We start from the raw sequence: 129,072 nt of genomic DNA, 5'->3' as shown, positions 1-129,072 counted from the left end.
TTGCTGACATCAACAAAACCATGTGGGTGGAGTTAAAGTAATGTTGAAAATAATATCTTGGCTAATTTTTCAAAATATGATAAAATCTCATCTACTAGTGAATAAAATGAAGCCATCATTTACTACACCACCTGCCATTCATTATATCATGCAACACTGTGAGGGGTCACATCACAGAAGATACATGTATTGCAATCAGGGAATTAACTACAGCGAGGGCAGCTGACCTAGGGCCCAGGGTGAGGGAGAGCCCACAAAGGTCAAGCAAAAAGAACCATAAAAGCGACTGCGGGCCCAACGGGCAATGAACTATTCCTTTAATTGATAGTTCCACATACATCCTTCTCAATATACAATGAATAAATATATAAAAGATAGCAAGCAATATCAACACCACAACATACCCTTCACCCTCTAGATTGCTCGCTCCCTCAGCAGTGGAAATTCACTGGGAGCTGATTGTGGCAAGAGTGTAGGCTCAGCTGCGAGCTTTAAGAACCCATGATGTCAGACCCATATTTTCCTTGGAGTTTCTCATCAGCTCCTTTGTTGCCTAGAGAAATGACCATGGTTTCCAGGAACAAAGAAGTCAAATCCATTCCACTTCTCTGGTCATTTACTACACCACCAAACAACATCAGAGTAAAGAAAATGGCTGGGCCGAGAGGATGCACACCCGGTGCGGAGTTGCTTAATCAGCGGGAGAGAGATTAAGGCGGAGCCAGGGATGCCGCAGAGAGAGAGAGACGGAGCTCTGTGTGTGTCGACATCTGTTGTCATGTTTTATTTCTGTGTTTGTGCTGATTAAAGTCTTGTTAACTGTTAATCGGGTTCCCGCATCCTCCTTTCCCAAACCTTGTTATAAAGTCTTTATGCTTTCATTGGGTATGACAATGTGATGATCCTGGTGATGTTATCAAGCCAATTGTTCAGCTTCAAGACTGTCCACAAAACGCATTTGACCACTTTACAGAAGTGCCTCCTGATAGATGGCTCAACCAGTATGTGCAGCAAAGAAAATAAATGTGCCCATGAGAATGCTCGCTGACAAATTACTTTGTTCATGAGTCCCAAAGCAAAAATCTTTCAGTGGTATGTTTAAACTCATCACACATTTCCAGTTCTGTTGAAGAACTTATGTCTTTCCTCGAAAGAGAAGCATCCACATGTGATTTTTAATTCAAACCGGCAAAAAGTGGAATATCTTCAAGTCAGTGGTTATAATCTGATGTAACTCTATACCACACAAAAAAACAAGTAATTCAGACCACTCTCTCTTTTTTCCCCTTACTGGGTATTCCAGCTGCCAAATCTGGAGTGGATCCATCAATGTCAAAGACCATGAGGTGAGAGATGGGGCGAGATGGGGCCATGTAGGAATTCAGGGCCAAAAGCGTGATTCTTTGAAACAGAAAAATTGCCAAAATTCTGATGTCATTACATATCCTGTGTCACCTCTGGCAATTCCCATGCAACAAGGACACAAATCGATTTCCATTAGAGTGCAAAGCTTAAATTACAGGATTTCCGTGTCTCCAATTTTGGGGCAAAGGGATACAATTGAAAAGGAGCTAACAAACTATTGTCGCAGTCATTCTGTACTCTTAAGGTACATACTACAGGCATACTACTAGCATGGCAACACAAGTACTTGTGAATAAATAAAAGCAATTTGATTTACAATGGAATAAAATCTATTTACTTCAATCTAAATTCAGAATTATCAAACAGATGTAAGGAGCATTCACAACGAATGCGTCCTTGTGCTAAAAAAATGTTAGATGCAGCGCAGCAAATAGAACACAGGTGTCTTGTGATGCCTTTAGAATCATTTAAATTATTTTTAACATGATCTGGTATTAAAAAATTGTGGTGCTTCTGCATAATGCGCTGAAAAACAGAGATACAGCGCTACAAAAGCACATGTTTACATAGCAAAACAATGGAATCAGCAAGAAAAACGCAAAAATGCATTCAGTGCAAATGGCCCCCAAGAATGTTTATTTCCTTTACAGCTTATACTGCATTCGATAGAGCAATTTATGAAATCAGTTTTATATAAACATCCTTTATATAAATATTTGTTAGTTTGCACCTTAGCAGGTTATGACAGTAAACAAGCCAGATCATAAGACCAATGAAGTAGTTCAGAGCAAGTCTGGCTAAATGTATCATGCAATACATTTTTGTTAAATCCTATAAATGTTTTTCTTCCTTGATAATGGCTAGCTAGTACATCTAGCTAGGTCCTCCTCAATCTAGGCACTTTTCCTAACCTAGCTTGTGCAGCTAATCGTACATTAGCAAAGCAGTACCTAGTTAGCCTTCTAGCTAAAATGTAAATGATCCTCATCAAAAGTTCAAAAACCTGTTGGAAATCGTAGCTAGTCCATAAATTTACTCATAGTATTTTGCCATGTTAGAATGAAAGGGGCATAAAAAGGAGATCTGTTGATGTTATCATGGAATTGCACATCAGAACATTAGATTAATGTTATGAGTACAATCAAAAGTGGAAAAAGGTAGATCTGGATGCTTTTCAGAGGGAGAGTGACACATCAGAAAACGTAGTGGCAACAGGCAAAGAAAGGTTACAATAACACAGAATCAAACACTGAAGTTCAGCTCTACGGTTGCTGGAACAGTCCTGTCTATTTAGACCAGTTGAGTCCTTCAGTAGAGGCCCTCTCACTCCAACAAAAATACTCACTAAATAAAGGCTGAGTGTTCCAAGTAAAATAATTTCAGCTAAGTTCAATAACTATTATTCATGTCCCATTTCTTCTTGCTTGTGCAATAGCCTCTATAGTTTTCATAAGAACTGAAAAGGAGCATTGGAGACTCTTCTGTTTTCTAATAAAGTATAGGTCTTCATTTGCCTTACTTGAATTTTACTTTTGCTCACTTTAGACATCTTAGGGACCCTAACATCTACTTTTCAACATTTCTTGGCATGTCAGTCTTTTGAATAAGGCCACAAACACAAGCCTACCTTATTCTTCTTTGCCTTTATAGGCCACGTCGACACTAATACCTCTTAGATTGAAAACTTATTGATTTTGCCACACCTACACCTCCAGATCGGAACAGTGTATTCCTCCACCACAAATGTAGACTTTTGAAAGCACTCTCTAGCAATGTTCCCTCTAACTTTTGTTCTTGCTGAACAACTTACATTTTTACTTGGCAGGACCTTCATTCACCTGAGCAGAATTATATATACATTCACAAAGTATTCAGACACTTTAATGTTTTTTTTCACATTTTGTTGTTGCAGCCTTATGCTAAAATCTACACTGCATTCCCCATAACGACAAAGCAAAATCAGATTTTTAATAACTTTGGACATTTAATAAAAAGAAAATTTGAAATATCAAATTGACATAAGTATTCAGACCCTTTGCTATGACACTTAAAACTTTGCTCAGATGTATCATATTTCTCTGGATCATCTTTGAGATGTTTCTATACTTTGATTTGAGTCCACCGGTGGCAAATTCAATAGATTGGACATGATTTGGAAAGACACACACACACACACACACACACACACACACACACACACACACACATCTATACAATGTCTCATAGCTGAAAATGTTTATCAGAGCAAAAACCAAGCCACGAGGTCAGTGTTCAGAGACAGGATTGTGTAGTGGCTGCATTGAAGGTTCCCAAGAGCACAGTGGCCTCCGTAATTCTTAAATGGAAGAAGTTTGGAACAACCAGGACTCTTCCTAGAGCTGGCCGCCTGGCCAAACTCAGCAAATGGGGGAGAAGGGCCTTGGTAAAAGAGGTGACCAAGAAACTGATGGTCCCTCTGGTTGAGCTCCAGCGATCATGTTTGGAGGTGGGAGAAGCTTGCAGAAGTACAACCATCACTGCAAAACTCCACCGATCTGGGCTTTATTGCAGAGTGGCCAGACGGAAGTCTCTCCTCAGTACAAGACGGTAAAAAAAAACCTAAATGACTCTCAGACCATGAGAAACAAGATTCTCTGGTCTGATGAAATGAAGACTGATATGTTTGGCCTCAATTCCAAGCATCATGTCTGGAGGAAACCAGGCAGCACTCATCACCTGCACAATAGCATCCCAGCGGTGAAGCATGGTGGTGGTAACATCATTCTGAGGGGTGATTTTCAGCAGCAGTGACTTGGGGACTGGTCAGGGTTAAAGGAAAGCTGAACGCAGCAAAATACAGAGATACCCTTAAAGTAAAACCTGGTCCAGAGTGCTCAGGACCTCAGACTGGGCCGAAGGTTCACCTTCCAACAGGACAATGAACCCAAGCACACAGCCAAGACAACGCAAGAGTGGCTTAGGGACAACTCTGTTAATGTCCCTGAGTGGCCCAGCCAGAGCCGGGACTTGAACCCAGTGGAACATCTCTGGAGACACCTGAAAATGTCTGTCCACCAACAGTCCCCATCTAACCTGACATAAGGATCTGCAGAAAAGAATGGCAGAAAATCCCCAAATCGTGGTGTGCAATGCTTGTTGCATCATACCCAAAAGGACTTGAGGCTTTAATCGCTGCAAAAGGTGCTTCAACTAAGTGAGGTTGAGGGTCTGAACACTTATGTATGTCAATGTGATATTTCAGTCTTTTCTTTTTAATAAATTTGCAAAGTTATCAAAAATCAGTTTTATGCTTTGGCATTATGAGGTATGGAGTGTAGATTGATGTGAAAAAAGTATTTAAAGCATTTTAGCATAAGACTTTAACATACCAAACAATGCCATGCTGCTTTAGAGTTATCTTCAATTAAGTAAACATTTTTTAATGTTTTGAATTATTCAGGTAAATGGTCATAACAATGAAGTAGCCTAAGTATAAAGTAAAATAAGAACAAAGTAGGCAAATATAATAAAATAAAGATGTCAGCTTTCTTTTCAACATTTTGTTTGATTAATATTAACAACATGATAGAAACAGAGGCAGATATATTAACCTGCCTTAGTGCATTTACACGGCACCGACTTATGCAAAGATCTGATATGACACATGCCTGATTTTTGTTGCACCTTGTTTACACAATATTTTACTCAAAGATTCAGCTCCATACTGAGGGAACGGTGCTCTGTAGTACTCCATTCTTTGGTACACGATGATGTTAGGAAACGGAAAATGTAACAAACCAAAAACACAGTGTGGACGTGGCCTTAGAGAGGCCAAAGTGCTGCCTAACATAAAATGACATAATTCAGCTTTCACCTTCGAGCAAAAAAGGACAAGATGATATTAGCTGTACAATGTTGAGGAAGCACCTAGGTAATTGCATTTATATGATGGATGACAATGTCTCACAACAGGTATTCAACCTTCTTTGAGGCTCATTCCTTTCAAAATTGTGCTCACTTGGACTGGATTATTACTACTGCCTTGAGATGTTAGCCAAAATTTGCAACCTTTGATCTGCTACGTGAGCATGAAGAACCATGTATGGCAGGGGGTGTGAAAGTGATAATATCAGAGGTGATGCCCCTTTTCCACATACAGAATAAAATAATCCAGAGCACAAATGTTATTTGCCCTGTAACAAAGCCACAATGGTGCCTTTTTAAAAATAAAGACTATTTAAAATATAATCCCCACCAGATTAAAGCATTTTGCAATATCCCCCCTGTGGAAGTGGCATGCACCCCTTTTTTATTGATATGAAATTGTCTACTCACCAGGGACAGCCACAGAAATCATCAATATAGCCTCCGTGACTAAAAATAGATTAAAATGTCCAACTCATCATCGTCATCGAACACTATAAAAGTAGACATTAGTTTCACTGTGGACATGCAAGAGCAGCACCAGACACCTGCATAACAAGTCACTTCCTAACATCATGGCATCCTCCTTTTCCATCATCTTGGCATTTGCAATTTTAGTTGAGTTTACTACTCACTCAGCCATGGCTTTTCCCAAAGGCAAGCTGGATGAAGAGAGAATAGCGCAAGACTTGTCAAATGCAGGAGATGATGATATAAATGAAGTGGGGCCTGGACTGCACTCCCTACGAAGATACCCGGTCATGGAGGGCAGACTGGCCGATGAAGATGGGACCAAACGAATCTTCATACTAGCTGTAAGTGTTTGCATGTTGCATAGATGTCAATTTCCACATCCCTAGATTAGTTTAACTACAGACCAAGTATAGCCTAGTCCATGCTGACAGTGAATAAATAATTTTATGTGGCTAGTAGGTGTTACTACTCAAACTGCATCTTTCAAAATTACTGTTTGCACTTCTAATTGGTAATTGCCACATTTTGTTGCTGTTCATTTGCAAAAAGCTAATCTCTACCCCACACCACCAACGGTCGCTGTTGTTTAGGTCTGCGCAAAATGCCAACTCTTTTTGAAACGTCTTCTGCCAACTATTCAGGAGTGACTTCTGGTTGCTTTGTCCTTCCAAATCACTGTCAGTGTGAACGCTCCTTTATATGTGCTCCTAGTTATTTAAATTCGTAATAATTAATTGACTTTAACATGTGTGATTTCAATGCAGTTATGGGCCTTTTAGCCCAAACGTTATCTTGCGCTAAATAAGATAGACAAAGTGTAATGAATGGAACAGAATGATGTCACAAAATGTGTTTTGAAAAATTTAAGATCTTTAAACTTGACCGTATCTAAAAAGGTGGCGCTCCTGCACGAGATGCTGCATAAACAATGAGACATTGAGAAACAGTCATAAATGTTTGTCTAGCATATAATTGCAGAAAAACCATTGAAAACTGTGCAGACAGATGCAAAAAATGTGAGAATGGCAACTTAGGCTACCAGTGCTTATATCGTCCAACAACATAAGATGCTTGAAACCTACATTACTGTGCAAAAGCTGCTTCACAAAAACATTTGTCTTATGGTTATTTATATTTTTCAGCTTTAGTATGTCAAGGGGTATTGGGGCTGTTTTGAAAGCAAAGGTGGTCACACCAAATATTGATTTAGCTTTATGTTTACTGGACTTTGTATGACATTAATTGATAAATGAAAACCATTTATGGCATTATATTTTTTTAAGACATCCTCACTATGCAACATTTTTCCAAAGTGCCTAAAACTCTTGCACAGTACTGTACATTTCCTTGATCTAAAGTTAACATACTGTAATAAACCACCATAATGTCCATGCATGTTGCCGGGGTTCTTGTTTGCTTTGGTTGCTGATATTTGGAGGGGGGAATTAGATGACTGTTCAAAGCAGAACACCAAGTGTTTGCAGGCATCTAACGGGGGTTTCTCAATTCAAGGTGGAATCCTTCTCAAGTTGCTCCAATTATCAGTGCAGTAATGGAACAGTCAGAGAGGAGTATGGGAAGGACACAGTCTCACAAGAGGGAAATGGATGCTGTGGATAAAAGGGCCCATGGTGATCTTGTGAAAATTGGCTAAGTGAGGCATGGGAAACTTTGTCGCAATTCAACACATTTTTTCCATGTGGGGCTCCATGCACACGGCTTTGCTCCAGTAGTTATGAAGAGATTGAGGCTGCCCTTGGGCGTGTGTTGTTCGAATTAACTTAAACATCTCCAGGTGTTGTTTCGGAATCACACAGACTTTAAAACACCAGAAAAAAAAAACCTGCAGAGGGAGCAGTTTGAGTTTTTCTTTGTGCATCAGGCTGCATTTGTTCAGAGGCCCACAGTGAAGGCAACTGGATTTCCCAAAGGTTGTGATGTGCAAGCTAAAAATGCCTTTCTCTTTAACAGAACACAGGGATAAAGGGGTCTACTGGTAGGGAGGCCAACTTTGCCTTCCCAAGCACATTCCCTGTGCTGCCTCTCCGTGAAATGGATTATGCTCTGGATGAATTCAGTGCGAGAGATGAGCGGCGTAGCACAGGTGATGGGAACAGGAAGAACATGGACCGTAAGCATCCCAAAGTTCATTTTCTTGTTCCTCTCCACTGATTGAACACTTTATGTTCTGACCTAGGAATGAAAATGGCCAGATGTGTTGTCAAATTGGCTTCACTTTTCCATTCAGTCAAAAATAAACTAGATGGCATTGAGTTTACAGGAGTGTACTGGGTCTGAATAAACCTTATTCACAATAGCGCCATATTTTATTTTTGATGCAAATAAAAACAAGTCTGTAAGGGATAGACTTAATCTCTTCTGGGAATGCACTGTATAAAGCTCCTAGATTGGATTTCATTTTCCACAACTCATGTTTTCTGGAGGGTTTTCTAGAGCCCGACATCACATCCAACTAGTAATCATCAACCAGCCAAATACAAAATCTCAGTAACTGCTCTTTTATTGGACACTTTTACTCATGAATAAAACGGCTTATTTTGAATATTGAATTTCTACACTGACATTGGTAATAAAAAACTTTTCTGTTTGAATAATGCTGCATCCATGCCCCTATGTGTCAGTGCAAGTCCAAGATGACCCAAAAAAAGTACTGAGTGCACCTTTTAATGCAATAATTAATATGATATGCTCTCTCTGTTCTCTTCACAGTGCTAAGGTGCATGATCGGGAGAGTATATAGGCCATGCTGGCAAGCTTGAACGGAGAGCAGCTGTTGATCCATTTGCATAATTCTGTCACCTTTCCCTTTTTCCTGCATGTTATTCAAAATTTATGACAAACAACAACACCTGTATGTTTTATAACAGAAATAAAAGTTTATTAAAACCTGCAAATTATGAGTTGTGATTAAGACATCATATATCATGAAATTAACTTAAAACCCCGTTACCAGCTCCATTTATCTTCTCCATTACACTCTCCAACATGCACAAACATCTATTGCAATTGTGCTTAAGAGCCCTTATAAAGTCAAGTAGCCCATGTTGACGTCAATCTTGGCTTGTTCAACATTAAATGCATTTAGGCTACTAATAAATAACATGTGACCCTGTAGCTCAAATGGACCATCGCTACAGATGAGAACAAATTACAATCTAAAAAAGCTTGTGAGTTTACCCTGACCAACGATGAGCTTTTTGCTGGCAGTTTTAGTGTTCTTTTTCCCTGGACCTCCATTGGGAACTTTGGCAGGGGGTCTCTTTTGAGGGGGCTGGTTCTCTTCGCTTCCCTGCTCCGTGCAATCCCTGTTGGCAAGCTTTCTCTTGGATGTCTCGGCTGCTCTTCTGTGCTGTGCTGGCTGGATCTTCTTCCCACCTGCTCTGTTCCAAGCATTTCCACTATGTTCCCCCAGAGCGGATTGGCTGGGACCTTCACGCCTCATGATAGTGGCCTCAGAGTCCATATTCACTGAAAAATAAAACAGCAAAAGGGGGGATGAAAAGGGGGAACAAAAAAAGAAAAACACTAGATTTTGAGAATAAGCTTGAACAATGTGTAAAAAAAACAAAAAAACTAAATAAGATGGGAGGGCTGAGAATGGGGTAGAAAACGTTATGATGAAATTGCTGACGTTAGTCTACAGTTTAACAAGCGGGGTGTTTATTTTACAGAGCTGAGGCTGAACATTTGTCATGTAACCTGGTAGAGCGAAGCCCACGTTCCCACAATGAAAGAGTGAGAAAAATGTGTGCTCTTAAGATTTTTTACAACAGATGTGGGGGCAGCCAGGTTTTATGGGATGGGGAATCATTTAAAGGTTGATCTTAAGTACCAGTCCCAAAGCAGGGACTGGGCAGGGATCGATTCCTGGGCTGTGGAGATGGACAGGGCATCTTTCCAACTGTATTGCGTCAGAGAAAAAGGGAACAGGGTTGCTGCAGAGTTTTTAAAATCAAATGTAAGACTTTAAGACCTTTTTCAAGACCTGAACAAACAACATTTATACCACATCCCCATATCAAAACAAACCCACACAATCTCAACAAATCATGCATCACAAACTCTTAAACAGGCAGGGGCACACGTTCAACATGGCTTTAACATTGCTCATCAGTAAAACAGGAGAGGCTAGATGCAAGTTTAACATTTTTAAGACAGTTTTCCACATATATATCACATTCACATTAGCTTGAAGAAAATACAGTGCCACGTTTTCACTCTGAAGGACGCAGCACATGCATTTATTTAATTAAATCATATTCTTTTGAAGTTTGATCATCACATTAGGTCATATAAAGTCTTTCCGCCCACAAATTAAAGACTTTTGTTGAATTTGTTGATATTTATGATATACAATTTTGAAAAACTGAATTTAAGACATTTTAAAGCTTTTTAAGGATCCGCGGGAACCCTGAGGAAGCACTTCAGCGTGTGTGTATATATGTACAGCAACAAGACCATGCATGAAGGTTATTAAATATGCCAAGAAATGAGCCACCTCATGTTTAGTGTTTTTTCCTTATCTCTTCTAGACCCCATGAAATCAATTCTCTCTCCTGTGCTGACGCATTTCCTATTGAAATAGGAAGTTAAGGCAGGACATTTTGAAAGTCATTCCTTTTTCTTGATAAACAGCCAATAGCCTTATGTTAGGTCATAGCCCCGAAAAATGATTTGCTACTTACTAGTCTGTAGCAGGTGGTATTAGGGGGAGGGACACCAATTCAAGAGAGCATCTGATTGGACAACTATGCAGTGCAAGATGAGGCATTAATATTATTGGTCTTTTTTTCCCCAGGAGAGAATACTATAGTTTGAATCATCATTTTGTCAACTTTTAGTCTTAAAGTATATAGACATGGACTAAAAGCCCCCAAACTAATTTGTTTTCTAAACTTGATAGCGATACTACCTGAGAGTCTGTCATCCATCCCAGGGGGGTCCTGCTCTTCCTCCATAGTTGCAGAGTTGGTTTGTTTGGGTGCAGGGTGCACACAGGTGGGAAGCTGACTGGTACTGGGAAACTCCAACACCCGGTTGAGGGGCAGATCATCATGTTTGTAAGTACAAGCAAACTGAGAGCGGATGGTTGGCCGCAGTGTCTGAAGAAAAAAAAAATGTAAATGCATCGATGAGAATGAAAATAAAATACTTATGGACCAGACAAATCAGTGACTATTCAGGGACAGAAGTTCAGATTTTTACTTTCCCTACCCTACCTATATAATTTCATTGGCCCAATCACAAAGAATAATATATATTTTTTGCCATTTTTATATCAGCAAGAAATGTTTCCCATTAAACAGTTTCTTTTACAAAAAAGTTTATAAATTTGCAATAACAGCAGAAAACTGTACATCAACATAGTGCTGTGAAAAAAAGTCTTTGCCCCAACCTGATTTCTTCTGTTTTTGTGTATACTGTAACTCATAATAAATAGTTTAAAAATTAAAACAATTTTACATAAAACAAAGTCAATTTGGGTGTACATTTTTTTTTTTAATTATTAGTTTTTTATTTGAAAAAAAAAAAAAAATAAATAAAAATAAAATAGAAGTTATCCAATACCAACTGGGCCTGTGTGAAAGAGGCGAAACTAAATCCCCAAATCTATAAAACTGCATTCATAATAGGGTACAGCTGGACTAGACACACCCAGGCCTGATTACTGCCAGCCCTGTTCATTCAAATCAACACCTAAACAGAACTTTTTCAGCAGTATAAAGTTGGCTAAAAGGTCTCACCCAGTAGCACACTATGCCAAGGTTGAATGAAATTCCATAAATGAGGAGGAAAAAGGTGATTGAAATACATCAGACTGTGAAGGGTTACAAAGCTATTTCAAAGACTCTGGGACTCCAAAGAACCAAAGTGAGAGCCATTATCTCCAAATGGAGAAAATTGGCACAGAAGTGAACCTTCCCAGAAGTGGTCGACCTTCCAAAATTCCTCCAAGAACACAGTGACGACTCATCCAGGAAGTCACAAAAAAGCCAAGGACAACATCCAAGGAACTGCAGCCCTCTCTTGCATCAATAAAGTTCACTGTTCATGACACCACTATCAGAAATACTCTGGGCAAAAACGGCATCCATGCAAGTGTGGCGAGGCAAAAACCACTGCTAACCCAGAAGAACAGGCTCCTCTGTTCTGTGGACTGATGAGTCGAAACTGGAACTGTCTGGAAGACAGGGGTCCAATTACACCTGGCGCAAATCAAACACCGAAAACACAAAAATAACATCATACCTACGGTCAAGCATGGTGGTGGTAGTGTGATGGTGTGGGTATGCTTTGCTGCTTCAGGGCCAGGACGACTTGTAATAATTGAGGGAAATATTAATTTGGCTATCAGAAAATCCTAAAAGAGAATGTCCTGTCATCAGTCAGTGAGTTGAAGCTCAAGTGCAACTGGATAAACCAGCTAGAAAATGATCCAAAGCATTTAAGTCCACCTCAGAATGGCTCAAAGAAGCTAAATTAAAGTTTTGGGGTGGCCAAGTCAAAGTCCTGACTTAAACCCAATTGAGATGCTGTGGCAGGACCTTACGGTTCATGAAAGCCCTTGAAAACCCTCCAGTATGGCTGAACTAAAGCAGTTCTGCAAAGAAGTGTGATCCAAAAATCCACCACATCATTGTGAAAGACTGATCTCAAGTTATCGGAAGCATTTGGTTGCAGTTGTTGCTCAGGTTACCTTTGTTTTGTGTTATATCTCGTTTGAATATCTAAAACAATTTAGTATGAAAAATACATAATATAAAAAGGAAAAAATAATAAATAAATTTAGCTTGGTGACATTTAAACCCTGTGCCATCAGGCCATCCTTTTTTTTTTTTTTTTTTTAGCCCTATTGATACAACTATGTGGGAATAACCACATCTCAAATCTTTTCTTGAGAAGAACGTCAAAGAGAAACATTTTATGTAGAAAAGCATTGCGGTCTGGAGGTCGGAATGAGGAGCATGAAATAAGGAAATGGTTGCACACACTGGTGTAGTGAACTTTTGAGATCCCAAGGGTCTCTGAGAAGCGCTGATCCACCTCTTTCAGGGCTTTTGATCCATGCCTGCGTAGGATTATCAGGAGTCAAGGCGCTCTCCCTTCAGGCTAGCTGGCCGCAGTAGGTGTGTGGAATTCAGGAAAGTAAAAAAATAAAAACATACTGCAGCCATAGTTGGGTGGGAATGCAAAGCATGGAGAAACTGGGATGGTGGGGGGATTAAAGCTCGAGTGCAGCGTTTCAAAGCACTTGCTCAAAAGATCACCTAAAACAAATATCGCTAAATTGGGTGCTTTCATACAAGAGGTTTATATGGTATGTCTTCACTATCTGCTCATTAGTAAGGGTCTGAACATTTCATCCACTATTAAGGATGTTGCGCTAAGGAGTGGTGGTGGCGTAGTGGGCTAAAGCACTTAACTGGTAATCAGAAGGTTGTAGGTTTGATCCCCACAGCCACCACCATTGTGTCCTTGAGCAAGGCACTTAACTCCAGGTTGCTCTGGGGGGGATTGTCCCTGTAATAAGTGCACTGTAAGTCGCTTTGGATAAAAGCGTCTGCCAAATGCATGAATGTAAATGTAACCATTTCTGTATTTTCTTTGAAATATTGATTTCTCTTGACACTGAAGATAGCACTGTCTCTGTCAAAAAGAGGTACATAAACGAGAATACTTGTGCAATTTATCAAGGCTATATCTATAACACTGAGTATATCCACTGGCTGTGTTGATGTTCTCCTCAATATCTTTAACTCAAAAGTTAAAAATGATGGTTTTTGATGGTACTGCTCCTGTAAAGGACATGCTGATTACTGGCAGGCATAAAGCAACTTGGAGAAACACAACAGCAGTGCAAATCATGAAAATAAAATGCAGGAAAGCAGAACAAATGTGGTGGAAAACACAACCTGAAATCCAGTATAATATTTATAAAGACTTCAAACTTTCAAACATGCTTTCAATTAGGAATTAAGCATTTGATGACAAAACCCTGGAAGAAACGGTACAGCATTTTAAAACTATCAACCTTCTGTCTTGACACACTCCCCATAATAAAAAAAAATAAATGTGTTTAACTCTCTGGAAAAAGATCTGATAGAAATATTAAAATGAATCACACCTTTCAGGCATGTTTCCAAGGTCCCTGAAAATTGCAGTCGTCAAGCCCCTTCTTAAAAAGAACAATCTAGATAACTTGATATTAAACAATTACAGACCAATATCAAATCTTCCTTTCATAGGCAAAATCATTGAAAAGGTTGTTTTCAATCAGCTAAACAAATTCCTAAATCTCAAATGGCTACTTGGACAATTTCCAGTCTGGGGTCTGACTGTATCATAGCACAGAGATGGCACTCATAAAAAGATCCTTAATGATATTTGGCTAATTACGGATTCAGTGCTGGTATTATTAGACCTCAGAGCTGCTTTTTACACCGTTGACCACAACATTATCCTAGACAAATTGAAGAACTGGGTAGGGCTCTCTGGGATGGTCCTCTGCTAGTTCAGGTCATATTTAGAAGGGAGGGGTTATTATGTGAACATAGGCAACTATGAATCTGAGTGGACATTCATGACGTGTTGAGTTCCACAAGGCTCAATTCTTGCACTCCACTCAAGCTGTATATACACAGGTTCTAAGTATGTGCGAGACTAGTCGACTAATCTGTTCTGATGCTGCTAGTCGACACTGGAATTACTAGTCGGTTAATATTTCCCACCATTAAACTGATCAACATTTTAACTCTCTGTGCCAGTGCATTCACAGGTAGAGTGCACCAGTGACTTCCTCTGATAAGCAAGTCCTCAATAATTCAATAAGATTAGGTGCATGTCTGCATGGCCAGTTGACCTGGGGCAAAATTTGGACAAGGGAACAGAGAGAGTGGAGTATGGCTGTAAAGGAGACATTTTAGAAAGAAATATTTACTATGCTAAAACCCCTTATGAAATGCCTACTGAGGCAGCATGTTAATGCTTCAAATGTGCACCCGATGCAAAGACTGTACTGAAAGGTATGCAACTTAATAGTACCGCCTCCAAAGATGGCTCATTTTAGGCAAATTTTAAGGCAGCATCACATGCATCCTTCAAGGAGAAGGCATTGATTGCAAGGAGCTCGAGAAGGGTATAACTGCAGGCATAGCTCCAAAAAAGGGGCGTGAGATCCAAATTGCCATTAAACATAGGGAGACCCTAATCTAAACCTTTCCCTAAAGTTAACCCTTTTGGAGTTGGCACAACCCCCTTTGAGCAACCCCGCTCCCATTTGGAGGTCTCCGGCTTGCAGCTATAGGGCTCAGTGAGAGAAAAAAAAAAGAAAAGTCAAAAGAAGAAATCTGAAGATGGTGGTTGAAGCAAGAATGTTTTTTTGTTTTTTTCTTCTCCCCAATTTGGAATGCCCAATGCGCTCTAGGTCCTCGTGGTGATGTAGTGACTCGCCTCAATCCGGGTGGTGGAGGACGAATCCCAGTTGTCAATCTGTGCGTCTTTTCACATGGATTGTTAAGCACGTTACCGTGGAGACATAGCGCATGTGGAGACTTCACGCTATTCTCTGCGGCATCCACGCACAACACGCGCCCCATTGAGAGCGAAAAACCACTAAAATCGCGACCATGAGGAGGTTACCCCATGTGACTCTACCCTCTCTAGCAACGGGGCCAATTTGGTTGCATAGGAGACCTGGCTGGAGTCACTCAGCATGCCCTGGATTCAAACTCACGACTTAAGGGGTGGTAGTCAGCGTCTTTACCTGCTGAGCTACCCAGGCCCTGATTAGAAAAAGATGCAATTAGAAATATACTTTACCAAATATTTTTGTCTTGTGTATTTTTTACACCAAAGAGGATTGCTTTGTTAGCTTAGCAACATGCTAACATCAAACCAATGAATTATGTGTTGACTCCCTCACGTTGAAATGCTATTTTTGCAGCTCGGACTTGTCTACTTGGTGCACTCAAACCCTTGGAAAAGGACTTTAGGATACTGCCTTGGAAGGTAGATGCCTTTGTAGGCATTAGCTTTGGAAGAGTCACTGAGTGTTTACATGCTTGCTCAACAACGATACGAACACTGAACATCTACTAGACACCAATAACTATTAAAAATCAGCTTATTAAAATAAAAATCGAACACAATAAAACGGTGTTTACATGAGACTTGACCAGGTTGTGGTTACTCTGACCAGCAGTTACTCTGCTTTTGATGTCAGAGTAAACAGGCATAGCTAACAGGTTTTTGCTTAAACGGTGTTCGGTCATAAACGTTTTAAGGCATGTACATGACCCTGCATATTGTTGTCTTTAAGCATAATTGGTATAACATTGTACATGTAAACATGCTTATTGCGTTTTCAGTACGTATTTTAATAAATACTTGTGGGTAGAAATATGTAACCACCATGCAAAACATGCAACCATTTTCCATATGCTCAACTTAAACCGAAACAAAGCAAGTTAAAATACGACTGCCCTCTCAGAGAACAGACCATGGGGTGGGGGTTCATTGCAAGTTCATTAAACCTGACTACATAACCGTGCCTTGACCTCTCCCTCAGTGCTAATCAATGTCAAATTGTGATGAAACTACTGGAATACAGCAGGATAAAGTAATTCTGCAGACAACAGGAAACGATAATCTTTCAGGTTCCTCTTGCTAGCTGAGTAACGCCACTGATATGGCATGTTCAAAGTGAAATTGATGCAGAAAGCTTCCTCCCGTTCGGTTCAGGAAGCAGTGGGCTGCCCAGGGACCATTACTGCTCACTAACACAGGAAGGCGGCCAGAGAGTGTAGGGCTAAAGAGACATCTGCTAGTGCAATCAAATAAAGAAGCCATTTAACAAAATGTGTCTAGCATACATGTTCATAGAGGGCTTACAGTTTCTTTTTGATGGAGCTACCCATCCCCAAATAATAAAGCTGCCATTTTTTATGAGTTTTAAAACATGTAAGCAATCCATTGACTAGTTAAAGAACTAGTTCACCCGGGAATAATTCAGTCATCATTTACTCCAAAACTGTATGACTTTTTATTCTGTGGAACACAGGAGGAATTTTTAAGGACTCCAGTTTGTAGATTTCAAAAGGACCCAAAATTGCCTCAAAAGTAGTCCTTATGGTGTGTGTGCACCATATTCAAAGTCTTCTGAAGGCATACAAAAGATTTTCACAGTAAACCACATTACATTTTGGCTTGTTTGGTTTTCCTCACCAAAACCAAATGCCTTCTGAAGACAAGTAGTACATGTGATCCCATGCATAATATTCTATGACAATTGTGTGTCTTTAAGCTTTAAAAGTGATACACCATCAACTACCATTCTGTTGAAATGAGCCAAAGGGACACCCTATAAAATTCAGGATTTATTCCTTTCAATAATTTTATGTCCAAACTGTAAAATAAAACCTTACAAGGTCAAAAGACAATCCTAAAATCTTAGCACATGCAAATTTAATCTTTCTTCTCTCAGCCTTCCAAGGCTAGAATCACTTTTTTTTTTATGTTTTCTGGATAAAATAATTGGTGGCGTATGGTGTGCAAGGAGCATGCACCCTGCCAGATGTAATTGGATGGAGTCTGGAGTATAGAGCAGGACACTAAATTTCACACTCGGCGGTTGTTTTTATGTAGCTTGTGAAAGTGTCACATTCAATTTTGTTCGAGCGCAAGGGCCGTCACGATTATGAAATTTGGCTGACGATTAATTGTCAAACAAATAATTGCGATTCAAAGTCTCGTTAAGGATGTGTGCTTCATACACCTCAAGTCATTTTTACATATTTAACTTGAAATATATAAATCAAATAATAAAATAGGAATAAACTATGATTTCCTTTTAAGGCTTTAAAAACTTATGACATGAACAAAGTTTTAAATATCAAAGTATTTCTAAATACTTAGTCTCTCTTTTTAGTTAACTTTAGTTTTGGTAAATTTTACATATAAAATAGTTATTTTTAACTTATCCTCCTTCCACCAAGGCACTTCCAAGTTCCCAGACATTTCTGTGGGAATGGCCCTAGCACTCACTCTCTGATCCATCAGGTCCCAGACATGACGTTGAGTTCCGGGCTCTTCGCTGGCCATGGCAGAACACTGACATTCCTGTCTAGCAGGAAATCATGCACAGAACGAGCAGTATGGCTGGTGGCATTGTCATGCTGGAGGGTCATGTCAGGATGAGCCTGCAGGAAGGGTACCACATGAGGGAGGAGGACAGCGTTGAGATTGCCAACAATGTCAACAAGTTCAGTCCGATGATGCTGTGACACATCACTGACCATCACTCCTGGTGAGACAAAACCGTGACTCGTCAGAGAAGAGCACTTCTTGCCAGTCCTGTCTGGTCCAGTGAAGGTGGGTTTGTGCCAATAGGCGACGTTGTTGCCAGTGATGTCTGGTAAGGAACTTATAACAGGCTTACAAGCCCTCAGTCCAGTCTCTCTCAGCCTATTGCGGACAGTCTGAGCACTGATGGAGGGATTGTGCATTCCTGGTGTAACTCGAGCAGTTGTTGTACCTGTCCCGCATGTGTGATATTCGGATGTACTGATCCTGTGCAAGTGTTGTTTCATGTGGTCTGCCACTGTGTGGACGATCAGCTGTCCTTCATGTCTCCCTGTAGTGCTGTCTTAGGCATCTCACAGTACATTGCAATTTATTGCCCTGGCCACATCTGCAGTACTCATACCTCCATGAAGCACACCTAAGGCACGTTCATGCAGATGAGTAGGGACCCTGGACATCTTTCTTTTGGTGTTTTTCCAGAGTCAGTAGAAAGGTCTCTTTAGTGTCCAAAGTTTTTATAACAGTGACCTTAAGCCATTTATTAAAGCTATTAGTGTCTTAACGACCATTCTTCAGATGCATGTTCATTAATTGTTTATGGTTTATTGAACAAGCATGGAAAACATTGTTTAAACCCTTTCAAAAAAAGATCTGTAAAGTTATTTGGATTTTTACAAAATTGTGTCCTGAAAAAGGGACATTTCTTTTTTGCTGAATTTATTATATTCTTATAATATTATGCAATTGTAAAACATTTCTTTCCTAATTTCTTCACTTTCACACATTATTTTAATGCTCTGAATAAACCCATGAGCCCTTATTTGTCATGAAGCAAAACCTTTGAGATATCGTTTCGTAATTTCATTCACTCCACAGAAATAGAGTAAGCGTGCGTCTCCTCTTTGTCACTGCGTGTCATTAACACAGCGTGTATGAAACAGAAACATTTGCCTTTACATGATCGTTTAAAGTAAAACCGGAGCACTTTACATTCACTATAAATACTGTTCCTTTAAACTTTCGTGGGAGTTTGGTGCGAGCCTCTGCTGATAGCGCACACGACAGGAGCTGCTTGACCTCTACAGTGCGTCTCATCGACGCTCTGACTCGGAGTTCAACTGACTGACACAAAATGCTGTTCATGGGATTTAATCCTGTACAGTATATTCAGTATTAAAATTCGCTTAAAATTCCCTTATTTGGGCATTAAAATGTCATTGGAATTCTAATGCCCAATAAATCTCAAATAACTACGGTTAGATCAAATAACAGCGATCAGATGGTTATTTAATAAAACGCGACAGGCCTATTGAGCACTATTCGAGACTGGGGTCTCTGCTTACAACTCTGATGATTCTTTACCTTGGATACGATATGTTCTTGTTGGCTGCAGACGCGGTTCAATAAAGGCTTTGGAGAAGATCCCGTGGGAGCATCTGGAGATCTATCGGCACACAGTGGAAAGAGACCATAAAGCTAATTAACCATACATTAAAATGAGGGGCTGAATTGCAAATCAAAATTATGACACCAAACAAAAATAAACAGATTTGCAACTAACAAAAATTAGCAAAAAAAAAGTACAAAAAAGTACAAAAAAAAGAATCCAGACCCCAAATACTGATTGGATATGTAGTGCATTAAGCTGTTGTAAAATGGCAATAAATGCACACTCAACCTCACATTATATGCCAAATTGTTACTTTGCAACCATAAATAGATTACAGTTAATAAAATACCAATAGTTTTTATGATGTTTATTGATTGATTATTAGCTATTAAATTATTTCTAGTATTAATAACCATTTTTTTTTTTTAAACATTGCGGTCTTTAATAACATTGCTGCTGTCACAGGTGAATAAAAGCTATATAAGCCACTACAAGCACAATGGTCAAAGACGTCCATCTAGTGAATGTTTACATAGTAAAACAATTGAACAACAGCACAGACAGATGCAAAACGGCCCCTTCTAAGAAGTGGGATTTGAAATGGTAAAACTCACTTGTATAGAGTGAGGAGACAAGCTCCGGTACTCCCATTAAGAACAGCATGGTCTTCAGAGAGCAGTTCTGCCTTGTTCCTGCAGGGCAGCGCTAGTGCCTCTTCATCCAACAGGGCAATCAGAACCTTGACAGTCTCTCGGCCCCCATACGCAGTGGAATGGTTAATAGCATAAGCTTTGGGCTAAAAAAACAACAACAGCATGGGTTGTCTTAGGACGTTTAAAAAAAGGTATTTGGAAAGATCACGTTCATAATGGGCTGATAGATGACTAGGTAATTTATGGTTTACCCTTGCTGGACTGATCCCTGTGCCAATTGCTGACTGTGTCTGTGTGGCGTGTATTTGACTTATTTTTTCCTTGAGCTCCTTGGCTGTGCCATCTGCTGCAACATACACTGGGTCTCCACCACTGCGGCCTTTGACCAGAGCAGTTCTAATACTAGTCACCAGCTTAAATCCAGCTTCTCTGTTTGGGACAGACAAAAACTGATCTTTTCACATTTAAGCAGCCTTAAAGGGGCAGTCACACAAGACTTGGTGCTCAGTTAACTTCCATTTATATGCATGCAAATGCAGGAGACTTGATACCAAAGCATAGACGTAGTAATTTAGTCTTAAACTCAGACCTCCAAATTTGCATAATGAAAAGACGTTTGACCAATACAGGACATCACATTGACATCTTGCCTGGGAATCTAGCAAAACATGATGGTTCATGGCTATCACATAAACTAAAGCCCTTCAAAACAGCCCACCTAACTTTCCACTTCAATTGAAAATATCAAACTGTGCTCAAACTATTTCATGGGCTCTTTAACTTTTTTGTAAGTTTTAATGTCAAACTGGTGCCATTGCTGCACTCCACCTGACTTTGTGTAAATATATAAATTGATTAAATAAATGTAAACATTTGGTCTGCAGCGGGAAAGAGGCCCTTGCTTTTGTGAGAGGGAATTACAGTAACAGAATCATCTGGGAAAACAGATGTTAGCTGTACACGAGACCCTGATTCCTCTGTAAGGACTGTTTGTGTGTGGTAATACAGTAATCCACAAGGTGCTGGGAGGTGGGGAACTAAGCAGGCAGGGCAGCAAGCCAGTGAAAGACCTCTTTTGGCTCAGAGCTCACTCTCTCATCGCAGAAAAAGATATGTGGTGGTGAACAGGGTCATTTGCAGCAGGTTCAAGGCACTTCTATCAAAAACGTTGAAGTCCATTGATTCACTGCAGGAAATTACCTTGTGTTCTCTATTAATAACCCAATCATCTATGCAGTTCACCACCATGTGTTGTGCTGCCAAATGTCTTGTGGAAATTTGGATGTTTTGAAGTGAGTCATCAAGGAGAAATCTCAGTGTTATGACGTTTAATCAAAGTTATCCAACCAAGGAGGGACAAAGTCATCATTTGCTGTTTGGTACAACACACTTTGATGTTCCTCAGATAACACATGCTTGAACAATTCAGACGATTTAATTAATACTGGCGCAGACGTCATCACAGGTTGCTTTCGAGAGACGAGGAGAAAAATATTTAGACAAATGACTGGTAAATGCCTCATAAGGTGAGGGGAGTAGCATTGAATTTGTTTTAAAGATAGGACAAGACTAACAGATCCAGATATGAGGTGTTTGTTGTTAGACAAAGTGGTACAAAAATCAGTAGTATAAATCTAAGGCTCCGTCTACAGCCATCTGGGGTTTTGAACTAATCATTAAGGAGAAGGTCAAAGTCAGGTAATGAATGTTTTGAATCAATACCAGAAACTACGTTTTAGGTCTACATTTCCGCCGTCTACTCCAACACTCAACAGAGTAGAAACAAAAAATAAAGTATGGCAATGTTCGAAAAAGGATGAGAACTTACATTGGATTAGAGGTTTCCCCTAAGATTTCTTGAAGCTGGTCGACAAAATTTATAAATTCTGTTAGGCCTTTTACATGCTTCCTTAATGGGTCAGACTCAGGTGGAGCGTACCCCTTTCCTCCTAGCTGTATGGCTCTGACAAACGATGTCACTGTCTGAACATAGAAAAACAAAAAAAGCTATTAATTGGTAAAAAGAAATTTCACAGTTGAAGTTGGCCATTTAAAGAGCATGCATACATTAATAAATAAATAATGATTTAAATAAATAATAACAAATAAATCCAAAATCATTTAATAAATGTATTTTTCTAGCTATGAATCAATTTATAACTTATAACCATTAGCTTTTTTGTTTTCCCCCCTCATATATGCCCAAACTTTGCTCTTTATTTGATAAATTTGACTCACTAAGGGTCTGTTCACACAAAGTGTTTTTGCATTTAAAAAAGTTAGATTAAAGTACCACAAACGTTATGCAGGTGTTAAAAGATGCATATAAAAAAAAAATGAAAAGTTCTTAAAGGGGTCATGACATGAAGAATTACATTTTCATTGATTTTTTGACGTACAAGTGGTCTTTGTACTATAAAAACATAATGTAAATTTCAGAACTCAAAGCTTTCTCCGCACTTCAAAACGAGCATTTGTTGAAACCAAGCTGCCAAAATGACTAGTTCTCTACTTCCTCCACATTGTGATGTCACACTGTTATAGGTCTTTTCCACTGCACGGTACAACTCGACTCAACTTGTCTCCTTGTTTTTTTGGGGATTTCCACTGTGGACAGTACCTGGTACTTTTTTTTAGTACCACCTCGGTCGAGGTTCCAAGCGAGCCGAGCCGATACCAAATGTGACATCAAAATCCTGCAGATCACTGATTGGTCAGGGAGAATCAACACTACCAACGTCACTGGATTTCCAACACATGACATCAACCCACTAGTTTTAAAGTTAGTAACAGCGATAACAGTATCATTTGTTCATGCGACTTTCAAATTGTGAAAAAAAGAAAATGGCTGTGCGCAAAACCACAGCGTGGTAAATAAACGAGGTGCAGAAGGTCCACTCGTTAGCGATGAGCGAAATGATAAGTCTCTCAGGAAGTGTCTCAGCTGTTGGCCACACACGGCTACCACCGGACCTACCAACAGTGTAGGGAAAAGTAAAAAAAAATAAAAAATAGTGACCATCAAGGAAAAGTAGAAGTGGTTCAACCAAATGGAAGCAATGGGAGGGAGAGTGCCCTTGATTCAGCCACGATGGAGGTTGGTATGTTTTGTTATGTTAACTATACTCTGCTTGAAAACTTCACTTTATTTAGTCGACCAGCTGCTGGAAGCTTGCTTTCTAAAACAACTAGGCCAACTTAAGGGTTACACTTGTGTAAAAAAAAACACCATGCAACAACTGCTTTATGCAGCATAATGATCTAGTAGCAAACAGCTAGCGGTTGAGTTATTGTTTTGGTCTGTTTGTGTCGTTTTTAAGATGATGTCACGGGAGTAGAGGCGGCGCAACTATGACGATCAGCCTATGATCCCACCCATGTTGATGCAGCACTAAACCGCAGTGGAAATGCAAGCTCAGAAAAGTAAAGCAAGTAGAGTTGAGTCAAACCGTAAAGTGCAGTGGAAAAGTGCCATTAGTCATTTGTATCGGACCGCCTCAACAACACATCAACGCATGCTTGATCTTATTACTTCCGTGGTCCTGCACAGAAGCAGTGGTGGCAAGTAGAGAGAGCAGGTCAGTCAAGAGCAGAGAGCCAATCGTAACAGTGGGCGTTTACTGTCAAGTCTTGAAGGACAAGCAGCACCAAAACAGAGTTTCTGAAAGACGGTCGAAAATGAACACGTTTTACAAATATATGACAGTTTTTTTTTTTTTGTACCAAAAACTTAAACATAAGTGAACCAGAACTTGACGAACATAGTAAAAGAGCAAAAAAAAAAGGCATGTAATGACCCTTTAAAAATGCTGGGCTCATGGCACGAGATGCAGAAAAATCAGTGAGAAATGACGCAAAGGACAAAGACATCAGTCTAGCACTTGCTGAAATAGAAAAACAATTACAGAACATGTCATCTGTAAACAATCCCTACAAATCTATTTTGAAGGTTAACACCCACCACTTGCATTCAGTGGTGTCTTTAAATGTAACCCTGAAAATAAAAAGACAGTACTGAAAATCAACCCAAAGCTAATGGTAAATAAAAATAGAAAATGTCATTATTTAAAGGGGTCATGACATGGGTTTTTTTATTGTATTATTATGTTCCCTTAGGTGCAATTATAGTATTAATATATTTTTTTTTAAGAAAAACTTTTAAAATCTAGTGATTTATGACCTTTTCCCACCCTGTTTCTCATCCTCTGATTCAAACAGTCTGTTTTGGGGGCGTTTTCCATTTAAGACTTCAGTGTTAACGCCCACTGTTATGATTGGCTAACGTCAGTGCCTATGTATCAATTATTGATGCCCCCAGCCAGAACAATATGCAAGTAAACTAAGTAAAAACACTGTGATTATTCATAATGAATGAAATTGCGCTTTAAAAAGTAGTTTAAAGTTTAAAATGGATTACTTACAGTTTGCGTCGTCGTTGTTCCCAGAATAGTCGGCACGGACTTATCTTTGAGCAACAGTTTTCTGGCAAAGCCAGCATCATATTGAGATTTGTTCTCAAAACAGTCATCCTTAAAATGTACAGAACAAACGCTTAAGTTAACACTGCCGTGACTGGGACGTCCGCAAAAAATAAACTGCATCCATTTTTCCCTGACGTCTGGATCTTTCGGCAGCTTATTCAGAGGTTTTGTTTGACCACAGCCAGGAACAGCACATCTGTGTGGCATCGTAATTTTCCTGTGCACAAGTAGTCTCTGTCAGAGCTCGCTGTCCATCGACTGAACACTTGTGAGGCGCACGGCGATACTGAAATGAGCGTAGCTGTCTTGCGCTTAAAGCGTAGTTATCTTGTGCTGGAGGCGGTCATATGCAAACGCTGTTACGTCACTTCTAACCGACACGTCACTTCTAACCATGAATCCAGAACGAGCTGTATTTTGAGCTTGATTAAATAAATGATTCGTTTAGAATGGGGAGGACGTCTTAAAATATTAAACTTGCAGGACGTTTTAATGATACAAAGACCTCTTATATACCAAAAGATCAAGGCAAATTTGGTTTCTCATGTCATGACCCCTTTAATAGTTTATAACATTTTTAATTCAGAAAAAACATGTCTTAGCATATTTACAGATTTCTTCAACTATTTTAAGGAAATCCATTGAAATTACCAGGAAAAGAGATGAGGTGCTGTTGCGGGCAGCATGCCTGAGGTCAGTGAAGGCAATGTGTCCTAAAGAACGACTGGGATTGTCTAGAGTGTATGCAACAGCCAGGTCATTCTTGGAGTTTATCAAAAGGCCTAGATATGAACAGAAAACTCTCCTGACAACTCTCTGTATCTGAAAGAGGATTTGAACAAAGACAGAACTTTACAGACACAATTTTTCTTTTAATGATTGTGATTATACAAAACAGTGATGTGAATATTCATTAAATTATTTATAAAAATAGATTTGCTTTATAACTGGAATGGCTCATTGTTTTCAGTCCTTCGATACTGAAGAGTCAGTTAGCGGAATTGGACTCATGTTGTACAGAGGACAGGCTTTTTCCACAACCCCTTAAACAGGCCTGGCTCGTAAACTTCATCAACCCCAGTTTTACAGTGGCAATGCCCAGAGTCTACTTCCACATAAATCAGAGCCCAACAGAGCAGCAGTGAACAGAACTGGGCAAGAGCAGCACTGGTATCACCACACAATACAAAGTGCTTTTATAACATCCAGTTAATAACTAAATGCACATTGCGCTTTTCTGAATATGACATCCTAGGGAGGCCAGAAAAGTGATATTTAAAAGGTGAAGCGTCATTTCTGCACCACCAAACAGAAATATAAATATACACCGTAAATGAAAAAAAATAAGGATTTTTTGAGAAAGTATTGTTGTCCGAAATCTCTACAATATTATGTTCCCGTTTCAGAATGTCTATTTACTGACCATTAGCTAAGCTGTGCCCCCTTACTGTTGATATTAGTTACTATCTGATAAGCTTCATAGAAATTGAGAAATCCAGAAAACTTGTCAGAGTTGCCATAGCCTAATAAGTTGTCAAGCTATAATTGGTCAATTAACATTTCAGGGTAGGGCTTAGCAAATGGGCACTTCTCAATTTCATTTAGAAATAAAAAAAAACAAACACAACAACTAAAAACAGGGCATATACACTCACACTCACTTTATTAGGAACAATATGGTTCCCAAAGTTCCCAAAGTGGTCTTCTGCTGTTGTACCACCTCAAGATTCGACGTGTTGTGAATTCTGAGATGCTATTCTGATCACTACAATTGTACAGTGTGGTTATCGTTGCTGTAGCCTTTCTGTCAGCTTGCATCAACAAGGTATTTTCATCTATAGAACTGTCGCTCACTGGATGTTTTTTAGTTTTTGGCACCATTCCGAGTAAAATCTAGACTGTTGTGCGTGAAAATCCCAAGAGATAAGCAGTTACAGAAATACTCAAACCAGCCCATCTGGCAGCAACAATCATGCCACGGTCGAAATTACAGAGATCACATTTTCTCCATTCTGATGGTTGTGAACATTAACAGAAGCTCCTGACCCATATCTGCATTATTGAATGCATTACACTGCTGCCCCACGATTGGCTGATTAGATAAATCGCATGAATAAGTAGGTGTACAGGTGTTCCTAATAAAGTGCTCGGTAAGTGTATATTTATGATCTACTGGAAATTGAATGGATGGTTTCTTCATAAATGCCTCAATATGTCCTTTACCTGTGGACTGCAGATTCCAGCCTTATTAGATGGAGTTGCTGGGCACAAAGGAAGAAAATCCACATTCGCTGAGCTCTGAATGTCACCACTCAGAAACTCAAACATCTGCATCTAGAGAATACACAATATAGGGTCTTCACCAATCATCCAGAAACATGACCAAGTGAACCCGCCCAAATCTGACGACCTGAAATAATGTCAATGGCAGCACTTACAGCGGTTACAGGCTCCTCTGGATCCTCATTCATCCGAAGCTCCTTGAACATAATGAAGACGTCAATCAAGTCCACAGTATTGGTAAGTTTCAAAAAGCAGTCATACTCTTTTCGTATGAGGTCATAGTTTGGCGGAAGGGGCATATCTTTGTGGGATAGCTGGAGCTTATCCAGAAGGAAGTATTTCCAGGCAGCCAACGCTTCACTCAAAGCTGCACCAAAGTCTCCATGTTCCTGTCAGGAGCAGAGTAAACATAGGGACATGTACATCATACACAACATCCTAACAGAAAGTGTACAGAAACAACAAATGTATGAGTCAATCTTTGTGACCCCTTACGGAAAGAAGTAGATAATCCCTACCTTTACTGTACGTTTAAATTGTAACCATAAGTATGTATGCGTGTGTGCAAATTATACATGTGCATTTGAAGTGTAATTTCTGTACCAAATGGAATTGCATGTACCTTACGGTCTATCTGATCCCCCAAAAGCTCAATGTGGTTAAGATCCATAACACTCTTTTCCAATTATCTGTTGTCCAATGTCTGTGTTTCTTTGCCCACTCGAACAGTTTCTTTGTTTTTCGGTTTCAAAAGTGGCTTTTTCTTTGCAATTCTTCCCATAAGACCTGCACCCCGAGTCGTCTTTTTACTGTTGTACATGAAACTGGTGTTGAGCAGGTAGAATTCAATGAAGCTGTCAGCTGAGGACATGTGAGGTGTCTTTCTCAAACTAGAGACTCTGATCTACTTATCCTCTTGTTTAGTTGTACATCTGGCCTTCCACATCTCTTTCTGTCCATGTTAGAGCCAATTGTGCTTTGTCTTTGAAGACAGTATTGTACACCTTTGAATGAAATCTTTTCAAGCATTGTATAGCCTTCATTCCTCAAAACAATGGTTGACTGATGAGTCTCTAGAGAAAGCGGTTTCTAATTTGCCATTTTGACCTAATATTGACCTTAAGACATGCCAGTCTATTGCATACTGTGGCAGCTCAAAAACAAACACAAAGACAATGTTAAGCTTCACTAAACAAACCAAACAACTTTCAACGGTGTTTGATATAATAAGTTATTTTCTAGTTCCAAATTAGAAATTTAGCATGATTATTCATGGATAAGGTGTTGGAGTGATGGATGCTGGAAATGGGGTCTGTCTAGATTTGATAAAAAATTACATTTCAAATAGTGATGGTGCTGGTTTTTTATACATCAGTAATGTCCTCTGGACTATACTTTGTGATCAGTTGAATGCCACTTTGTTGAATTGAAGTACTAATTTAATTCTGAAATGGCAAAATCTGTACATTTTTTCAAACTTTTGGCAGCCAGTGTATATATACGTAGCTTTGGAAAAAATTAAGAGACCACTGCAAAATTATCAGTTTCTATGGATTTACCATTTATTGGTATGTGAGTAAAATAAAAAATGTTGTTGCAGTCTATAAACTACTGACGACATTTGTTCTAAATTACAATTAAAAATGTTTTCATTTAGAGCATTTATTTGCAGAAAATGCAACTATGCAGTGTTTTCAGACCTTGAATAATGCAAAAAAAAAAAAATAATAGTTCATATTCATTTTTAAGCAATAAAATACTACTGTTTTAAATTGGTGAGAGATCAGAAATCAATATTTGGTGGAATAACCCTGATTTCCAATCACAGCTTTCATGATTCTTGGCATGCTCTCCACCAATCTTTCACATTGTTGTGGATTGACTTAATGCCACTCCTGGCGAAAAAAATTCAAGCAGCTCTGATTTTTTTGATGGCTTCTGACCATCCATCTTCCTCTTGATCCCATTCCAGAGGTTTTCAATGGGGTTCAGGTCTGGAGATTGGGCTGATCATGACTGGGTTTTGACTGCTCCTCCATCCACACCTTGATTGACCTGGTCGTGTGGCATAGAGCATTGTCCTGCTGGAAAAACAAATCCTTGGAGTTGGGGAACATTGTCAGAGCAGAAGAAAGCTCTTCTTCCAGGATAACCTAGTACGTGGCTTGATTCACGTGTCCTTCACAAGACGAATCTGCCCGATTCCAGCCTTGCTGAAGCACCCCCTGATCATCACTGATCCACCACCAAATTTCAAAGTGGGTGCGAGACGATGTGGCTGGTAGGCCTCTCCAGGTCTCCGTCTAACCAATAAATGACCACCTGGTTGGGTAAAGCTGAAAATTGGACTAATCAGAGATGACATTACTCCAGTCCTCTACAGTCCAATTCTTATGGTCTTTTGCAAACCTCAGCCTGGCTCTTCTTTGCTTCTCATTGATGAAGGGCTTTGTACTACTTCAGCCCTGCCCCTAGGAGCCTGTTTCAAACCATCCTTGACATGCACTTCACCCCAGCTGCAGTTTGCCATTGTTTTTGTAGGTCACTTGATGTCATCCTATGGTTGTTGAGTGACATTCAAATGAGTTGGCGGTCATCCCGGTGAGTGGGGAGTTATTTTCGCCCTCTGCTGGTCTGTAGCTTTGTTGCCCCCAATGTCCAACATCTTTGAAATTTTAAATCCCTCTGCCAGTAAAGCCAGCATTGAAACATACTTTCTCACAGAAACGTTTTCTTTTCAACTCTATTGGTTAATAGTTCTTTTTATATTCCAATTACTTTTGAGGGACTACTAGAATGTTTTTGCCATCCAGCTGGTCCTATCGCAAGAGGATGGTAACCTATTTTGTTATCAACAAAGTTGAAAGCGAATCGTCAAGACCCTGTTCAAGCTGGCAACCAGCAAGTAGTGGGGAAAACTTTCAGTCTTAGTATAAGGATCATCCATCGATGTGTATATGCTGTGTGCACAGCCATTTAAGAAAAATTGATGTGGTGTAATATCAGGGTTTACATATGATACATTACTGATATTCAGTAGGCTATTTTGAACAATCTTCTAAAGCATTGCCATCACAACTGCATAATATCCCGCATATATTTCCAGCAACTTTTAATGACCAACTGAACTTGATTGTCATCTAAAATTATTTTTAGAACCATAATGCAATTTACATTTTCTGAATAAGCTCAGCAAATGCGATCCGTGATAAAGTTGGTTAAATTTAAAATAATTACAATATTAATTATAATTAATAAAATAATTACATTTTAAAATGTTCAAAAGCTTGTTTTCAGAGCGTGAACTCTGCATTGGACAAAGTTTTATCTAGTGTTCAAAAGTGTAGAACATTCTGAGAATGTAATTCAGCTGACTTTTTTCATCAACAGAACAGGGTAAGGCTAATTTAAGTTTGTGTAATGAAAAGGCATATATAGGTCCAACAATATAATTGTTTTCATTTGGAAATGTATTTAGTGTTCCAAAAAAGGCACACTGAAGATTTTCTCCTGGTATTGTGTATGCATTTTTAATTTAAAACATCTTTGTCCATAGAAATATATATATGTTTGAATTCCATGACTGCCGTCTACTAATTCCATGACTGCCGCTCTATTATTTTGAATGGTGTGGAAAAGAAACTTTATTAAATAAATGGATGTCTATAGTGATTAAATTAATCACAAACAGTGGCCATTTATTTGTTCTCCATGCACTTGTCAATGACAGGTGCATGATACGAGATATTTGTGTTGGCACTCCTGGAAGTGTCATGACGTAGATGTGTTTGCAGCATCGGATCTGTGCAGGTATGCCCTGAAGACCAATCCATAACTGTGTGAGTAATGTTTCACGTACAGTAAATTGGCTTTCAAGGATGTATTCCTTGCCGTCATCATGATTAAAACAGGCTAACAATTGGGGTAAATTCTGTCACTTGACACTACATTTTTACATCAATTACAAAGTTTACAATCAAGTTTTTCACAACATTTGAAGTATCGACATTGGAGTTTATGAACTAAGAGTTAAACAGAAAAATATCATGTCGACACTTGTCGGAAAAAAAATAAAAAAAACCTTGGATAGGAACAAAGTGATGACCACAGCAGTGCTTTTTATACTTTTCCTCATTAAATAAGATGTAGTTCAGGTGATCACCCAATCAGTACCTCATTAAGTAGAATGAGTCGTGCTTGTGTTGGAATTCAGTGGACACTGGAATGGAAGACATACAGTTTGATATGCTGATTTCAATTTTTTTTGAGTGTCTCTTAATTTTTTCCAGAGCTGTGTAATATATATGAGATCTGACATCTGAAAATCAAGTTTTGCTGCCATAAGCCTTGTCATAAGCCAATTTGCAATACACTTTTGATTGCAAAGAAGTTAGTGAAATCACCACAACAATGAAGTGAAGACAATTTTATGCATTTCATCAAAATGGAGGGATTAAATCTCCCATAAATTGACAATGTAAAATTACCTGCTTGTTAACCTCAGCCATAGCAAGCTGTAGGACCATCAGCATCCCATCGGCCCCTTGAATGGTGGTCCTCTCAGAGTCTAAAACCCTGTGACATTCTCTCCTGAAGACCCTGGTCATTATTCTCAAGCTTGCCTCCACAGCCATCATTCTTCAGTCTTTTCTAAAAAAAATAATAATAATAATAAAAGGACCAGAAAAGCCATAAATTCAGAACTACCGGTATTTCTTGCAGACAGCAGTTTGGAAACGAGCATAGAACTCAGCCAGCACCACTTACAGCTTTCCAAATCTACAAATGAGCAGGAACACACTCCACATGAAGCAAATCATAATATTAGAAGGGAACAAGAGGAGCTCCTTGTCACTTTATTAAGAACAGAACCTTCAAACATATTAGATCAACTCACCAACACTAATATTTTGAAGAGTCATAGGTCTCCAATATAAAACAAATGGGAAAACAGCTGTCGGTAAACGCCAGTTATTAAGAAACACTGCGCTGCTGCCTGTAAATTTAAATCCTCATCCGAGGACGCCTCGACCAATCACAGAGCGCTCCGCGTTGGCCACACCCCAGCCAAACAGGAAGACACGCACAACGGAACAGCTGCCGTTTTCATTCAAACTGAATGTGTATCAGTGTGAGTCATAGTTTACAAATAATAACTAAAACACACGCAGTGAGATAGAGGAATATGATAGCTATATACACTAGTGTTAATTACAAATTATATTATATATTATAGAAGCTATTATGCTATTTAAAGCATATTCACAATACCAACGCAACATTTACACATTAACGAAGATATAAGAAAGCATACATTAAGTATGTAGAAAAAGAAGAATTTTATTTAGGTTATGCGACGCCAAATCAGATTCATATTATACAATACATTTTAGACTTTTTCACAAAGAACGATAATATTTTACACCAAGGGATTTAAAAAGTGACGAACAGATCAAGATGACGTCAAATAACTAATATATATATATTAGTTATTAGTATATATATATAAAATTATTTTTTTTAAATAACTAAAATACAAATTTCTTCGCGCAAGCCTCACGTTTACGTCACTAACCTGGAAGTAAACAAACGCGATCACGTGATCAGAAGGCGCGCGGAGGACAAGCGCCGCATGTGTTTCGCTAGAGCTCATTCATTCTGCCAAAAGATCATCTGAGCATATAAACTTAATCCAGGTTTGTCAAATACACGTACAATGCAGTTATCTTTTGTATAACGCATGGAAAGCCTTTGCTTTCGGCTTGATCGGTGCACACGAGTCTGCTGTCTCTAATGTAACAGAATTGTAGATTAACTACAACTTTTGACTGCAAAATGAATGTATGGGCAGCTATAGAGTTAACAAAAGAAGATAATATTTAGTTTTAAATATCCAGTTCTGGCTCTATAACTAGATGAATTCTAACGCTAGTTATTTGTTGAGTGAAAAACATTTACTGTAGAGGTACACACTTACTGTATACATAATATCCGCTAAAACACTTACCATGATACAGTGATACAAAAAGTGATCTGCTTACATTTATTACATTTTTTGAGCTGGTCCCTTCAATTAAAATATTGCAAAATACATTAATTTGTGTTTTCATTGTCTCTCCCTATTACCTATCATTTACAGTGTAAATTAACTCATCCAAAGGCTAGAGGTTTCATTTGATGGAAGAATGCCAGATGACACTGTCCGCTGTGCTACCTACACAGTGTCCTGTGAGGACTACGTTCATGTAGTGGAGTTCAGTCCTTTTAACTGTGGCTCACCTGCCTCGCTTCTTGCTTATGGAGGAAACCATTATGTGGTCGTAGGCGCTTGTCGTTTTAAGGTGAGTCTAGTATTTGTAACAGGGGTGAACAAGTGTTCTTATCGAAAGCTGCTTCGCTGTAGAGTTACAGTCCTGCTCCAATGTCTGTCTGTAATTTTCAATTGAACATTGGATTGATTAGCTGCTTCAGGTGTGTTTCATTAGAGTTGTGGCACTAAAACATCCATACTTTCACCAAATTTGATGGCTGTGTTTGAAATTCAATATTTGTGTATTGCATAAATTATTTTTTTTACATAATTTTGTGTAAAAATGCCTTGCCTCTAGGCAGTCTGTACAAAAACAGAGTCAAGATGTTATATTAGGCTGATAATACTTTGATTATTCATCACACTAGAAATGGAAGGTCATGTCGATCACACTGCATTGTGGGATATTGTATTCCACAATTGCCGTATGCTGTATACTGCACATTTTTACAAAGGTAGTATGCCACCTGAGTATTCCATGCCTACTGAAAATGTGCATACTGTGCACAGTATACATACAACATACTGCAGAAATAGTTAGAGTAGCTATTCTAATCTGAATATAGCCATAACATTCAGAAATGTAGCATACTGCACAGTGTGTTCATACTAGGGTTGTCACGATACCAAAATTTCAGTAGGTGGTACCGATACCAGTGAAATTTCACAGTTCTCAGTTCCAATTTCTATACCACAGAAAAATATGCTAATAGGGTAATGTGCTATTAAACACTTCTATAGCCTATTTAAAAGGTTACATTTCAATGTAAATAATACATTAAAATAAATGTGTTTCTCACTGAAGTGTTTCTATGTATGGCCCTCCTGAAATACGTTTTATTTTTTCCCAAATTCAGTTTTTCCTTTTTATTTTTTAGAATTCCATGTTTTAAAGTTTAATTTCATTTCATCATCAAAAAGGTGTCTAATCAAATTAATTCCTAAATAGTTCACCCAAAAAAGATTATTTTCTCACCATTATGGCATCCCAGATGTGTTTGACTTCTTTCTTCTGTTGAACCGAAACAAAGATTTCTAGAAGAATATTTCAGCTCTGTTGGTCCATACAAAGCAATTGAATGGTGTCCAGAACTTTGAAGTTCAAAAAAGCACATAAAAGCAGCATAAATGTAATCCATAAGACTCCAGTTGTAAAATCCATGATTTCTAAAGCGATCCTGTTGGTTTTGGGTGAGAACAGACCAAAATGTAACTCCTTTTTCACTGAACATCTTGACAGTAGTCTCCGTGGCGATCATGATTTCAAGCTTGATTACACTTCTTATAGTAACATTTAGCACTTTGCGCTTGCTTCAAGCACAAGGAGGTGTAATCGAACTTGAAATCATAATCGTGCCTAGCAAGATTTTGATAGTAAACTGAAACGAATAAAAAAATAAAAATAAATAACCTAGAAAAAAAAAATAAAACAAAAATTTTCCAAAAAACTCAAACTAAACTGAAACTATTTTGCATTGCTTCAAAACTAACTAAAACAAAATAAAAATTATCATAAAATATTTTTAGTTTTCGTTTTTAGCAGTGCAAAACATAAAATCATGCCGATATGGGTCTGGAGCATCAGTTCATTTTCACATCAACCATCAGAATGGGGAAAAAAATCTGCATCAGCAGCTACAGAAATACTCAGAACAGCCCATCTGGCACCACCAATCATGCCACGGTCAAAATCACTGAGATCAAAAAAATTCCCCATTCTGATGGTTGATGTGAACATTAACTGAAGCTCCTGACCCATATCTGCATGATTTTATGCTATGCAATTCTGCCACATGATTGGCTGGGAAGATAATGAATAAGTAGGTGCACCTACTAAAGAAGTCAGTGAGAGTATCGCCACATTTGTAAGTCCTTGGTTGTTTTTACCATGTTGTATGTCATCCTTGCTATACAATATGTAGACCTATATGTAATCTGTACTGGATAGGTTAGTTTAATTTAAACAACATTACACTACGTTGTCCCCTGCCAAGTCATTTACTCATCTGTGTTAACAGAAATATAAATAAAAATAAAAACTAAAATATATCGATGGACTAATATAAAAACTAAAATTAATTGAAAATAAAAAAATAAAAATTAAATTAAAACCCCAAAACCATAATAACCTTGGTGCTTAGAGACTGCAATGGCAAGATGTACAGTGAAAAAGGAGTTATATTTAGTTTTGTTCTCATCCAAAACCAACTGAATCGCTTCAGAATATATTGATTATACCACTGGAATCGTATGGATTATGTTTATTCTGACTTGATCTCCTTTTTTGGAGCTTCAAAGGCCTGATCACCATTCACTTGCATTGTATGGACCGACAGAACTGAGATAATTAAAAAAGAAAGATAGTCATTCACATCTTAGATGGCAATATGACATGAGGGTAAGTTAATGAGTTTTCATTTTTTGGTGAACTATCCCTTTAACAAATGCAAAAAGAACATTTACTTTTCAACATATCGTTGTATTTGATTTTTTTTTTTTTACCAAACTTTTATTCAGTACAACAGCTTGTGATGTATTGCATTATTATTATTATTATTATTTACAATTACTACATTTTACTATATTGTTGTAATATATTTCTGTCGCAGTTTCTTAAAATTTGTATGTCTAGCTTTTATTTTGAATCAAGCTTTTATTTTGACGTGTGCTTTTGACGGAAGCTACTCACCTCCGGATAAGCAGTTTGTTGCATGGCCCAGTGTAATTATTAAAACGCAAATGCGGTGATTTAATTATATAAGTACATAGTCTACTAGGGGTGGGTTTAAAAAATATGGATTATTCTATGCATCGCAATCTTTATTTGAACGATCTTGATACTGATTCTTAAATCCCAAGATCCGAATTCCCACAGATATGATAAAGCCATTCGGGTCCTCTCTCTTTAACATGCACTCATCTACAGAAATGAAGGTTTTAGCACGTGTTCAACAAATCAACGTAAATACTTGTAAATAGTAAAAAAAATATGCAATTAAGCAATAAACATGTAACAAAACAAAAATGTATGAAATATTGTAAAATATGATATACACTCACCTAAAGGATTATTAGGAACACCTGTTCAATTTCTCATTAATGCAATTATCTAATCAACCAATCACATGGCAGTTGCTTCAATGCATTTAGGGGTGTGGTCCTGGTCAAGACAATCTCCTGAACTCCAAACTGAATGTCAGAATGGGAAAGAAAGGTGATTTAAGCAATTTTGAGCGTGGCATGGTTGTTGGTGCCAGACGGGCCGGTCTGAGTATTTCACAATCTGCTCAGTTACTGGGATTTTCACGCACAACCATTTCTAGGGTTTACAAAGAATGGTGTGAAAAGGGAAAAACATCCAGTATACGGCAGTCCTGTGGACGAAAATGCTTTGTTGAAGCTAGAGGTCAGAGGAGAATGGGCCGACTGATTCAAGCTGATAGAAGAGCAACTTTGCCTGAAATAACCACTCGTTACAACCGAGGTATGCAGCAAAGCATTTGTGAAGCCACAACACGCACAACCTTGAGGCGGATGGGCTACAACAGCAGAAGACCCCACCGGGTACCACTCATCTCCACTACAAATAGGAAAAAGAGGCTACAATTGGACAGTTAAAGACTGGAAAAATGTTGCCTGGTCTGATGAGTCTCGATTTCTGTTGAGACATTCAGATGGTAGAGTCAGAATTTGGCGTAAACAGAATGAGAACATGGATCCATCATGCCTTGTTACCACTGTGCAGGCTGGTGGTGGTGGTGTAATGGTGTGGGGGATGTTTTCTTGGCACACTTTAGGCCCCTTAGTGCCAATTGGGCATCGTTTAAATGCCACGGCCTACCTGAGCATTGTTTCTGACCATGTCCATCCCTTTATGTCCACCATGTACCCATCCTCTGATGGCTACTTCCAGCAGGATAATGCACCATGTCACAAAGCTCGAATCATTTCAAATTGGTTTCTTGAACATGACAATGAGTTCACTGTACTAAAATGGCCCCCACAGTCACCAGATCTCAACCCAATAGAGCATCTTTGGGATGTGGTGGAACGGGAGCTTCGTGCCCTGGATGTGCATCCCACAAATCTCCATCAACTGCAAGATGCTATCCTATCAATATGGGCCAACATTTCTAAAGAATGCTTTCAGCACCTTGTTGAATCAATGCCACGTAGAATTAAGGCAGTTCTGAAGGCGAAAGGGGGTCAAACACAGTATTAGTATGGTGTTCCTAATAATCCTTTAGGTGAGTGTAAATATGATATTATTTATTTATTGAATACACGGATTTGTTAATTTTGTAAAAGCCAAAATGTGACTAAAATTATGAAAAAGTAATAAAATATAATTAGAAAATTTTATATTTTCATAATGTACCTAGTTAGAAGGTCCCCTGTACAATTACCAGATAATATCATTCATATGTAAGAAAAAGGGACTTTATAACTGAAATACACAGATATCAATCAATATCGAATTGAATTTGAACCGCAATTGAATCGAGAGCTTGTGAATCAGAATTTAATCCGGAAGTCTGTATCAATACCCAGCCCTATAGTCTTCATGTGCTGCGAGCTTCACAGTGAATGAGTACTCTGCTCTGTCATCTCAGACAACACACACAACACGGTCAGCTTCACACATTCACTTTAAAGCACGTTGCCCATGCAGACTAAGATTGCAGCCTTTTGCGGTTTAATAATCACACTAGGAAATACATTTCAAATTTGTGTGTGAACATTTGGAAGCAGTCCTTTGTCAGTCAGACAGCGTGTGGGTATTGAATTGAGTCGGTACAACCAGTACTGCAGTTTTGTGACATATTTTTTAATTTGCTTTCGTCTTGGTACCGAAGTACCAGTACTTTTGACATCCATAGGACATACTACAGAAATAGTACAGCTAAACTATGTCATGTAAAGGAAAAATCTTTTCCAAGATAGTACTGTACTAGTGGCAGCATGCTATAGCAGATCAATCTATCAGACTTATTGATTTCTAACTAAACAACTAAATAGATTTTTGTTGTGTTTGCGGTGTAGATACCCAGAAGTACGTGGTAATCAATTGCTCAGCTAGATTTTGTCTGGCAAATAGCCTCAAATGGACAACATATATGTATTTCAATGAGAATGTCAGAAGCCTGCCTATTTGTATTTATACAGGAGGAAGACTCAGAGATCGAGGATGTAGAGTTCACCTCTCTGCAAGTGTTCATGCATGGAGTACGTGTGGATGCCATCGCATGGAGCCCTGAAACCCGTCTTGACAAGCTCCCTCAGGTCATCAGGTACTACAGTGTGTGCGTGTGTGTCTCTCTCGGCCTGGTTTGAACCAAAAAAAACTGTCATTTTGTGTAATGGAATATCTGGAATTATGATGGAAATTATGATCTATGGAAAGAGCAGAGATCTTATGCCAGACACCATACAAGTCTGCATCAGCTTCTGGGTTCCTTCTGTTAATTGAAGGCACAAACAGTATGAGTATTTGTGTGTTCTACCACACAAATCCTGATATTCTTTTAAATATTAGCTAAAATTGCTTTCTCTGTTTAGCAATATTGAATTTCCTCTTGTAATAGATGAATGTAAGACTTTGGTTCCCCTTCTGTCGCTCTCTCCACGTTGTGTCGGTGAAGCGACACTAGGGGTCTCTCTTGAGCGCCGATATTCACCTCTGATCTTATTGAAAAGGGCCAATGGGAGTTGGCAGTCAGTATTTGCATACCCCGCCCCCGGACATACGGGTATTTAAGCGGGGCAAATACGGGAGTTCATTCAGAAAATTTCTTCGGAGCCGATGGTCTGTCTGCAGTTTGCTGCGAGTTACACGCCACTTAAACGTTCCTGTTTTCCTCTGACGATCTGCATGCTGTTGGATCTTGACGGCGCACGACGGCGGCTTTCTCCTTCTCAGTGCACGGCGTGCATTGTTGCCCCTGAGCGCTCGACAGCGCAGACACGCATACACACACACACTGTGTATTAAAAGAGTTTTTACTAAAAGAGTAATTTTCTCTAAAAGAGCAAACACAGCGGCGTTGAACGTCCTTTTAAGGACGCGTCTTTTTCAAGATGCCTTTCCGCCCCTGTGTCGTTCCTGGATGCGGTAGAGTGCTCTCTGCGTCAGACGGCCACAGGCGCTGTCTCGTGTGTTTGGGCCGCTATCACACCGAGGCGGCGTTTGTGGATGGTTCATGTTCTCACTGCGAGAACATGACCATGACCACGTTGCGGTCGCGGCTTGCTTTCAACAGAAAGCAAGCCACCCCAGCTGCACCCCGCATTGCTCCTTCTTCCCACGGGATTGAGGACGGTGCGGTTGGCGCTGGGGGCGATTTGGGGGTGGCAGCGGGTGCAGTTTCGCCGGGCAACCCCCCTCGAACCTCCCGTTCCCCGACACGCTCGCTGGTCTCCGTCCATGCTCGCGGCGATAGCGGCTCGCCTCACGGCCCGGCTGTCTATCCTCCCGAGTCCGAAGCAGATGAGCTCGCCGCTGCATCGGAGAGTGCAGTGTCTGATGCCGAGGACTCCCCTGGACTGCCGCTCGGGCCAGCAGGCCCAGGCTGAGGCCGACGCTCAGATGTCCGACATGCTTGCCCGGGCCGCCTTGAGCGTGGGGTTGGACTGGAACCCTCCATCCTCCCCACAGCCTTCTCGGTTGGATGATTGGTTCCTGGGGGCAGCGCGCCATTCGCGGCCTCGCATCCCCCGGTCCCTTTCTTCCCGGAGGTGCATGATGAGCTGACGTCTACGTGGAGAGCCCCGCTCTCCGCTCGTCTAGGTGCCACCCGCTCCACTCTCTCCACCCTCGACAGCGGAGAGCGCCACGGGTACGACGCGATTCCCCAGGTTGATAGGGCAGTTGCGCACCATCTATGCCCCGGTAGCCCTACCTCCTGGCGGGGTCGCCCCATACTCCCATCCAAGCCGTGTAGGACAACATCCTCACTTAACGCGAAGGCCTACACTACGGCTCGACGCGCTGCCTCCGCCCTGCATGCGATGGCCCTCCTGCAAGTCCACCAGGCCAAAGCTCTCAGAAACATGCACGGGGGTGGACCTGATCCTGATGTGCTGCAGGAAATGCGCTCAGCGACCGACCTCGCCCTGAGAGCGACGAAGGCCACAGCGCAGGCACTCGGACAGACGATGGCCACCCTAGTGGTCCAGGAACGCCATCTTTGGCTCAACCTGGTCGAGATGCGTGAGGCTGACAAAAACCGCTTCTTGGACGCACCTGTCTCCCAGATTGGCCATTTCGGTGACACCGTCGAGGACTTCGCCCAACAGTTCTTCACGGTGAAGAAGCAGACTGAGGCCATTTCGCACATCATGCCCCGCCGCAGACCTGCCGCTACGGGCCCTGCCCCGTCTGCCCGCCGAGGGCGTCCCCCTGCGAGGAAACCAGCTCCTGCTCCGCCTCAACCCGGGTGTCGAGCACTCCGCAGGCGGCGCACGCCCCCTGTCTCACGAACCCCCTCCAGGACCCGGAAGGCTCCCAAGCGTTCCTGAGACTGCCGACCCAGAGCCGAAGATGTTAGCTCCGGAGGTGGTAAGACCGCTCCGTCCCCCGGTAGAGGGCCGGGAGGAGAATCCTTTGTTTTTTCATTTGCCACACCCCCTGACGGGGGCTGTGGTACCCACATTCTCAATAAAAGAGCTATTTCCTTTGCCTCTGGGTCACCTGGCCCGCAAATGCCGTTTTCACGGCAATGTGCGTTCAGATCACAACAGTCCCGGGACACCGGACGCGGCGATCCCGCCTTCCGCCTGCCCACGACTGTCCCCCGGCCAGCCGGTTCAGATGAGACCAGAGGACGCCAACATCAGAACATTTTCCTATTTGCCGGGCGCGCGGAGCAAGGTAAGTGCTTTGAGTCTATTCTCAGCACCTCAGCCTCAGGCCGCAACGAAGCCGCCCGACGCTGCATTACCTGTTCCGCCCCGCTGCGAGGCCCCGCCGGGTACGTCCAAAATACTCGTCCCTTTGGTGCCCCTAGCGCAGAGCTGGGAAGCGTGGCTTTCGCTTCCCAACGCATCACGCTGCTGCACCGGACCATTCGACTTGGTTACGCAATTCAGTTTGCCCGGCTCCCGCCCCCCTTCAGGGGTGTCCGCTTTTCCGCAGTACACGGCGAGCATGCCAGTTCCCTGCGCACGGAAATCGCGACCCTCTTAGCCAAGGGCCTGGTAGAGCCCGTCCCTCCAACCGAAATGAGGAAGGGTTTCTACAGCCCTTACTTCATTGTACCCAAGAAAGGCGGCGGCTTACGACCAATCCTGGACTTGCGAGTTTTCAATCGGGCCTTGTTAAAACTCCCGTTCAAAATGCTTACGCAGAGAAATATTCTGGCTGGCGTTCAGCATCTAGATTGGTTCGCAGCGGTGGACCTGAAGGACGCGTACTTCCATGTCTCAATTCTGCCACGACACCGACCCTTCTTACGGTTCGCGTTCGACGGCCAGGCGTTTCAGTACAAAGTCCTCCCCTTCGGCCTGTCTCTGTCCCCTCGCGTCTTCACGAAAGTCGCAGAGGCGGCCCTTGCCCCGCTACGAGTAGCCGGCATCCGCATTCTCAACTACCTCGACGACTGGCTCATCTTAGCACACTCTCGAGAGTTACTATGCACACACAGAGACCAGGTGCTCCGGCACCTCAGCCGCTTGGGGATTCAGGTCAACTGGGAAAAGAGCAAGCTCACTCCGGTTCAGAGCATCTCTTTTCTCGGGTTGGAGTTAGACTCAGTCTCAATGACAGCACGCCTCACGAGCGAGCGTGCTCAGTCGGTGATGGACTGCCTCGCTTCCTTCAAGCCAGGCACAGTGGTCCCTCTAAAATTTTTCTAGAGGCTCCTGGGGCATATGGCGTCATCCGCGGCGGTCGCGCCGCTGGGGTTGATGCATATGAGACTACTCCAGCACTGGCTCCACACTCGAGTCCCGAGACAAGCATGGCACCGCGGCACGCATCGGGTAAGGATCAGGACAGCACCACGGTGGTGGCGTACATAAATCGCCAAGGTGGCGTACGCTCCCGCCACATGTCACAACTCGCCCGCCGTCTCCTCCTATGGACTCAAGTCGCTGCATGCCACTCACATCCCCGGCAAGCTCAACTTCGTAGCGGACGCGCTATCATGACAACGCCTGCCCGGCGTGGAGTGGAGGCTTCACCCCCAGTCGGTCCAGCTGATTTGGGAACGGTTTGGCAAGGCCCAGGTAGACCTGTTCGCCGCCCAGGAAACCTCCCACTGCCCGCTCTGGTACGCCCTAACAGAGGCTCCCCTCGGGACAGAGCAGCTGGCACACAGCTGGCCCTCGGGGCTGCGCAAGTACGCATTTCCCCAGTGAGCCTTCTTGCACCGGTGCTGTGCAAGGTCAGGGAGGACGAGGAGCAAGTCACGTTGGTGGCCCCCTACTGGCCCACTCAGACTTGGTTCTCGGAACTCAGGCTCCTCGCGACAGCTCCTCCCTGGCGAATTCCCCTGAGAAAGGACCTCCTCTCTCAGGGACGGGGCACGCTCTGGCACCCGCGCCCAGACCTCTGGAACCTCCACGTCTGGTCCCTGGGCGGGACGCGGAAGAGCTAGCCGGCTTACCGGCGACCGTTGTGAATACCATCAACCAAGCCAGAGCCCCTCTACCAGGCACCTTTACGCCCTAAAGTGGCGCTTGTTCGCAGATTGGTGTGCTTCCGAGCCGAAGACCCGCAGAGATGCTTGCGATTAGGTCAGTGCTTCTGTTCCTACAGGAGAGGCTGGACAGGAGGCTGTCCCCGTCCACCCTCAAGGTGTATTTTGCCGCTATCGCCGCCCACCACGATCCTGTAGACGGCAAGTCTTTGGGTAAGCACGACCTGATCCTCAGGTTCCTGAGAGGCGCCCGGAGGTTGAATCCCTCCCGGCCAGGCCTAGTTCCCTCCTGGGATCTCTCGGTAGTCTTGGCAGGACTCCAGAGACCTCCCTTCGAGCTGCTCGAATCAGTTGGACTCAGGACCCTCTCTCTTAAGACGGCCCTGCTGATCGCGCTTGCCTCCATTAAGAGGGTCGGGGACCTGCAAGCCTTCTCTGTCAGCGACTCTTGCCCGGAGTTCGGTCCGGCAGATACGTCTGTGATCCTAAGACCGCGACCGGGCTATGTGCCCAAGGTTCCTACCATACCATTCCGAGATCAGGTAGTGAACCTGCAAGCGCTGCCCCGGGAGGAGGCAGACCCAGCCCTTTCGTTGCTGTGTCCAGTGCGCGCCCTGCGCATTTACCTGGACCGCACACAGAGCACCAGACGCTCTGAGCAGATCTTTGTCTGCTTTGGGGGACGGCAGAAAGGGAATGCCGTCTCCAAACAGAGGCTCGCCCACTGGGTTGTCGACGCCATCACACTGGCTTATCACACCCAGGCCGTGCCCCTACCCTTGCGGGTCCGAGCTCACTCAACAAGGGGTGTTGCGTCCTCGTGGGCACTGGCCAAGGGCACCTCCCTAGCAGACATCTGTAGAGCCGCGGGTTGGGCAACACCCAACACCTTCGCGAGGTTTTACAACCTCCGCGTTGAGTCGGTTGCGTCTAGTGTTTTCTCAGGTCCGAGCCCGTAGAACTTCGGTAACACGTAGACCGACCGGCCGGGTGGATCGCTTGCGCTCAGCGCCCTTTTCCTGACGTCAAGGTAAAGTAGTGCGCCTTCTTCCCAGGGCGCCCCACTCGAGTCGGGCCCCTGGTCGATTCCTCCCCAGCCCTCCGGGTCCGCGTTTCAGCGGAGGAACTCGCCGACCCAAGCCACTGCGGGTACCCTGATGGCTACCCTGTACTGGTATAGGTGCTCCACAGGTAAGGCCTCCTGCTCGGACTCCCCCTGTGTGTAATTCCAGGGTTCTGTCCCCTTACGAGCGGACCCCCGTGTCTCCCTTAGGCAGTTACAGCTGCCTCGGTCGCCGTGCTGTAGCAACTCCCCCCTTTCGAGGCTGGATCTACCACCGCACCATACTTTCCACACGAGCCCTAAGACGGCCGTGTGATATGTCTACCACTTTTCCTCCCCAAGAAAAAGGGCAGGTGTGGTCTCCGCAGGGTCTGGGTAAGACCCCCTTCCCTATATGCGTGTAAGGGCCCCGGCCATTTTTGCTCTATGCGAGAAACATAGAGAGAAAAGAGGCCCAGCAGGCTGGCCCGTTCCCATGTTCCCATGTCACACAAATTAACATGCTGATATAAGTATGTGATGGTAATTGGACTCTTTGACCTTTCATGGCAAGAATTTGTGTGATTCTTATTGTTATAGAATAAAAAAAAATGCCTGTGTGTGTGGTATGGTAACATCATTAAAACATGCGTGTGACTGTCTAACTGAAAGTGTTTTTCTTGTCAGAGGTGAGTTAGTGTAATTGTGTGAATAATTGCTGCTGCTGATTAGTGGCAGCGCTCTTTTATTAGGTTTGGTTGGATTTTGAACAGACAAATGTGCAAATGGCGTGATGATATTCTGACTTGAGTTGTTTGTCTTTAACATTATACATCTTTCCAGTGTTTCATCTTCTGACTGCGGTTCATTAGACACCCACATACAAAAAAATGGTGTTCTCATGAGAATAAGTTTTATTCTGTTCTGTATTTTTGCTTCTGTCCTGTTCCAGGTTTTGCACCGCAGCAGCTGACAGAAAACTCAGGCTGTGGACATCAGACCTCCAGAACAGATGTGATGTAAAGGTATCTCTCTCTCTGTCTCTCTCTGTCTGTCTGGCCATCCATCCGCATAGAAATTATCTACAGGTAAATGCTGTGTTTAGAATGAAATACTGTTTTACTACTCGTTGAATTATTTGCAGCATACACTATATTGTGTCTAAACACTATATATGTGTGTGAAACAGTATTTAAAATGGAGTTTTATGCTTTACCTTCCAAACATCAGTATTGTTGTCACATGATCTCACATTGCATTTTTAAATCAGTGAGTTATAGCAATCAATAAAAATGGTTATTAAGCATATTTAGTCCTTTTTAAATTTGTTTAAGCTAAACTATGATTTCAAATGAAATTAAATAAAGTCTAAAGTAGATGTTAATATTAGGTTTTATGTTACTTCAAGACAAGCGCATTGCATTATATGATGCAGTATTCCACGCCATGTGCTCTGTTGTATACTGAACATTTTAACAATTGTTCTAGGTTATCCTGGGTAAACTATGCAGTATGTATACAGAAAAAAAATGCATACTGTGCACTGAATAACTACTACATACTGCAGAAATATTAGAGTAATATGCTGTTCCGAACATGGCCATAGTCTCTGGCTGTGTCTCATTTCACTCCCTAGTTCCCAATGAGGTGAATCAATATATCATGAACATGAATTTGGGCACTAGTAAGAGGGAAGCATAATACCTACAAGTTTGTAGAGTTGTTTCACTTTACATGCACATTTGGGATGAAAGATAAATTTGTCTTTTAAAGACAAAAAAATGTGCTTTGTCTTGCGCTCGTCCTCTGACGTCTGAGACTTAAAACTGAAGTATGTAAATTTTAAATAGCTATTGTGAAAACATTGTTAAGTTTTGCAATAACATTCGGTGGTGCGAGGGTTGTAGAAATTGCATATTTCAGCTTTAAGAAGACATGATGGAATTTCTGGTGAGCGAATATAGTTTGCAGCTGATGCTCATTGGTTATTACGGGGCATTCTGGGAATTTCTTTGGAGCGCAAACTTGCACTGGAATGATTTCGACTTTGGGACAATCCTTGGAATGGCTGACTCCTTGGGCAGTGCTCTTACTATTGAACTAGGGAGTGTATTGAGACACACCCTTTGTCGTTGGCTGAATAATTTACTGTATGGAAATTGTATTTGATTTCCATGATTTCTTATGTTACCTAGGTGATGGAAGGCCACACCAGCTACATTAATCATGTTGTGTTTGAGCCTGCAGAAGGAAAGCAAATAGCTTCTGTCAGTGATGACCACACTTGCAGGTTAGTTGCACTTTAGGCAATGTGTATGAGTGTGAGAAAGAGAGAGAATTTATATATGTGAGTGAGAGTGTGTTCTGTTCTTTGTTAATGATGCAGAAAGGCTTGGCCAAATTTCCACACTGAAATTCGAAACTAAGCACAACACGGCCCGCCGTGGCTCTGCGTAAGCGTCAACCGCTACTTGCTTGCAGAGTTTTTCTTAGTAATTGGTTAAATATGGAAATACAATCAGCAGCCGTGGCTTTTCCTCTCCGCGGCCACAGTTAACGAGCTCCTCAAATGTGGCCCCACCAATCAGCGGCTGAGGTAAGTGTGGTTTCCCAGCAGTCAGAGGTAATGTAAGAGAGCGCTCCTGGAGTCTCGGGTCTTCCCTTTTGCGTCAGAACCATGTAACTGACACACCTGGATGTTGCACTGCTGTGGCCTGCCACAACTCAATGGCTTGGCCTTTCTCTTCCCAGCTCGCAAACCCTAATGGCTTCAAGGTGGATGGGAACCAAGGAGATAGTTTCCATCAAAGAAATCCAAAGTTTAGCAGCTGGATCTTTTACGCAGACTTTATGATCAAAGTTTCTTAAGATACATCTTAAAGTTTGGATGCGGCAAAGATGTTTCCTTAACATGATCAGGGGATTTGTTTGCTTAAAGATTTTGCATCCTTTTGTAGTCTTTTTTGTAGTCTGCCTTTGACCTCACTAGCTCAAGTGAGTGAAGGGCTTGGGGGGGTGTGCAAGTTCCTGTGGTGCCATCAGTCGGGATGACATTTTCCTGCGACTCCAGTGTAATTAGTCACATGACATTTACGACTCAATAGCCGTTTTTCCACCATCAGCCTGAATGGTTCTCTTTACGGAATTGTGCAGTTCTATATAGATCTGGGCTCGTTGTCAGTTTATGGTTTGTTTTTCCACTCTGGCACTGCAAAATTAGGATTAGAATGGACTAAATGTGCAAGTGACAAATCAGTTCCACCAGAGTATGGTTAGTTAACCACACTCAGGAATCCAGGTTGAGAACGGTTTGCTATCATACTATAACTGTCCATGCTCATGTGGAAATGCCACTGTGACCGTTATTCACCGTACCCAGAACTGTTTGGCCTGATTGTGGAAAAGCGCTTAATAGTTGTGTTTCCGCTGACAGGCCCAATGAGGGCATGCTAGTGTATGTCAGGGCCAGTTGCGTTTCCACTGTCACTTCTGGGGCTTCATCGTACCTCCTCGGGGGATCCTCTGGGCCAACACCCAAGCATCCTGGCCCGCCGATTGCCCTTGTACCAAAGAAGGCAAACTGAGGTATGAGGAGGGGTAAATCTCAAAGGTGGAGTGTAGCTTATTCAGGTCTCGCTTTCCACCAAGCAAAGAACAAAAAAAGCAAAAAAATACTACAACTTCATTCTCCACTATGTTCATTTCAAAGGCTAGCTAGTCTCCAGAGTCTGATACCCCAGCTTGAGCTTCCCTCTTTCTTGTGAAATTTGCAGAATGTGTGACGTTGGCACAGGTCGATATATTATGGATGGGTTTTAGGGCAATGCTGCAAGGCTATTGGCCTGACGGTGGGAATGCAGATTGATTTTGGTCTTGTGGCTCAAGTTCTGAGGCTATTGGCACCCGGCTGACCAGTTAATAGCCCTGGCTCACACTGGCCTGATAGTGGAAAGGCCGCTAATGAGTGCCCATAAGTGATGCTTGCAGACTGGAGAACGCAGATTGTGTACTTCTAGGACTGAAGTCACTGAGTAAGCAACTGCCATTGAGAATGCTAACAGAAAGATTTTGCCAGATATAAAAGACCTCCTTCCTCCTGGTGTGTTTAAATATCATTATGAATCCAGTGGATGTCTTAGTACACACATCGCCAGTGTCAGCACCAACCCAATGTGTTGCAATAATGTTTTCATACACTCATTATCTGGGTGGTGCACCTTTGAGAATATGAGCGCTCTGGGTCCTCTGCTCTTCTCACAGCTGTTTTATTGACATTGGTGGAGCGTCAGGCTTTGATGAAAGAAGGAATCGCTGATCTTTATCATAGTTGAGGGTGAGACCGTTTCAGTTTGCAGCTTCTGCAATAATGGGCTTCAACTCCGCCGCTTCCCTGCTGGAACCTGGATGTGCTGAAACCTCTTTTGTTATCCCTGATATCCTTTAGACTGGCCCAGTTAGAAGCTGCCTATTATTTTTATTTAATAATAACCATCTCTTATGAATAAATCATGGCCCACCCAACAGCACAGTAAGGTGCAAACCACTGCAGTTAACATATATTACTAATCCTCAACTGCCAGCTCAAATGTGCGATTTAATATCATGATTCAAGATTTTGTGTCTCGCTGTGGTCATGCCTATAAGGAAAATAGCCAAGTGTTACCCAGAATGTCCTCCGAACTCATATTTTGCACATGACCATCAGAATGTATCTAGTGTAGTTTTAGTTAGTGGTTTTTTAGATAGTGTGTTTGGTGGGAGAGTAGAGGGGCCACTGAAAGGAACGAAGCAGGAAACATCCGCCATAAGCCTCAGTCTCTCTCTCCTGTAGAGCCAGAGAAAACAGTAGAGAACTCCATCTGCAGAAAGATTTAAATTCTGTCACGTTGAGAAAATATGGGACGCAGGAGTAACAGTGAGGTGGAACCATAGAAAGATCAGGTTGACCTGAAAGAGTGAACCTTTTCCAATCAGGCCACAAAAACAGTACTTTTGTGGCTTTCCATTGAAGTATACCTGCATGGGTGACATCTTTCCCTGTTGAAAAGAACAGCATTGCTGGTGTCCCTATCAGGCCAATCTGCTTCACCAAAAAGACCATGCTGGTTAACCACTCCAAACCCTGGGACTATGATGATATACCAGCTTGGACCAGCCTGGATATTCATGCTGGTCTAAGATGGTCTTTTCAGCAGAGATGTTCTTGCACATAGATGTTTAAGGCTCATCTTGCCTGCCTGAAAGTTTAATGAATCACCTCTAACTTACGATCTTCTTGAATTCAAATGGCATCAGATATCTTTTGGTGTTACGCAATTCTGTGTGCATCAGGGGAAAAGTACATCCAGATTCTTTTTAAAATTCGAGCAGGTTTTTGCTATAGTAGATCTGCATGCCTCAGTGCCATCTACAGATTAGTATAGGGAGTGCAGATCATCAGAGACCTTGTTAAATAAATAAACTTCAGCCACTCATTTATAATGGTAAGATAAGAATATGCAGAGAGACATGTTTGCTTTCTTATATTTTATTTTTATCAATAGTTCCTATAGTGTTTAGGAATTATATTATCTGTCCAGCTATCTCATTACCTCACCAAGCAAACTTTCTGATTACAGAATTGGTGTCTTTGACATGTAAATGTGAGTGGTCATCTGCTCAAATCTGTCTGACATCAGAAAGTTGCTGCTTTTGCAGCTTAAGCCAAGCACACACTACAAGACTACAAGGTCGGCGCCCTGCTTACACTCATCGACTTCATCATTTGTTTTCATTTGGTGTGCACACTATACAAATGATCATAGACTGGGTGTGTCAGCTACTAGACCATTCGTCCCCAACTGAAGCTACGATCTTGTCATTAATTCACAAAGTTGCGCACATAGCAACGAGATAATTCTTTTGTTATCACATGTCAAGCAACAACATGAAAGAAGGGGTCCTGTCTGTTTTTTGCACTGATTTGTACAGAACGCGGGAAAAAAATATAAAAACAGTGATTAATAAATATTGATTAGACAGTGTGAATGGAGATTTGATTAGCAGTTTGATGTCTTTATTTAAAAAAAATAAAAAAAATTTGGCTCTTGATTATTTCATTGGCTGTATCTCATTGCCCATCTCTTACTTGTGGGACAGTGCGCATACCAGACTACTCATCAGCAAGATTTCAAACAGATTTTAAATTCATTCTAGCATCTACGACTAGTCAGAGTGAGTTGCACACTACATGACTGTCAACGATGTGCATGTATAGCACTCCGAGACTTCTAGTCACAGACCAGCCGCCAACTCAATGCATCAAAGCCGACAAGCTTTAGTCATGTAATGTGCGCTAGGCTTAAGTTTCAGTGCATGTTCTTTTTGACTGGGGTAAAAAGGTTTGAGTTCTGAAAGTTGTTTTCAGTGTTCATTGTACAATGAACTGTTATCTCAAAAGATCAAGGAAAATGTGCATATTCATGATATGACCCCTTTAAAGGTGCATCAGTATACTTCCCATAAAATAAGTCTGGTGATGATGGCTGTGTTTCAGATTGTTAACGTATGAGTGTAGTTTCCCCTGCCTCACATCTGTTTCTGTTTATTTTTACAGAAGTGTAAGGTTTTAAACTTTTCATTCTCTTCATGATTGATAAAGTATACCAAACCACAAAAAATCTAGTTTTGGCTGCTGAAAGCACTTGAATGCAAACAAAACCACTAACACTGTTGTTTTAAATGGGTCAGGTCAGAACTGTTATTCACACCATCTCTGACAACAAGGAATTAGCTCCTGACCAGAGTCACCACCATAAATGTTTGTTTCCACAGTTCTTAACACAATTTCAGCATTTCTTACCCATGTCCCGTCTACAAAATCACATCACACTCTCAGCTTCCCGGTTGTGCAGTGTGGGAAAACACAGACAGGCCAGACAAACCCGTCCCTTGTTTTCCCGCTTAGATCTGCCATGACTTCAAACACTTCCCTCTCTTTCAACTCTTATTGTACATGGCTGCATCGTGTTATTCCACAGTGCTGCGTCAGTCATTGAAAAGCCTTACACAAAAGAGCAGTACCACTTCACCTGTGATGCTTTCCATCGTGTTTGTGTGCTTAGTGTCCTTATCCTCGTTTGGCACCATCAGTGTTTTAGAGAACTGACTTTTTGCCCTCTTGAACACCCTAGTGGTTGTCAGGGCTGACGGTTTTGGTTTTGCGTGCTATTGAACTCTTGCTTGGCAGGGGGTTCTGAGTAAAAGGGTTATAACCATGTTTGTGTGGTGTGGTCTGGTCTGGAAACCTCACACATGCTAAGCAAAGGAGCCTGATCAGAGCAGAGATGCTTCAGACGAGGGAAGACAGTTCAGGAGTTCCTGGCAAATGTGTTGGGCAGAGATTCGGTGCTTACGAAGCCACTAGTCTGGGAGTTGTTGAGCATGGGGCATATCTTCCAAGTGCCGCCCCCATTGTCGATATCAATCTACCCAACTGCATGGCTGACATTTAGACAGGCATTGGAGTGCTTTTTGGGCTTTATTAGATGAAGACGTCTTGATGACCTCATCATCCAGTGGTCGTGCTTTGTTCCTATTAATGGGGTACTTATTTTTTTTCCATTTTCCTTCTCTTCCCCCACAATTTCCCAGAAAACCCTTCAATGGTTTCATCTTGTTCAGTGAACTTGTGGTTCTCTTCACTCAGTTCTCTGTGATGTGGTAAACCTAAGATCTGATCTCCAACGAAACAATCCAAAATCTGATCTCCAGTCTTCTCCATCCAAATGATTTATTGCATCTACTTGCAGGCCTCTCACTGTATCTATACTTGCCCTAGCGTGTCTTCACAGACTTGCGAGAGGCCAGATTTGGAATGAAAGCTGCTTGTTCCTGGGAAGAACAATCTGGGAGGTATTGGCAATCTTGCCTCTCCGTGGAACAGCAGGTCAGCTGTAGATGTCAAGAGTTCCTGTAGTTTAACTAGCAGAGCACAGTGCTAGCAGCACCAAGGTCATGGATTCAATTCCTGAGAAACATAGATAAAAATGTATACCTTATTCACAGTTGCTTTTTATAAAAGCATCAGCCAAATGAATAAAATGTAAAAGTAAGTCCAGGTTTCTGACAAGCAGGCTGTGCTCTGTCGCTTAAACAACACATCTGTGTTTTAAAGTTCAAGATTTGATCTAGAGGTTACAAACTTACCGAAACCCTTTTCTATTGAAGTAGCATGTAAACTACATTTTTGCTCATCCTATAGTTATAATGCAAGTTAGTCTTAAAGTCATACTTGTATTGTGTTGTGTTGGGGGGGGGGGGGTTCACTGTCAGAAAGCTATTTTTAGCATCTGGCTTCCTGATGTGTGCCTAATTGAGCGCTTATTAAAAGTAAGCTGCTTCTGATTAGTGTCTGGTTTCTGACGGTTCTTAAGTCTCCAACTCATTTACATTTTTACATTCAGACTTGCTTTATGTGAGTTTGTGTGTGTTTAACAGGGTAAGAAATCATTGAGACAGGGATGGTGTCATTACAGAAGTCCATTTGCTGTTGCTGGCTTATTTCCTCTGTCACCGTGACCTCCAACTTCTCTTGCACCACATATAATTTAGATTAAGTTGCAAATTTCTTAAGATGGAATACTAATATATGGGAAAGTTAAGACAAGTCTCCATTACAAAAAAAAGCCTCTTACCCCATAGTAAATTATTTGAGACTGCTTTATCACTGTTTGTCATGTGAAATATACAGTAATGTGCAAAAATTTTAGGCACATAAAATGTTTCACAAAAGCATTTGTCTTAAGATGGCTATTTATATCTTCAGCTTTAGTATGTCAATAGGAAAAATAAATGCTAGACTCCCAAACATTACTTTTCAAATAGAAAAGATTAGAATAGAAGAACAGGGAGCCCTGCAACAGATGTCACGCCCCCCCACAAAGCCCCCACTGAACATCATGTCAGTCTGAGATTACATAAAGAAACAGAAGCAATTGGGACAACCTAAATAGATAGAAGAACTGTGGCAAATTCTCCAATAAACTTGGAACATCCTATCTACCAACAACCAAGAAAAACTGTCCAGGTGTACCTAAGAGAATTGGGGCTGATTTAAAGGTAAAGGTGATCACGCCGAATATTGAAAATAGCTTTTTTATGTTTACTGGAATTTGTGTAAAATTAAGTGATAAAAGAAAACTATTTGTCATTATTTTTGAAATCCTCACTATGCGATATTTTGTGCCTAAAACTTATGCACAGTACTGTACGTAATTCTTTACTAAAGGCACAATCATGATAATATAACAGACAGTCTACCCATCATGCAGCACAGATGTTACGGTGAACACGCTTTACAGCATTTTTATATGGTTACTTTCCTTTCTGCAGGGTGTGGGACCTTGATGGTAATGAAACCACTTCGTTTAGATTGTGTTCCCCTGGCGTAAGCGTCTGTTGGCACCCTGAGGAGATATTTAAGGTTAGTAAAAAAAGACTGACAGAACCAACAAATGGGCCTTTTCATTTCCTTAACACCACATTAGCAGTTTACTGAAATTTACTGAGTTTTTGCACAAGATGTTTAGTTTTTAAGTTTTGTACACACATTTTAAATCCAAAGGTTCTTGACACATTGATAATCCATAGATATCTCTTTTTAATACAGTTGATGGTGGCAGAGAAGAAAGGCACTATACGGTTCTATGACCTTGTTTCACAACACGCCATTCTGTCTCTGGACAGTGGCCAGGTGCCACTCATGTCAGCTGACTGGTGTCTTACAAACACTATTAAGGTTGGGGCAGTTGCATCCAATGATTGGGTGATCTGGGACATTACCCGCTCCAGGTAAACACAACTTCATCACTCCAGTCAACAAACTCGTCCATGCCACAGAATGCTTATGCATGCTTTTGAAGCAGAATTGCTTTGTATGGTCAAGAAGACCCAAGCTTATTGTCTACTAAATCCTCCGTTCCACTAAATGTAGGTCATTTTTCAGAGACTTACTCAACAATATGGCTATAATGTTCAGATACCATCAGCTTAGCTTTGGAGGTGCATGTTTAGATACCTGCATTTAAAGCCTTTTTCACCCATCACTGAAGATTTTTCTGATGATTATCATTATATATTGGGATTTCTTCAGATATGAATAGGGCTGCTCATTGAACTCATTGTCTTTGTCTTTTCAAACATATTTCTCAACACAGCTTTGGTATAGTGTAAGCAGCAGGATAAATTAAAAGGGGTTGCACACCGGACACATCTGGTGGAAGACATGGCACATTCTAAATTTCAAAACAATTATTTTCTACTAAGGTACGCACACACCGCTTACGCTCAGTGTCAAAATTCTGAAGTGCCACAGAGCCAACTTGCAAAGTTTTCCATTAAATTCGACCCAAATCATTATTAAAGGAAAAAGATTATTTAGTCTAGTCATCGCTGGATGATATATTGTGTATATGTATCTTTCATATAGCTTACACAATGTACTTTCATTTACAAGTATGTCGTTTTGTGGTTTGGCAGCTTGAATTAAACCTATTCAATGTTATCTACAGAGAAATTGCATAATAAACATGGCTATTTCAAACATTCAGTTTAGGCAGTGACACCAGGTTCATATACTAACCTGCAAACTTTCAACATCATTCTTTTGTTCGTTCATGAAGTACAAATCCTTCATAACTGCTGTACCTCATCAGCTCATCGTGTGTGAGTGTGTGTGAGTGTGTGTGTGTGTGTGTGTGAGTGTGAGATACCTCGACCAGCTTCAGTATATCACATCTTGTGGTGTCCCAATGCTATTGTGCCAGATTGTTAAACAGAGTCCAACTGAGTGAATTGGAAAGCACGCAAATGACGGCTAATTTTAATATATCGATGCCTCAAAGATATATCAATAAAATAACGTACCAATCAATATATCAGTATTTTTTATGATAAGAAAGTAATTCTGAATTAGCTAAAATAATCTTTTAACTGATAAAGTCTCTCATCAACTTCAAAATAATCACCATCACAGCATTAAAATTAGCAACTTTGTTGACCATAATGTAACGTAGAAGTGAATTAAACTAAATGATGTAAATTATCCTTGTGTTTTGCCTGTAGTTATCCGCTTGAGAAGAGACCAGCTCATGTGGACAGGGCAAGACATTTCAGGTAAATTCACTCATTTTACTTAAGATCAGATTATTTTACATTTGTTCGGACTGCATTCATGATAACAAATGTGTTGGCCTCTCTTCTACAGATGGTCAAGGGCAAATGAGAATCTTTTTGCTACCACAGGCTATCCAGGGAAAATCAGCAGTCAATTATTGGTGCATCATCTGGGCCATCCACAGGTTTGTGAAACTTACTTTTTTGAAATGGTTTAGAATTTTGTTATTTGCTGCTACCTCAAGTCTCATGGTATTCAATTGTCATTGCAGCCTGTTATGATTGGTTCAGCTTCTGTGGGAGCAGGGATAAGCTGGCACAGGACCCTACCACTTTGTGTGATTGGTGGGGACCAAAAGCTGTTCTTCTGGATGACAGAGATGTAAGCTGGGTTCCAGTGTTTCAGATTGTTGTCATTTGGAGAATATTTCTATTTTCCTTTTTCTTTTTCAATAAAGTCATATTTTTCCTGCACTGTCATTGTACTTTCTTATTTTATTGGCCACTTGGGTCAAAATTCAGACAAACAATTGTGGGAAAGAGACTCTCTTCCCCCATTTTTCCCTTTTCTGCAAAGCATTGTATCAGTGTTTTCGGTGTGGTGTTCAGCCAAGCTGGCTTTGAGTTGAGCCAAAGTTCACCAAAGCTGTCAATTTCCATTTCAGAATGCTTGAGTGCAAGTAAAAACTCTGTACAGGTGCTCAGACCATCACATTGACTCTATCAGGATAATGATCTTTAGTCCCATTCCTAACACGATGGGCGTGCTTCCTCTTTTCGAATGTGACGCATGTGTGTGGTAGGGGAGACAGAAGCAATGCTATATGTGCTTCAACAGTTGAACCATGAAAACGAAGACAAGCATGGGAAACTGAAGTGCAGGGAGAACGAACAGTGTTTTATCCAAGAAAAGCACAGGAGACCTACTGAGGGGGGAATGAAGGTCCTCTCGGGCTATGTTTGGGCATGAGGGCAACTGCCTTACCAAGTGGGAGTAAAGCCAGTTTAGTTATACAGAGCGGGGTCCGTGGTCCCTGAGGGGGTTGCCAAGGGGTTCTAGGGGATCTGCGAAACAAGAGGAAAAAATAATTATATTTGGATAATATTAATGGTTTGATTAATGTTCAATTGTAAATATTTACCTAATTTGACATACCATTTTATAATGCTTTCTAAAGACTGGTTGCAAATCATTACATTAATTAATAATAGTATTGTAATTGAATAACATTTTTTAAATGCTTTAGTAAATATTTTCCAGATAATATATTTGTGACAGGGCGGAGGGCAGTGCGGGTCGTGATTTTACACACCCAATGTACGATGTAAAATCACGACCTGGCACTGCCCTCCACTCTGTCACAATATTATAATCTTTTAGCATAAGCAAAATTATTAAAGCCAATAATTTAATTTAGCAAACAACATGTCTTTGTGATTTCACACTTAGCCAATTATTTTTCTCACACTGTAAAATTGAGTCTTTATACATGGAAAAAAAGTTTAGTTTAGGAAAGTGGTTCCTCGCAAGGGGATCGTCATATTTGGGGGTCATTGGCGAATCTCTGATATAGAGATGGTTTCATAAAGCTCTTGAGATTTCCACCTGTGCTCCATGTGTAACAGTAGGGTACATTGTGCCTAGGTGTTACCGTGTGACTGAAACGGGTGTATTAAGAAAGGGGGAACTAACCTACACTCTTTCAAGCCCGTAAGACAGGCCTGTATGATTCTTGGAGCTCAAAAGCATACCACCATCCACAATCATAACATGCTACTGCTCTCCTGGTCTGCTGGCTTTGTTTGAATAAGTTTGCTGTGGTCTGAAACGAGGGGTTTGTAGTGCAGAACGTGGCTGGTGCTGGACCAGCTGCATACAGCTTGGACAAATCAATGTCAGCCTCTTCCACATCTCTCCACACGCTCTCACACAAGGGATGCTCTTCCAAAAGATACAATACATTTCTTAGAGAGAATTGAGAAAATCTTGAACTGAAAGGCTTTTTAAGGAACATGATACAGCAAACCACCTCCTCCACAAAATCTACATTCAATCATCAATATTTAGTTGGGCAAGGAGTTTAACCCAAGATTGCCATCTGGTGGATGGTCTCCTTACGTTTAGCAATGTGAACCTTGCCAGAGTCCTTTGAATAACCCCTTTTTTTTTTTTTTTTTACATAGAATCCAGTGCAGGATTATAGACTGCATCATTTGGAAAAAGTTATGGTTTTATTTGGATTTTTTTTTGTTGTCATCTAGTGTTTGTTGGGAAGGAAAGACGCAACAGACAAATGCTACCTTGATGGAGAATGCTTATGCATTTTTTTCCATCCAGCAGATGCACCCTGACATGATGGAGAATGCCTACATAAGTCTTCTTTCAAAGGCTTAATGCCTTAAGCTTCAGAAGTTGGCTAGTAATTTTAATGACCAAACAAATACCACAATCAAATCAACTTCTGCTAGGTTGAGAGTTTTGGCATGACACTGTAAGGCCTAATCCTCTTCACTAAAAAAAAATGAAGAGAACAAAGGAAGGAGGCTTTGATAGAACCTATTTTACACCTCATTATTTTTCAATAATTCAATGGGTTGAAGTCAGTTATTCTGCTTATACCACGATTACCACACCTCACATCTTTTAGGGTTTTATTTCGAGAAAATTTCATGTTTTCATACCTGAAACACTCTTGTTGAATGGGAAGTTGAACAGCTGGCTCACTGGTGCAGCCATAACAACCTGGAGCTGAACATACTCAAAACAGTGGAGATGATTGTGGACTTAGGAGGAGCATCCCAACATTTACCCCACTCACCATTCTAAACAGCACTGTGGCAGCAGTGGAGTCATTCAGGTTTCTGGGCACTACCATCTCACAGGACCTGAAGTGGGAGACCCACATTGATTCCATTGTGAAAAAGGCAAGCAGAGGTTGTACTTCCTTCACCAGCTGAGGAAGTTCAACCTGTCACAGGTGCTGCTGATACTCAGCAGTCATTGAGTCTGTCCTCTGCACTTTAATAACTGTCTGGTTTGGTTCAGCTATGAAATCTGACATCAGAAGACTACAAAGGACAGTTTGGATTGCTGAACAGATTATTGGGTGCCCCCTGCCCTCCCTTGAAGAACTGTACACTTCCAGAGTGAGGTTAAGGGCTGGAAAAATCATTCTGGTCCCCACTCACCTGCATGAAATTGCCAAAAAACTGGAGATTTCATACAAAGGTGTACTCCACAGTCTTCAAAGAGAAATGACAACTGGCTCTAACAAGGACAGAACGAGATGTGGAAGGTCAGATGTACAACTAAACAAGAGGATAAGTACTTCAGAGTCTCTAGTTTGAGAAATAGACGCCTCACATGTCCTCAGCTGACAGCTACATTGAATTCTACCTGCTCAACGCCAGTTTCATGTACAACAGTAAAGAGAAGACTCAGGGGTGCAGCCTTATGAGAATAATTGCAAAAGAAAAAGTTATTTACAAGACAGCCACATCTATGGCAAGTTGCTACAGGAAGCGTGGGGTGAAATGTCACCTGAGTATCTGGACAAACTGATGGTTAGAATGACAAGGATCTGCAAAGCTGTCATTGCGGCATGTGGAAGACTCTGAAGTAGTTCTGAATTTTAATTTTTTTTCCAAATTTGAATATAAATTTTTCACATTAGTCCTGACTATACATTTGTATCAGTTGAATGCCACTTTGGTGAATACAAATACAAATTTCTTTCCATAAGAGCAATATCTGTACATTATTCCAAACTTTTGGCCACCAGTGTGTGTGTATATATATATATATATACATATATATATATATATATATATACAGTGTATATATATTGTCTTATTGTGTATTTATATATATACTTATATTTTCTATTCACTTTTTAATTGTATTGTATATTGATATTATTAACTCTGTCTTGTTGTTGTATTGTTTGTGCACTGGAATCTTCTGTCACCAAGAAGAATTACTTGTATGTGTAAGCATAACTTGGCAATAATGCTCATCCTGATTCTGATTGTAAGTACCGGTAGAACTCCTTTTTTGCCACGGATTCTGCGTCATGCTTTGATACAGCCCAAACCTTTGTTTTTAGAACTAGTAACAGAGGTTTGGGCTGCTTTTATGCAATTTGAAGCCATATTTAATTGCATACTTAAAAAAACACACGGTGACTTCAAAATTCACATTTGAGGTAAGAACGTGTGTAATTTATGTTGCAGAACAAAATGTCCACGTTTACCACAGACCTTTTTTTAGTTGAAAAATCCATTACAAAAACCCAAAGGAAAATCCAGAGAGAATCCATGGCAAATTCTCTTCCAGGATTTTAAAACTACACCCTGAAAGTAAGCTACAACAAAAAAAATGGATATTTGTACTGAAACAGAGCTAATTTTGCTCTGCTTAGTAGGAAGCGGATAATTGAAGCTGTCTTTTTGTCTGTCCTGGATTATGGTGATGTTATCTATAGACATGCCTCTGCCTCCACTCTGAAATTCTTAAATTCAGTCTATCACTCCGCCCAAATATTCATTATCGGCTACATTTATTCTACTCATCACTGCATTATGTATGAAAAGGTTGGATGGTATCTCTAACAGTAAGACGGGACATGCATTGGTTTCTAATTATTTTATATTCTAATTATTTTAATTATTATTTATAAATCCCTAAATGGCAACTTGCCATCATATATCACTTCCTTATTAAACTGTTCCCATAATCACTAATTGACTCGTTCAAGTGATTGCTATTGCTCAAAGTCCCATTTGTAAACACTAAACTTGGGAAACTGCTTTTAGTTTCTGTGGTGCACATACTTGAAACATTTTACAACACACATTAAAAGTTAACACACTTGTAGTGTACCTATAGGTCAATTTAAAACCATGATTACAAACGTCTAGGTTACTATTGTAACCGCCGTTCCCTGATGGAGGGAACGAGACGTTGTGTCGAAGAAGCGACACTAGGGGTCTCTCTTGAGAGCCTTGCACATCTCTGAACTTGAGAAAAGGCCAATGAGAAATTGGCAGACAGAATTTGCATAGAGAACCTGTGGTCAATCCTCAAAAGTCGAGTGAACAAGAAGAATCCCACAAATTGAGATCAACTCCGAGCACTAATAAGGCAAGAATGGATCGCCATCAGTCAGTATTTGGCCCAGAAGCTGATATGAAGCATACCAGAGTGAATTGCAGAAGTTATAAAGAACAAGGGTCAACACTGTTAATATTGACTCTGCATATGTTGAATGTTTTTGCCAATAAAAGCCTTTAAAACGTATGAAATGCTTATCGTTTTCGAGTATACCATAGAAACATGTGAAAAAATATTCTACAAATACTGAAGCAGCAAACTTTGCAAAACACAAAATTTATGTCACTGCCAATACTTTTGGCCATGGCTGTACTACATGGTTTGTGTACGCAGACAAAATGTCTTGATTTCTTAAAATTTTCAACATTTTTGTTCTATATTAAACAAGTAATTTGATTCATGAATATAATGTTTTGAAGACATTTTGGTAGCATTAAATATTATCCCATTCAAGTTGTATCAACATGCGCGTTTGCATTTGCATGCACTGATATGACTTAAGTGAAAAATATTCATTTATTCATCAGACGTATTCCTTGAGCATGTTAAGTTGGCATTCCCCACTGAATTTTATTCTGACTTCTGAAAAACATCTGAAGTTGACTCTGGCATTGTCGATGGGCACAGCATATGAAGACATATAAGATGCAGGTTCAAGTGTTGGACATTGCTGCTTTAGGTAAGACAGTGGCTATTCTTCAATAGTCATGTTGTTTGCCATGTCGATGAAAAATAAATCATGCATATTCCAGTTATTGAGTCTTTATTATAAATATGACATGATGACCTACTGATTGTTGACTTTCTAAATATCTGTTTCTTTAGGATGTTGTATTGTACAGTAGTTAGCATGACCTGTAATATTTCTACATATCTCTTGTTTGTGTAGTGAATGCACAGCAGAAGAGAGAGTGGCGGTGAGGAAAAAAGTAACGCAAAAGTACTGTAATGCTTTACTTTCAATAAAAAGTCACTTTTTAATTAATTTAGTTACACAATATTCATTTAAGAGTTACTTTTAAAAGTAATGTTACCCAAAACTGTTCATAAATACACAAGATCCTACCTTCACACTGTGGACGAATGCCTCAACACAGTCACTAAAATGATCTCTGTATGACACTTCTGGCCATCTTCTCATGTTATTCATCCATTGTATTATTGTTAAGGTGAGTAAATTTTTTGAGTGTTAAACAGGGATGTGGGAAGGGATGCCACTTATACACACACATATACATGTGAAAGTGTACGTTTTATTTTAGATTCGGTTTACAACCATTTTTTATCACATTAAATGTCTCTTAAAAATGTAGGGTGACGATAATGTAATGTCCTAAATATAATGAACATGTGAAATAAAACAAACTGTCACTGTTTGAAATTTTATGTCAACTAAACATTTTAACAAAAATGATTAACAAGTTGAATCCTGACAAATTATGTAGAAATACACATATAACAATTAAATGCTTGTATCATGAAAAAGTGTAGTAGCTGTCTGAATTTGATCTGCCGGGTTCAATTTACCTCTGTGGGTTTCGGAAAAACATTTAGAGTGACAGCAAATCACCTCGCTAGCATTTTCACGTAGTTAAGTGGTAAAGACATCGTCAATTCATTTTTAGACAGGAAAACCAGTACAACTACTTATTAATACGATTCAGTTTATGAGCTTCAGTTAATGTTCACATTAGCAAAATGTGATCTCAGTGATTTTGAACGTGGCATGATTGTTGGTGCCGATGGGCTGATTTGAGTATTTCTGTAACTGCTGACCTCCTGGGATTTTCTTGCACAACAGTCTCTAGAGTTTACTCAGAATGGTGCCTAAAACAATGAGAGAGGTCAACGGAGAATGGCTCAATCGACTGGTTCAAGCTGACAGAAAGGCTACAGTAACTCAGATAACCACTCTGTACAATTGTAGTGAGCAGAATAGCTTCTCAGAATGCACAACACGTCAAAGCTTGAGGCGGATGGGCTACAACAGCAGAAGACCACGTCGAGCACTTTATTAGGACTATAGGTGGGAGGGGTGGGGTTGGCCTTGGAGTCCAAAATGTTAAGAACGCCTGTCGTACAACATAATAAGCTCTCCGTTCTGGCAGCCATTAAGACATGATGCACCCACTGACCTTCCACATAAGCCAGTATGCCAAACTAACATTGTCGACAATATTAGCAGATGGAAATGCCTATGTTATGATGTGCAATGATAAGCGTTTGGGATTAGTGGGTACAATTATACTGGAACCTTTCGTGGTTATCTTATTGCTATGGCAACATGCATTTGTTTTGAACTCAGTGGTTTTGAATCCAAGATGTGGTTTTCAGAGGGATTTGTGGATTGGGTTGAGCGTGTGTAAAATGAGATACAAGAGACGATTAAGTGTTTGAATTTGGTTTTTGAAAGCAGATGTGTGCGTCTCTCCACTCTCCCCCATTTATTACATTAATATCCTGACTACTTCTCCCTTATTCTGATTTTAAGTACAAGTTCAAGGCAAAAGAAGGGCAGCCAATTGATAGAACCTCATATGCCCCCGAACTCAATGGATTCTGCTCTCGTTGAGGTTAGTTTGGCTTATGCTTGGGAAGAACAAGCTGTAACTTGGTAGCTTAATCTTTAACATGAATGGAACAGTTGCGTAGTTGTTCCTACTCCCTCCATAGTGCAACCACAAACTGTAAATCAGTTGCTGTGACCACCTCAGTCTATATGGCTTTTAGCTCTGACAATCCCTGGAGCCAAAGCAGGACTCATGATTCCTAAAACATTCATAATTAACTCTTTTAAGATGAAGCGATTTCAAGTTATGCTTCTTTTATAGACATTTCCTGCCTCCAGGCTTCTAGTCTTAATTAAATAAATATAGTGAGCGCACATTACACTAGAAAAAAGGTTATAAAGCAAAAATTCAGCCCAGGAGTCAAAATAAATTCATTAATTATTGTAAATATAACTGTTTATACATTTGATGATGGTGATGCTGAAACGTATACACAAATACAAAATCCATTTCAACTCCGGAAGAATGTACCCAAACTCGTGAATTCATTGACTGTAACTGTGCAATTCCTCATATTTATAGGTAGCTGTATAGATGATAGTCCATCCACTCTGGCTTACTTCTGTCCCAGTCTCTCCATTGCTATATGCAAGATATTTAGGTCATTCCTCATCTGCCCTAATGCATTCTCAATCTTAGAAGGCTCATCCAGAATGTCCATGCTGCAAGTGTACAGGTCATATTTAATGGAGAAGGGCTTCTGTATTGTGGATGAGTATTGCCTGTGGAATGACAGCAATAATGGGCACTACTGAAGTTAGTAAGGGAACGTATACAGCAATGTGTCTTTGAATACTCCAAAAGATGTATTGTACCATCTTGTACATCCTCTGTGAAAAGGCCTATAAAAGAGAAAGCAACACATTAACTACCACCTCAGCTTGGTCTTGGCATCCTCAAAGCTCTCGGACACAAAGTACCCAGGCTGATACGACTGGTGCTGGTATGGTTGGACTGCGGTCTCTGCTGGGTTGAATGGTTTGTATTGGGGCTCATTTGAAAGGGCGTACTGGAAAAAGACACCCTTCATTAGCAAGTCAGAGTTCCAGCTGAACGAAGGCAGTGGTAAAGATTTGTAGAAAACAATACATTTTTGAATGATGGGGTATGTATTCAAAATAAACTCTTGGATGAGCTGCAGTACTTCCACAAGAACTGAACTTTTTTGGGGGGAAAAAAATATCACCCAAGTTTTGAGTTGGATAGATGCCTTGAGGTCTGATTGGTTTCTTTCAACTTCCCACTAAAATTATCTAATCATATACTATTTTCAGTGTGTACCACTGTTTTAAGCCCTTGTAGGAGTCAAATAGCTTACACTAGACTTAATTACTAATAGACTAATACAGGTGAAACTCGAAAAATTAGAATATCGTGCAAAAGTTCATTAATTTCAGTAATTCAACTTAAAAGGTGAAACTAATATATTATATAGACTCATTACAAGCAAAGTAAGATACTTCAAGCCTTTATTTGATATAATTTTTATGATTTTTATGATTATTATCTTATGAAAACCCCAAATTCAGAATCTCAGAAAATTAGAATATTGTGAAAAGGTTCAGTATTGTAGGCTCAATGTGTCACACTCTAATCAGCTAAACACCTGCAAAGGGTTCCTGAGCCTTTAAATGGTCTCTCAGTCTGGTTCAGTTGAATTCACAATCATGGGGAAGACTGCTGACCTGACAGTTGTGCAGAAAACCATCATTGACACCCTCCACAAGGAGGGAAAGCCTCAGAAGGTAATTGCAAAAGAAGATGGATGTTCTCAAAGTGCTGTATCAAAGCACATTAATAGAAAGTTAAGTGGAAGGGAAAAGTGTGGAAGAAAAAGGTGCACAAGCAGCAGGGATGACCGTAGCCTGGAGAGGATTGTCAGGAAAAGGCCATTCAAATGTGTGGGGGAGCTTCACAAGGAGTAGACTGAGGCTTCAAATGTCGTATTCCTCTTGTCAAGCCGCTCCTGAACAACAAACAATGTCAGAAGCGTCTTACCTGGGCTAAAGAAAAAAAGAACTGGTCTGTTGCTCAGTGGTCCAAAGTCCTCTTTTCTGATGAGAGCAAATTTTGCATCTCATTTGGAAACCAAGGTCCCAGAGTCTGGAGGAAGAATGGAGAGGCACACAATCCAAGATGCTTGAAGTCCAGTGTGAAGTTTCCACAGTCTGTGTTGGTTTGGGGAGCCATGTCATCGGCTGGTGTTGGTCCACTGTGCTTTATTAAGTCCAGAGTCAACGCAGCCGTCTACCGGGACATTTTAGAGCACTTCATGCTTCCTTCAGCAGACAAGCTTTATGGAGATGCTGACTTAATTTTCCAGCAGGACTTGGCACCTGCCCACACTGCCAAAAGTACCAAAACCTGGTTCAATGACCATGGTATTACTGTGCTTGATTGGCCAGCAAACTCGCCTGACCTGAACCCCATAGAGAATCTATGGGGCATTGCCAAGAGAAAGATGAGAGACATGAGACCAAACAATGCAGAAGAGCTGAAGGCTGCTATTGAAGCATCTTGGTCTTCCATAACACCTCAGCAGTGCCACAGGCTGATAGCATCCATGCCACGCCGCATTGAGGCAGTAATTAATGCAAAAGGGGCCCAAACCAAGTACTGAGTACATATGCATGATTATACTTTTCAGAGGGCCGACATTTCTGTATTTAAAATCCTTTTTTTTTATTGATTTCATGTAATATTATAATTTTCTGAGATTCTGAATATGGGGTTTTCATAAGCTGTAAGCCATAATCATCAAAATTATATCAAATAAAGGCTTGAAATATCTTACTTTGCTTGTAATGAGTCTATATAATATATTAGTTTCACCTTTTAAGCTGAATTACTGAAATTAATGAACTTTTGCACGATATTCTAATTTTTCGTGTTTCACCTGTATGCCATAGCAGGGATGTTTCTAGCTAGGGCACCCAAGCCATAAGGAGCCTCGCAAAGCAAGGTCTTTTTTTTTGTATAGTTACCTGTTGTTATTTATAGTAATGTATTGTTTAATTTAATAATTTATTTAGTTATTTATTGGTGATTAACAGATTTTTTTTTAATGTTTTTGTTGTTATTTATTTATTTATTTTGTGTAATTAATATGTTCCAATTTTAAGTTAATATATGCAATTTTTTTGAAGACTCTATTGTGGGTTAATTCTTGGATGGGCCTTGGATTCTTGAATCCGGGTCCCCATTTGGTCAGAAACGGCCCTGTACCATAGTAAATAATAATAATAAAAAAGTGAATATTCTCACTTTTTTATCTTTTGCAATGCTAAACAAAAGATACATCGTTATTTATAGTCCTTTACCAAGACAGTGTTGTACTCAAGAGCTGAAGGACAAATAAAGGGTGTAGTATATTTTAGTCAAGATATACAATACCATAAATATATTGTTGTCATTTTAATAAAATACAAATAATAAATTAATAGCCTTTTATTTAAAACAATAATACAATGTAAAGAAGAAATCTATGTCTTACCAAAAGCTTTCCATAGGAGGACAGGAGGCCGGCCCCATAAGCCTTCACTCTTCCATTCTGCTTACAAACTCCACTGTAAACCAGTAAAGCTGTGAGTAAAATAAAGGGATTTTTCTTTAGGTTATATATACTCAAAACAAAACACTATATACTGTACTGTTTACATAAAGGATGACCAAATCTTTATAGACAATTGACCTGTGGTAGACTACTTCCTAGACATGTAATTTGAAAAAAGGACCAGATGGGGGCACTAAAGATTTACTTTAATACTGTTCATCGTAATACCATATTAAACTAAATCATCTTAGATACATTAGAATTTATCCAAGAAGATTTTCTCACTGTGGAGAGTTTCTCAATGTCCTCATCTGATGCCCCAAGTGAGGTAAGTCCAATCTCCTGCAGGGTAAAATAGTCAGTGACAAATTTCAGTATTTCATTAAAGGGATAGTTCTCCCAAAAATGAAAATTCTCTCATTATTACTAACAATCATGCCATTCAAGACTTTCTTTCTTCTGCTTAACACAAATAAAGATTTTTAAAAGAATATTTCAGCTCTGTAGGTCCTCGCAATGCAAGTAAATGGTAGCCAGAACAATGAATGTTCAGAAATCACATAAAGGCAGCATAAAAGTAATCCATATGACTCTAGTGGTTAAATCTATATCTTTAGAAGCGATTTGATAGGTGTGGGTGAGAAATTAAGGTGGGTTATTTTAAGTCCTTTTTTACTTTAAATTCTCCTCCCTCCCAGTAGGTGGCGATCTGAACAAAGAATTTGAATCACCAAAAAACATAAGAAGAAGAATGTGAAAGGGGTGATTTATAATACAAAAGAACTTAAATATTGATATTTTTCTCACCCACACCTATTATATCACTTCTGAAGATATAGATTTAACCCCTAGAGTCATATGGATCACTTTTATGCTACCTTTATCTGCTTTTTGGAGCTTCAAAGTTCTGGTCACCATTCACTTGCTTTGTATGGACCAACAGAGCTGAAATATTATTCTAAAAATCTTTGTTGTGTTCTGCTGAAGAAAGAAAGTCATACACATCTGGGATGGCATGAGTGTGAGTAAATGATGAGAGAATTGTAATTTCTTGATTAAATATCCTTTAAAGCAGAGGTGCCAAAACGTTTTCTTACGGAGGGCCAAAAATCAATCTTGATTGATCATTTTAGCATGTGAGCATGACACCGAATTGATGCAGAGTGTGAGAAGGCGAAATGCCCATTTGTGCGCATTTATGGTGCGAGCATACGCCACCTACTCGGCTCCATCTGCACAACGAAAATTCTAATGAATCCCAAACCAATCTCTAATCCTAACCGATCAGTAGAGTCTGTAAACATGATAGGAAGATGTTGTGTGTGACAGAAGCAAGTAAGTGTCACATATTAGATGGAAACGATGTCAGTGACGTCATTGGCTGTATTGAAAGTAGTAGCAATTAAAACGAGAGCAGTCGCACTATATCATAAGAATTAGCCAAATTTAGAAAAGTCGTACGAATCCTGACGATTTTGCCTTGAGAGTGTGTTGGAGAGATAGAGCGGATTTATTTGTGCAGCTTCTGGAGTAACGTTTGATACAAAACATTGTACAGTAAGCTGTAGGTAATAACACTGGTGACCATACCTGTGAAAACTGTGCAAATTTTTTGTCTGCAAGCATGGGGATATGTCCAAGAAGTTCATGGCAACAGTCACTGTTAGAGTGCAATACAGTCAACATCAATTATTTGCATAAGGTTTGCAAAATGAAACGTGTTTTATGAGTCACTGCACTTACGGTTCAGGGGAATGAATTGGAGCTGAAGGGTGATGAATATATTGGGTACACTGGAACACCCTAAATGCCAGACTGGCTAGGAAGTCTCGGGCAGAGAGCAGCCCTGCCACTGGCCGCAACTGAAATCCTGTCCTAAAAAAAACAAAAAACAGACAGACACAGGATCTGGTTAAATAATTTCACAATCTGCTGCAATTATGTGACATCCACCTTAAAGGCTGGTGTCAAAATCCTGAACAAAGGTTGATTGCAGGAATATTTACCTTTAAGAAATGCAGACACTTCTCTCAGCTGAGGTATTTTGTCTTCCCCATACAAACATTGGCTCTCCAGCTGGCCCAGGGCTTCTAGAAACTGTCTGCATGCATGACTTGGGTAGAGACTGGCCAGAGTACTGTAGACCTCCCTCCTGCCTCATCACAAAAAGAGCTCTTACATTATGCTGACCTACTAACCTTCTCTGAGCAGACACTTAAATATATATATATATTCTTAAGGAACTCTTTAGGGTTTTTCAGCTGCCACACCAGTGCAACCTTCTGGAGATCCTCCAGATACCCTTTCAGTTCTCTGAGAAACTTACTTTTATTTGCTTTAAGAGCTCTGAAGAACTCTAAGGACTGTCAATAGTTCCTTCAGTAACCCCATCATGCGGGAAGTACTTCAATGCACTTGAATTACTTAAAGGTTGCGTGGAGGATCTCCAAATGGCATGTTAGGAACCCCAATTGACCCCTTGAGTATGTTTTAATGTTTACAGTACACCAAATATTATTCTTTTTTTGGCTCCAAACCAGGTGAATTAAGAAATTAGGAAAACCTACCAAGTGGCAACCTCTTCTGAAGTGTATTCCACTACAGGTAAAGCGTCACCGCTGCAATGACAAAAGAAAGATGGAATGTCAATATTTTTCCCTAAAACAAATGTATCTATTTGATGATTGATGTTAATGCATTGAGGGAATATTTGGGGTTCAATACAAGTTAAATGGATAGTTCACCTAAAAAAAATGTTATTATTTCATCATTAACTTACCCTCATGCCATCTCAGATGTGTATAAATTCTTTCAAACAAGATATATACATATTTGAATGTAGTCTAATCTACTGATCTGGCATTGTAAAATGTGTGTTAATATAATAGGCTGTTAATTACAATTTTCTAAAGTGAACAAAATGTTTTGAAAGATCCGTAATGTAAGCTTTCAACTGGGAAAACATAAATAAAAGCAACTTATACCTCAAAGACTTTGCCAGCCTTGAAGAACCCCGCGTTTTCCTCATTTCTGAGCGCAAAGACAATGTTCAGAGTGATCTTGCGCTCTTCTGCTCCTCAAACACAAAGCTGTCCCCGCGCCTAGAGGGGCCCGGAGAGGACGAGATGCTCTCGCGCTCCCGCCGGGCATCCTCAGTCAGATTCCGCTTTCTGCCGGTGCACAGTGCTGTCTGTCTTCATCGAGTCGTGCTGAAATATGAATAAATATATTCAAGTCTTTGCGTCGATGCCAAATCTGATTTCCTGCTCTGCCTAAATTTGGAGAAAATCGTGTGCTCGCTCTAAAGCTCTAATTTATAAACGACTGTGCCAGAACGTTATGAAAATGTACTGCGCAAATACACGTCTCAGTTTGAGGTGAGATGCGTCACAAGCGGCACCCGACACGTCACATTTCACAAGCGCTATACAGTAATAAGGGGTACATAAACCAAATTCTATTTTTGTGATTGGTCTAAACTGAAGGTCTTTATTGGATATATGTAATTAAATCAATAACTTCAATAATATAATACATTTTTAGGGATAGCCTACAATAAAACAAAAAAGCAGGAATTAGGAATTACATAGTGGTGCTCTCCAAGGTACTGAAACCCACTTCTGCTTAAATGCGATTATTGCGATAAATTAAAATAACTCCAAAACAACAACAACAATGATAATACTAATAACAATAATAACTTTATTGATAACTTGAAATAGGCTACATCATAAAAATGCATGCATAACATTTCAGTTCACAATTTCTAAAGTCTTCAAAAGAGTCAGGCTGCAGAATTGCGTTCACAGTGAAGCGAAAGTTAAGAAAAAATTAAAATCTTTTCGCTCTTTTACAAGTAGCCAATTATTCAATTATTACACTTCAATTTTATGAAGTATATGAGTTTATTCCACAAATGGAATTGATCAATTACAGATATCATCAAGCCCTTCATCCCGTGGTTTAATTGATTGAGTGTGCTTGGGAAAATCACCCGTGATTATGAAGCAAAACTGTGACAAGAAGCAGCAAAAGCTCGACGGTAAGCGATCTTTATTTCTCTACTCCTAAACCATCGAGAAAAATAACATAATATATACAATTACAAATACTGCAACCAAACTGCCTCATTGTGCGCAAAGCACCTTTTAGGTAGGCCTATTCAGCGATTTTTATTGCATAGATATTTTGTTTGTATTATTTCGTAATATTTGTGATAAATAGGCTACGGGGTGCGCGCGCGGTGGACGGGCCATCCATTCAAGCAAAGTAAGCAGTGCTTACCTAACAGAAGGGTGAAAATAAGTTACATAATTAAATATTTAAATTTAATTGTTAATATAAACGACTGTTTTCATTCAAATTCACAAACAGTTATTCATGTTTTTGCATTGCCACCACCCTTAGGTATTAGCATTTTCTGTTTTGCTTTCTCTGATTCAAATAATTGTTTACCGCCCTTTTGTTCAACACTGTACATTCATTCAAACTGAATCATGCCCGCTACTACAAATGGCCAAGGTAAGCATGCTTACCAAAACGAATAAGCCTATCAGAATGCTCCTTCCTTCAGTCACGCTATCTGATATGCTAAATGTAAGTTTTGTCAACACGTTCAAGTTCATATAACTAACGTGTTATTTTGCACTAAAATGGCTACCTGCAGTGTAAGCATCAACAATTTACTTAGATTTGGCAAAGTTAATGTAACTTTGTTTATATTGTAATATAATATTTATGTTGTAATATTAAGGAATGTAGACTGCCATTTCTATGTTACAATTGCCTTGTGCATACAGGTTAAAATTGTTGTCTTTGGTGGTCAGATGATTGAATTGCTGCTGTCCATTCCAGTGTTTCTGAACTGTGGGAAGAATGACATGTGAGGCATATGATGTTGAAACTACTGTGGTAACTGGCAATATTTTCTTTTTCTTTTTGTTGTATGTCAAAACAAGCTCTTCTGGCACCGTGTTTCATTGTATGAAATAATGGACATAAACATGCTCAGCTCAATATACAACAATCTTTAATTTGTGTGATATGAGCAATAGTACAGTCCTGAATTTAAAACAAATTTGGTCATGGAGTTGACCACTGTGACATAATTGTTTCTATTGATTGGTGGGTTCTAAGGCAACAATTTACGTTTATAACATTTCTGCGACATTACACTCACCCATATAATTTGTTTTAGGCACACCGTTTAATAATGTGTATTAAAAATATTTGATGCTTGCCCAGTCCCACAGCCCATGACATGTGCCTGCACTGTACTGGCACCTTAAACGGCTGCCGGTTCACACGAATCATTCACTATAGAAATTGTACTCTCCTCTGTGAAAGTTACACTCCATTTTGTAACTCCATATGTTTCTCAGAAACTCAGATGTCAGATAGGCCTAGACATCCTGAGCGTGTGTGATTACTCACACTGTCATGACTCTCATTTGTGATCAGCAGTAATGCTGTTAGTTTAACTCTATTCCTCAGCTGTAGTGTAGCAGTAAGCGGAGCGATCATTGAGTGAGAGATAAGCCGATGATGTCAATTTAACATGCTCACTGACTGACAGCGCAGAATCTCAAAGTCAACTTAACTCACTTATAACACATAAAAGACGGTCTTTTGTTGCCAACATTTTCAAAGATCAAAGACCAACATCAAGCTGCTCCTACACTTTAGTGTGGAACGCCACAAACACAAGTGGAGTGATACAAACAGTAAAGAGTCCAAGTACTGATATGAATCATTTATCAGCACTCCTGGAATGCCTCTTGATCAGATACAAAGACTGGATTTAACTGTTTTATAATGCCTTATAATAATTAACAATTCATCTAAATATGTGAAGATGCTTTTTAATGAACTGTAGGTTTAATTGTAACCTAAAGCCATACTTAGTGTAGCCAGCTTCTCAATGAAATCAGGGGTGCCCAAGGAAGCAAGCCAATTGCCTGATCAGAGAGAAAGCGTCATCAAATTTGGACATTCTATCATTAATGCACATTGGAGATTAATCACAGCAGCATCCTATTCCTCAAACATATTTGCAACTTGCACTTTTGTGGCAAGCATATAAGGGCATCAAACCTGTGAGAACTGGGCAAAACTTGGGTCTGCAAACAGTGGGACATGTCCAGCAGCTCATGGCAGAGGTCCCTGATGGAAATAAAACATGCTTAAGCTTGTACCTGAATGAATTGTTATTATATTACTGCCAATGTGACAGAGGAATTTCCTGTTATCACTTTTCACATTGAAATTACATAGACTATGAAATGCCTATAATATCTTCTCTGCATGTGTACTCACGGTTCAGGTGTGTATATTGGCTTGGAGCTGTGGCGTATGTACTGGGTAGAGTGAAACACTCTGAAGGCAAGACCAGCCAAGAAGTCATGAGCGGAGAGGAGATCGGCCACAGGATGCAGACAGAACCTGTTCATGCTAAGACAAGCAGAAAAGGATGACTTAGTTTGAAAGTGTATCAAAATACAAAAGGCTATTAGCTATAGGGCACTTAGTAATATTACTATGACGCAGGCTGCATGAGAAAAAGTATGCAATATCTCCCCACATCCACCAACAGACTCCACTTATATCAAGATTATTTAGTAAAATATCTGGAATCTGAACTAAAATGATTTTCTTATTTATTTCTTTGACTGCACATAAATTCAGTACATTTCACAAAACAATTTAATTATGCTACCACTTAAACTGCATGTGACTGTGGAATTATGACTATGAAGCAGCTCTACTGAATCGTCTGACACTACAGATGTAGAAATGTCCTCTAGCTGTGGGATTATGTCAAAAATAAGTATATTAGAATATACATCTGATCATGGCCTTGATCAACCTTTAATTAATTTTGGTATAATGTGAAGTTTTGATACTGTGTGTGATTTTAATAATATTGTTTACTGTATTTTATAAATAAAAATGTGGATAAGCCTGGAATTACTAATACTAATAATTAGCTATAGCAGCAGTCAGTTAACATTGAACTTATAATTAAAAAAAATATAAAATTATAAAATGGTTGTATCTGAATTAAAATTCTCAAATACTAAACTAGTTTGGTAATTACACTGGTAACACATTACAATAAGGTTTCTATTCGTTAATATTAGTTTAACACATTAGGTATCATGAACAAACAATTAACAATATATTGTTTACATCATTTATGAATATTTGTTAATGTTAATAAAAATATAATTGTTCATTGTTAGTTCAAGTTAGTTCATAATGCATTAACTAACGTTAATACATATACATTTTGATTACATTTTTTGTATTATTATTATTAACATTAACCAAGATTAATAAATGCTGTACAAGTATTGTTCATTGTTAGTTCATGTTAACTAATATTGTTAACTAATGTAAACAAATGGATCCTTATTGTAAAGTGGTACCATTACACCTAATAAAGGTATTTTTAGATCACGAAGTAAAATCCTTTGCTTCATTTTCCATTAACAAATGACAAATTATACACAAATGCAAAATATGATTTTTAAGTTTTAAAAAACATACAAAATGAATTTCCCTTACTGTAACACTTTTATACATTTACTATAGGGGGAAGTTAAAATGTGTGTTTAGGTGATGAGCCCAAAATGCCAATTTAAATGTTCAACACTTTTAAAAATTAGAAGACATTTTTTTTTCAGGCAGAATTAATAATGCAATTAAATAAATATCATTTAAGACATTTGTTTCCTTAAATTAAGTCACCTGTTATGAATGGAGGCAGCGAAGCAGACGAGGAGATGCGCAGAGGGCAGGCAGGAAGTCCAAGGGGGCAACGAGGGGCAGAAAGGAAGTTCAAGGGGGCACAAAGGGCAAGGACAGGTTCAGGTGGTCTGGGAGCTGGCCACCGGGCAAGGACAGGTTTGGGGAACCTGGGAGGAGGCCACTGGACAGGGACTGGGTCAGGGGGCCTGGGAAGAGGCCACAGGACGGGAACAGGGTCAGGAGGCCTGGGAGGAGGCCACAGGACAGGGACTGGGTCAGGAGGCCTGGGGGAAGGCCACAGGACAGGGACCGGGTCAGGAGGCCTGGGGGAAGGCCACAGGACGGGAACAGGGTCAGGAGGCCTGGGAGGAGGCCACAGGACAGGGACTGGGTCAGGAGGCCTGGGAGGAAGCCACAGGACAGGGACAGGGTCAGGGTCAGGAGGCTTGGGAGGAGGCCACAGGACAGGGACTGGGTCAGGAGGCCTGGGAGGAGGCCACAGGATGGGAACAGGTTCAGAAGGCCTGGGAGGAGGCCACAGGACGGGGACCGGGTCAGGAGGCCTGGGAGGAGGCCACAGGACTGGAACAGGGTCAGGAGGCCTGGGAGGAGGCCACAGGACAGGGACTGGGTCAGGAGGCCTGGGAGGAGGCCACAGGACAGGGACTGGGTCAGGAGGCCTGGAAGGAGGCCACAGGACGGGAACAGGGTCAGAAGGCCTGGGAGGAGGCCACAGGTCAGGGACAGGGTCAGGACCCCTGGGAGGAGGCCCTAGAGGCGGTGACCTGAAAGGCTCTGGCGGCGGAGCCGTAGGAGGCTCTAGAGGTGAAGCCGTAGGAGGCTCGGGAGGCGGAGCCGCAGGAGGCTCGGGAGGCGGAGCCATAGGAGGCTCGGGAGGCGGAGCTGAGGGAGGCTCTGGAGGCTCAGAGGCCTCAGGGGGCAGAGCCGTGGGAGGCACAGGAGGCAGAGCCGAGGGAGGAGGAACCATGGAAAGCTCGGGAGGCTCAGGGGCGGAGCCGTGGGAGGCTCAGGAGGCAGAGCAGAGGGAGGCTTGAGAGGCGGAGCCCTGGGAATCTCGGGAGGAGGAGCCCTGGCAGACTCGAGAGACTTGAGAGATGGAGCCCTGGGAGGCGGAGCCCTAGGAGGCTTGGGAGGAGGAGCCCTGGGTGGCTCGAGAGGCGGAGCCCTGGGAGGCTCAAGAGACTTGAGGGGTGGAGCCCTGGGAGGCTCAAGAGACTTGAGGGGTGGAGCCCTGGGAGGCTCGAGAGGCTTGAGAGGCGGAGCACTGGGAGGCTCGGGAGACTTGAGAGGCAGAGCCCTGGAAGGCTCAAGAGGAGCCCTGGAAGACTCGAGAGGCAGAGCCCTGGGAGGCTCGAGAGGCAGAGCTCTAGGAAGCTCGGGCGGCGGAGCTCTAGGAAGCTCGGGAGGCGACCGTAGCTGAAGCTCAGGAAGCTCGGAAGGCGACCGTAGCTGACGAGGGCTCTGGCTCGCAGACCGGGGTAGGCTCTGGCTCTGGCTCGCAGACCGGGGTAGGCTCTGGCTCTGGCTCGCAGACCGGGGTAGGCGAGGGCTCTGGCTCGCAGACCGGGGCAGGCGAGCTGTGGAAAGCTCGGGCGGCGGAGCTCTGGGAAGCTCGGGCGGCGGAGCTCTGGGAAGCTCGGGCGGCGGAGCTCTGGGAAGCTCGGGCGGCGGAGCTCTGGGAAGCTCGGGCGGCGGAGCTCTGGAACGCTCGGGAGGCGGAGCTCTGGAAAGCTCGGGAGGCGGAGCTCTGGAAAGCTCGGAAGGCGGAGCTCTGGAAAGCTCGGGAGGCGGAGCTCTGGAACGCTCGGGAGGCGGAGCTCTGGAACGCTCGGGAGGCTCGGAAGGCGGAGCTCTGGAAAGCTCGGGAGGCTCGGAAGGCGGAGCTCTGGAAAGCTCGGGAGGCGGAGCTCTGGAAAGCTCGGGAGGCGGAGCTCTGGAAAGCTCGGGAAGCTCGGAAGGCGGAGCTCTGGAAAGCTCAGGAAGCTCGGGAGGCAGAGCTCTGGAAAGCTCGGGAGGCAGAGCTCTGGAAAGCTCGGGAGGCGGAGCTCTGGAAAGCTCGGGAGGCTCCAGGGGCGCAGGCTCTAGGACGGGCATGACCATCGGCGCTGGCTTTTGGTCAGTCCTGGCTATTGGCGTCGGCCCGGGAACGGTCGAGGCTACAGGCGCTGGCTCAGGGAAGGTCGAGGCTACAGGCGCTGGCTCAGGGACGGTCGAGGCTACAGGCGCTGGCTCAGGGACGGTCGAGGCTACAGGCGCTGGCTCAAGGACGACCAAGGCGACAGGCACTGGCTCACTGACCTCTGAGGCGACAGGCACTGGCTCACTGACTGTGGTATGCACTGGCTTGGGTTCGCTGACCGTGGCTGACGAAGGCTCTGGCTCACAGACCGGAGCAAGCGAGGGCTCTGGCTCGCTGACCGTAGCTGACGAGGGCTCTGGCTCGCAGACCGGAGCAAGCGAGGGCTCTGGCTCGCTGACCGTAGCTGACGAGGGCTCTGGCTCGCAGACCGGGGCAGGCGAGGGCTCTGGCTCGCAGACCGGGGCAGGCGAGGGCTCTGGCTCGCAGACCGGGGCAGGCGAGGGCTCTGGCTCGCAGACCGGGGCAGGCGAGGGCTCTGGCTCGCAGACCGGGGCAGGCGAGGGCTCTGGCTCGCTGGCCGGGGCAGGCGAGGGCTCTGGCTCGCTGGCCGTGGCAGGCGAGGGCTCTGGCTCGCTGGCCGTGGCAGGCGAGGGCTCTGGCTCTCTGGCCGTGGCAGGCGTGGGCTCTGGCTCGCTGGCCATGGCAGGCGGAGACTGGGGAGCAGAAGCCTTTCCTCTTCTCCTCCTCCGCCGGGCAGACGAAGTGGACCGTGCAGGCTCACTGACCAAGGCAGGCATGAAGGGACGAACCACGGGCGAGTGGAGGGTTATTACTGTGGGAGGAGTGGCAGAGTTCTCCTCGATGGCGCCCACAGTTAATGGCGACGCGCAGACCAGCAGAGTCTCCTCGATGAACTCGTGGAGCGTCCAGCCGCGTGTTGTCGGTGGTAACCGCTCCTGGAGCGCACATTTCAGGTTAGCCCGAAAAAACGCCACTAGGGCGGAGTCAGGGAAGTCGGTGGCACTCGCAATCTCGAGGAAAACGTGGATGTGGTCCTCCACCGGATGGTTTCCCTGCATGAGGCTGAGCAGACGGCAGCTTGCTCGTAAAACCGCTGGATCCATGTTGGTCGTTCGTTCTGTTATGAATGGAGGCAGCGAAGCAGACGAGGAGATGCGGATCCAAAAGCAGTTTAAACTTTATTAGAAAAATAAACAAGGCGGGTACACAAAACACGGGAACAAAGGAAAAACCCTCAATGGGGAAATAAAACATAAAACTAGAAAACACGGGCAGGGAACACATACCAGGCTAACAACAACATTCAACGAACGACAAGGAGTGAACAAAAAGCAGGGCTTAAATACACAGTGAGTGATGACTGAATAAGACACAGGTGAGAACAAAATGGCAGTGATGATGGCAGGTGGATTCTGGGAAGTGTAGTTCTTTAACAATGACAAGTGAACACGAAGGCTAACAAAGAGACTAAGGGGCTACACAAGGGACAAAAGTGAAAACTAAGGAATGCAAAGGTGACAAAAATGGCAGACAAAGGGCAACAGTGAAACAAGACAAGGAATTCCTAACATCACCCATATACAATTTATCTTATATTATATTGTAAAATGTTTGTGAAGTAGTGCAAAGAAATAGCCTGACACAACTATAAAAAGATACTAAAATATTTGTATTTCAAAATAGCACTGAAACCAAGGGTGTTTACGTGCACTGAGCATGCACTGCAGCTCATACAGTGTGTCATATCTGTTTGTGTTTAAGTTATAGAGAGATGAGTGATGTTATTATTGATGGAGAGTATATGTAAATGGGAGCTTCTGCAGGGGGCATGGCATTCAACGCTCCTGCCCTTTGTAGTGGCCATGTGAATAATGCATCTCAATTATGATGACAAAGCTACCGGCACTTCTGACTGTGCTGGGATCCTATAATTTACCCCTTTTGTTCGGCAGGGTAATTTTCCTTAGAAAGCACAACAAAAAACCAGGGAAACAGCTAGAGGTGGGGATGATCTCTGTACCCCATGTGAAAGTGAGGGGGTGAAAAGAGAGCGGGAGGGGTGATATAAATAGGGGAACACATGGGCAATAGTTACTGGCTGTAGTTGAAAGCAATGTCAGCAAATTCCTTTCTCCTGGCCCAGTACACAGGGTCTGTAAAGCCCTGTGAATTAAAGACACACGGGAGCGATGTTATAGTGTGTGAGCTGTTATCACAAATTAGATCTACTAGGTCTGATCTCTTAGTAGCCTTTGACAGTCCCATAGAGACTCATTCAAATGAAGCCTTTGTAGAGTGTTTGCTGCTCATGATGAATGCATTTCAGTTTAATGATGGCTGGAAAGGGGCAATTATTTATAATTACAGGGGCTCAATTAAAGCAATGACATCAATTTGAGGGGCCCCACCCATTTCCATTAGAATAGAGAGTGATGCTGCTGACCCATTCTGACTGTGTGTTTTTAGTATCACATGGACAAACTATACACATCTTTATTAAAATATTTGTACACCCACACAAGCATTTGTGTACAATTCAAACGAAGAAGTTCTCCTTCAATCTCTTTTGTCTCTGCCTTACCCCCCTCTTACATGTACTGTGACTTCAAAAAGATGCATGAATATGAACACACACAAACATAGTGTCTTTCAGGATGGTCTGCATCCAGCTTGGACCCATAAATGAGAATATTGTAGGCAAAACGATCCAAGTTCTGGATGTCATTGGGGAATCATGGAAGTCTTGACACCAAAAGTAAGAAGTAAAGACAGTAGAATATTTTTGGTCAGTGACTGAATGATTCATTCACTTTTGTTCACATATAGCAACTTTCTAAAGTGTTTGGATCAATGCAAATGTATCTGACTTTTAGGGAAGACTGGAGCTAAATGTCAAATTTTTACTCCAGTGAATATTTCTCATGAAGGGTTGGTTCATTTTCTGTAAAAGCACATAGCTGTAAGCAGTGTTACAAAGTAATTAGTTAATAGTTAATTACTAATTAGTTAATTACTGTAATCTAATTACCTAATTACTTTAAGTCAAAAAGTAGTGTAACAAATTACATTTATAAATTCTTGTAATTAGATTACAGTTACTGACTTTCAAATAAGTTTATTACTTTTAAGGACATTGCTTGGATTGCACATATTTCTAAAGCAATGGAAATATAACAAGAATATAATGAGACATACAGTATAACGACCCCTTAAGCAGAAACTAAATCTGCATTTTTGAAAGTAACTTTAAAGTAAAGCAATTAGTAATGTGTTTATTTTTATATTGATAAAGTAATCAGTATATTAAACAGATTCTACATTTGTTGTGAGTAACTTACCTATCACTGGTTGTCACAATAACAAATTACAGTCTTTCAAAGTGCTTTTAACCAAAATTGAAATAGTAAAAAAATTTGATGCACAAAGACATTCATGTAAAAATGTAAAACAAATGTTTTGGCCAACAGAAATTGCAATTAATTATTATATTAAATAATATCAAAATATGTGACAACTTGCCCCATAAAAATTTAACACCCTGCCCCAACCTGACATTTATGAAAATACCCTTGTCCTGAGAATTAAGTTCAACCCACAGGCGTTCAACCCACAACCCTCGGCGCTTGAACACCCATGGCAATGGCTGAGCATCCATGGAAGATATTCCCCATTAATTATCTCCATAGGTATTTAAAAATATATATTTAATACATTTTTCTCAGCCTTGACCCAAACCAGAAAGCTCTATTATTAATTAATGACATTAAAACATTGGTTTGTTCATTAGGGTATCCATGGGCAGAAACATAAATCTAACTTCAATATATAGTTGATCCTAACCTTTATGTATGCTAACATGATTTTATTGTGTTCGCACCAGTTATTACAAAATATGATGATATTAAAATCTTTGTCTTTAAGTATGAGAGATCAAATAGTAAATAGTGAAATCGATTAGTGTGGACGTGGCTTTAAACTAGAAGTTTTGAAACCACCAACAACAACAACCAAAAAGCTAAAGAAGACAAGTAACTGTCCCATGTGACAACTAACCCTTGTCTTCCCTATACAAGTATTCTGGATATTTAACATTTATAAAGTTCTACAGAAACTTCAGTCTTGATTTCTATAATGTTTTCTTTGTGTGCAGGAAACCAGTTTATAGAGTTCCAGATATGTGAGGGACTCGCTAATATCAATTGTGGTTTCCACTCGTACAAGCGTGTTAACGGAGTTAAATGTAATGACAGTAAACAGAAAGCATTGTGTGGAAAATAAGCCAGAGGGTGACAACACAGTCCTGGCTGCGAGACTAAATGTCGCTCTATAGCAACCATGGCTGTGTATCTTCTTGATTTATGACAGTTAAGCTCAACATAGTTTAGCAGTGAGGTCCTGCCTGAGGCCCTCAAAACAAAAGGCCTAAAATTGAGGCCTGCTGAAGACCCAGACTGGTTTTCCTCATAGGCCATAAATATGTACATTTAAATGTCCACTGCTCTGTGTTTTCTTATTGGATAGAGGGTGAAATTGTGATGGAGGTTGTTGGTCTGACAGTCTTTGTGTTGAACTTTGCCCCCCACCCTGCTGAACTGACTCACTAAATTTGTTAAATGTGCTTCAGAAACACATTACATTTCAGTCCCTCTCTATGAGTCTGTTTGTGCTCAAAAATAAAACTAATGTAACTCTGGAAACAACCAATAAGAGGGGCTGAACAAAAGGGTCTGCCCCATCCATCTCCATAGTGACATTAATTGGTGATTTTCTATTTCTGCAGACAAGGTTTTTGTTCTTCACATTCTATACTATCATATTCTTGCCCTCATTTGGTCTCACTTCTGTTGCTCTTTGACATTTAAGTGTCTTAGAAGACAAGCTTAACATACTGGGATTCCACTTAGACCAGCTTAAACTAGCTAAGACCAGCAAACCTGCTTAGGCTGGTTTAAGCTGTTTCTTTTTTTCAGCAGGCCTTTCTGAAGGACCTAAAGATTTTATTTTTTATTGTATAATGATAACTTATTCTTTAAATCGCCAGCCCTGTGTCTTTCTGTTGTTGTGAGACAGCTCATACACTTGGCCACTGATCTGTGTTCACAGACCATCCACAACTTCATAGAGAACACAAGAGGAAGCCGGATCCACACTGATGAAGAACACATATTACTCTTTATTCTTGCGTGATGGACTGGACTCAATGTGGGACAGTTTAATGCCTTTCTCCTGTAAAGTACACAAAAAAATAAATATAATAATAATAATAATGTTATGTGTCAATTACACAAATTCAGAATAGAGAGTTAGCCAACTATTATAGTTCTGGCAGAATTTATGTGTCCAGAATGAATATGGAGGTGTGGAGTAGGGGGTGTTTTTAGGGGTGGAGTAGGGTGGTACAAAACAACAAATCAGAACCCAACAACCAAGCTTTATCTTTATAGTGGCACCAGTGGGTGCGTGTTTGGCACACACCCTTTATTGATTTGCACAAGAGCAAAAAGAATTACAAGGTAACAGCCAGTCTCATTAATTTGGTTTTAGAGTTGTATAAAGCAGCGGGTGTGCCTGCAGGAAAGGGGAGAATATAACAGTACACAAAATGCAGGATTGCTATAATTATCAAACCAATCAAGTTATAGTTTCTTTGCCATCATTAAATGACACCATGTGCATTGGATCACATTCCACTGCCTGTTGTCCACAGAATGGCTGACTTCAATCCATCTGAGTATTTATCCTACAAACAGAATTAAATGAACCAAAGAGCAAAGAGTATTTAAATTTAACCTTTAAAATATTGGACAATCTGGAATTGAACAACACTTCCCTTCCAACATGTCTGTGGGGCATGTCTCACCTTACCACACATGCGATTAACTTCAGTGAGTCTCACATACACATGTCACATCATAAGGGTCTCAAGCCCTTCAACAATGTGTGCAATCTCATTTATTTTCACAAAAAAAATATCTGATTTTGAGAGCACCACAATTCTGCTTTTTTATTGTAGTTTTTAATTACTATTGTGCTTGCCAGCTTCTGCGACATATTTTTAATACAGAGTGCCTTCCTAAAAGAGAAAGTTATCTTTCACAGGCCTGTTTAGTTTTTTGTGTCCAGTGGTTTTCCTGCTGGCATTGACCTTCACATAATGTGAGTGCATATTATAGAGAGAGAGACAACCAGACATGGAGACATATGAAAGGAAAATATTATAGAAATATACAATATGTAATACAACCCCATTTCCAAAAAAGTTGGGACAGTATAAAAAATGCTAATAAAAGCAAAAAGGTTATTTGTAAATTATATTATTTCTGACGGCTATATTGAAAGCACCACAACTAAACATTATATGATGCTTTACCTTGTGAATTTCATGTTATTTTTATGTACAGTAATTTCAAATCAGATGATTGCAACACACTCCAAAAAAAGTTGAGACGGGGGCAGTTTAAGACTAATAACAATTTGACAAGTTAAAATAACAAGGCCATATGAAACAGGAGATGTTAAACAGGTGAGGCAATCGTGTTATAGTAAATAAGGAGCCTCCAAAAACAGCCTAGATCAAAAGCATGGATCATTCAAGACTTGTCAATTTCCCAACAGATGCTTCAGCAAATAATCCAGCACTTTGAGAAAAATGTTCCCCAAAGACAAATTGGAAGGATTTTGGCCATTTCACCCTCTACAGTGCACAATATGGTTAAAAGATTAAAGGAATCTGGTCAAATCTCGGTGTGTAAAGGGCAAGACAAAAACCACGTCTGAATGCGTGTGATCTCTGATCCCTCAGACATCACCATTTTAAAAAACAGAATTCATCAGTAATGGATATCATGAACATGAGCTTGGGATTACTTTAGTAAACCTTTGTTAGTCAACACCACTCACCGCTGCATCCACAGATGCAAGTTAAGACTTTACTATGAAAAGCAGAAGCCCTACATCAACACTGTCCAGAAGCACTGCCGACTTCTCTGGGTTCGGTCTCATCTTAGATGGAAAGTCCACATTTCAAATTGTTTCTGAAAAACACAGCCATCATGTTCTCCTGTCAAAGAGGAAAAGGACAATCCAAGCTATTATCAGCGTAAGGCCCAAAAGCCAGTGTCTGTATAGGTCAGGGGTGTGTCAGTGCCCATGGCATGGGTAACTCGTACATTTTTGAGGGCACAATTAAAGCAGTACAAATATTGTACAAAAATAAATATGTACAAATATTGGAGCAGCATATACTGCCATCCAGCACCGTCTTTTCAATGGATGTTCCGGCATTTTCAGCAGGGCAACTTCAAACCACTAGCACGGTGCTAGATTGGCCTGCCTGCAGTCCTGAGCATCTCCAACTGATAATGTGTGGCACATTATGAAGTGCTCAATACGGCAATGAAGACCCCAATTGTGAAGCTGAAGTCCTGCATAATGTATGAATGGGGAATATCCACTTTTTAAATGTAACAAACTTGTGTCTTCAGTGTCTAAATGCTTAATAAGTGCTATTAGAAGACATTGTGATGTTTCACAGTAGTAAACACTCGACTATCCCTACTTTTTTGGAGTGTGTTGCAATAATCTTGTTTGAAGTTACTGTACATTTAATAGAAAACAATTAAATTCACAAGGTAAAACATCATAGCATGTTTAGTTGTAGTGCTTTCAATATAGCAAAAGGTGAAGATAAATTTACAAATCACTCCTTTTTGTTTTTACTAGCATTTTTCATACAGTCCCAACTTGTTCAGAATTGGGGTTGTACAAGTGTATTCACCCACTCTACACACAAACTTCAAATAGCCTGAGAGCCTTTACAAGAGCACCAACCTCCTCCTTTGGGGGAGAAGATGCAAGACGCCACTCCTGATTTTTAGTTGTTATTTGAGGTAGAAGGAGGTCAGAAAGCCCTGTTAAACAAACAAAGAGAATGACTCAGTTACACTCATAATCATCAACAATGTGAAATTAATGCAATTAGATGCCAATGTGAGCCATTGAGCCCATATTTTAGGCATTTTTAAATGTTTTAAACATATCTTTTCCCATATTTCCAAAATTGTTTATAAATGAATGATTCCCATAATTCTTGGGGATCCCTGGATGGAGGGTTGTGGAATTGCACACACAGACCTGATGCCAGACACTAGCCTGGTGACTATAATTACACTGAAGATGGAGCAGTCTCAGCATTTAAGCACTTGAATTGTGTGTACGTTTTTCAGAGTTAAAATACTTTCTTCTATCCCAGCTTAAAATGCAGAGACAACTATAAGTAAGCCATAGGTTCATTCATAAGTTTCGAAAACTGTAAAAACTGTTTCTGTTGCGTTATGAAACTTGCTCTGTTTGTTTTGAGTGATCCTCTTAGACCTGCCCCAACAAAGTTACTCAATCAATGGCGTGAGTTGGAGCAGGACTATCTTTTTGTTCTACCAACGGCATACAGAGGGCGTATTCAGAAAGCTGTTTTGACAATATAGTTTATTTTTGCGATTCTGTTTGGTGGTGCTAGTGCCACAGAAAGGACATATTTCAGCTATGAGACAAAGGGCAAAACATATTACAATGTAGACTTTGTCTTCAAAACTTAATATCCTGTTCACGGCAAAGATTTAGTGTCAGATCTAAATAAACATTTGGAAGTATGCTTGCAGGTTTTCTCCACTTTACATTGCATACATAACCAACTCCTGACAAACATGTGTCACTATGTCTTTGGGAAAGGTTTGTCTATCAAATCTTCAAAATGTAATTTAGTATTCACAATCTAATCCACACATAAATGCCAAAATGATTGCGTTGACACGGTAAAGTTAGTTTTAGTTTTGCCAATTGCTTTTGTACTTGGCTTCAAAAATGTACATGAATGTGCTTTGGTGTAACAATAACCTTTTAGACTGTTCTTGATGACATTGAGTCTGATATGTTAACTCACGTAGATGGCATTTGTAATGACGAAATTGCTGGAGTAAGACCACATTTGAGCTAGCCCTGGATAGCCTGTCTATATTTCTAGATGCTCTGCCATAAGAAATGCATGTTAATCTTCTTTTAAATAAGTATGTTGACTGTGTGAATTATTCTTCTCAGTTAAAATACACTTTTGTGTTTCATGACCCTTTAAGTGTCTTTGCTATTTTTCTCATGAACAGACTAATAGCTAGTAAAACACACACACAAAAAAGTAGTCTACAATGGGGCTAAATGCCCCCTGGGATAAAATGCACTTTTGATGTTATTTTTCTCCCAAAACACTAAACAGCAACAAAAACTACCACAGTACTTTCCTAAACACCAGTTTGTCACTTTACACTGCAAAATATTCCTGATCCATGTGATCATTGCGAGCAATGTCTAAAGTTTGATTTTGAGGGAATTTGATCTATTTCATAATTTTTTAAATGTTGCAAATTTATGTAGCTATGAGAATGAGAAAGACCCCAAAAAACAAGTGGGCTCGTTAAATAAAGCGTTAAATTCTTAAGTGGGCCGAATAGATGTTATGAAAAATGTTCAAAGCGGGCTCACATTGACTATTCAAGATAATACTGTACTTGTTCAAAATAACCATGTTAGAAAAGGGTTCAAACATTTTCTGTTAGGGTCTGTGATAATATACATGAATTCAAGTGTGACTTTGGTCATGAGTTTTGAACAGTGCTTGGTATATTACTTTGGAATTAATCCGGTACTGATCACAAATAACATTACTAAAATTGTAATTAGTTACGTCATTTTATACAGTACAGTTTTTAATCTAATCTTAATACTTTTGGATTACCTCTGAACTAATGTTTCTTGAGAAGGATATTCATATACCATTTTGACATAATGCTGCTTCAATTCATTTAAGAAACCTTAATTAATGAAACAAAATATGATCATTGTTAGGGCTGAAGGAAAATTAGCTTTTTTTCTGATTACAAAGTGTATCAAGTTTGAAAAAAATATATTTTATTGATATTGATGGAGCGACATAATTTGTGTGAAAAGAATAATTAATGAAGGATATTTTGATTTAAAAAAACGTTTTTTAAAGGTTGTGAGGGAGCCTTTTACTCCACATTTGGTGTAAAAGGCCCATACACTCAGGGTAAAAGGCCCTTGGGGGACATTTGTCCCTATACACATATATAGTAATAAGACAAAATTTGTCAACTTAGGCAAATAATAATAATAATAAGTTAGCAATGTTTTTTTTTTTTTTTTTTTTTTTTTGAGTAACAAATTAAGATAATACTGTACTTATTCAAAATAACCATGTCAGAAAAGGGTTAAAAAATTTCTGTTAATTTCAGTCACAGTTGGCATTTCATAACATCTATACAATATAATGTGATCAAAGTGTCAATATCATAACTCTCACTCCTCCCAGGCCATAATCAGCTCCAATGCAGTTTAATGGTCACAAAAGTATTTACAATTGATATATCAATTGAAAATGACTGACCTTTCTCTATGGGATCAATTCCATGCCACATATATTTGCAAAAATATAAAGTGTTGCAAAATAAAATAAAGTTTTGCAAAACAAAAAAGTATTGAGCAAACAAAAAAAAACAAAAAAATTTAAAACAAAAATTAAGTATCACAAACGTAAAATAATGTATCGAGAGAAAAAAAGAAAGTTTTGCAAACAAAAATAAAGAATTGCAAAATATAAATAAAATATAGCAAAAACCAAGATGTAATGAATTGCAAAAATCAATGAATGTTGTAAAATAATCTAAAGATCATTTATCCTTTTTTATCTCTGCAACAGATTTTTAGGCAGCAATGATTTTGCCACACATCTTTTTCTTTGCAATGCCTAATAATTATTTTGCAATGCTCCTTTTAATCTGCATTTCCATCACGTGTGAGCTCGTGATACCGTTTTGCCTTTGCGCTTCACTTTTCTCTGCGTTTCACTATATGGCACTGTTTTGACGTGGGGATGGAGTCAGGGGATTGGGGCGTGTACAACGGGCACAGTGATGCCTCTCTGGAAGTTACGTCATTAGCTTGAGACACGGATCAAACATCATGGCTGAGCACACGCGTGCAGGTGGATCTCAGGTATATAAAGTTGATTGTTTAAGGAAACTCATTTTAAAATATTCAATGGGGTATACCCGTCAAGTGAATTTTTAAGACAACGGTTTAATTTTGAAGAAAATGCCTGTACTTTTTGTCAAATTGACAGAAACGTTCTGATCATCTTTTTTTTCCTCGTTTTTCTTCAAATACTTTTTGGGAAAATATGTCTTATTGGTTGGAATCAAAGATTCACTCACTGCCCACTTTTGCTAGGAAACATGTTATGTTTGGAGTGCTGTTGGACGAGAAAAGAAATGAATTTCTTATTAATGTAATGTTGATACTGGGCACATTTTTCATTCATAAGTCCAAATGTATGAAGACGAAACCTTATTTTTCTGTATTTAAAAGAGAATTGATTTGTAATTTCTTTCCAGCGTTGGAATGTACGTAAAGTAAAAAGGCCCAGAAATTGGCTGGAATAATAAGAGACCTTGAGCTCTTAAAAGAGGAATAAAGAGACCCCTTTGTATTTGTATTTTATACATTGAATTTATTTATTTTATTTTAACTGATACGTGCCTTGCTTAATACTCATTTACCTGTACTTACCAATGCCATTGTAGATGTACATTCTGTTTTTTGTTCTGTTCTTGGTGTTCAATAAAAAAAAATTAAAAAAATGATTGTTTCCTTTTATTTAATTAGTATTAAATGTGCTTTAACAGCGTTTGCTTCAGATAAAGAAGTTAGAGATCAGTTAAAGCGGTGGATTTATTAGCCATACTCGCTAACATAGCCAGCATCTGCAGTTTTCCATCCATCCATCCATCTTCAACCGTTTATCCGAAGTCGGGTCGCGGGGGCAGCTGCTCCAGCAGGGGGCCCCAAACTTCCCTATCCCGAGCCACATTAACCAGCTCTGACTGGGCGACCCCGAGGCGTTCCCAGGCCAGTGTGGAGATGTAATCTCTCCACCTAGTCCTGGGTCTTCCCTGAGGCCTCCTCCCAGCTGGACGTGCCTGAAACACCTCCCTAGGGAGGCGGCCAGGGGGCATCCTTACCAGATGCCCAAACCACCTCAACTGACTCCTTTCAACGCAAAGGAGCAGCGGCTCTACTCCGAGCTCCTCACGGATGACTGAGCTCCTCACCCTATCTCTAAGGGAGAAGCCCGCCACCCTTCTGAGGAAGCCCATTTCGGCCGCTTGTACTCGCGACCTAGTTCTTTCGGTCATGACCCAACCTTCATGACCATAGGTGAGGGTAGGAACAAAAATTGACCGGTAGATCGAGAGCTTTGCCTTTCGGCTCAGCTCCCTTTTCGTGACAACGGTGCGATAGAGCGAGTGCAATACCGCCCCTGCTGCCCCGACTCTCCGGCCAACCTCCCGCTCCATTGTCCCCTCACTCGTGAACAAGACCCCGAGGTACTTGAACTCCTTCACTTGGGGCAAAACCTCATTCCCTACCTGGAGTACGCACTCCATCGGTTTCCTGCTGAGAACCACGGCCTCAGATTTAGAGGTGCTAATCCTCATCCCAGCTGCTTCACACTCGACTGCCAAGCGATCCAGTGAGAGCTGAAGGTCACGGACCGATGATGACATGAAGACAACATCATCTGCAAAAAGCAGCGATGAGATCCCCAGCCCACCGAACCGCACACCTTCCCCACCCCGACTACGCCTCGATATCCTGTCCATGAATATCACAAACAGGATTGGTGACAAAGCGCAGCCTTGGCGGAGACCAACCCCACATGGAATGAACTCGACTTTGTGCCGAGGACCCGGACACAGCCCTCGCTTTGGACGTACAGGGATTGGATCGCCCTAAGAAGGGACCCCCCACCCCGTACTCCCGCAGCACCTCCCACAGTCTCTCCCGGGGACCCGGTCATACGCCTTCTCCAGATCCACAAAACACATGTAGACCGGATGGGCATACTCCCAGGCCCCCTCCAGGATCCTTGCGAGAGTAAAGATCTGGTCCGTCGTTCCACGGCCAGGACGAAAACCGCATTGTTCCTCTTCAATCTGAGGTTCGACAATCGGCCGAACCCTCCTCTCCAGCACCTTGGAGTAAACTTTACCAGGGAGGCTGAGAAGTGTGATACCCCTGTAGTTGGCACACACTCTCTGATCCCCCTTTTTGAAGAGGGGAACCACCACACCGTTCTGCCACTCCTTAGGCACTGTCCCAGATTTCCACGCAATGTTGAAGAGGCGTGTCATCCATGACACCCCCTCCACATCCAGAGCTTTCAGCATTTCTGGTCGGATCTCATCAATCCCGGGGCTTTGCCACTGCGGAGTTGTTTGACTACTTCAGTGACCTCCCCCAGGGAAATAGAATCTGATCCCCCATCATCCTCCGGCTCTGCCTCTACCATAGAGGGCGTGTTGGGATTTAGGAGTTCTTCAAAGTGTTCCTTCCACCGCCCAATAACCTCCTCGGTTGAGGTCAACAGCGTCCCATCTTTGCTGTATACAGCTTGAATGGTTCCCCGTTTCCCCTCCTAAGGTGGCGGACGGTTTTCCAGAAGCACTTTGGTGCGGACCGAAAGTCCTTCTCCATGGCTTCTCCGAACTTTTCCCACACCCACTGCTTTGCCTCCCTCACGGCCGAGGCCGCAGCCCTTCGGGCCTGTCGGTACCTTGCAACTGCCTCCGGAGACCTCCGGGACAACAAATCCCGGAAGGCCTCTTTCTTCAGTCGGACGGCTTCCCTGACCACCAGTGTCCACCACGGTGTTCGAGGGTTACCACCCCTTGCGGCACCTAAAACCTTGAGGCCGCAGCTCTCCACCGCGGCTTCGGCAATGGAAGCTTTGAACATTGCCCACTCCGGTTCAATGTCCCCAACCTCCGCAGGGATGCCTGAAAAGCTCCACCGGAGGTGTGAGTTGAAGATCTCGCGGACAGGGACCTCCTCCAAATGTTCCCAGTTCACCCGCACTACTCGCTTGGGCTTCCCAGGTCTGTCCAGAGTCTTTCCCCACCCCCTGATCCAACTTACCACCAGATGGTGATCGGTTGACAGCTCTGCCCCTCTCTTTACCCGAGTGTCCAAAACATATGGCCTCAGATCCGACGACACGATTACAAAATCGATCATCGACCTTCGGCCTAGGGTGCTCTGGTACCACGTACACTTATGAGCATCCTTATGTTCGAACATGGTGTTTGTTATAGATAATCCATGACTAGCACAGAAATCCAATAACAAACATCCACTTGAGTTCAGATCAGGGAGGCCGTTCCTCCCAATCACGCCTTTCCAGGTGTCCCTGTCATTTCCCACGTGTGCGTTGAAGTCACCCAGCATCACTATGGAGTCCCCTACTGGGGCCCTATTCAGGACTCCATTCAGGGTCTCCAAGAAGGCCGAATACTCTGAACTGCTGTTCGGTGCATATGCACAGACAACAGTCAGTTTTCCCCCCCACAACCCGTAGGCGTAGGGAGGCGACCCTCCGTCCACCGGGATAAACTCCAACGTAGTGGCGCTCAGCCGGGGACTCGTGAGTATCCCCACACCCGCCCGTCGCCTCATACCCTGGGAAACTCCAGAGAAGAATAGAGTCCATCCCCTATCCAGGAGTACGGATCCAGAGCCAAAACTGTGCGTCGATGTAAGCCCCACCAGATCCAACTGGTAACGCTCCACCTCCCTCACTAGTTCCGGCTCCTTCCCCCCCAGTGAGGTGACATTCCACGTCCCCAGAGCAAGCCTTTGCTGCCCGGGTCTGGTCCGTCGAGGCCCACGGCCTTCACTGCCGCCCATATGGCAGCGCACCCGACTCCTGCGGTTCCTCCAATGGGTGGTGGGCCCAAGGGATGTAGAGGGGGGTTCCACGTTGCTTCTTCGGGCTGTGCCCGGCCGGGCTCCGTGACAAGCCCGGCCACCAGGCGCTCGCCGACGAGCCCTCCATCTGGGCCTGGCTCCAGACAGGGGCCCCGGGCTTCCTCCGGGCAGGGTAACTCCTCCTCTTGCCATTTTATCCATGAGTCATTTTGAACCATTCTTAGTCTGGCCCCTCACCTGAGACCACTTTGCCTTGGGAGACCCTACCAGGAGCACATGGCTCCAGACAACACAACCCTCAGGATCATAAGGGCACACAAACCTCTCCACCACGATAAGGTGCTGGTTCCCGGAGAGGCTATTGGACTATTGATTGATTCTTATGTTTACTTTATAGATTATAATTGTCTATACCATAGTATGTTGTCTTCTAAAAAAATGTAAACTCCATATTTAAAAATATATAAATAGATGTTACATTATCACTGTTAAAGGAGACAATAAATAGATTAGGCTACAAATAAAAAGTTAAACGATCGTAACAAATAAGCATCCCAGGAAACGATCTACAAACAATAAAAGAACATCACTTATAATGTTAATTGTGCAAAAGCAAAACAAATTTAACAGATTCATTCTTAAGAGTAGGTGCTGATAACCTGGTTATATTCTGCTCTACTCGAGGCAGAGAAACAGCAGGAGAAAGCTGTTGCTGCTGCTGCTGACCCTGAGCTGCCTGAATATGACCGAAGCTTTGAGTCAGAACACTAATAAGATTCGTCACGACATCTGGATATTCTCTCTGCTAAATGTGACATGGCAAATCATTACATGAGTTCACCTAAATACACGTACATTTACTGTGAGCATTATAAGAACTTAAGTAGCTTGTGAACAGGTTCGTTGAGCAATGGAGGAGTCAGGAGACAGCGAAGCAGGTTTGAAATCAGCACTTTAATTTCTTTCACGAACATACGACGGTCACCGCCGTAGAAATGTAAACATAAACAAAACAATATCACACTCAGTCTGTGGAGCTTTCTGAATCCACTCTCTCTCTCCCTCTCGACACTTGGCGTCCCTTTAAATGTATTTCTCCGTATCACTACAACAAGACACAGGTGTTAGAGATAATTACAAACCAGGTGACAAGCCTTACCGCGCTCTCTCTCCCGCAGACCGACACACGACCATGCCCCCCAAGCCACATAGCTGTATAACGCAGGGTTAAGATTATAGGGGATGTGAACATTTTATATTTCAAAACTTTATTTTTAAAGACAGAACACATGCACGTTTGTTACGATCGTTTAACTTTTTATTTGTCATCTATTTATTGTCTCCTTTAACAGTGATAATGTTACATCTAAATATGGAGTTTACATTTTTTTAGAAGACAACATACTATGGTATAGACAATTATAATCTATAAAATAAACATAAGAATCAATCAATAGTACAATCAATTGAGAGAGAAAAAACTGCAGATGCTGGCTATGTTAGCGAGTATGGCTAATAAATCCACCGCTTTAACTGATCTCTAACTGCTTTATCTGAAGCAAACGCTGTTAAAACACATTTAATGCTAATTAAATAAAAGGAAACAATCAACTTTATATACCTGAGATCCACCTGCACGCGTGTGCTCAGCCATGATGATTGAGCCGTGTCTCAAGCTAATGACGTAACTTCCAGAGAGGCATCACCGAGCCCGTTGTACACGCCAACGTCAAAACAGAGCCATAAAGTGAAACGCAGAGAAAAGTGAAGCGCAAAGGCAAAACGGTATCACGAGCTCACACGTGATGGAAATGTAGATTAAAAGGAGCATTGCAAAATAATTATTAGGCATTGCAAAGAAAAAGATGTGTGGCAAAATCATTGCTGCCTAAAAATCTGTTGCAGAGATAAAAAAAAGGATAAAAGATCTTTAGATTATTTTACAACAGTCATTGATTTTTGCAATTAATTACATCTTGGTTTTTGCTATATTTTATTTATATTTTGCAATTCTTTATTTTTGTTTGCAAAACTTTCTTTTTTTCTCTCGATACTTTATTTTAGGTTTGTGATACTTAATTTTTGTTTTAAATTGATTTTTTTTTGTTTGTTTGCTCAATACTTTTTTTGTTTTGCAAATCTTTGTTTTATTTTGCAATACTTTATATTTTTGCAAATATATGTGGCATGGAATTGATTCTATATTTCTCCCCTGTTCCCTGTTTATCTGAGACCTGCGTCCATTCTTGCTTAGGTTAAGTCCACTTGGTGCAACCCATCCATACCACGCCCCCTGAGCGTCCCATGTGCCTTTCACGCGACGAGTTGCCTGTAAAGGTTGCCACCACAGCGCATCTGGTTTGTGTTGTCCAGTGGGACAGATTTGTAAGGGTGAGGATGGGGTTCAAAGTAAGCATTTCATAACGATTACTTTGCCCTTTTGTGTGGCTTCTTACTGAAATAACATAATTGAATAAAGATGTAACTGGCTTTTAAATATATTTAATAATTAATCAAACCCGAAGGATTCCAGTTTTTAAGAATGATAAGTAATAAAGTTGGAGTGACAATAATCTCTTTATACGCATTTACAGGTTGATGTTCGATTTATGACCACGCGATGGCGGCAAATGTAAGTGAATTGAGTCCGGGTAAACGGATGTGCAAACCAGTCGTTGAATATATAACAGTTTAACAAATAGAGGCGATTTTTTTGTGTGCATTCAGTTAAATAAATAACAAAGACTTGGGAAGCAAAGACGACAACTTCAAGAAGATCCATCTTTTAACTTGTCTTATGTCTAAATTTATTGACACCTGCCTGGCACAGATGCTTATACTAACGATGACCACTAGATGTCAGTAGTACCAAATAAAATAGCTAAAGTAATGGTTCACCCAAAAATGAAAATTCTCTCATCATTTGCTCACCCTCATGCCATCCCAGATGTGTAGGACTTTCTTTCTTCTGCAGAACACAAACAAAGATTTTTAGAAGAAAATCTCAGCTCTGTTTGTCGATCCTATAAATTACTTATATTACTGTAACTAATTACTTTGTAATCAGGTGACACCCAACACTGCTAATTAATTATAGTAAGATGTAACATGTGTAACAAAGACACTGCAAAGTGTTACCAAAAATGTTTTTTAAGCTAAGTTTGTATAGGCCTATTTCATTGTGGGGTGGTGAAGAAAGTGCACAAAGGCATCAGTGTTTGATTTAATCACAAATATACACTGGCGGCTAAAAGTTTGGAATAATGCACAGATTGTGCTCTTATGGAAAGAAATTGGTACTTTTATTCACCAAAAAAAGTGGCAGTCAGCTGATCACAATGTATAGTCAGGACATTACTAACATGAACAATTACTATTACAATTTGAAAAAAAAATTCAGAACTTCTTAAACTACTTCAAAGATTTCTCATCAAAAAATCCTCCATGTGCAGCAATGACAGCTTTACAGATCCTTGGCATTCTAGCTGTCAGTTTGTCCAGATTCTCAGGTGACCTTTCACCCCACAGGTGACATTTCACCCCACACTTCCTGTAGCCCTTGCTATATATGTGTCTGTCTTGTCGGGCACTTCTCAAGCACCTTAAAGTCTAGCTGATCCCCCAAAAGCTCAATGGGGTTAAGATCCATAACACTCGTTTCCAATTATCTGTTGTCCAATGTCTGTGTTTCTTTGCCCACCGAACCGTTTCTTTTTGTTTTTCTATTTCAAAAATTGGCTTTTTCTTTGCAATTTTTCCCATAAGGCCTCCTGAGTCTTCTCTTTACTGTTGTACATGAAACTGGTGTCGAGCGGGTAGAATTCAATGAAGCTGTCAGCTGAGGACATGTGTAGCGTCTATTTCTCAAATTAGAGACTCTGATGTACTTATCCTCTTGTTTAGTTGTACATCTGGCCTTCCACATCTCTTTCTGTCCTTGTTAGAGCCAGTTGTGCTTTGTCTTTGAAGGCTGTAGTGTACACCTTTGTATGAAATCTCCAGTTTTTTGGCAATTTAAGCATTGTATAGCCTTCATTCCTCAAAACAATGATTGACTGATGAGTTTCTAGAGCTAACATTGACCTTAAGACATGACAGTCTATTGCATACTGTGGCAGCTCAAAAACAAACACAAAGACAATGTTAAGCTTTATTTAACGAACCAAATAGCTTTCAACGGTGTTTGATATAATGGCAAAGTGATTTTCTAGTACAAAATGAGCAATTTAGCAAGATTACTCATGGATAAGATGTTGCAGTGATGGCTGCTGGAAATGGGGCCTGTCTAGATTTGATCAAAAATTAATTCTTTCAAATAGTGATGATGCTGTTTTTTACATCAGTAATGACCCAACTATACATTGTGATCAACTGAATGCCACTTTGGTCAAGTAAAGCACCAATTTCCTTCAGAAACAGCTAAATCTGTACATAATTCCAAACTTTTGGCCACCGGTGTATGTAATATGAAGATTAAAGTAGCCTACCACCGTCTCGTCTGGGTTAACACACACTCATCAACTAAAGTTCAAAAACAAGCTTTCTAAAATAGCAGTGCATAAACGCACCTGCTCCAAACCAATGAATAGTCATTGAATCATCAACCTTAAATCGATCACACACAAAAAACAACTTTACAATGTAGTTTTAACAGCTAACAAATTGAAATATAATCCTGCATGTCAAACTCGGTCTTATAAAAGAAAACAAACGGCTTTGTACAAGTTTTTGTTTTGTTTTATTATTTTACAGCAGATCTCCAGAGTTGTAAGACAGGCAGAGGTGTTTCAATAGAAGTTTGGACTCCCAGATGTCATATTAATTATTACTCTGGGGAATGACTGGAACCTTCCCCGAACCTAGAGTTTTATGAAAGAAAGAAGGGCTTACAAAACACTAATTGGACTCTGCAAATGCACTGACAGAGCATGGTGGATATGTTTCAGAGAGTCCCAGCCCGAGTGAATAGAACCCACGCTTCTTTTCAAAACGCCCTTGCTGCGCTAAAAAAGGGATAGGGAGAGAAAAGAAAGTTGGAGGGGGCTGGGTGCTTGAATGCTGGCCTGATCTTGAATGCCTCATCCAACTAAGAGAAATAACACAATGTATGGCTCCCTCCTTGTCACTCCACTTGCATTGCACACATACACGCACAAAACTGGCGCAGGCAAAGTCATTCAGACAAACTTGGTTGTTTTCTACTCGTCGCGAAAGCACTGTTCCATTACCATCCTCTATGAAAGAAACGAAATTAATCGAGAGAGATACTGTGTCACGTCGTCTAGTGTAAAAACAGACTGAATATGGTGTAACGAATCACGCGCAGAAGCTTTTCTTAAAGCGCGCGGCGCGCCAACAAAATAAACCATCCGTTCCGCTTCACCAACTGTGATGATTTCCAATAATGAGAGCCCAAATTCGTCTTGGCTGGACAAAGATTCCTTATATCGAGCAATATCTATGGCTGTAACGTGTTAACAATATAACTGAGGCCAGACAGCAGTTATCAAACTAAAAAACAACCGTCTTTGTGTCTCCAGAGTGACAAGTGTTTCGCTGCTGTACTGAGTGAACTCAAGACTCATCTACACCTGTGTAGAAAACAATGAAAGGATGCAAAGTGCTGCTTGTTAATGGGGTCATTCCCCTCTGTCCATGTTATTCAACTGTTTTGCAGCACATCTCCGAGATGTCTGTTTAAGAGCGTTTAATCTGGAAAGCGCCCCATTCTAATTAACATCTGTTAAATATCTTAAAAAGATCAGATGTGCAAATATTCAAAATCCTAAACGTCTCAAAATCCGAGATATTGATATAGCCTACGTTTTATAACGTATTGCAGATGAGCAAACAACGTAAAAAAAATAGGTCTTCCAGACGCATTAAGTTTGATTAAAGTTTCATTTATTTGCTATTTAGCTTTAAATAAGGTTCAATGTTACCGTTAACATAATTTCATTTCTCATTTATTTTCTGTGTTTTTTAAATACCTAATCTGCTCAAATGTTTATGTAAAGTGCCCGCGAGGCACATTGAAATGTGCCGTTATGTTTTACGAAATCACGTGATGCCTTCAGTGTGGCCCAGTTCGAAGTGTGTGTGCGTGTGTGTGTGTGTGTTGGGGGTGGGGGTGGGGGGTGTTAGAGACTTTTAAAGTTACAAACTGGTAATTACAAGAGTATTATGCTATAAATGTGGTTTATGAGGACATTTATAGTAGTAAACTGTGTTTTATTGAAGATGTAAAAATGCAGAAAGTATTTTGTGAGGGTTAGGTTTAGGGGATAGAATCTATAGTTCGTATAGTATAAAAATATATATGTCTATGGAGAGTCCTCATAATAAACATGTGTGTGTGCGTGTGTGTGCGCGCGTGTGTGAGTGTGTGTGTGTGCGTGTGCGTGTGTGTGTGTGTTTTGTTCTTCGAGAAACACTTGTCATAACCGAAAAACACCTCTAGTCATTCTTTACGAGAAGTTGTTTACTCAGCGGCAGGAGCGGCACGCGCCCGGCGTACGCAACGCAACCGCATCCCAGCGCGAGAGGGGGCGTGGTCAGGGGGAGCGGACTTCGGGCAGCCGGTGTATTGAAAAGGCCGTGCTGTTTCCATCTTCCAACTCAGAGGCTGGAGTCCAGAGCACCATTGCCCATTCAAAACGGCAAGAGCGAGAGCATAAAGCCACACGTGAACGCCACGAGCAAGACGCACGGCCGCTGGGCAGTCCAAAGAAAACTTGTGTGTGGTGGTGTACACTTTTATTTCTCTTTAGGGACATGAACATCACTGCCAAGATGGAAATAAGCGTTAACCAGCAGCAGTACATGCCACCTGCCTGCTTTTTCGCCAACGCTTCCCAGAGCATCCAGCTCAGTCCAACCGATAGCCAGTGCAGCAATAAATCCGCGTCCAAGCAGACGAAGAGGCAGCGCTCATCCTCTCCAGAGCTGCTCCGCTGCAAGAGGAGGCTTAACTTCACGGGTTTCGGGTACAGCTTGCCCCAGCAGCAGCCGCACGCTGTGGCCCGGCGCAACGAGCGAGAACGTAACCGGGTGAAACTAGTGAACAACGGCTTTGCAACTCTGCGCGAACACGTTCCTAACGGCGCCGCGAACAAGAAGATGAGCAAAGTGGAGACGCTGCGCTCGGCCGTGGAGTACATTCGTGCGCTCCAGCAGCTCCTGGATGAGCATGATGCGGTGAGCGCGGCGTTCCAGTCTGGCGTCCTGTCACCCACCATCTCCCAGAACTACTCTAATGACATGAACTCTATGGCTGGTTCGCCAGTGTCCTCTTACTCGTCGGATGAGGGTTCCTACGACCCACTGAGTCCAGAAGAACAAGAGCTACTGGACTTCACCAACTGGTTTTGAAAAGCAGTGAAAGGTGCGTCTTCATTACTGTGTGAATATCATCATTATTGATTTTTTGGATTGTTGTTCATGCATGTGTAATAATCTGATCTTTATTGCCTTTTCTCTTTCTAGGAAACGTAAAAATCGCAGCACTCGCTTGGGAGGCACTCGGATGACCCCGTCGTCCAAGAACACAAAGCACTGCGTTTGCGCTGCAGTCCGGTTCGGACAGCCTCGTATCCACACCCAGTGAGGGCCCATATAAGTTGGAAAACCGACAGCCACAGGCCCCGAGTGCAGTCATAGAGCCAGAGCCAAAGGACTTAAAGGGAAGAGGGCACACCTCAGCATGGGACGTCCGGTCCTTCCAGCGCATTCGCCCAAGAAATCCATTCTAAAAAAAGACTTTCCACGATATTGTGGCATATATAACAACAACAGTAAATGTTGTCCTTAACCTATGCTTAAGCTAATCAAAGAAGGTTTGCCCTGTTAGACCCCTTTCACGTGTAACTCTAATATGCTTCCAACGTGGCGAATTTATTATTATATATTTTTATATATTAAGCTATTTTTGTATGTAAGAGAATTAAAGATGTTTTTGTACACACTCATTTTAATAATGTAAATATTTTTGACCTACAGCCTGAGGTAAAATGCTCATTACCACTCGCTTATTCAGACTTATCAGATGCATCGCAATTCCCTTTACGGTTGTGGAGGTTATAGAGAAGTGTATACTACTCAAGAGTTTAAATTACAACACCAACGTGTCTTATTTAATAGGAATAACAATTGCATTTGTGAAATGACTTGGAGTTCATATATGTACATATAGTTCATATAGTGATCAAAGTTATGCAGCTATTGTCCAAACGGAGCACAATGGATGTGTTTGTGTCTCCTTACTGCCTGTTCAACTTTGCCTTTACAATGCTGAGGTTTGCATATCTCAGAAAATAAGAAAAATGCCTTATCTCCATATTGTCTATACTTAAGTCTCAAAATAAAAGTTTCTAAAACATTTCTATTGTCTTGAGTTTGGTTTGTGTATTGGGGCATATTCTTTTGCTGGTTTTACATTATACATAATGCTTCGAGATTTGTAGATTTTCGTTTGACACTTTGTTTTTATGAATACAATTGATAAGCCTGCTTCACCTCGTCAGTCTGCCTGTTGTCGGGCAGGAGGGGACGTGACCAGCATACTGGACAGACTGCTCTCATAATGAATGCCAATTTAGTGAACACACCACATTTGGAAAATACCCATATTCTTGTTAAAAACAAAACGCTCTGCCAGAGAGAAAGAGAGAGAGAGAGAGAGAGAGAGAGAGAGAGAGAGAGAGAGAGAGAGAGAGAGAGAGAGAGAGAGAGAGAGATGACATAAAATGATAAAGTAATCATTTTGCTTTTCTTTGTAGATTAATTAGTTTTTTCTTCTCTCGTTTAGCCCAACCAGAAGATTTTTGTCACTGAATTCATATTGCCAAAACAAGGGGAAAAAAGGAAGATAAGATTTTATTAAAGTGTCAAATACAGCCTATGCATAAGACACTCAAAGTGTACACATTGGTTCCGTTCTGCATAATAATAATAATGTCAATTGGACAATAAAAGGCAACCTAAAGACTCAAGAAGAGTCTTGTAGAAAGCCACCAGCCAAAATTCTGAGTTCAATATAATAATAGCCTAATTATAATAATAATAATTATTATTATTAATCTTATTATTATTATTATTATGGCAACACTTTACAATAAGGTTCAATTTGTTAACATTAGTCAATGCGTCAATGAACGATATATTTTTAATAGCATTTAATCATCTTTGTTAAGGTTAGTTTATAAAAATAAAATTGTTCATTGTTAGTTCAAGTAAGTTCATTAACTAGCTAATACAACTTTAGATTTTAAAAATGTATTACTATATGTTAAAATGAACAAAAAGCTCAATAAATGCTGTAAATGTGTTGTTTATTGTTAGTTCATGTTAAATAAAGTTGCTAACTAATGTTAGGATATTCAACCTTACTGTAAAGTGTTATCTTTAATTAATTATAATCTATATAATTATTAAGACGTAGTTGCCTAGGCTGGTTGTAGTAGTATAAAAATTTTTTCTTTATAAAAGAAAAAGTTATAGATTTTTTCTTCCCATCATTCATCCTAAATATGCCTTTTAGGACAAACCTGGGGTAAAAAATAAGCACAGGACTGTTGACAGCGCAACAGTCCTGTGGTTTGACAGGTAGACAGGAGTGTGTGTGCGCGAGGCGGGCGCGTGCCTGCTGCAATGAATTAAATGCGTGTGTGTGGTGCTCGAGTGGAGTCGCCTGAATGCGCGTGTGCCTTTCTGACAGCAGCGTGTGACACGCACTCAACAACTGCCCCTTTAAAAACACAGCGTCTGAAGTGAGTGCTGCTGCATACAAGAGGCAGGTGTCGAAAAAAGTATCGCGCGGGCATTGTCCAGAGAAAGACGAAAGAGGAGCTCAGCTTATCAGTTGTCAAAAGTTTTACTTTTACTTGTTTGGAGACTGTCATTGCTAGCTTAAAGTTTAGGTGGATGACGTTAAACTAGAGCGACCAGGTAACTCACTGTGACCCAACATCTATGACATGTTAAACTACCATACAAATTGGAACAGTTTGAACTGTCGACTAGATGGAGAAATCCATTTTTGCGCTTATCCATCAGACATTTGCGCGCAATTGACCAAGCACCGTCTTATTGTAATGTACTGCACTCATTTGTCAGTTACATTTCAATAGCTGGAGCTGCATATTTATCTGCTGTGAAATTAATTTTGCAAAGAGAGGCGACGCTTGGTTTTGACCGGGATAAAGCCTAGAACAATGAATGAATCAGGGTCTCCGATTTAATTCAAGCCTGAGGTGGATTAAGCACATTTTCCACTTGATTTCTTGGCATCTTGTGTCTGCCAGAGAAAGATTACTTTACAAAATGTAATATCACATGTTTACAGATGGGTTTTCATTGTGTGGGTTCCCCTACAATAAGTTTGGTCAAGCATCTTGCTCAGCCAATTTATTGTTGTTTAATCAAGTGACAGTGTAGACAAGGTTTATGGTTGTTGGCTTACCAAAGATACTGATAACTTCTACATTTATATGGGCTTTTCACAAATAAACATGGGCAGCAATGGACATTTTAACACAGGATCAGACTGAACTTTACGCAGTCACACAGGCTTTGCTCTGTCAATACAGGAAATTCAAGAGTCCAATTCTCCTAAAGGAATATTCCAGGTTGAAACAAGTTAAGCTCAATCGACAGCATTTGTGGCACAATATTGTTTACCACAAAAATTCATTTGGACTTGCCCCTCCTTTAAAAAAAGAAGAAAAAATCTGGGTTCAAGTGAAGCACTTACAATGGAAGTGAATGGGGCTAATCTGTAAACGTTAAAAAACTAACTATTTCAAAAGTGTAGACGCAAGACTTAACCAATATGCGTGTTAACATGATTTTAGTGTGATAAACTCACTTACAAACTTTTTCTGTGTAAAGTTATAGCCAATTGTACAACTTCATTGCCATAATGAAACAAACTCCTCAACCCAGATCACTTGTCAACAAACCCCTTAAACGACAAATAAAAATTATGATTTAAACAACTTTACAACTCAAATAATGCACGAGTTTTATCAGAAGAATTAATGTAAGTGCTTTTATAATATTATAAGCTTCACATTTCTGCCTTTAAACCCTCCAAACATTGGCCTTATTCACTTCCATTGTAAATTCCTCACTGTCAGCAAAAGAAAAAGAGGGAGTTGAACTTTTTGTGGTAATCAATATTATGCCACAAATGCTGTCGACTGAGCTTAACTTGTATTGAACCCAGAATATTCCTTTAATCTGAACTGTGTCCAAGAGAACGGCAGCAAGCAATGCAGTTGGCTTAACGTGAGTCTTCGTGTGTGTAGTTGTGTTCACAACCTATTTTGTGCCCATCCGCGTGTCCATCCCTTTGTGGCAGAATGTTGCCTGCTCATTATGCCATGCCTGAATAGAGCAGGGGCAGCAGCCTGTAACACACACTGATTAGTGATCTGGGTCCCTCTGATGTGCGCTCTGTTGAAATTCATGGGGACTTCTTGTTATCGCTCCTCTTCAGCTTCCTTTTCATTCTCTTTGTGAAAGTGCTGCCATCCCTGCCTCTCAACTTCTTCAACAGACTTTGTAAATGCTAAAGATGCAGCCTGTTAGACTGCACTCACTTCCTCATAAGTGCCCAGAGAGCTTTTCATGACTGTCCAATCACCTAGCTGAGGACTGTAGCCATTTCTTTAGGCTAAATGAGACTGGTTGGTCTGTTTTTCTCCCTACCTCGATCCTTTTCTACAGCCCCCACCCCACCCCCCCGCGGTTCCTTTTTTTTATACAAATGCACACTTTTGTTATGTCTGAATGTGACAATGCTCTCTATGCTTTCTGTTCCCTTCCCCCTGCTGAGTCCTGCAGAGTTTTGTGGGCAGAGGGCAATTATTGTCATTTATGGTAGGATGTTTGTTTACCATGCAGCTCACCAAATTGGGAATAACATTTAATAAAGACATTAGTCCAGAGGTTTAACTATATTACGGAATACTATCAAGTTTGATTTTATTATTTGCATCTAGTATTGTTTTCCCCTGCTTTCCATGATGCTACTAGACCAGACTTATGTAGTTGCAACCCACCAATCAAGTACCACTGATTTACAGCCTACACGAAAAACTGAGCAGCGTGAGTGAAGAGCAAACAGTATTTCAGTACCACAGACAGCACTCCTCTCCACTCTATTAATGTTTAGCTGTTACAGCTTCGGCCACTGCTGCATCTTTGTGCTGTAAATCTCACTATTATTTCATAAAATAGGCTGGATGTGTAGCTCCTCCTCGCTGGATGTCTAGCGAGGGTGAGCTAGACATAAGCTCCACCCATTTGCCTCTCTAAAAAAGAGCTTATAATAATCTGCTCTCAGGATTGGCATTTTGACCAATATTGTGAACTACAGGATGGGACATCCAATATTTTTGTCGAAATGACACCTGTTGAACCATATGTTAGTATCACGACAATTGAGGGCGACCCTCATCCTGTATTGAAGCTCTCAAAACACTTAAGCATCCGGGCCTGGGTAGCTCAGCATGTAAAGATGCACCTGGAGTCGCAAGTTCGAATCCAGGGCGTGCTGAGTGACTCCAGTCAAGCTTCCTAAGCAACAGTTGACCCGGTTGCTAGTGTGGGTTGAGTCACGTTTGGTTAACCTCCTCGTGGTCGCTATAATGTGGTTCTCACTCGCAGTTGGGCGTGTGGTGAGTTGTGCATAGATGCTGCAGGAATAGCATGAAGCCTCCACACACGTTAGGTCTCCACGGTAACCCGCTCAACAAGCCACGTGTTAAGATGCGTGGATTGATGGCCTCAGATGCGAAAGGAAACTGAGATTCGACCTCCGCCACCCGGATTGGGGCGAGTCACTACGCCACCATGAGGACCTAGATTGCATTGGGAATTGGGCATGCCAAATTGGGGAGAAAAGGGGAGAAAAATCCCCAAAACACTTTTTGAATTTTTTACATTTGATATTTGAACATTAAAAAAAAATTGTTTGACGAAAATTTGGCAAACCTACCAGTGATTAATATGGATGCTGTAAAAATATTTGAAGTTGTCATTGATTTAAAAATACTTTTTTATTGAGCTTAATCATTTATCTTCATTTATTCCTTGTAAATATCACCTGATCATCTGTAGAAAGAATTATTGATGATGCCTTGCTGGATTCATCAAAGGGGTTGGCGATAACCGAGTAGTGAATGAGAATGAAGAGAGGCAAGTGAGCGAGGAAGTCAAGAAGGTCGAGAGAGGAAGGTTGCGAAGCTCCCGTCTCATCAATGCCTCGTGCTCTGGCTGGATGCCTCCAGCTTTGAGCTTCACTGGGAGCTGCTCAGCTTCTATGCAGCCCTGAGGCGCCACAACACCACCTACCTGGGCCTCCCGCAAGAATTGGAACAACTGCTGCAGAACAGGTTAGTACCAACATGTAATGTGTTATCTCTATTTATTGTCCATTCTTTGTGGCAATTCGGTATGTTAGAAATGCATCATGACTTAAACTGCACTACCAGCGATTTGTCTTTCAAGATGAATATTCTGGATATGTTATGATATTTAAAATGTCCCTAACCCCCACAGTCATCATGTTTACATGCATAATCTTACAATGATTATGCTTAATAAGCTGACAATGTGTGTGTAAGGTCATGAAATTAGCTTAAAAAGCATTCCTAAAAGGGATAGTTCACCAAAATGTTTGAATTCTCTCATCATTTACTCACCCTCAAGCCATCCCAGATGTGTATGACTTTCTTTCTTCAGTAGAACACAAACAAAGATTTTTAAAAGACTATCTCGGCTTTTTTGTCCTTTGTTTGCAAGTGAATGGTGACCAGAACTTTGAAGGTCCAAAAGCATCATAAAATTAATTCATAAGACTCCAGTAGTCAAATTCACATTTCAAAAGCAATACGATAGGTGTGGGTGAGAAACATATAAATATTTATGTCCTTTTTTACTATAAATCAACACTTTCACTTTTACATCTGAAAGTAACATGTGGCAGCTGTTTAGTTTCACTTTAAAGGAAAAAAAAAATAAAATAAATTATATATATATATATATTATAATATTGAACTGTTTCTCACCCACACCTATCATTATGCTTCTGAAGACATAGATTAGACCACTGGAGTCATATGGATTACTTTTATGCTGCTTTCATCTACTTTTTGGACTATCAAAGATCTGGTTGCCATTCACTTGCATTGTATGGACCTACAGAGCTGAACTATTCTTCTAAAAATCTTAGTTTGTGTTCTGCAGAAGAAAGACAATCATACACATCTGGGTTTGCATGAGGGTGAGTAAATTCTGTGAGAATTCTCATTTTTGGATGAACTATCCCTTTAGTTGGGGGTTTAAGCAAAAAACATTCAATGCATGTAGATTTTTGCACATTACCCCAGGTTTTATTGCATGTATAGACCTTTACCGATATTCTTACCGGCTTATCCAATGTGTGCAAGTGGTGTGCAGTTTAAGTTTTTACATCAAACATCAAAAGCACAGGACAATTCAATGATTTCGAATCTCATCTAAACACAGATTTCTTGCGTTGTCAGATTATTTTTGAATAAGCAGATTTTTGGTAGTTTTGGCAGTTTATTGGTGTGCATGTAAATGCGGACATTACTTGGGACATGGTTACATCCACCTAATATTCAGATCATTTGTTGATTAATAAGTGTTTCTCAATGGCTGATTCTGGAACTGATATGTGTATTTTTATATACATATATGCAGTTGTAGGTTGATTTCACCTAAAAGTGTAACACTGTGACATCATCAAAAAATTCCTCTGTTTGTTTGAGCGTATGTCCAGCCTGACAGTTTGGGACAGGACAAACAAATGGAAGATGGTGGTGTTTTCTTGCAATGCTGTTTGGTAAACACTAGTTCCACATAAATTACAATGCTTGCGTTTGTAACAAGCATTAAATTTACATTACTGTACATTCTTGTTGGCAGAGACACCAAAGAAACCTTCATAAAAGTATGCAGCGGCAGAGCCCACTATTGGATAGTCAGATCAATAGAGCATTGATGTTGATTTAACCTGTGTGTTTATGTGTGTGCGCGTGAATGTGTGTGCTCTGTTCACACGTGTGCCTAAAGGGGCTCAAGTTACCGCGGCCTTTTCCTACTCTTCTATGAGTGCACCTGTTTGCACAGTTAAATGCATCCGAGGTAATGACTAAAACTGAGTGTGTGTATGTGTGTCTTGTAATCCCCTGGCAAAGTGCCTACTTCTCTCTCCTCTCCCTTGATAACAATTCAACCCCAGCTCACTCTGTAATTAGCCTCCCCTCTCAACCAAACCCCAAGACCAGGCAGGGGCTCAGTTTCCCCAGCCTCTGCCATCAACTTTTAAGTCCCCATGCTTTTCCGCGGCCAGCCCTCTCTGTTCAATGGGTCTGGTCAGGCCTTGCTACTGAATGGCCACCTTATACCTCACCTTTATCCGAGATGAGCAGTATGTCTTTGCCTAATTACAGAGCACGCTGCACTGGATGTACACTGCCGGCCACTTTAATGAGATTACAGCCTTGTAATCCATGAATACGAGGGAGGGGGAAGGCTGAAGGGAAAATGAGAGAAAACCCCATTTCTCTTTTTTACTTTACACTCCATCTCAATGAACATGCAAGGTGCTTGTTGGAAACAGATAGTTTTACTAAGCCTGCGTTTGAGTTGGCCTTTAAAGTGTTTTATGGTCTCTGTTTCACTGTAATTAGTTCAGAGAGAGAGAGAGAGAGAGAGAGAGAGAGAGAGAGAGAGAGAAAGTGAATTCGAGGGAGACACTTAATATTATCAGTTTTGATAGAAAGCTAACCTTGGCTTTGTAAAGCTTCATCTCCAGTGATCTGAAATCCTTCTTGCTGATGAGGGAGCACATAAACTCACTATAAACTCAAAGAGAAGTCTCTGAGATTTCTGAATGTTTGATCTGTGATAATGTGAAAACAACCTTTTCACTTTTACTTACATCCAAAGCATATGTTATGTTTTGGATGCTGGTAAGCTGGTGTCCCGAACACACTTCTTAACTAACCAGCCAGCCTCTCTTGGGCAACCAGCTTCCTCAGAATTACCATGCTGGTTGACCAGCATTTTCCCCTGGTGAACTACATGGCTTTGCTGGTCCACCAGCAAGACCAGCACCAAACCAGTATAAATCACCATGGAAATTTATGCTAGTCTTTTCAATAGGGTTTTACCTAATAATAATAATAACATTCAGTAAGAAAGTACAAAAAGAATACTTTTACATTCTGTGATCTCTGTTAGAAAATATTTTTTATTTAATTTTCTCTCCTTACCAAATTGTCCCTCAGCCTCTTAAAATAATGACTGAGGACATGCATATTGGGGTGGGCTACACTCAGAGGTTATGTAAGGATAGATGGTCAATGCTGGCATATTTGGCGGGTACTTTTCTAGCGAGGTCAAATTGTGTGGCGCGCCGTTGCTGTGGGTGGGGGTGAAGCAATGATGCTAAAGTGTTCTGAGTCCATTGTGGTTGCTCATTATTGCCTGTCCCGTAAAACAATGATCTCGGACACAGGGCCAACCCGCCACTATATAATGGATAAAAAAAACTGCCCCAGTGTGATGAGCCGGAGAGATGTATGGAGGGGTGGGGAGAGAGCTTTAGGGGACATGTTCTGGATTGCTCCCATTGATGTGTACTTCGGGCGGCTTTTAGCACTGGATTTCTTGAAATTTAAGTCTCCTTAAACATTCATCTTTTTTTTATTTGTCTACTAAAAGTGTCAAACTGAAAGTCATTAAACTCCCACCACAGTGCCATTTCCACCACATCTCAAATTCTGTGTTGATTTTAATAGAATTCTTTGGTGGAAATGACGGTGGCAGAAATTACATTTGAATGTTTTTTAAATAAAATGAACAACTCCTTTGTCTTGCTAAGGCTTGCTTCATAGCTATCATATATGTATTAAATTATATTTTCACACTCTTCGTGTAATTTTCCAAAATGAATGCTTGACTGGAAATTATGCCCAGTTAAAATAATCTGCTCACAAGTTATATTTACCTTTTCTTCAAAAAAAAATTTACTAGGGGAAAAATTGTGTGGTGTGGTGTAAATGATGCCACAACTGAATCTGTGGGACAGTAGTAATATTTGAATATTACTACATAGAAAAAAAAATGCACAATAAATATTGAAATGGTTTATGTGTCCTAATTTTAAACATGTAATAATGTGTACTTTTATAATGGATTTTCATAGTTTAATATTGACAAAAGCTAAAACAGTAAAATGTATCCATAAAAGGCATTTGAAAAGTACCAAAAATAAATGATGAAATCCTTGTAGAGAGTTTCCAATTCAGTTTAATAAGACCTTCATATAACAAAAAAGAAAAAGAGTTCTGTTTGTTTTAATAAATACCAACCAACCCCTGGGACATGAAAATGGGCGAAGTTGAAGAAACAGCCATATACAATTGCACTCGCACACACTGGGATAATTACTCTGAAGCACAAGCTATTCAATTTGGACAGAGCTCCGCTGTCCAGCGTGTGGCACAGTGCTGGTCATCCCCCATTCTAACGAGCCCCTCTGTTCAGAGGGCAAGCTGGGAGGAGAATAGTCGCTGTGCTGTGCCACCACACCAAATCTATTATCAACTGCCCCCCTTTCACCACCTCCCAACAAATTGCTATAGGCTTGTGGTGGGGTAGGGGTTTTGATGGGAATGAGGGGTGACAGGCCAGCTAATGATCATTAATTGCACTTGGTTTGCAGAAAAACAGCCCAAACTGCAGCGTGGATAATAGCCAGGGCAACGGAGAGCACGCCAGGGACAGAGAGGAGGATAATAGCAGTTTTAACCCATTTCTATTGTTTGGGTCTCCCCCGGCACCCCATCACTGCCAGCTCAGGCAAACCACACGCTTAAGTAATTGCCAAATTTTGGCGGTTCCGGCTGGGTTTGGGCAAAGTATGGCTGGAGTTTTGGAGGGGGTCGGATGACCCACTTAAAAGTTTGGGTGGAAGAGATAATTGGAGTTGTTTTGACAAGTAGATTTTGGCGGTAAATGTGTTTATGTTTTGGACCGGGTCAGAGAGTGCGGAAAGAGAGGCGGGAGACAGGCAGGATGTTAAACGAGGTTGTTTCATGTTTCCCTCCTTTTTTCACTTGTATTGGTGCAGTGAGTCATGGCATAAGTCACAGAGTTGAATCAGTCCAATCAAGGCATATATTTACTGTTCTTGTCTCTGGAACTCAGGCCACACACAGTTTAGCCAGTAAGCTTCCACCTTCAAACACACAAAAACAGGTGGATGTCGAGACCAACATACTTGCCTTCCCAAGGTCTAACTGTGGTGTTTTGAGGGAATGCTGCTCTCTGACACATCAGCCACTGTATGGGAATGTGGTGGTTAGCCACATGACCAGCTTTTGGAGAAAGTGCCAAAAAACAAATGACGAGATAGTGGGTTTCATTCACCAGTAATTGTGTAAAAGTGTACTTACTTATGTGCACAGAAAAAAGTTCACAAAAATGTGTTCTTACCTTTGTGAGGCCAGATTATGCTTAATAAGGATGTGCATGACATATAAGAGATTTTGACAGGACTGTGACACTTCCAAAAAATGTAATCGGTTTGTATGGCACTTTTCACAGACCTTGCGATCAAACTTGTCTAGTAACAGATATAGACTCATCCATCCATAATACTCATTTCTAACCATTTACCATCCAATCTTTAAGTTCTTTTGCTCATTCTACTCATTTATTTTTATCATCCACTGTCAAATGTGGCCTTTTCTTTGAAAGTCTACCTAAAAGGCCAGCAACCCAGAGTTACATCTGTTTTAGATGAAACTGGTGTTTGGCATGTACTGTTTATTGAAACTACAGTAGTTTAAGACCTGAGACTCTGATGTACTTCTTGTTGATGTACATTTGGGTTGTCTGCTTCTTTTTGTCCTGGTTTGATCCAGTTTGTTTTATTCTTTCTGTATTCATCTCTATAAAAAAAATAGAATTTCTCGAGAAATGTGTTTCTTTTTGGCCGTTGTTAAAGCAGAATTTGAATTGGTTTGTGTAAAGGGACTTGCAAGAAATGCAAGTGTACTCAATTCTTCAGCAACTGAAAAACGATTCTGCATTGCAATGCACACAAGTTCATTAATTAGTTTTCAACTGTTTCTTAAGTACAAAATTTGCACATTAGAATAATTTTTTAAAGGAATATTCCACGTTCAACACAAGTTAAGATCAATCAGCAGCATTTACGGCATAATGGTGATTACCACAAAAATTTATTTAGACTTGTCCCTCCTTTTCTTTAAAAAAAGCAAAAATCTGGGTTACAGCGAGGCACTTACAACAGAAGTGAATGGGGGCTAATATGTAAAAGTTAAAATACTCACTATTTTAAAAGAATTTAAAAGCTTTCTTTAAGCTGTTAGCGACACAGTAAAATGTAACTGCTGAAAATGGGACTGTGTCATCACAAATAAATTCTGGATTTTAAAATAAATAAAAACATAAACCCGTTATTTCAAACAGTATAACAGTATTTTGGACAAATTTTATGCATCCTGTACAAACCATCAATTTCGTTCAAAAGCAAAAATATTTTTGTGATATCAAACTTTTAAATGGTAGTGGCTTAACACAATCCATGTCTCTAAGGCAACAAGACATCTTTGATTTTGAAATGTGGTTTGAGTCGGCTCAAAATTGTATCCCAAAATTATGAAATTGTGCAAAAAGTGCTATCTTATTAATGAATCATGATTTCTGCATGAAAATGTTTGCACACAGGTTACAGTTTATGCACAAATATGTCAGTGCATGAGACCCAGTTAGAGCAAAAGTTAAAAAGAGACATTTGGTAGAGGCAGGCAAGAAAATAAGCTGTTGCTTTGGATTTTGTCCCTCTACAAGTGTTATGCCCAATCACACATTTCACTGTACTAAGTGAACATGCGGGCTGGGTGTATATCAACTGATGAATGGGGTCAAATCCATATCCAGGGTTCAGAAGAGTTTGATGGAAAAGGTTAAAGCACATAAATGTCTCTATTGTGTCCATCCCAAAGAAACACCCTTGTTCTTTTTCATTTGTTTCATTTGTCCACTAGCACAAGGAAAAAGCATTGCTTGCACACTCAAAGAGCAATGCCGTAAATCAGAGAGGCGTGACCCCAAATCCCCTCACACACATAACCCAGGAAACCCAGAATGGGCCCCTGCGTTGAGTGGAAACTGTTAAGATCCTCAAAAAAGTGACCAGAAATGAAAGAGCCTGTGTGTGGGAATATCTGGCATATGGGCTGTAATGTAGCATCACAGCCAAATGCCCCCAAACCCTCATCACAGTAATGGACTTCAAGATGACACACGACCGCCCAGGCTGTCTCGGGTCACCAACGAATCACATGCAGAGATTCATGTGGACATTCAGATGAGTGCTAGTGTGCATCGACATGCTGTTTTTTGCCTGTAATGAAAATTAGTGGTTATACTTACACTTCGTTTTTATTTTTTGTCATTTAGTAACTTGATATTTTTGATTGGTCAGTTACTTACGATGATGCTTACTTTCCTATGACATCATCGGTCAGAAAGAGCATATTATATTTTTATTTTGTAATTATATTATTAACTTAATGCTACTTTAAACGTTTTTTTTGTACTAGCCATTTTCATCCGGACCTCTGCTGAAGTGAACATGAATGAGTCGCGTGGTCACATGGTACGTTATATTTCCCAGCACTGGCAGCGATGGACCAGATGGACCAATCACAGTAGTTTGTGGTCCCAGGATAGGACATTTATTTACTAATTTATTAGAGATTGCAGAGGTCAGTGTGTATCTCAGGTACTAATCTTTGGAGATAATAGATTTAAACAAGCAAACATTGTTATGTACAGATGTCCCCAGCAAGACAAATAAACCTTTCTAGGGTTCAGCTTTTTAGGCTAATAAACGCATCCTAGAGGAAAACCCCATTGTTTCTCTCCTCCCCACCAATAGCTGGTGTGTGGTGGGCATTCTGGCGCACTATGGCTGCCAACGCATCATCATCCCTATGCTATGTAAAGTGCTTTGAGTGCCTAGAAAAGCGCTATATAAATGTAAGGAATTATTATTATTATTATTATAAACCAGAGTTATTAGTCGACAACTTTTGCTGCCCAATGGATTGGACAGAAAGAGATGACGGGAAAATATAGGGTGAATAGAGGGGTATGAGATTGGGAAATGACCCAAGCAATTGAGTCGCCCACACTTAAAGGAATATTCCCAGGTTCAATACAAGTTAAGCTCATTCGACAGCATTTGCGGCATAATGTTGATTAACACAAAAATGTATTTTGACTTGCCGCTCCTATTCTTTAAAAAATAAGCACAAATATGGGTTCCAGTGAGGCACTTACAATGGAAGTGAATGTGGCCAATCCGTAAATGTTAAAATACTCGTTTTAAAAGTATAGCCACAAAATGTAAACAATATGTTTATTTACATGATTTTATTGTGATAAAAAGTTATAGCCAATTTTACAATTTTGTTGCCATGATGACGTAATATTAGCACACCCTAAAACGACTGTAAAAATTACAATTTAAACAACTTTACTGCTCAAATAAGACACCAGTTTTAGCAGAAGAATTAATTCCATTGTAAGTGCCTGATTGTAACCTTGATATTTGCTCTTTTTAAAGAAAGGGAGGGACTAGTCAAAATAACTTATTGTGGTACTCAACATTATGCCAAATATGCTGTCGGCTGAGCTTAACTTGTATTGAACCCAGAATATGCCTTTTAAGCGCCACCGCTCAATATATCATAACACATGCACTACTTACCTAGACAACTATATACTATAGAAATATACTTTACATTAACAAAGTCAAACAGTCTTTTTGTAGAGTACACTAACTGGACACTGAGCTACTAAAGGATACACGATTTGTTGTGTTGTTTTTAAATGTGCTATAAGAAACATGTATTGTATTTGTTGTCTTCCATGCGCTCCTATGCACATAAACACTCACAATCTCTCCATCCTTATTTATGAAATGTCAGTGACTCCTCTTTATTGTGTGTGTGTGTGTGTGTGTGTGTGTGTGTGTGCATGCGTGCGTGCGTGCGTGGTGCGTGCGTGAGTGTGTGTGTGTGTGGGCATGTTTATGCGGTTTACGAGGACAGTTTTTTTAGGTTACAAACTTGTAATTACAAGGGTATTATGCTATAAATGTGGTTTGAGGACATTTCTAGTGTTCCCATAACACAAATAGCTTAAAAAAACATATTAAACGAAGTTTTATTGGAAATTTAAAAATGCAGAACGTTTTCTGTGAGGGTTAGGTTTAGGGGATAGAATCTGTAGTTTGTACAGTATAAAAATCTATAAGTCTATGGAAAGTCCTCATAATGATAGGTAGACCATCATGTGTGTGTGTGTGTGTGTGTGTGTGTGTGAGAGTGTATTTATCAATTTGTGGGGACCAAATGTCCCCATAAGGATAGTAAAACCCGAAATTTTTGACCTTGTGGGGACATTTTGTCGGACCCCATGAGGAAAACAGCTTATAAATCATACTAAATTATGTTTTTTGAAAATGTAAAAAATGCAGAAAGTTTTCTGTGAGGGTTAGGTTTAGGGGTAGGGTTAGGTTTAGGGGATAGAATATAAAGTTTGTACAGTATAAAAACCATTATGTCTATGGAAAGTCCCCATAAAACATGGAAACACAACATGTGTGTGTGTGCGTGTGTGTGTGTGTGTGTGTGTGTGTGTGTGATACTTGGCCTGTCAACTCACACTATTGTGACTATTTTCTTGGCCAGACTGTCCACTACTGCAAACAGATGCAGGTCCGTCAGGCCTTCAGTAACTTTGAAATCAACAAGCATCAGAGTCTTTAAAGAAGATATTGAAAAAAAGGCAGAGAAAGATCAGAGACCTAAATAGACAGAGAGAGAAAGAGAGAGATAGAGAGAGAGTTAGATCATCATCCTAAGATGCTATTCAGATTGTACAAATACATTTCTTCCTCCTCAGTCAGAAGTTCTGAAGGAATGATTTCTTTTAGGCAGGGGTCCCCAAACTTTTTTCTATGAGGGCCACATCATTTTTCCTTTCTATAATGGAGGGCCGTAGTCTAACAGAAAATGGCATGGGCCGGAGTGATTTATTGTGGAGATTTTATTATGATTTTAAATGGATTTACAGTATTATGCCTCCTAATGCTAGATAAATTTATTATTTATGCACCATACATATCAAGTGATATATAGCCTATTAAAAGAGCATTATTACTATCGTAATGACATTTTTTCATATTCATTGCTATTGAAATCAAATTATTTACTTACTCATGCGTATTAGGCTAATCAGTGTGAACTATGTCCCTTGACGCGCCAACCATACTAGGAGCTCCGTCAGTCGTGATGCTGGCCAGCTTAGACCAGTCTAGATCCAACTCTTCTATCGTTTGGCACACTTTACCAAAAATATCCTCCCCTGTCGTAGTACCTTTGAGACTTTTTAGGGCTGCCAGCTCCTCGGACACTTCAAAGTTTGAGCTAACTCCGTGAAGAAAAATGAGCAGCGGTGCCGTGTCCTGCACGTCATTACTTTCATCCAGCGCTAATGCAAAAAAATCACTTTCACTTTTTCCTTCAGCTGGGCATATACATTATACCCCATTTCTTCAATTCGTCTGGTGATTGTACTTGCGGACAGATTCACCGCATTTAAGACGTCTTTCTTATCGGGGCACACCTCCTCCGCAACAGCATTCATACACTTCTTTACGAACTCACCATCACTGAATGGCCTACCGCAGGTTGCAATCAGTTTAGCTACCTGAAAGCTAGCTCGAATGGATGACTGGTTCAACTGGGTTTGCCGTACAAACGTATTTTGCTGAGCAGATAGTCCACTTTTTAGCTTCGACACTTTGTCTGCTCTCATTTGGCCTTGTAAACTCGCGATACTTGTCTCTGTGGCGGGTTTCATAGTGTCGGCGCAGATTGTATTCTTTGAACACGGAGACTGTTTCTTGACAGATGAGGCAAACAGCCATTTCTTTGCATTGAACAAAAAAATAATCACTTGTCCACTTTTGGTTAAATACCCTGCATTCTGAATCAACTTTTCTCTTTCCCAACCGTTTGGCCATTTTGTTGTCACTTTAAATTTTCTTCCTGGATCGCGTGCACCCGCTCGATCACGATGGAACGTTAATCCGGGTGAATCTAACAAATAATTTGGTTACTTTAATAATTATAACTAAGGGAAATTTTATTTTGAAAGCCAATATGTATTATCAAATACAAATATGATATGATTAAAACATATTTAAAATTAAATTGTAAAAATATTTCTCTGCATGGCATTGTTCAGAGGGCCGGTCCAAATGTGGGGGCGGGCCGTATTCGGCCCGCGGGCCGTAGTTTGGGGACCCCTGCTTTTAGGGATAGAAGAACTTCACAAACAAGTCAGATAACCATCTCATCACTATCAACCTGCAGATAGACAGAAGTGACTAGTGTTATTACAATCTTTAGTTACTTGTATCATTACCAACATAATATCCAAAATGAGCAAAAAAAGTAGTAAAACATATTTGATTCTGCCATTATGTAAAGCAAATCAGACTGAGTAAAGTGTAAATCTTCATTTTACAATAGCTTGAAAAGCTTTTTTGTACACTGTCAGCTTCTCTTGACTGAGGATGCAGTACTTTGCCAAGAAATCAACTGCAGAAAACAGAAATAAACAATAAACAATAAAAAAGGCATTGTTCACGAATTGTGAGAAGAGTGAACATCAGGCTCTAGCTGAGTACAGAAGTTACATTTAGTAGCACAGGTGGATTAACCATGGCACTAATTTTATTCTGAAAGAAAAAAAAATTTCCCCTTCAAAATAATTGTTTTCGAGATACTTTTTTTTTTCAAATAAATTGCAGTTCTTCTTCATCCAACTAGGGGTTATGTGAAAACTCCACCTAAAGTCATATCTTTCCAAAGCATGTGGTCATAGAGAGGGTTTTTTGTAAATCTTGGTTTTTGGTGGAGGAAAATATTATTTCAGTGTGGAAGAGAGGCATATATGTTGCAAAGTCAATACATTTTCAAATAAGAATGTCTTAGTTGTTTGCATGTTTTTAAGCACAAGAGGAAGACCGAGAGAAAGATAAAGAGAGATTCAAATATGTGAATCAGAATTTCTTTAAGAACAGAGCTTTTAAAGATGAGAGACAGATGGGGATGGAGATTGAGTGTAGCGTTAGGAAATGAGGATAAGTACAAGAAAGTTAAAGAAAAAGAAGTAAAAAAAGGGAAAGGAAGCAGTGGAGACCTTGTTTAAGCTGCTGCCACTCCAATACATGAAACGAAAGAGAATGATAGACAGAAGCCACTGAATAATAGATCTATTCATCAGTGAGGCAAAAGAATAGGGAGGAAAAAGTTGATATCACTGTGGATTTAAAGCAATGGGCCCAATGAGCTGCGTCCTGTTCACAGGAGGCCGATTCAATCTGCCATTTATCAGCTTACCCCTAATCAAACGCGGGCCTTGCGTGGCCTCTCCCATTCTCATGTAAAGCGTTACATTCGCATGTAGTCAACTTGACTTGTTAAGGCCTGATTGATCAAAACCTCTCAGTCCAGGGATGCACATCTGTTTGCAAATAACTGCAAGAAGTGGGAGCCCCAGTCCCTCAGCAGTGCTGGGATTTGGATTAAAATGTGCAACAGTGATGTGTTTGAATCATTGAGCTGATCTGTATTGTAAGAATGGAGATGACTCTCTCTTTATCTTCACATCTCATCTGTCTTTGATGCTCCCAAGACACTGAATCTGCTGTGCTGATCCTGCTGCCAATGACTGGATCTGATCTGGCGGGGTCACACGTGTATTGGTCTAGTTTATCTCTTTATCATATGTTCAATCAGGACAATCATAATTTGAGAAGTGTGTTCTACATGTACTGTGGCTAAAATGTGTCTTGCACATAAAAATAAAAATACAGCCGGAGCCATGACATTGCAGGTGGCACATGTGCTCATAATATGTGAAAGTTTACAGTGGGGAAGTAAGTTTAAATCGAACCTGTATCATGTCCTGACCTCGTTTTTAATCAGTATTTTGTTGTTTATGATAAAAACCCTTATATATATATATATATATATATATATATATATATATATATATATATATATATATACACACACATGCACATATTTATTTATATATTTATAATATATAATATTAATATAAATAAAATTGGGGAATATGGGGCAGTGGTGGCTCAGTGGTTGAGGCTCAGGCATACTGGCCAGAAGGTCGGGGGTTCAAGCCCCAGCACCACCAAGATGCCACTGTTGGGCCCTTGAGCAAGGCCCTTAACTCCAGGTTGCTCCGGGGGGATTGTTCCAGTAATAAGTGCACTGTAAGTCGCTTTGGATAAATGTAAATGTAAAATTACTGTGTATATATATGTATAATATTTTATTAAATGCTTATTTAATATAAATATATTATATTCATATATTATATTAATATACAGTATCTACATATAATATTTATTTATATATATATTTAAATATGTATTTATATTTTATTATATAAATATATATATATATATATATATATATATATATATATATATATATATATATATATATATATATATATATATATATATATTTATTCATAAACTTATTAAATACATCTCTGTTTTTTAGCATCTATAGCATAAACCTAACTAAATTTTGTTAGATATAAGCTTAAAGCAAGAAAAAAAAACTGTTAAAACTAGTCTTAATATCTTAGGTAATTTTGCTTCTCAAGTAAATTGATCTTGTTTTAAAGATGTTCATATATTGTCCTGGAAAAATACTGTTTTTTTTTAAATTATTATTATTTATTATTGTTTTGTTAAAAGGCGAAACTCCATAAAGAAGAATTAAAAATAAGTCCTGCTGCAATCATATTATGAAGGTAATTTGTGTTTTGATGAATGTTCTCATAACCTTACAGTCACCTTTGTATATTTGTGTGGGTGTTTCAGTTATCTTCTTCACCATGGTGTAAAATAATAAGTCAGTATTCTGGTCTATTTAAGTGTGTTGCTATACCAAATCCCTTATTTTACCTCCTCCTGAGGCCTTTGAACTCCACTATAGTCCTCAGTTAAACTCCACCATAGATGTCTCTTAGACCCCACTGAAGTTCTGTGTCCCACCTCACTCCTGCCTACTGCAGGCCACTGGTCCACACAGGGATTTGTAGCTCATGGTGTGTGTGTGTGTGTGGGGGGTCTCTCTGCCATGGAATCAAGGGAACAAAAGGTGCAGTGGAGTGAGAGATTGAGGGAGGAAGCACAGGCAAACGTGCGGGAAGGGGGATGGAGGGGGCAACAAAGCTTCTGGGCTAATGCCTACCACCAGATAGCCTTATCTGATTCTGCTTCAGCGGCTGATGGCTTTTTTTTCCACCCTGGGCTTTGCAGCACACAGGTTGGGCCCTTTGGTGTGAAGCCTAGCAGAAAATGTTAATCAAGAGAAGAAGTCTTAAAAAAAGAGGTGGAGAGAGACAGAGAGATTGCAAGAACAGAAATTTGACATAATCTTTAATGGGAGTGACGGCAATTCAGTAGCAAATGGAAGCTGAAGAATAAGGGAAGTGTGACAGGGGTGACAAGAGCAGGGCGACGTGCACCCCATCACCCACATTTGCGTGTGCATGTTTTGTTGCTTTCTTTTTTGGACGGAGTCACTCCTCTATTAGGGCTGACAGACTCAAGCTTGTATCATTCTATCCAAAAGACTGAAGATGCCGTAAACAACTGCAGTCACATCCCATTTAACAGTCAGTCGTCAGGGCAGAGCTCCACAGTTATTTCACTGCAATACATTGATTGCTGGCTGTTCTTTCACGCCTGTAAACAATGAATAATGTATGTTCATTTCTGCCCTTCTACATAAGAGGATACTTTACTGTCTTAGAAAGTTATATAGGGTAAAACAAATAATTAAAGAGATCTCTTTAATATCACAACTGTTTCTCCTAGACAGCAATGAGATTATATGGAGACCAAATGGAGACTTTTAATGAAGTCTCTTGATAAAAAGACCCCAGTAATCTCATAAGTGTCCTCTAGAGTTGCAGAACAGAAAATTCTCAAACCATGCTCAGATTTGCCAAGATACCAAAATCTGGTATAAAAAGTCAAAGATTGCAGTATATTGTAAACTTAAACATTTCTAATCAAATGATTCCAAGACTAAATAAACTATGCAATTCAATATCATTTTATAGCTCTACATTCTTATAACAACACTTGTTTGTCTATTTTTACTTCTGAGACTAAGTTGATACGAAAAATAACAGAAAATTCTATTAGGTCTCCTTAGCAATGAGCGATGCAATGACTTGATTTTGTTCACATTTCAATTTATACCTCTTTATTATGAATGCTGATGATGCTGTGACACATTCTAACACACACATACAAACATGCATTCCCGCTCAAAAACACACTATCATCCACACACAGAGACTCATTGTGTGTTTTTTGGGCCGTTGTGTACCAGTGTTTGTTTGTGTTCCATATTTAATCCCAGAGCTTTGTTTATGTTCATCATCATGCAGAAAGACTCCCTTAAATATTTTATTAACAAGGTCATATTGAGTCTGGAGACTATGACCCCTTTTATATGATTGGGGTTGCTCTACATACTGTATAGGTCAATGCAGGACTGTAACTATCAAAAGAGTATGTATTGAATGCAGTAATGTTAGAACCAAATTCCTTGATTGTTTTGCAGCATTTTTGACACTTAAAAGTGTTCAAACAAAAAGAGTGCTAAAAAAAATTACCAAAAGAGTTCAATTAAATTGTCTAAATTAAAATAAAATGCAAAAACATGAAGAGAATATAAAGATAAAATCGCTTACTAATCTGTGTAAAGTTATATTACATTTTACAACTTCATCAACATGACGAAGTATCACATTAAACCATGTTATACGGTAAATTTGCCAGCCGCAAAAACGATGATTTAAACAATTTTACAGCTCAAATAATACACAAGTTTTAACAGACGAATTAATGTAAGTGCTTTAAAAAATTATATTTTAAAATTATAATCCATGCAACTCCAATCGATCAATGCATTTCTTCTGAAGCGAATCGATATGTTTGTGTACAAAATAAATTGATAATTAAAAAATTATTAACTTATAAAAAGTGCTTCCTGCCAGCATCTGACACGAAGCATAATGTAAGCGTGTCGGCAAGTTCATCAGAGAATTCGGAAACGGCGCTTATTTACAACAGAAGAACGAATGTCACACGAGATTTCGGCCATTTCAAACAGTTTCAGAGCCTTGAATGGATGCACCGATTTAAAAGCGTTTTAATTATCGACTTGTTTCTTACATAAACCTACCAGTTCTTTCAGAAGACAGAAGAAATTGAAATTGATCGACTGGAGTCACCTGGATTACTTTTATGCTGCCTAAATGTGTCTTTTGGACCGTCAAAATTCTGGCACTTCTTCCATTATAAGGACCTGATATAGCGCTAACTTCTAAAAATCTTAATTTGTGTTCTGTTGAAGAAAGACTGCGATGACATTAGGGTAAGTGAATAATGAGATAATTTAAATGTTTGGGTGGACTATTCCTTTAAGCTCAGTCAACAGAATTTGTGGCATTACACAAAAATGTATTTAGACTCGTCCCTTATTTATTAAAAGAAATGTGGTTATAGTAAGATACTTACAAGGAGCACATCTTTACAAAAGTTTTTTGTCATGACAATTATGTTGTAATATTGGTTATACTGTAACTTTACACTGATAAGGATAGTTATGTCTCCTACACACTACACGACTTTCAAAGACGTCGGATCGTGGTACCGTTCATATTACACAACTGTCTGTCTTGTCATGGAAGTCGTAGCGTTTTCAAATTACAAAGCGAATCGGTGACACGGGTGAACATATTACAAAACGTTTCACTAATGACGAATCCCCGACTACTCTGCCTGGACTCCAAATTACACTTCACAACAGAGTACATGCGAGAATTGATACGAGATACAAAAACAAATGCATGATCATACGTTATGCATTTCAGAATATAATGTGTATGTTTTTAATCATATATTTTATTGGTTACAATATGAAAAAATACCTCCTACAAATAAATCTACCTATTTGCTTACCTGACTGTCCAAGAGAATTGGCAGTTCCTCTCCAACTCTCCGCTGGTGCTCCTGCCAATGTCCAAGTACATGATGTACATGATTGGTTACAAGTACATCAGGACTCCTCCCACTGAAACGTCCCATGCCCCGTTTCTTGCTTTCTCATTGGCTGTAGGTCAACGCTGCAGTTGTATTCAGTCAAAATATATTTCACATTGCGCGATTTGGAATCGCAGACAGGTCCAGATATTTAACATCCTAGATATCTTGCTGACATCGGCGACGCATCAACACTTCTCTCAAATCGCGTCTTTGATAATTCATACATTGCGATCATCGCTCACGGGTGTGAGCTCTGCCCACGATTTCGGGCCTTTGTCGGCGATCTCCACAAAATTGTTGGCGAGCGAAAATTGGGCTTAAAATCGTGTAGTGTATACTCGGCATAAGTGATTTTATCACACTAAAATCATGTTAACATGTATATTTTTCATATCCTGTGGCTATACTTTTTAAAATATGTGTATTTTTTTTTTATGGACTGGCCCCATACACTTTCATTGTAAGTACTGAATAGTCGTACCGAACCCACGTTTTTTTATTTTTTATATATATAATAACAAAATTATTTTTGGTGGAAATCAACATTATGCTGCTAGTGCTGTTAACTGAGATAACTTGTTTGAATTCTAAACTTTTACATGATAAAACAATTGATATACTGTTAAAATTACTGTGACACTTTTTGGTTTTCCAATATTGAACTATACCTGTGCTTACTTTTCTAAAACACCTTTGTAAACTTGAGGGGAACTGACTTCATTCATCCACTAAAAATTAGGGACCAGTTGGTTAAAAACCATTGCAACAATCAGTGCTTAGAAAAAAGTCTAGCATCAATTGTTTACCACTTGGTTTGATATTCTACTTTTTATTGCAATGTAGCTAATTCAAGTGCCCAAATACTTATTGTGGCCTCTAGCTGCCTTCCTATGGCTAATAACATTTGTCCTATACAGCACATTTTCAATACACTCTGTATGCCACATGCTAGATGCTGTGGTACAACCCCAACTGACAAATAACTTACAAAGGCCGTCCAACTCTCTGCTGTGCTACTTGATTATTCAAAAGTTGGCACTGCACCTTGAATCCTTTGAACAAGTGCAGGGGGCAAAATTTGGCAGACCTCTCGAGCAAGCTTTGTTGTTGGCCGCTGGACACGTGGCCCCGCCCCTTCATTTCCCATGAAAAGGAGGGGGGAAAACAAACAAAGACACACGCAGGCACCACACTCCTCCTGCTGGCTGCATGCCATGTACTCTCACAAACACACACACACAAACATGCACACCACAATTCCTTACAAACCACTACACCCTGATCTCCAGTGATAACTCCACAAAGGGCAAATCATCTGTTAGAACGTATCTGCAGCGATACCCCCACAATGGCCAAATCATCAGCCGTTATTGCCGCGACTCTCCTAAATATTGTCCCTTTATTAAGGGTATTGTGGAAAAGCCCACTCTGTTTGTCTGCAGCATAATAGAGTCTTTGACAGGTTCACTTCGCTCTCTCTCGCTGCAAGCTTTGAAAACAGAGAGCATATTCCATGCTCCGTGCTTATCAATAGTGCAACTGTTTGTTTGCCTAGTCACTCTGAGCTTATGGTCAATACACACAGCTATTCTATCCCTTAGGACTGTGCAAATAGGGCTTACATAAAGGCACTGTACCCAAAAACACACATATACATGCATTCATACACGCACACACACACACACTCCTGTCTTTTAGGATGCTGATCTTTTGAAGAAGTCATTCAGTGGTGAGAAAACAACAGAGCAGACCACAAAGTGAGCCTCCTACACTGTCTGAACACTAAACACTAGCAAACTCCAAGTGAAGTCCCAGTGTGTGTGTTTGTGTGTGAGGGTGGGGCAGTCTCAGGTCCACCAGGTGTTTCCTGTCAATGTTGACATTTATCAGAGATCTATACTCTCTACAGGTGACCAGAGGAATCATAGATAAGGGCTATGTTCAGAAAAGCACTCTACTGCACCATGCTACTCTTAATGCTACTTCTGCAGAATGCAAGATGTAAATTGTGCACAGTATGCAAATTACTTGATGAAGCACTATATTTGCCAAAATGTGCAGTATACAACAGACTAAAATAGAACACCTTCCATTTTCAGTGTGATGAATGAACTGGAAGTAATTTCAAATGCAATTTGATACCATGAAATGCAATCTCTTTATTGACTCATTATTTGGTCGTACTGCAAACATTTCTACACAACGTGGATTAAAAATGCAATATAACCCCCGATATGATATCATAGCACCACTCACTAAATTAAATATATTACGTTTTCATGTGACAAAAATGTAGCATACTGTCATTATAACTGTTTATCACTGCATATGAAATACTGTTTCACATATAAAAAAAAAAAAGTGTTTAGTCCAAACACCACCACCAAAACAAAATCTATGCCTCTCTTTAAATGTACACCTGCATTAAACAGCTTAATATACAAAGCCAGATATACGCACTCAGAGTAAAGCAAGTACTCTTTACACATCCTAACCAGTCACTAAATACCTATTGCAGGTACCGTAGGGGCCTTCGAAAGGAAAAGCACAAAAGACAGGGGACAGAGACAGGGAGGGAAGAGATAGAGAGAGAGAGGGGACATGGTGGTGGGTGGGGGGTGGGTTCTGAAAAGAAAGAACAGGGAATGCCAGACCTATTTTGGGACACTTGTTAGTTATGCATTGATTTTCTGGTCAGTATTGAGAGAGTGGGTACAAATGATGTCCAATTAGGGCTTTTCAGTCCGTAATGTGAAGCCACACTCACAAGTGTCTGAGAGGCCTCACACATATTCATACACACAATTTATGGTGCACGTTTGAGTGAATGTGGTCTCGATTCAGGATCCTATAAAAAGAGTTGCAAAAATAATTATTGTTCCCCTTCTGTCGCTCTCTCCACGTTGTGTCAGAGAAGCGACACTAGGGGTCTCTCTTGAGCGCCGATATTCACCTCTGAACTATGAAAAAAGGCCAATGAGAGTTGGCAACCAGTATTTGCATGTCCCGCCCCCAGACATACGGGTATTTAAGCAGCGCAAATACGGGAGTTCATTCAGAAAATTTCTTCGGAGCCGATGGTCGTGTCTGCAACTGCTGCATACTACACACCGAGTTCCTCTCATCCCTCTGCTGCATAACTGTTGTATTCCACGGCGCACAACAGCGGCTTGGCTTTCTCCTGTTTGCACGGCTGTGCATTCCTGCCCCTGGGCGCATCGACAGTGCAGATTTAAAAACTCTCACGAGTTTTTTCCCTAAAAGAGTGATTTTATTTAAAAGAGTAATTTCCTCTAAAAGAGCAAAACACAGCGGTGTTGAACGTCCTTTTAAGGACGCGTCTTTATAAAGATGCCCTTCCGCCCCTGTGTTGTTTCTGGATGCGGTAGAGTGCTCTCCGCTTCCGACGGCCACAGGCGCTGTCTCGTGTGTCTGGGTAGCGATCACACTGAGACTGCGTTTGTGGATGGTTCATGTTCTCACTGCGAGAACATGACCATGACAACGTTGCGGTCGCGGCTTGCTTACAACCATGAGCAAGCCACTCCAGCCGCCCCCCGTATTGCTCCTTCTTCCCACGGGATTGAGGAGGATGCGGCTGGCGATGGAGGCGATTTGGGGATGGCTGCGGGTGCAGCTCCGCCGGGTACGCCCCCTCGGACCACCCGCGCCCCAGCACGCTCGTTGATTCCTGTCCGTGCTCGAGGCAGCGGCGACTCGCCTCACAGCCAGTCAGCCGACCCTCTTGCGATGGAAGCCGATGAGCTCGCCGCGACATCTGATGCAGAGGACTCCCCTGGGCTGCCGCCTTTGGGCTTCCATGCCCAGGCTGAGGCTGACGCACAGATGTCCGACATGCTTTCCCGGGCAGCCAACAGTGTGGGCTTGGATTGGAACCCTCCATCCTCCCCACAGCTATCACGGCTGGATGACTGGTTCCTGGGGTCTGCGCGCCGCTCACAGCCTCGCCCCCCCCCGGTTCCATTTTTCCCGGAAGTGCATGACGAGCTGACGTCTTCGTGGAGAGCACCCCTCTCCACTCGTCACACCGCCACAGGCTCATCCGCCCTCGCCACCATCGACGGCGGAGCGCGCCACGGGTACGCGGCGATTCCCCAGGTGGATAGGGCGGTTGCGATCCATCTATGCCCCGGTACCCCTACCACCTGGCGAGGTCGCCCCGTACTACCTTCTCGGACCTGTAGAGCAACCTCCTCGCTGACAGCGAAGGCCTACAGCGCCACCGGATGCGCCGCTTCCGCCCTGCATGCCATGGCTCTCCTGCGGGTCCACCAAGCCAAGGCACTTCGCAACATGCACGGGGGTGACCCTGATCCCGACACGCTGCAGGAACTGCGCTCAGCGACCGACCTCACCCTGAGAGCGACGAAGGTCACAGCGCAAGCACTCGGGCAGGCGATGGCCATGCTAGTGGTCCAGGAACGTCAACTGTGGCTGAACATGGTCGAGATGCGTGAAGCCGACAAGACTCGCTTCCTCAACGCCCCTGTCTCCCAGTTCGGCCTCTTCGGCGACACCGTCGAGGACTTTGCCCAGCAGTTCTCCACGGTAAAGAAGCAGACGGAGGCCATCTCTCACATCATGCCTCGCCGCAAGCCTGCCGCCACGGCCCATGCCCCGTCTGCTCGCCGAGGGCGTCCTCCCGCGGCCAGAAGACAAGCTCCTGCTCCGCCTCAACCCGGGCCCAGCTCTCAGCCCCAGCGTCGAGCAAACTGCGGGAAGCGTACGCCCCCTGTCTCACGGACCCCCTCGAGGACCCGGAAGGCTCCCAAGCGCTCCTGAGACAACGCACCCAGAGTCCAAGAAGTTAGCTCCGGAGGTGGTAAGACCGCTCCGTCCCCCGGTGGAGGGCCGGGAGGAGAATCCTTTGTTTTTTCATTTGCCGTACTCCTTAACGGGGGCTGCGGTACCCAAATTCTCAATAAAAGAGCTATTTCCTTTGTCTCTGGGGCATATGGCCCGCAAATGCCATTCTCACGGCACTCTGCTTTCAGGCCTCAACAGTCCCGGCTCCATGGACGCGGTGTCCCCGCCTTCAGCCCCACGACTGTTCCCTGGCCGGCCGGTTCAGACGAGTCCAGAGGACGCCAGCATCAGACCTCCTCCTCAGTCACGAACCCGCCCCCTGCCGGGTGCGCGGAGCAAGGTAAGTGCTTTGAGTTTATTCTCAGCACCAGAGCCTCTGGACCCGTCCCTTTGGTGCCCCTAGCACGGAGTTTAGAGGCGTGGCTTCACTGCCCAACTCGTCACGCTGGCTGCACCGGACCATTCGACTCGGTTACGCAATTCAGTTTGCCAGGCCGATCTTGGACCTGCGAGTTTTCAATCGGACCTTGTCCAAACTCCCGTTCAAAATGCTCACCCAGAAACAAATTCTATCTGGCGTCCGGCATCTAGATTGGTTCGCAGCGGTAGACCTGAAGGACGTGTACTTCCACGTCTCAATTTGCCCTCGACATCGACCCTTCCTACGGTTCGCGTTCGACGGTCAGGTGTATCAGTACAAAGTCCTCCCCTTCGGCCTGTCTCTGTCCCCTTGCGTTTTCACGAAAGTCGCAGAGGCAGCTCTTGCCCCGCTCTGAGTAGCCGGCATACGCATACTCAATTACCTCGACGACTGGCTCATACTGGCTCACTCTCGAGAGTTACTATGTGCACACAGAGACCAGGTGCTCAGGCACCTCAGCCGTTTGGGGCTTCAGGTCAACTGGGAAAAGAGCAAGTTCTCCCCGGTCCAGAGCATCTCTTTTCTCGGTCTGGAGTTAGACTCCGTCTCAATGACAGCACGTCTGTCCAACGAGCGTGCTCAGTCAGTGCTGAAATGCCTCGCTTCCTTCAAGCCAGGTGCCGTGGTCCCGCTAAAACGTTTCCAACAGCTCCTGGGGCATATGGCATTCTCCGCGGCGGCCGCGCTGCTGGGGTTGATGCATATGAGACCACTTCAGCACTGGCTCCGGACTCGAGTCCCGAGACGAGCATGGCGCCGCGGCACGCACAACGTAAAAGTTACCTCTGCCTGCCGCCAGACCTTCAAACCCTGGACAGACCTTTGCTTTCTAAGGGCTGGAGTACCCTTGCAGCAGGTATCCCGACGCGTTCTGGTCACGACCGACGCTCCAAATTGGGTTGGGCGCCGTGTGCAACGGGCGCGAGCCGCAGGCCGGTGGAACTGAGGCCGCTGCGCTGGCACATCAACTGCCTAGAGCTGCTGGCTGTTTTTCTGGCCCTGCAGAAGTTTCTTCCGTTAATTCGGCACAAACACGTCTTAGTCAGGACAGACAGCACCACGGTCGTAGCCTACATAAACCGCCAAGGCGGAGTACGCTCCCTCCACATGTCAAAGCTTGCCGTCGTCTCCTCCTATGGAGTCAGCAGCGACTGGAGTCACTGCGCGGCACTCACATCCCCGGCAACCTCAATGTGATGGTGGACGCGCTGTCAAGACAAAGCTTGCCCGGCGGAGAGTGGAGACTCCACCCCCAGTCGGTCCAGCTGATTTGGGACCGGTTCGGCAAGGCCCAGGTAGACCTGTTTGCCTCCCAAGAAACCTCCCACTGCCCGCTCTGGTATGCCCGGACAGAGGCTCCCCACAGGGCAGATGCGCTGGCACACAGCTGGCCCACGGGGCTGCGCAAGTACGCATTTCCCCCAGTGAGCCTTCTTGCACAGGTGCTATGCAAGGTCAGGGAGGACGAGGAGCAAGTCACTCTGGTAGCCCCCTACTGGCCTACCCGGACTTGGTTTTCGGACCTCACACTCCTCACGACAGCCCCTCCCTGGCGAATTCCCCTGAGGAAGGACCTTCTTTCTCAGGGACGGGGCACACTCTGGCACCCGCACCCAGACCTCTGGAACCTCCACGTCTGGCCCCTGGACGGGATGCGGAAGATCTAGCCGGTCTACCATCTGCCGTCGTAGATATAATCAATCAAGCCAGAGCCCCCTCTACCAGGCATCTTTACGCCCTAAAGTGGCGTCTGTTCGTGGACTGGTGTTCTTCCCAAGCCGAAGACCCGCAGAAGTGCGCAGTTAGGTCAGTGCTCATGTTTCTTCAGGAGAGGCTGGAGAGGAGGCTGTCCCCCTCCACCCTCAAGGTGTATGTCGCCGCTATCACGGCCCACCACAACACGGTAGACGGAAAGTCTCTTGGTAAGCATGTCAGGTTCCTAAAAGGGGCCGGAGGATAGCTTCCTCCCGGCCTAACCTGTTCCCCTCCTGGGATCTCTCGGTCGTCCTTACGGGACTCCAGAGACCCCCCTTCGAGCCGCTTGACTCTCAAGACCGCCCTGCTGATCGCACTCGCTTCCATCAAGAGGGTCGGGGACCTGCATGCGTTCTCTGTTAGCGACGCTTGCCTGGAGTTCGGTCCGGCAGACACGTTCGTGATCCTAAGACCGCGACCGGGCTATGTGCCCAAGGTTCCTACCACACCCTTCAGGGATCAGGTGGTGAACCTGCAAGCGCTGCCCCAGGAGGAGGCAGATCCAGCCCTTTCACTGCTGTGTCCAGTACGTGCCTTACGTATCTACCTGGACCGCACACAGAGCACTAGACGCTCTGAGCAGCTCTTCGTCTGCTTTGGGGGACAGCAGAAAGGGAATGCTGTCTCCAAGCAGAGACTCGCCCACTGGGTTGTCGACGCCATTTCCCTGGCTTATCACACCCAGGCCGTGCCCCCCCCTTTGCGGGTCCAAGCCCACTCCACCAGGAGTGTTGCGTCCTCATGGGCACTGGCTAGGGGCACTGCCCTAGCAGACATTTGTAGAGCAGCGGGCTGGGCAGCAC

The 129,072-nt window shown here is 41.2% G+C and overlaps 4 protein-coding genes across 4 annotated transcripts; 2 read left to right on the top strand and 2 right to left on the bottom strand.

Annotated features, from left to right (window-relative positions):
* Positions 1–7,719: 7,719 nt before the first annotated feature.
* Positions 7,720–31,831, bottom strand: LOC127637443 (PCNA-interacting partner-like). Its single transcript, XM_052118512.1, has 12 exons — positions 31,768–31,831; positions 31,358–31,520; positions 27,026–27,259; positions 26,811–26,921; positions 25,239–25,409; positions 21,935–22,089; positions 20,358–20,535; positions 20,068–20,249; positions 19,426–19,507; positions 10,676–10,865; positions 8,941–9,231; positions 7,720–7,935 (listed from the first exon to the last, which is right to left on the bottom strand). The coding sequence occupies exons 2-12, from the start codon at positions 31,505–31,507 to the stop codon at positions 7,817–7,819; spliced, it is 1,863 nt and encodes a 620-aa protein (XP_051974472.1). The 5' UTR covers positions 31,508–31,520; positions 31,768–31,831; the 3' UTR covers positions 7,720–7,816.
* Positions 31,832–32,468: 637 nt separating this feature from the next.
* Positions 32,469–55,482, top strand: LOC127637444 (nucleoporin Nup37-like). The gene is made up of 10 exons (XM_052118513.1): positions 32,469–32,566; positions 33,010–33,211; positions 38,347–38,471; positions 44,813–44,885; positions 46,056–46,150; positions 53,233–53,323; positions 53,510–53,691; positions 54,964–55,014; positions 55,106–55,199; positions 55,287–55,482. Exons 2-10 carry the CDS (start codon positions 33,056–33,058, stop codon positions 55,398–55,400), a joined length of 981 nt encoding a protein of 326 aa, XP_051974473.1. The 5' UTR covers positions 32,469–32,566; positions 33,010–33,055; the 3' UTR covers positions 55,401–55,482.
* A 7,744-nt stretch (positions 55,483–63,226) lies between these two features.
* LOC127637624 (tyrosine 3-monooxygenase-like) lies at positions 63,227–72,412 on the bottom strand. Its single transcript, XM_052118778.1, is given in 11 exon segments — positions 63,227–63,419; positions 63,573–63,706; positions 66,191–66,258; positions 66,261–66,279; positions 66,536–66,592; positions 67,841–67,910; positions 67,994–68,129; positions 68,257–68,402; positions 68,818–68,868; positions 69,235–69,459; positions 72,344–72,412. Coding segments are annotated over 10 exon segments (891 nt in total). The 5' UTR covers positions 69,279–69,459; positions 72,344–72,412; the 3' UTR covers positions 63,227–63,253.
* A 25,180-nt stretch (positions 72,413–97,592) lies between these two features.
* On the top strand, positions 97,593–99,270 carry LOC127637744 (achaete-scute homolog 1a-like). Its single transcript, XM_052118993.1, has 2 exons — positions 97,593–98,337; positions 98,439–99,270. Exon 1 carries the CDS (start codon positions 97,728–97,730, stop codon positions 98,322–98,324), a length of 597 nt encoding a protein of 198 aa, XP_051974953.1. The 5' UTR covers positions 97,593–97,727; the 3' UTR covers positions 98,325–98,337; positions 98,439–99,270.
* The last annotated feature ends 29,802 nt before the right edge of the window (positions 99,271–129,072 follow it).

Source organism: Xyrauchen texanus, chromosome 45 (genome assembly GCF_025860055.1).
Source record: "Xyrauchen texanus isolate HMW12.3.18 chromosome 45, RBS_HiC_50CHRs, whole genome shotgun sequence".
In the NCBI taxonomy this organism is placed as follows: domain Eukaryota; kingdom Metazoa; phylum Chordata; class Actinopteri; order Cypriniformes; family Catostomidae; genus Xyrauchen; species Xyrauchen texanus.
Note: the sequence above shows the minus strand (reverse complement) of the source record. Positions and strands in the feature narration are given on the sequence as shown.

Bases quoted from the DNA above. Each gene is read 5' to 3' on its own strand.
- LOC127637443 (XM_052118512.1), bottom strand. From the start codon at position 31,507: ATGATGGCTGTGGAGGCAAGCTTGAGAATAATGACCAGGGTCTTCAGG. The intron at 27,260-31,357 runs GTAATTTTACAT...TGCTCCTGACAG, and splicing joins TGGCTGAGGTTAACAAGCAG to GAACATGGAGACTTTGGTGC. The intron at 25,410-26,810 runs GTAAAGGACATA...ATCCTCTTTCAG, and splicing joins CTGGAATCTGCAGTCCACAG to ATACAGAGAGTTGTCAGGAG.
- LOC127637444 (XM_052118513.1), top strand. From the start codon at position 33,056: ATGCCAGATGACACTGTCCGCTGTGCTACCTACACAGTGTCCTGTGAG. The intron at 33,212-38,346 runs GTGAGTCTAGTA...GTATTTATACAG, and splicing joins TAGGCGCTTGTCGTTTTAAG to GAGGAAGACTCAGAGATCGA. The intron at 53,324-53,509 runs GTTAGTAAAAAA...TTTTTAATACAG, and splicing joins ACCCTGAGGAGATATTTAAG to TTGATGGTGGCAGAGAAGAA.
- LOC127637744 (XM_052118993.1), top strand. From the start codon at position 97,728: ATGAACATCACTGCCAAGATGGAAATAAGCGTTAACCAGCAGCAGTAC.